Consider the following 144,179-nt stretch of genomic DNA (forward strand, 5'->3'; position numbering starts at 1 on the left):
ATCGAGTCTAGATCTTACCTAAGTTTGGATTCTAGAGCCCCACCAAAAGTAATCACCATGTCAATCACTCAGGGTAAGTAGGATGATTGCTCCACGGTTGACTCTAAGCCTAACCTGCCCAAACCTAGGAGCCAGTATGCCGTGATCCCTCGGGATTATCGACAGGACTCAGATCAATCCATTATCTGATGCCCATGTCTTCAATTAGAGACATAGTACCAAGGGTCCACTCCTAATCCTGAAATCTGTGTGGTCTGAAAAGTTGGGTCCGCCCGAAAATTTATGAATGGTCAAGGGGTCCAATCAAGCATCATCCTACAGGGGCTTTTAGGCAACCAAAGTAGAAGTCGAGCGAGGGAAGAAGTTCATGCAGTATCAAACTCCAATTCCCACAACTCGAATCGAGACAACTCTGAGGAACTAAAAACCAAGACCCACCTAGGTCTAAGGGATGTAACCCAACCTCGAGCCACCATAGTACAGCTCGTGATGACATGAACACTATACGAAGCAGAGGTGTCAATCTAGACGGACCCTTAGGCGAGATGGGCATCCAAGCTGCCCTTAAAATTCTAGTTGACCTAGGTTACACCGTTCATTCCCCAGCTTTTAGGTCGATCCCAAACCAACTTAGTGGTATAGGTTAACCCCTAGTATAACCGAGTCAGCCGATTCTTCAATCGGTCCTTATAGCTCATCCGGTCCAACAAACCGTGCAATTTCCACAACCAGTGGTGACACCTATGGGTCAGTATACCCCTCATGCACAAATGCATCAAACCGCCTCGGCGAATGCGGTTCATCAATCTTAGGCCCATGCAGGCCAACATGTACCCCAAGTCTCGACTCATCAGTCTATGCTTGGGAACCCACCGACCGGTGGGCCTATCGTCATGTCAAATACCCAACATGAAGGCACCATAAAAGCAATGCAGGATATGCTTGTAAGAGTGGGCATGCATGAAATTCTCCCCTCGAATGCCTATGTTCATCAGACCCTAGGAGGCATAGAAGACCTTCCCCTGACATTTGTCATCCTAGAATTTAGAAATAAGTTCAATGGGAAGAGCGATCCAAATCCTCACGTCAATGTGTACCTTCTCTCCGTTCAAACTTTACGAGACATGCCTAACCAGCTGAAGGCCATATTTTCTTAAACATTGACCAGTGAGGCCTTGAACTGACATCGAAGAACAATGTCTGCTCAACCCCACATCACTCCAGACGAAATGTTCAACCTATTCGTCTCTCACTACCGCAGGTCAACACCAAGACCTCTCTCCCTGGGAGAGCTCAGTGCAACGAAGCAAAACCCAGGAGAATCCTTCGAGGATTTCATCGGACGATTCCACGAGGCGGCAATGCTGTCATAGAATTCCACTTACGGACCCAGCCAAAATTTTCATAGCCTTAGAGAACGCCGCTCCCGAATACATGACCTTCTTCAGCCAAGGTCTTATCCCCCACTCTTTCGACTCCATGATTGAGCGTGTGGCGTGACATGAAAGAGCCAATGGGATACCCCTCAGCACCAGGCCCAACAATAAACCGATAACAACTCGCCAAAATAAGAACAAAAACAATAACAAGGGGAATGCTTCCGGTCAGGCTAATGAGATTGTCATTAATGGAATGGCTCAAGGTTCAGACACTCAGCAAAACAATCGGAACCAAAACCGAAGGGGTCAGCCTAGAGCCAACGATCAACATAATAATCAAAGGCGAGAGAATAATTTCATCCCTCTCAAAGACCCATTAGAAAAAGTACTGGAATTATTCCTGACTAGAAATATGGTTTATCTCCCGCCACCATCTGAACCACCATCAAGTCACGGATAAGAGCAAGTGGTGCAAATGGCATCAAAACTATGCTCATGATACTCAAAACTACTTCTATTTGAAACGGGTGATTCAATGGTTAATCAATAGGGGGACATCACTGTCGTGCCTAGAAATCAACATGTCGAAGAACCTAATCAAAATATGGGTATCTTCACAAATCCTCTCCCTAAAAATATGGTTACAACGACTGAAAAGTCAGGAGCTCAAGACAACTCAAAAAAGAACGTCTCCATTCACATGATTGAGAGTGGAGACGAAGAAGACGATCCCAGTCAATTCATATTTGCTTGTGATCATCACTTTCAAGAGTATGAAGAAGATCTTTTGAGCCTTCTAAGAGGAAACCCTTCACATCCAATCCTCAAGGACCAATATGGCGAAGATGGTATGCCAGAAATCGATATAGTTAGAATCAATGAAAAGACATTATCTCCCAAACAAGGGGCCAACACCTCGAAATCTCCCATTACTCTCACTAGGGCTGACGCTATCGAGCTTCAAGCTGGAGAGGTTGATTCCCTAACACTAAGAGGCCGAGTGTTCAAACCCATTCAATTGATGGCTTATACTCTAGATGAAAGAATGAGAAACACCTCAAAAGCCAGACAACCAGTAGGGGTCACAGATCACGAACCGAATAAAGAAATTCAAGGATCCGCAACCACCTATGATCTACCAACTCATCTCGGGAGGATCCAGGCTCAAATCTTCGTCTTGTAGCTGCTTGCCAATTCGCCAGCACATTAAGCCCAGATCCAAAATGTCCTCATCAAGACACACGTCTCGAGCAACACACAGCCGGATGAGTTGTGGGGAATGATCAACCAACTGATGGCACCAACGGCAATCGTGTTTACAGGCAATGACATCTCAGCTAGCTTCAACCGCTTTCATGTCCAACCTCTGCACATCACCATTTTCATGGAAGGATATGAGATACAGAGAGTGCTTGTTGATAATGGGGCATCCTTAAACATATGCCCTATGAAAACAGTGAAGCAGATAGGCAAAAACCCAGAGGACTTCGAGCCATGCATATGGCAGGACCAAGAGACAAGCTGAAGGCATGATGCCTCTCACACTCAAGATCAGCCTTATTGTCCAAGTGATAAAGTTTTAGGCCTTGGACATAAAACCTTCATTCAGCATGCTTCTAGCAAGACCATGGTTGCATGAAAACCTCGTGGCCGCCTCTACACTCCATCAATGCCTAAACTTTTCGACTAAAAACGGTGTTGCGAAGTATGTGCTGAACCCCCTTCTTTTCTCAATCCTGGTATAGATAACGGGAAGCTACCCATAGGGGTCGAGCTCAGAGAAATCCTGGTCACTTCCTTCGAGCAAGCCGATTGTGCCACCTTACGCCTAGAGGCTGGCGACCCTATTCCTCAACTTTGTAAACTTCCGCATTGATGGAGGACATCATCCAATGTCAACATCGACATGATTTCGGGTCCCTTGAGACTTGGCACATGCTCTTCTCCCGAGGCTTCCAACCAGGCCAAGGCTTGGGGAGTCGAGGGCAAGGCATAACGGAGGCAATTTCTGAATCACCCTAAGCCAAAACTGAAAACGAGGATTGAATGGGACTCGGGTGTACTCTCACGTTATTTTAAAGGCGGATGAGGACTTCAAGCCATCCGGGCTTTGTATCTGGAGGCATTCAAAGCCTCGATCCTCTCGATGCCTGTCTTTGAATCCTTAAAGGTCGGGAATTCTTCTTCCACACCTCAACACATATAAGAACTTGGAATTGAAGACCTTTTTGTTGACCTGGATTTGGATGTATATACAATTGGCTCTGACACAGCCAAGCGTGCTCATTCGCCTCTTCAAACCCAATGACAGAATTGGTCAATCACTCCCCTATCTCGAGAAATGTTGGAAGCATATCAGCGGCACCTTCAAGTCCTGGTGCCAAAAGACGGATAGGCGCAGGGTGGCCACCTTACCACCCTATGCGTCCAGTCCCCAAAATATCTCTCGTGAGTCCCGTAAGGAACACCTCTTGTGATATTTCAAAAACCGATGAAAATTCAAAACATGACAAAATTGATAATAAGGAAAAATAATTTTGAAAAACGGTAAACACTCAAGATAACCCAATAACGGTGCACAATACCCAAAACGACAAACTGGACGATCAAGATGAAGTTCAAGAGAGCCAAGAGTCTAAAGAAATCCCTCAACCTGAGGAGCTCACTTCCCATATTGAGCAATTCAAGAAGAGGTTTGATGGTGACCCAACGGCTATCATCGAAGAGACGATCGACGTAAACCTAGGAACTGAGAGGAGCCCAAGGTTAACCAATATTGGAACCTCCCTATCTCTTGAAGCGGGAAAAATATGATTTCCTTTCTCAAGGAATATCGCGATGTCTTTGCCTGGTCATACGATGATATGTCAGAATTAGATCCCACATTGGTGCAACATCACCTAATATTCAACGAAGGAGCAAAGCCTGTAAGGCAGAAACTCCGACTACAAAAGACCCACCTTGAGCTCAAAATCAAAAAAGAAGTCGATAAACTGCTCAAGGCAAAATTCATTACCCATGTCGATTACTCAAAGTGGTTGGCCAACATAGTGGTTGTACCCGAGAAAGATGGGAAGATCTGAGTGTGTATCGACTACAGAGACCTCAACAAGGCATGTCCTAAAGACAATTTCCTGTTACCAAATATAGATTCCTTAGTCGACAACACTGCGGAGCATGAGATGTTATCATTTATGGATGGCTTTTCAGGTTACAACCAGATCCTCATGATAGAAGAAGACTAGACTAAACGTCATTCATAACGCAATGGGGAATCTACTGCTACCGTGTCATGCCCTTTGGCTTAAAAAATGCAAGGCCAACATATCAATGGGCAATGCCTAGCATCTTAATGCACACCATGAAGACTATGTCGATGATATCCTGGTCAAGTCAAAGGCCAGGTCCGATCACCTCACCAACCTGAGAATTATTTTCAAAAAACTCCAGAAACATCAACTCAAACTCAATCCCCAGAAATGTGCCTTTGGAGTTGAATCCGGTAAATTACTGGCCTTTATTGTGAGCCAAAGGGGCATTGAGGTGGACCCGTCCAAAATACGAGCCATCACCGAAATGCCCCCTCCCTGAAACATCAGAGAAATCTATGGGCTTCAAGGTCGCATACAAGCCATAAGGCATTTTATTACACAACTGGCGGATAAGTGCACACCGTTCAATAGGCTCCTTAAGAAGGATACCCCATTCAAATGGGATAATGAATGCTAAAAAGCGTTTGATCAAATCAAGGAGTATCTCACAAAACCTCACATCCTTAGTCCTTCTAGTCCAGATAAATCATTGTTCTTATACATGTCATTAAAAGACAAGACCATGGGGGCAATGCTTAGACAATACGATGACCATGGAAAAGAACAAACCATATACTACATCAGCAAAACTATGGTGGACTACGAGACAAGATACATGGATATGGAGAAGCAATTCTTGACACTTGTGTGGGCCATGCGGAAGTTAAGACACTATATCTTATCTCATACAGTCAATCTCATCTCAAAAATTGACCCACTCAAGTACCTATTGGAAAGACCAGTCCTTAACGGACGTTTGGCGAAGTGGAAAATGCTATTGAGAGAGTTCGAGATCGAATATGTTTACTAAAAAATCGATCAAAGGACAAGCCATTGCTGACCACTTGGCTGAATACGCACTGCCAGATAACACTCCTGTTAACACGAACCTCCATGATGAGAACCTATTCACAATTGAGGACTAAATTTGGGAGCTATACTTTGACGGTGCAAGGAATGAATACCGATCTGGTGTAGGTGTCATACTATGCTCACCCAAGAAAATTTTAATTCCAACAGCCATCAAATTGAATTTCTCATGTACCAATAACATTGCTGAATATGAAACATTGACAGCTAGGCTTGAGAACGCTATGGGAATGAAAATCCAACAAATACAAGTGATTTGTGACTCCTTACTCGTCATAAACCAAGTTCAAGGGATTTGGAACGTGAAAGAAGAAAAGCTCAACCCTATCAAGAAAAGGTGGAAACGATGATCCAATATTTTAAAAAATTCACCTTTCAGCACGTTACTAGGGAAAATAATTGGTTCGTCGATACCCTTGCAACCCGTGCTTCAATGGTTGATATTCCTTCAAAAATCCCCACGCTACCATTCTACATCAGGAACAAACATGAACCTTCCCCACCAGGGATTGAAAAAGAAATAGAGCACGAAAATGATAACGATGGGGAAGCGTCTCTCGTGGCTTCAAATGCGCAAGTCAAGACAAAACCATGGTTCCACGATGTTCTATCCCTGTTGAAAGATGGTTTATACCCAAAGGGGCCACAAAAAAGGATAAAGAAGCCTTTCGAAGGTTTTCTATAGGATTTTTAGTAGGAGGTGATCTCATGTTTAAGAAGTCCTTCGATGACATCATTCTACGATGTCTCGATCCGTCAAAAATCGATCAAGTACTGACAGAGTTACACAATGAAGGAGTTCATTCTGGGGCAGCCGCCTTAGCTCAGAAAATCAGGTGCCAAGGCTATTACTGGATCACTATGGCCGAAGATTGTTGGAAGTCCGTTAAGAGGTATCCCAAATGTCAACTTTATGGAGACCTCATCCATGCACCGTCTGTACCACTCAACTCAACACCGTCTGTATGGCCTTTTGTCATGTGGGGTCTTGATATCATCGGAATGATCTCATCAAAAGCCTCAAACGGCCACCGTTTTATATTAACGACCACATAGTACTTCACAAAATGGGTAAAGGTTGTATCATTTGTTAAAATTGAAGGACAACATGTTGCCTGTTTCATAAAGAATAACATTGTATTCAGATTTGGTGTTCCTAAGTCAATCATTACTGACAAAGGATCCAACTTCAAAAATGAAAAGTCACTAAGGTATGCAAAAAGTTTGGGATAACATAAAAATTCTCCACACCTTACTACCATAAAGGAAATGGACAAGCAGAGGCCACGAACAAAGGACTTCTTAGGGTTATAGACAGAATAATAGAAGGTGGCAAAGATTGACACGAAAAGCTAAATGAGGCACTATGGGCCTACCGGACAACTGAGAAGACTCCAACTGGCATGACCTCATACTCATTGATGTATGATATGGAAGTAGTGCTACCCATTGAAGTTGAGATACCGTCTCTCCGAGTGCTCATCACAAAAATTCAGATAAGGAACAAAAGATCGAAGCACGAATCGCTACCCTCGTTAGGTTGGATGAAAGACGATTACGAGAAACACAGAATATCGTTGGTTACCAGTGTAGAATCGAGAGGGCATACCAAAGAAAAGTTGTTCCCTGATAATTCAAAGAAGGGAATACGGTATTCAAGAAAATCTTCCACACTCCTGCAAATCCACAGACTTTATGCAAATTCAAACCTAATTGGGAGGGGCCATTCGTAGTTACCTGAGTGCACACAAGCAATTCTTACATGATCAAACCCCATTAATGCCATATATTTCATAAAATATTATCGGTAACGGGCTCAAAAATGTGATGAAAACCTGAAAAGGCATCACAAAAAAAAATAGACATAGTGACCACCTAAAAAGACATCACGGGTAAAGAACAAAGAATAAAAAATCTCTGATGCAAAACCTCAAGTACAAACAAGTACTTGCAAGTTCCAACAACACTGCACAAGTAGACATGAGGATGAAGCCTCCTCTTAAACCCTCCAGGTTCCCAACAAATCCAATTAAGAAAGATGTGAGAGGGTGACATGAATGGAAAACCGAAGTGACTTCGACGAACCCTAGAAGAACGTCGAGACTTCTCCAAGATGGAAGCCCGTCAAGAATCAAAAGAACTCCTCATGGAGCCGCGAAGCACAGGATGAAAGCTCTAAAGGTAAAATGACAACTTCGAGACTTTTGAGTTCTCACGATCGCACAAGGAAATCCTTTCATCATCTTTGGGTAAAACATAATAAAGAAAATGACCACCAAAGGGGCTACAGGTGGCAATACTGTAAGGCCCGTCCCATTCGAAAATACTTTTTCAATTTGATTATTAAAACAGTTCATTTTTAAAACCCTTTTAGAAAGGACTTCCTCCATCACTACAACAGGTTAAAATGCTAGTCGTCGGGCCTCATTCTTGATGCCAACTTCTTACGCCTATTATGAAGGCTTGAAACTAGTTAAGCACACTATGGTTGTATAACTACCAACTACCACATATTGGAGATAGGTGAACCTCGCCAATCACGATATTGGCTAGTTTGGGAGTGTTTTTCTCTCAACTGGATCCCCTGAGGCAAAATGAGGCAAGCTCATCCCTTTGTGTGCGTACGATGACCCAATAGCCAAAATTCGAGACAAAAACCCTACAACTAGGGGACTGAATGTGTAAGAATTCAGTTTGGAAAGTGTATAAGAATTCAGTTTGGAAAGTGTGTGCAAAGAAAGTGTTTCACTATGCTTCGGTGAATAAAATCGCAGACTTATTGATGAGCAAGAACCCCCAACAGGGGCAATAAAAAAAAGAGTTTTTTAAACTCCGCATAACAGGGGCAAGTTGAAAAAAAGACCTCCCAACAGGGGTACTAACAAGGAGAAAATAAAAAAAAAGGATTCCATGATCACAGAACGTCAAGCAGAACAAAAAAAAAAATTCTGGGTATCTCAAAACTTTGATTAAATAGGCTTAATACACGCGTTCACGCAATCAACTCTGGTCCCAAGACCGAAATTTCTATGTCCTAACAAACTTCAATGAAAAAAATAAAATAATGGAAATGAGAATGATCACAAGATCAACTTATGCATGCCGAGAAAAAAAAAAAAAAAGCTTTGGCTATTCAGTCTTCGGCTTCGGATGAACATTCTTCTACTTGAGTTCTGCCACGAAGGCCGCCCATCGAGCCAATTCAACTTCAACATCTTCCAAATTGATGTCAAAAACATCCTCATTCGATTTAACCCACTTATTTGAAGAAGAGGCATCATCTTCTCGAGAAGACACGAGATCCCGAGCAGGCGAAGAACTTTCATCACGGAGTCTCGAGAACTTTGGGCGCAGCAGAAGGGGGGAAGCATGGTACCACCAAGAATTGAAGTTGGAGGTGGTCGTAGGCTTGTCTTGCTTGACCAACCCCTCACTATAAGAAGACTTCTTCCCCTTGCACCACAAGCCGTCGAAGAGGAAAAATAGGGCGGCGATCGATCGCCTCTCTTGGGGAAGTGTAATTCTCAGTATGATGAAATTGACGAAGCACCCTCTTAGGGAAATACCCCTCTGTGAAGTACTGCCCCACCATAATATGTCATGAATGCCCCATGGCAAGCAGAAAGAGGGCACATTCTCAAGACCCCTGATCACCTAATCAAAGGATAACAACTCATCCAAAACTCGACAATAATAATTGACATCTCGAGGTCGGGTGGAGTCATTGACATACACTAGTCCCAGAGCAGCAGATACAGCCATCATTGATCGAGGAGGACGAACAATTGCGATGTGTTCATAGGCCCAAATCTACAGAAAACAGGAACCAAAAACACCCCAACAGGTCACAGAACAGAAACTCAGAACCCCGGAACCATCCGGGGCAAGATGACCAGGGCGACACTGCTAATGTCGCCCAGCCTGTGGGGGCGACACCGCTAGTGTCTCCCAACTCAGACCCTCCCAGATCGATTCGAACCTTTTTCAGTGACTTTTTATGGCAAAACTTTGGGATCCAGAGATCAAAATCAGAAGAAAAATTGAATTGTAGTGGCAAAAATAAAGTAAAATTGAGTTCGAAAATATACCTGCAAAATCAGGATATTGCCCTCAATGAATCGATCACCTCGGGTGACCCGGTTGTGAAGACCCTAGTAAATGCTTGCCAACACAGTTGGAACAATGGTGTAACCCGCTCTCTCCTAGAAGGCATGGGCTAAAGGAATAAGGGAACTACGAATCGTCTTACAACCGCTCGAGAAAAGAACAGATCCCAACAGCAATAAAAGGGAAATACATATCTATTCGATGGCCCGAGACCGCTCTCGATTCCGAACCAGCAACTCCATATCGACCCACTAATAGTGTGAAGAGTAGGTAGCCCCCAACTGCCACGCACCCATGATGGAGCGACAAGTTCATATGACAAGAGGCCATGGTCAAGATGTCTATCATCAAAACTGAAGCAAAAAAGCCCATGAGCTTGGGCCATTGCCGAGCGAAAAGAAACCAATCTCTGAACCAGGGCCCGATGACAGGGAAGCCATTGATACTCTAAGGAACTTCACCCGATCGAAGGGCCTGCGAGATATGGGAGGGCAGATCTTTAGGGAAGTGCCTAACCTTAGAAAACAAAGGAAGAACCTCCTCCTCTCCTCCATTATTAGCTCGCTCAGAAGCCTTCCTTTTGCCCTTGGAAATAGCATTATCCTCCCTAGGAGCCATGAAAGTCTAAGAGTGAGAACAAGAAAAACTAGTAAGATCAGAGGGAAGATGTTGAAGAAGGAAGAAGATGAAGATGGGAAGAAGAAAGAAGAGCTCGAAGGATAAAAAGAGAAAGAGAAACGGGGGGGGGGGAGGGGGGGATTTTATGGAAAATAGGAAATCTCGCCAAAAACTCGTCCTGCAGGTTTCCACTTCAGCCAACATAAGGTTTTAGCAACCCCAAGAGCTTCCAAAACAAGAAACTTGAATTTTGGAGGTCGGTGGTTTGGGCGACACACCGGGTGTCGCCTAAATCCATGGCATGTTTGGGGCGACACGACTGGTGTCACCCAAATCTTCCATGCCACAATTTTCCCTGCTTAATCCCAACATATCCAAAAAAAAAAAAAATTATATGGGCGACACGCCTATAAATTTTTTTTTATATGGGCGACACCTTGCATGTCCCCCAAATTTCTTTTTGCGAAAATTTCCCTGGTCAAGTCCCAGGACATTTCATGATCAAAACTATGTTTTTCATAGAACTTTCTTGTTGAAATTAACTGTTTTCAAAGGATTTTGAAATGAACTTTACAAACGGCTTTTCAGATGCTCCTCGGTGGCATGAGCCTAAACTGCTAACCAAGATTCGAAAAATGTCAAACTCGTGTGATGTAAAAGAACCGAGACAGGAAAAACGTCAAACTCGTACGACGTAAGAGAGCCGAGACAGGTACCGTCTCGTCCCATATGACATAAAAGGTCGGGTGTATCCAGTTCAACATCAAACTCTGCGACGTAAAAAAGCCGAGGCAGGTAACGTCTATCCCCGTATGACGTAAAAGGTCGGGTGTATTACATCTAGCCCCGTATGATGTAAAAGGGTCAGGTGTATTCCGTTTAGCCTCGTATGACACAAAAGGGTCAGGTGTATGGTCCATCACTGCATGACACTAAACTGCTTAGAGGGCTCTATGGTTGTAGGAGTTAAAACTGCTAACCAACCTTGTTTTTCGAAATATCTTCCTCTTTGTTAAAATAGTGACTTGTCCAAGCTTTATTTCTATTTTAAAATTACCCCTTGTTTTCAAAATTTCTAGAAAAGACTTTTAAAAAATGAAGGAGCTTGGACACCAGTATATGATGATTACCGCGATTACCACGTTGATGCCTCGTCTCTCTCTTCGGAATCGACCAGACAAGTCTCTTCTTATAGAAAGCCTTAGGAAACCCTAAGGAAATCAAAGAATATGCTAAAGTTAAAAAAATTTCAAACTGTGAAACTCCTGAAGTTAAGTGGTATAGCTAGAAAATCCAACTCAAGTTTCAAGCTTGTGTAACTCACCGACATCTCACGACGAAAACCATAGGACGAAAATGCCCTAAGTGGGTGAGCTCGGTGAGCGCAATGACTTGGATGGATTAGTTGGTGCGTCCTATGACTACGTGACGTCAAGAAGAAATTTAAAATGTCTGCATTATATTTAGCGTTCACTTGCCCCTCGAATGACAGGGAACGCCAAAGAGTGTCTACTTCTTTGCCACTCACCTATCCCTCAAAGAACAGGGAATGCCAAAGAGGGGCAACTGTAGACACCCATTTTAAATATGGTAAAGTTTGTGGTTTCCTTAACCCATAGGACCACACTGCCTTAGTAAACCTAAATCTATAGTCCACACAGCCTACCCCGTGATCCAGAACCATTCTGCCCACTCAGGAACCTGCAGATACCCTGTTTTGACCTAGAATCCTGCAGACACCCTGTTCTACTAAAACAATCATTAAAAATAGTAGAAAAATCATTCTTGACCCAACTTTTCTCTGAAAGCTTGATAAGAGGCTGAGGAATACACTTGAAGTGGAAATTTTAGTTTGAATCAGTTTGGTTTGGGCGACACGCCTAGTGCCTAGACAGGGTGACATGAGTGGTGCGGCCCAACCGACTAGGGCGACACCACTGGCGTCGCCCAGCCCTGTTCAGGCCCAAATTAGAAATTTCTTTTGTACGACGATTTCTTGCCTTTATTTGTAGTTTTTACCATGTTTTTTTGGGCGACACCACTGGTGTCATCCAAACTCAAATCCCCAAAAATGGTAGTGGTGTCACCCAAACCCGAATCCCCAAAAATGGTATCTTGTTGGAGGATCTCTTAGTTATGAAAAGATTCCCTTCCCAAAAGATCCTTGGCCTTTATAAATCCTTTTTCGTGGCCATTTGAAGAAGGGAGGAAGATTGAAACCCTAGCCCCTTTGCTCAGAGAAAATTAAGCATGAAACCCTGATATGAAAAACCCTAACCCTAAACCTGAGAAACCTTATCTTAGACCTAGGGAACCCTTGTTCTAAACCATTCTTAGGGCAGAAAACCCTTTTCAACCAGAGATTGTCTGGTCAACATCTGAATCAGAGAGGCAAAGAGGGCGCAGGTTCTGATACTGGCTAGCCCTCAAAGGCTCGAGAGTCCCAGGCCATTCAGCCTGGTTTGGTATTTTTCTCTTATCCTTTCCTTCTTCTTCCCCTTAGTGTTTTATTTAATTTTGGTCAGTTTGCTTCTTTGAACTCGTGTTTTAATGTTTTGGATCATGCTGGCTCTGCCACAGATCTGAGAGTAGATATGCTCATTTATGGGTAGATCTGGTCTCAAATCTAAATTTGATTTGTCTCACTTTCTCTACCACATTATTTTTATTAGCTTAAGGTGTCAAAATCTGAGAGATCTTCATCGGAAGGTCTGTCCGATTTTCATCATAAATAATTGTATAGGGTATTTGTTTATTCTTTACCCTCAAATATGTCTGGGGTAGTTCATGGGGTTGTATGTATGAAGGAGGATTCTCTTTCTCTATCCAGGGTTTTGGTAATTTTACAAAAACAAGATAAATCTATCTCAACAAACTCAAAAAAGAAAGAAAGAGAGAGAGAGAAAGAACCGACTCCAACATGACATAGCAAGATAGAAAGAGAAACTCCACACACCAAACAGAGACCCACAAGAGAGAGTGGATCGATCCAGGGGACGTTCATAATAGACTTTCTCATATCAGAGGGCATCATAGAGCAAAACTCTCGTACCTTTTGGAGTAAATCGCAGACTAGAGAAGCTGAAGAATGGAGGACAGACCTGGGTTTTGATTCCAGATGAACAGAGAGGCGTAATCAGATTGAGGGCTTCACTAATCAGAGAAACTGGAAACAAAGGCTCGACGCTTGAGAAATTTATATATAAGTTTATATATAATTTTTTTAAAAAGTTTATATAACTATTTTTTTGCCGGCCGAAGAAAACCCGAAGTAGACCCGTATCTAATTGAAGGCCAGCGGCCCGAATCTGACCGAAGCGGCTACATTATGCTTCGCTTCTCTTCGGTTTATGCTTAAAATCTGAGGGCTTCGGCTTCTTTGGTCGAAGTGAATTTGATAATATTAGAAAACACGACTCATCCATAATGACTATGAGGCCTTGATTCTGATAAGCTGCGCAAAGAGGCCACGACGACCTCAGATTTTTGGTACGAGCTCAGATCTGAGGTTGAGGTATCTAGCTCTGATACCATGTGAAAAATACTATATTTATGTATATTTAGGCCTTAAGCTAATGCCCGAGGCCATTAAGGGTTGTACCTGAAGCTATTGCCCTAGATCCATTGGGGGTTGTGCCTAGTGTAGGAAAAATCGAACCGGAAGAGTTAACCGGACATGGGGCCAGAATCGATTCAACCGGCCAAACCAGGCAAGTCTAAGGCGGGTTAAAAAGTGTTAAAAAAATATTAAAAAAAGATAAAATAAAATCTAATAAAATATGAAAACTATATTTAAATAATGATTAAACAAATCACATTTAAATGAGTTTGAAAATTAATGAAAAATACATATTGAAGAATAAATTTGTGCTCAGGGGTATTTTTGAAATTTTTCAAAAAAGAGGGGAAAATGCCAAAGCATTTTCAAATATTTGCCAAAATGATAAAAAAACATTTGAAAATACATTCCAAACAAAAACCATTATTTTAAAACATTTAAAACTACATTCCAAACAAAATCCCATATTTTTTGGGATTTTATATAATTTTTCAATTTTTTTAAAATACCTTACTGGTTCACCAAAATCGGAACTGACTAGTAGCTAGTTGTTTTGGAGATCTAGCAGATAAGAACCTAATTTGTAATACCAGGCCATGGCTTCCACTCACCAAGGCCAGGCTGCTGATTTGTTTGGGATTTAGGTTCAATCCCCATTGGAGGCCTTTAACCTCAAACGCAGCAAAAGGTATTAAGAAAATGTCAAGGGAGTTTGGGTTTCACGTCATTGGAAGGCAAAAAAATATAAAGGGAGTTCTGGTTTCACGTCAAGGACAGTTTCTAATGGAAATAGGCAACGGAAAATACAACTGTGGCTGAAGGAAAAACACGACTCCATAGAAAACAGGCGGAGAGTCATAACTAAGCAGCAGCCATCATTGTTTTCGGATGGCTGAAATCGAAACTCAGAGCAATAAGATTCAAGGCTGATTCAACTACCATAAGATAGTCAATCTAAGAACTGATTAGAAAACATATGAGTCGAAACATGATTCACCAGAGAACATATTAGTCAAAACCCGACTCGCCATAAGTGCACAGATGAGTCGAAACACGATTTGTTAGAAGGGCCCAGATCAGAGAGTCGAAAAACATGACTCGTCAGTAGATCTCAGATTTAAGATAGAGGAGAAAGTAACATGAAATTTTTTAAACAATTTTTGGAACGAATCTAAGGTCTGAATGAGGATAGGACCTCATATCTGAGTTTGAGGAGTCTTGGCTCTGATACCATGTGAGAAACTGCATTTTTGTATATTTATGCCCCCATAGAAGATGTATTTCAGAGCTTATCGAAGATGTGCACAAGAGCCCCAATTTATAGGATTACAAAGTTATGTACTACTAAAGAAACTATCATAGGCAATAAACAACGTTCCTAATATAGGTACGCATAAAAGAAAGGAAAATATTGTACGTAAAAATAAATGCAGTTTTCTATAATTTCCACACTTTCATTCCCCAAAGAACTATTTTTCTCCGAACTTCGGGAACTTTTGTTCTTTAAGAAGCCAGCTAGGCGCCTCATTTTCTGCTGGACTAGGCCTCCTGAAGGGTGGGTGAAGCTGAATTTTAAGGAAGTGTTTGACGTAATGTTTGTGGATATGGTGGCCTTCTCAAAGATCACCATGAAACTACTCTATGGACTTACCATGGGAAGCTGCATGGTTGCGAGATCAACGAGGCAGAGCTTTGGGCACTCAAAATGGGAGTTGGCTGACCCTTACATTTTCGGAGTGTCTAATTATCTCATAGGACCTTTCAATATAATCTAGTATTGCATGGAGACATCCCTTCCATACATGTACACGACATGCTCTAATAAGCAGTTTTTTCGATGGCTATCTAATATATATATCTTATGATGAGGATTTTGACCCATGTCCTCTTAAGCCAAACACCACATATAGGGGTCACACTTCAGTGGTATCTCTCTGACCTAATAAAGGGATGACCCTACAAACCCTCCACGGTTGTACCATATGCCTAAGGCTAAGGTTTTAAACATCAATTCGGGTCTAGCTTGTTGAAACCCAGGTGAGTCACAACATAAAAGAGGCCGCTTTTGGTCCCTCCAGACCGTAATCCTTTGACCCTTCCAAACTCAATTCCCATTGGAGTTATCACATCATTACTGCCATAGTTTTACATGGTCTTATGAGGTCTTTAAATGTTCACATAACCCCAAGATCACCTACTTGGCCTTTGAATGCCTTACAATCTCTCCCTCACATACTCTCATCCCTCCATTACAATCTCTCTCTCGAGCCTATCTCACTTATTCTCTCACACCCATTACCATATACATATTTTGGTTCCACCAATCATTTCATCAATGATTCACTAATGCAGCTATTGTGGGAGATACAAAGCCTCTATATCTAATGCTCAGATCTCATCCTGAATGTGGCAATAGTCCGTCTTGACGTCCTTGATCCTCTCAAATAGTTGTAGCACCTCAGCAACATGAATCACATACTTGTTGTCACATAAGATCTTCACACATTCTCATCACATGGGGTCGTATCTCAGGAAGAAGTTCTTCGGTTATGCCGCTTCTTTCACAGCTAGACAACGTGGCCACGTTTCTAGACTCCAATATGGAAATATCATAATATCATATTCTGGCTGCTCCACCAAGTACGAGATTGTTCCGCAAGTCTCATGCAACTATACTCTAGCTCAGATTTTGCAATGTGAAACTCTTTCTTCCGAACTATGAAGGCTCAATCACACTAGGCTCTTGGTTGCGAATTCATACAAACATAGTGATCTTTCTATACAACATATGTCAACAAGGCCAAACAAAATCGGTATCCCAAGATATTCCCTATGGTTCTTGGTCTTAGGTAGTCGAGGATTCCAATCGGGTTATACAATCAGTGCTATGAAAAATATGAATAGAGACATATGGGGTACCTAAAACAGGTGCACCAACAAATGACACATCTCTCATTTTATAAAACAAATTCAAGACTAAATGTTTTTCCCTTTTATCAAAACTCTTGACTTAGTAGTACATAGTTCTTGGATTATGTGGGATCAGAACTGACACATCTCAATAATGAGTTCATGACTCTTAATCCCCATATGATCTCCTATTGAAACGTTTTTAAAGAGATAATATTCTCAAAACCATAAAAATAAAATTATAGTTTTCCTAAGGAAAATACAACATCCAGAGTGCCATATCAGTAAAACAAAACATTACAGAAAACCTTAATCTGCAAAGTACTTTTTACTGTCTAAATCAAAACAATAATTCTTCTTGAGATACATGACTTGACTATGAAAATATTTGCTCCCAAGTTTCTTATTCAAAACTAACAAAAAAACAACGAAAACGAAAGAAATATGGTAGAAAGAGATCCTACTCTGACATAAATGAAATATGGATAATGTGATCTAGCCAAGTACATATGGTTAAAATATTATCTCATTTTCTTTTACTCATACTGGCTAGAACATTTACATGCACCAAAAATACAACTTCAATTTACAAAAATAAACCCTAATATAATCTAGGATATTCACTTATATGCCATTGGAATGTTTACATTCAAGTAACGTAAAATACTTAAAATTGCATCAAGAAACATAGAACCATTAGAATACCAAATTATCTTGCAAAGGGTTACCCAAGGACTTGATATACCCTACTCCGGGTCTCTTCTACCAATGGCGCACTACTCCGAGTCTCCTCTACCAATAGCGTAGGATATCGATGTCCTCAACTTTCTCTCATAATGCAAGAAGCCTAGGCAAAATCCTAACTATGGGAGCACAAAATCAAAGGGATGAGAATACATTTTCTTCTCTAGGGTCGTCTCACTATGTGGCGCATGCCATCGCTCTTTTCCTTTAAACATTGGGTGTGGCACCCCTTTCTGACCCTAATTTTAGAGAGAGAAATATTAGATGAGAGAGAGAAAGATGAGAGAAGAGAGTGTGGCATTCCACTCTAATGAGAGAGAGAGAGAAAGAGAGAGGTCTTAAAGAGATGTATCTTTGTTACTACACATAAAACCTATTTATAATACAAGGCTAGGCTTTTTGGGATCTAGGATTTGCCATCTTTAGGGAGAATTAATATTGACCGTTGATCTTAGAGACCAGTGGGGTGAAGAGAGCTTAGCCACCCATTCTCTTGATAAACCATCACGATTAAAGAGAAGGTGTTAGAACCCTTGTTCTTCAATTTCCTTAATCCATTCATATTAAATATATGATATATAGTAAATAAGATAAGTGTTTCATAAATTCTCAATAAATGAAACCATTTACTAATTTTTGAATCAATCAAGCTTCTCGCTTCATTCAATCAAAATTCTTAACAAAATACCTCCTCCTAAAAGACTTGTAAGACAAGTCAAGGAAAGCGAAGAGAGAAAGAGGTGGGCATGCCACCCATGTGTGGCCATTGTGGGGCCCATGCCCCCATCATGGTGGTTTCAACATGGTGGGCCCCCCCACATTTCCGTGACTTTTAAAGTTCATAAAAGAATTTTTAAAGGCAATTAAGTATTCATATAACATATATATATAAATAAAATTTGATGGGACCCATTGATCAAAGATGACACAAATATATTGAGGCACTCCATCTATTCGAAAACTTGTATGCTGCTATCAGTTTTTCAAAATGACCCAACATAACCCATGACCTACAACCCATCACAGGGGTTCATGATTGGTCCTTAAAAGTCAACCAATAAATAAAAAGGACACAATCCTAGTCCATGAATTTAGGTTCCTTATTACGGGCTAGTTTAGGTCTAATTTTAGGTTGCTTCTGGATGGCTATCTAGTCTACATGCTGTGTGATGACAATGATGAGGATTTTGACCCTTGTCTTCTAAGGCTAGCCATCAAACACAAAGATCACACAGTCTCTTAACCAACCGCCCTGGGCTTCTCTCCAATCTAATTAGGGGATGACCCTACAAACCCCCCTCAGATGTGTCATATATCTAGGGCTAAGAGTTTTAGACATCAACCCGGGCCTAGCTTACAAATGCCTCCTCTAATCCCTTTGGACCGTAATTCTTTGATCCCTCTAGACCCCATTCCCACTTGACTTATCACATTACTATAGTCATAATTTTACATGCCTCATAAAGCTTTTAAATAGCCACATAACCCAATAAATATTGTAGAAGTATCTTAGAGCATGTCATACATATAATCGAGATGCATTCACCAATAATTATATTAATCAATATGAACTTTCCATGATCAAAGCTTTACATAAGCATGAACAATGTATAGTAATCGATGATATGCATGACTTGTGCATTATATTAAAACACGATTCAATGTACAGTGATTGATCATATGCATGGGCCACATCAAACATACATCGCTCATGACATGAGCTTTATATGAAAGTTAGAGTCATTTGAGAGACCGATCCCATTGGGCATGAGCACTAGGCTGATAGCCTTACAATGTACATTATATCTTTGATTAAACATTCACATCTTGATTGCATCAGACAAATGGATACTCCTCTTCATCCATTGCCAAAGAGTGTATATCAGATATTTAGTAGCATAGCATCTATTTGATTCTCGATTTAATCATAGGATGCAATTAGCATGAGGGCAGTCCGCACGGTAACTCCCCATCACCAACCTCCAACAAGTTGGACGGTGGCGATAGGGAGTTACCATGCGGGCTGCCTGTATATAAACTGTCTCCTTAATCATATGTTGCTTATGACACATTGTAGAATAAAACTTAATTTATATTGATCTTTCCTTGACCAATATATGTTTGAACCTCTAGAATTCCTACTGAAGCATTTACGCTATATGACATTCCTATCAAGGATTGTATTGCAATATGCACTTAAGAGTGTTATTGAGACGATACCAAAGCTACTCAAGCAGCCCAAAATAATCATATTCATTGAGATAACTTACCGAGGCTGCCGACGTAACCTATTTGGGGTGAATCACGTAAAATTGTATGTAATTGTACCTTGCCTTTATCTTTATTTTATTTCTCTTTTTTTTATTTATCAGTAGATTCGTCTATTTCACTTTTAGCTAACTATATACACGATCTTGGGTGGGATCTTGGTATTTGGGCTTTATAGTTCAACAAGTAAAAGGCTCCTATAATATTGACATGCATGTTCATGGTTTTTAGCACATGTCAACAATAAAAGGATAGGATGCTTGTGCTTGACATGCTTGTGCTTGACACTTTAGATACTTAAACACTTCAATTAAGATTCTTAGATACTTGTTCCTAAGTATTTCTTGATAAGAACTCACCAATATCATCTAAAAACATGTGTCCCCCATTGAAAGCTCACTATAGCAATATTTAATATCATCTAGAATCACATCACCCCTTATCTAAAAGAAAAGTCTTATATAAAGTTGCAATCTTATGCTATTGAAGTAATATGCACCTCAAAAGTCCTCTAGAAGAAACTAGTTTGACGTTAGAGAACCTTCCAATTGATCATCTCAACCTCAATATGTGGCTATGAAGAAAAGAAATAATGTCAAGATTCCTAAAAATAATGCATGTTGTTGCAAGTTATCTAAGCCTTCTAGTATCAAGATTATCAATTGTTTATAAATCTGTTCAATCTCTATCATTTTTAAATTTTAAATTTTATAACTAAGGATAAAAATTGATTCTCAAGCTATTATAAGATTTTCGACACTATACATTTCCAAGCAAATTTTAGAGATGTGCCTTACTTCCACAGTATAAGGAGGGCACCTTGTACAAACCTCACCTTTATCTAAATGATGTACATGTATGTCTGGAGGGTTAAATTTTGAGTTAGCATATCCTATGCTCAAACGCAACAATCGTTTCAGCATCTTTATAGGTAAGGTTAGAAGAAATGGACTGCACAAGTGAAATGACAATCCCCCTATTGGGGAAATACACTTGAGAAAGTAAGAGTAAATTTATTAATTGATTGTGAAAGTTGCCACGAAGCCCAAATACATAGCAATTAAAATAACATGGATGGGGTCCTAGGCTTAATAGTTGGGAGAAATATGCATTATTTCAAGGTATGGGGGTGTTGGGTGTGGGGGGTTGCAAAATTTAATTCAAGATATTGACTAGAATCATTCCCAAGGCTAGCTAGGGCATGATAGCTAAGTTCCAACCTCCCAATAACCCACCCCAAAGGAGCATAATCATATATGGGAAAAAAAAATATGTTTTGTATCATAAGAATTTCTATTGCAAGGAAAATGCTTATGTCATTTTTTGGCTAAGCAATAGGGATTGGTTGTGGGTTTTGTTCATTCGAGGAAACTGTGTATTTTTTATGGCTAAGGGACATATGAATTAGGGTAAGGATCTCTTTCCACCAACAAGCAAGGCCTGGGTTTTCTAAAAAATTTGGGCATATTTTTGGATAAGTAATAAAAAAAAGGTATGAGTTGTATGAGGCTGGGGCCCTAAATAATCAAAGTAAGGCACACCTTCAAATAGTATTGAAAGATGTTTAGATATTGAAAACCTTTGTGATGATCTGGAGTTTCATTTCCATATCTAGTTATAAAATTTAAAGCTTAAAAAATAGTGTAGATATAGCAGATCAATGAACACGTGAAAATCTTAAAAATTGATGATCTAAAAAATGCATTACAAGATCCACTATTTTCAATACTTGAAATATATATTTTCTCATGTCCATACATCTTGATGTCGAGATGATTAATTTGATAATTTTTAACATCAAAATAACCTCTTCAAATGAATTTTTTAGATTCGCCTTAATTTGATTGTTTAGGGCCTCACCTTTGATTGTTTAGGGCCTGACCTTTATGTAAACTTTTTCCATAAAAAAATCATGGTTAAGACTTGAACAATTGTGTTTTGGCCATGCCTACAAGTAAAGACAATTAGAAAACACCAAACAATAGACCCCTGAGCTTAATTATAGAGCTAGCCTTGTTATGTTGGATTTTAATTAGTTTTTAATTACGATTACAAGGTTAATAGTAAAAAACAAAACCAAAAAAAGAAATGAAGATTATATAAGGATTTTAAATTATGATTCTCAAGCTAAGTTACGTGAAAGTAAACGTCATGTCACGTGCCACGTGGCTATTGATTGACGGGAGGTGGCGGTCCCCGGAAGGAGTTCTGGTAGTTGACGGAAGCTGCCAATTTTAAGGACTTTTATTTTTTAGATTAGTTTTCTTAATTCTGACTTTCTAAAAATTATGTATACTCTTTTCTTTATTATCCTTTTGATAGAGGGGTAAATTACAATGGCCCCTATGAAATTTGATTATGCCTTTCAATTATAGGGGAATTTTTTTACTGGAATTAGGCCTTTTTTAAGTGTTATTTTAGAGAGAAATATGACTATCTCCACATTATACTAATATTTCATGGTTATAATCGAAATTAATTAACCTTATTGTGGGGTAATATAATTTGATTATGAATACTAACAAAATATGAGCCTTAACGATCTTGTAATGATTAGGTTAACTATTATTCAATATTTACACTAACTATGATAACTAGTTTGTTAATCTCGAACTTTATAGAGTATTTATCTTAGTATAAGGCTATTTATTTTGAATACAAAGAGCACATGATCATGGACGTGAAATCCAATAGATTGAAGTATATCACAACATTCGAAAAATTTTATTTGAAATTTTGTGCCCAATTAATGATACATCCTCAACTGCTTAATTTCACACCTAACGATCGATGATGTTTGTGGCCTCCTTATATCAATATATTAAGAAAAATACTTTGATAGGGTTGCAGCCCTATCAAAATAAGTAAAGCCACACCTTATAACTCAATACAAATTACAATTCTAGTATTAGAAAACCGTAACATTGATCATCTCGGCTTGAATGTAACATATTATAAAGGAGTATATATTGTAACAAATTATCTAGACCATCTATTTTTTCTTAAAAACAAATCTTCGCAGATCTAGATATTATAAAGGAGTATATATTGTAACAAATTATCTAGACCATTTATTTTTTTTTAAAAACAAGTCTTCGCAGATCTACAAGATCTATACTTTTTTTTGAGTTTCAAATTTTATTTTCGGTATTGAAAATTGATTTTAGAGTCATAATAGAGACTTGTGTTAACAAAATTGTTTTCCAGATGAGGATTTTTTGAATGAGATTTTACTTTTATTTTATTTTCATAAAGCCTAGGCCTTATAGAAACGCCATCGTCATCCATATAGTAATACCCCCCGTATTCAATAGTCCAGATAGGGTTATGATATGTAGTTGGAGGTAATAAAGTTTGTGGTTTCCCACTAATGGACCTCACCAAGACGAAAATGACATTCCCCCTGGTGGTGTACGGTACACTATAGAACATGGGAACTGTCGGGTCCCTTCCCTATGATGGAGATCCGTCACAACCAGATTTAACGATCATTATGGGAAACTAAACACTTGTCCCCACCTTTATCAGGGAGGAAGTGCAGCTGAAGTGCATATGCTGTATCATGAAACTTGCGCAATCTATGCTTTCCTTTTCAAACAGATGAAAAGATGAAAGCCTTTTCCTTGTCTCTCTCTTCTTTTTTTTCTTTTTTTTCCTTTTTTTTTTTTTTTTTTTAATGTTCATTGTTACTTTCAATGCCTTTTTCTCGTCCTTGCTGATTACTATCGACCGTGGCGGTGTGGAGTCTAAGCATTGCCCTGTAGACGTGACAGAGAGAGATGCATTGGGTTTTTTGAATTTTATTTTTTTGATTATTATTTTTTCTCCCTTCCATTATAAATAATGTTGGATCAATTGTTTGTTTGAAAAAAAAAAAGTATTTAGAAGAATGTTAGGACTGCATCACCGACATTTGAGAAAGCTGCATGCTCCACACCATGGCTTCTTATTTGGTCAAATATCGATAAAATATTTTTTACCACATCCAAAACAAAAAAAATTCAAACCATTTTGTATGTGCCTGAAAAATAACATTTCAATATTGCAGAAAAATCGTCTAAATTTTTAGAAATCAATCCTAATTGTCTAACAATTGATCTAGGTGTTTTACGAAAAATAATATTTTATTGATTCTTAATAGATGCTCAATTTTAGAAAGAAAATAAACAATCCCCCAGGGGAGTTATATACAACATGCTCTCCGAGGAGTACATTCATGTTTGAGTGCATTAAATTAATTTACACGATTTATGAAATAAAGTAAGTTGTAAAAAAAAGAAAAGAAAAGAGAGAGTAATATACAGCATGCTCTCATGGAGCATGGTACATGCACCTTGATCATTATGGATGTGAAAAAAATTTACATTTTAAGACCTAAAAGTAGCGTATATTATTTTCACCGTCCATTTTCAAGTGTGTACAATTCCATGAGATTATACCAATTTATGAGCTACAAATTTTATTGTCAATGGGGGAAATAAATTTTAGAGCCACCGTAGAGGTCTTCCATGCTTGAAGTATTTGTCTGACGTGATTTTGAGATGAGGCTTTTTCTTTTTTTCATAAGTAGGGGTGGCAATGGATCGGATCAAGTCTGGGTCCGGCCGTACTCAAATCCCAAAAAAATGATATGGAACTAGACTCGAAAAAAATAATTGGGACCCAGACCCAATCCAAAAATTAAAGGGTGTAATTGGCATACAGATGCATCCGTAGCTGTAGAGGTAAGGTGCACCTTCAAATTTTATCATGATATATAATTTTGATGTAAAATGTTTTTGGGAGTATCTCAAAATCTATTTTTACATTTAATTATAAAATTTTAAATTTAAAAATTGATTAAAATCAAGTAGATCTATAACCATATGAAAATCTTGAAAATGGATGATGTAGACAATATGTGGTAAAATGCATTATTTTTTAGACTTAAAATCTTTTTATTTTTCATGGTCATACATCTCGATGTCGAAATGATCAATTAAAGGGTTTTTCGACATTAAAGCTACCTTTTCTGATGGATTTTTGATGTGCATCCATATTATAAAGTTGCATCCTTATATAAACTTTTTCCAAAATTAAAATAACTATGCATTTAACTGTATTGAACTATATTAAAACTCAAAACACATTATCAGACCCAGACCCAGACCTGGATCAGGTGAACCCCTTGAGTTCAAGGTCGGGTCTGGATCCATTGCCGCACCTGACCATAGGGCCTAGACCTTATAAAAACCACATCCCTAAAACAATTACCAAATTTTCAAGACACCATGTAAACTCGTATCAATGATAAGGACAAACATGGCATCCAATTACTTGTTATGGACACAAACATCTTGTCCCTCTCTCCACTTTGCTTTCCTTTTAATTTATTAATTTATAATAAAAATTTAAAGGTAAATGAATTTTTATTTTTAATAAAGGGCGCCTAACTTGGAGGTCAGATAAGTGAGGAAAGCGACGAGCGCCGTATGAGCCACATGATCACCCCCCATCCCATTAAAAAACAACACACCAACCTCCGTCAACTTTAACAGCGCACCCGATTCTTTCTCTCGTTTACCCGCCGTCAAATCGTAGAGAAGAAAGCCTTCGTTTTTTCCGTTCCACGACGAATACCCCGTCGATTTTCCCGAAAATGACAGCCGTACCCTTGTTCACCGCCAAGCGGGCCATTTTGGCCTGTAATGTGCGAGTTGAAATATTTGGGTTTCGATGAGGGTAGAATTGGAAAGTAGTTCTTGTACTTGACAACTGGCTTCTCCCCTCCACGAGCCGGCCTTTTGTATTTAGAAGTTGTGAACTTGAGACTCGGCTCCACTGAGCTTGGCTTTTATTTTCTATTTGCTTTAAAAAAGATCTCTCCTTATTTTTTTTTAATAATTCAAAAAGATCACCTCAAAATTTATCGAAAATGGTAGATCTGGTGTTGAAAAACCGTCAAATCGATTATGCCCTGACCATTACGGTTGTATAAAAAAAAAAAAGATTTTCGACCCTAAAAATAATTTATATTATAACTTATTATCTAGACTGTCTATTTTTTTATAAAATATGTAGTCAAGAACCTGCAAGATCTGTATCGTTTTTTTGGTTTCAAATTCCATAGTCGATATTGAAAATTGATTTTAGAGTTATCATCAAGATTTTTTATGCGTGGAGTAGTGAGGTTTTACTTTGTTTTCATAAAACCTATGCCTTACATTCTAAAAGAATGTTGAGCCCATGCGGCTTAGATATTATCGAGAATTTTGGCTGTGCCAAATAAAAGCTATCAAATTGATTGTCTCAACCTTGACAATTTTGGATCTAATAAAAAGTCAATTTCAAGCGAACAAAGATTCTTGTGATTTATTATTGAAACATTCAATTTTCAAGTATTCACATTATACCATAACTTCAAATTCATAATGGGTAATATAGGTTTTTAGGTTATAGGTTTCCAACATCAAAACTACATTTTCCAATGGATGTAGAGTTTCAAAAATTTGTTTTACTCTTTTCTTGTAAAGCCTAGGTCTAATCCTCAAATGACCCGAGATTTAATACAGCTATGTGTAATGTGGTTTCTTTCTATAGTAGAAGTAAGCACACCTTTAAATTCATTTGGGTGTCGAAAAATTTATGATGGCTTTAAAATCTATTTTTATACCTAATTATGAAATTAAAAAAATTTAAAAATCATACAAATCAAGCAAAATCTATGAACACTTCAAAATCTTGAAAATTGACAGTCCAGATAACATATTACAATATGTACTACTTGAAAAAAAAATGTATTCATATCCACATATTTCAAGGTTGAGATGATCATTTGGAGGGTTCTCCAATATCGAAACAGTCTCTTCTAAAGGATTTTTGTGGTGCACCTTACTTCAATAATACAAGGTGGCAACCTCAAAGCTTTTCCTTAAATAAAAAAGAGAAATAATGTCAAAATAATTTTTTTTGCTACATTAAATGGAATAAATTATTTTTCATACTGGAGTCGTTTAAATCCATTTACCCGGTGAACCCCTCAGCTCAACCAAGCCAAGCCGGTTTGACAGCGCCGGTCATACCCCAAGCCAAGCCGAGCCGATCCACCCATTCCCTACTCGACAAGTCGACATACTTACAGTAGGGGGGTCCCACAACTCCTCATTAACTGCTACCTGGCCCACCTCCCTCTGTTATTCTATCGATCTATTCTTCAACGGCTCCGATCCAACCAAGCCGGCTCGACTCGGCTCAGCTCCAAACCAAATGCCAAACACATAGTTCGTCTTATCAGTATTTCCACCCATGTTTTGGGTGCTAAAACAAAAAATAAGGGTTGGAATTTAAATAATGCATTTTATTGTTAACTATTATTAGCTCCAATCCCAAGCCTCCGTATTATTATCCTCATCGTCGTATTCCACTACCTCTTTGTTCCCGTCTCTCCCTAAAAAATTCACCTTTTTCATCTACCCCTGAATCTCAAAATTTCCGGCCAAATTCACATATTCCGTCTAAATTTTCCGGCGAAATCTCTATTTCAGGTCATCACCACACTTCTCTCTCCCTTTTAACCCCACCCCACCTTTTCTCTCTCTAAAATCGACCACCCCAAAACTAAGATTTACGGGGAAAGGAAAAAAAAAAAAAATGCAACAAGGTGGGTCTCAGTTCGAGCTCAGGCCTCCTGATTTTTCCGGCCACATGATGGCGATTTCCGGCGGTGGGGTGGCCGGAAGTATGACGGGGAATATAGAGCAGGCTTTGAAGCAAAAGGCGGGGGAATCGATGGCGGAAATTGCGTCGCCTGTGAATATACGGGAGAAAGGGAGAAGTGGGAGCGGGCTGGAGGAGCTGGTGGGTCAGGTTTCAGGGGGGTATGGAGAAGAAGAAGGGTTTGGAGTTGAAGAGAGAGAGAGCGGAGGTGTTGGTGGGAATCGGTGGCCGAGACAAGAGACGCTGGCTCTCTTGAAAATAAGGTCGGATATGGATGCGGCTTTTAGAGATGCGACGCTCAAAGGGCCGCTTTGGGAAGATGTGTCCAGGTGGGTTATGGGGTCTCTTTATCTCTCTTAACTCGCTTCCATGGAGCCCATGGAATTTACTCTTTCTCTCTAAAGTCGCTTGCATGAAGGAATCCATGGAATTCTCTCTCTCTCTCTCTCTCTCTCTCTCTCTCTCAACTTGCTTCAATGAAGAAGCCCAAGGAATTATCTGTCTCTCGCATGAAGGAACCCATAGATTGCACCCTCTCGCTCTCAATTCTTAGACCTCTCTCTCTCTCTCTCTCTCTCTCACACACACACACACACTTCTCAACACTTCTCTCTCTTAGGTTCAGAGCAAATTGTTAGGATGAAATCTCACCTCTCTCTCTCACTTCTCTGTCTCTCTCTTAGGTTCAGACCAAATAGTCCGGACGATAGAAACCATAAAATTTAGTAAATCTAGATCCGGTTTTTCAGGTAGAATAGTAAAAAAATTCAGAAACATTGAGCATTAAATTCCTTATAAGCAATGAAGGGAAAGTTCAGAAATCTATCACCTCCACTCTTCATAACTCTCTCTCTCTCTCTCTCAGTTCATTCAGAATTCATTGTTGAAGAGATCCACAACATTTAGTTTTAGATTAAGTTTTGATTAAGGGAACCCACAATATTCTTAATTCATGCAGAATTCATTGAAGGGATCCACAACACCTCTCTCTCTCTAAATTTCAGACTGAATTTCATCTCTCTCTCTCTCTAAATTTCAGTCTGAATTTCATGGCTATTGGAACCAACAAAATTTATTGCTTAACTCGCTCTTTTTTAGGGCTAAATAATTCTCTCTTTGCACAAGGACATAATTTCTGGGTTCTGATCCTGTCCCAATATACTCTTTATTGCATTTGTCTCTATTCAAAATTGAACATAGCTCTAAACTCCATTAATCTTTTGATCAGGAAGCTTGCAGAGCTTGGCTACAATCGAAGCGCAAAGAAATGCAAAGAGAAGTTCGAAAACGTCCATAAATATTACAAGAGAACGAAAGATGGAAGAGCAGGAAGACAAGATGGCAAGACTTACAGGTTCTTTACCCAATTAGAAGCTCTCAACAGTAACAATAACAATCCTATTCCTAGCACAAATGCGAATATCAATATCAACACCACCACCAGCAACAATACCGTTGTGGCGACAGCCGGAATTTTGGCTGGAAATCAAATTAAGGCCACCCAAAGTACTTTCTCCACCGATTTTCCAGTCAACCAAACTGCTGGTATAAGCTTCTCTTCAGGCTCGTCATCCGATTCTGGCCAAAAAAACTCAAATTCTGGCGAAACCCACAAGCGAAAATGCGGGAAGATAATGGCGTTTTTTGAGAACCTCATGAAGCAGGTGATAGAGAAGCAAGAGGAATTGCAACAAAAGTTTTTGGATACTATAGAGAAGAGAGAGGAAGAGAGGGCCATGAGAGAGGAAGCTTGGAAGAGGCAAGAGATGGCTAGGGTTAGTAGAGAGCAAGAAATGTTAGCTCATGAGAGGGCTTTATCAGCTTCGAAAGACGCAGCCGTTATCGCATTTTTGCAGAAGTTCTCCGGCCAAAATGTACAGATTCCGACTAGTTTTCCGGCAAGTGTTCCCGCGGCAAATCCCGGTACGCAGGAAACCCAGGCAAATGAGATCGAGTACAATCATGATGGTGGTGTTCTAGCGAGAGAAAGAGAGGTGGTGTGCTTTGAAGTTGCTAGCTCGAGGTGGCCAAAGGCTGAGGTGCATGCTCTCATCAAGTTGAGGAGTGGGCTCGAGTTCAGGTAAGAGAGAGAATAATGTGCCATTGTAATCCCTAAAATGTATCTTTCTCTCTCTAACAGTTTTGAGCAAGACAAACTGCAACCTTGATTGTTTCTCACTCTTTTAGAGAGAGAAATTGCAAAATATAGTGAGCCACGGTTGTCTTTAGTTTCTCTCTCTAAACATTTCTTCTACCTTCTCTGGGCAACAACGATTGACATTCTACTATTTCTCTCTTTCTCTCTCTAACATATTTATTTAGAATCTATTTCATTTATTGCTAAAAAACATTTTTTTCCCTTTCAATTCAGTAGAAAAATATAGTTCTTATTCGTTTTTAATCTATTCTTCGCTTTCAATCTACTATTTTCATCTTCTCTGTCAGGCACTCTCCTTTAGTTTGGTACACTGGTCTTCTTTTGTTTTCTTCTTTCTCTCTCTAACTTTCTCTCTCTCTCTCTCTCTAACATTTTTCATCCTGCACTTTCCTCATATTTCGTTGCACCTTCCTCCGTTTTCTTTCTTCGAAGAAACCTAACCCTACTTCTTATTTCACACTCTCTCTCTTTCCCATTTCATCACTTTTCCTCTTCTCTCTCTAAAACTTGGGTTCCATTTTCTCTCTCTTAACTGTAAAAGAAGTCGCCCTATCACATATACATCACCTTGATTTCATGTCTTCCCTCCTCTCTCTAGAAGTTGTGTCGGTTTCATTTTCTCTCTCTTAACTCGTTCTCTCTCCTGCATTCAATCACTTTCCCTCCTTCTCTAAACTTTGGGCCGTTTCCATTGTTTTCTCTCTCTTAATTTAGAGAAAAGTGAGTGCAGGTACAGAGAGACAGGGCCGAAGGGACCACTGTGGGAGGAGGTATCGGCTGGAATGGCTCGGCTGGGTTACAGTCGAAGCGCAAAGAGGTGCAAAGAGAAGTGGGAGAATATAAATAAGTATTTTAAGAAGGTGAAAGAGAGCGATAAGAAGAGGCCTCAAGATGCTAAGACGTGCCCGTATTTCAATCAATTGGAAGAACTTTATAAGAAGAGGTTTAAGCATTCGATTGACAGCAATAAGAAGAATGAAGGTGAGGAGGAGAGACCAATGGCGATATTGCCGCCGGTTGAACAGATGCCGGATTCCGGTGGTGGGGCGGTCCGGTTGTTTCAGGGACATGAGGAGGCCAAGAAGGTAATGATATAGAATATTTCTCTCTCTCTCTCTCTCTCTACAACTATCCCTCTCTCTCTGTCCATGAATATTTCTAGCTGTGTTTCAATGTTCATTTGGGATGAATGTCATAAGTCTCTCTCTCTTTTCCCATGTCTTGATGCAAAGTATTTCGACTCTATCTCTCTCTACAATTCTCTTTCTCTCTCTAAAATTCTCCTTTTCTCTCTGCAATTCTCTCTCTCGTGGCCTCGATTCATCTTTGGTATCGAAAGCATAAGACAGGTAGAGAATGTGGGCTCTCTCCCTGTCTCACTCTTTCCACCACTTGTCTTACTATCGAAATGATCGAACATGTAGAGACCATCTCTCTCTACATTTGTATCAAACTAGAAGACAAATCGAGCACATGATCTCTCTCTCTAGAAGACGAGTAGAGAACATGCTCTTTCTCTCTCTTCCAGTTGTGTTGTGTCTTAATTGTGTTTTTGCACTGAAGCCAGAAGATCTGATGAGGGGGATCATGAACTCCCAACAAAAACAACAACAACAAGAACAACAAGAATCAGTGATGGACGACTACGATGCTGAAAATCTAAATGCAACCCATGAAGATGAAGATGACGAGGACGACAACGACGGCGAAGAAGATGCAAATGATAAGAATGGTGGTGACAATACAAAGCTCTCTTACGTTTCAAGCTCCCGTGAAGCCTCATTCATGGCCATGGTTCAGTGAACTGCAACAAACAAATTTCAATATTCCAGGAGAGAGAGAGAGAGGGGGGCAATAATATCGTTGTGGCCCCTCCCTCTCAATCCAAAGCCGGTATTCTTTCCCAGAATCTGACACAATTGGAAGACATGGGGTTCAGCAAAACCATTACATGGAGATAAGGTATGGCAGAGGAGCTCATGGCTACTTACAGTTGCGTACATAAGCTCAGATCCTTCACTTCCATTCAATCCATCTCTCTCTCTCTCTCTCTCTCTCTCTCTCTCTGTAAGTTTCAGTGCACAGCTCCCTCTTTCTCTCTCTTGCTCCACCTTTCGGTGCAAAACCTCACTCGTGCTCTTGGGTACATAAATTCCCTCTCTCTCCCCCCACCCCCCACCCCCACTTTCAACTTCTCTCTCTCCCTCTCTAGACCATTAGTACATAAGCTCTCTTTTCTCTCACTCTCTCTCCTCTTCTGAATAATATCATCAACTCCTCACAGGCTAAATAACAAGAGAGAGAGAGAGAGAGGAAACCCTAATCAAAGGCAGTTCAATGTGGAAAATAAGAGAGAAGAGAGAGAGAGAGATGGGCATAGTTATGTTACATAAGAATCTTTGGCCATTAAAGATTGTTTTTGTTGCAATTGTTGGGGGCCATCTGACAAATGGAGCCAGACAGTGGGTGTGTGTACAGGCTGTGGGGGGGTCAGGAATCCACTGTACTTTGCTCCCTCCCTTTGTAAAATCTTAAAGAACCCTTTGAGATTTAGGGGTAAAGGACACTTCAAATCTTATTTATATACAGTTAGGAGTGAGATAAAGTAATAGTATATTTGTGTTGGTTTCTTGTGAATTTGAGGCACTAACCTTAAAAGAAGCTAAGTTGGTGTTTTATTAGGGTGGCAATTAATCTTGAGATAAAACTATTCAAACTTACTTTGTTATTATACTCCCTCCATCCCTCTCTCTCATGTGCTTAAACTTCGTTTGTGATAAAGGTTAATTGTTTAACCATCCATGATTTAGGGTGGGGTTCATGTGCAGTGTATTTGATATGCTTTTTACAAACATGGGCCCCCCAAAAATAAAGCTTTAGTTTTGTACTTTTTGAAGAGCATGAGCTCTTTTGGTTTTTATAGTTATACAACACTGCCTTTTTTTAGCAGAATAATTGCTTTCTTATTCGTGTGATTAGGGACACATTAGCATTTGTAATTGTACTTTGAGGAATGGATCATTGCAGTGTTTAAAGAACCGGCAATCTAGATTGGGAATTGGTTTAGACTTTAGACTAAGTCAATTCCTCATCGTCTCATTCTTTTAGACGTACACTTCCTCGTTGTAACTGCAATTGGTCGGATTTTTTTTAGAATCATAAGGTGCCGTTAGAGAATTGAGTGAGTCTATCAGGAACCGTGCAATTTGGACATACCAAATTGTTTAGTTTTCATACAAGTTATTTTTAATTTTATTGTTATTTTTCTCACCAGTTTTCATACTGGTGAATAGTATTTTAAAAAGCGGACCGCCCAGTGTTTAGATGGTCCAGAAGGCCTGGGCACCTCAGCAAGGCCTAGGTGGGTTGTCCCTAGGCGCCAGGGAACCGGCCTAAGCGGGCACCTAGCCCTAAGTGGCAGGAAATTCCCCTCGTCGAAGGCATTTGTTTTGGTCTTTTTTAATACTAAAGGTGAAAAATCGTGGGTTTTGGGTTCATTTGAAATCTAAACCCTATTAGAACCTATTTTAGAGAAAAAAAAACCCAAAAAACTAGTTTTTGGTGCTTTTCGTAGGATAAAAAAGTTTCTAAAATTTACGAGAAATTGATTTAAGCATCACCCATTAATATTAGATTTAGTGGACTATCAGACTATGGGCTTATAGATTATAGAGGAGTGTGTACTATGTAGACTTGTGTACTATATATTCGATGTGCCATAAATCCCTAACTCCTATGTATCATACAATTATATTTATACCGTTAGACTATAGAGAAATTTTTCTTTCTAATGGGCTTCCTAGATTTTGGGTGCCCGCCTAGACGCTAAGGACCTGGACCCCCCGGCCACCTAAGCATTTTTTGAAACACTATCGATGAATTTGCCTGATTCGCCAATCCCATCTGGATTTCTAGGTGGCTAGTTCACTTGGTCAATCTGGGTTTTAAAACACCACATGCCTTGTACTATCTCGGGTGAGTTCATTTATGCATATGGAGCTATTTTGTGGGCCATATATGGTGCTCATGGGGGACCCAATTGTATATTTGGTCCTACAGTAAGAGCACTTTGCTAGCAAGACTTTTATAAATGTTTTATTTTTAAAGGGCGTGGTTTGTATAAGGCTGAGGCCCTAAAGTAAAGCACACCTTCAAATAGTACTAAAATGTATTGTTTTAGTATCAGAGATCTTGGTGATGGCTTGAAATTTTATTTTTATATCTAATCATACAATTTAAAGATTAAAAAATATTGTCAATCAAGCAAATCCATCAACACTTGAATATTCTTAAAATTGACGATCTAGATAATACACTATAAATTTAACTATTTCCAAGACTTTAAATCTATTTTTTCTCATGTGCATACATCTTGAGATCAAGATGATCAAATTGAGGGGTTTATTTAGCATCGAAATAATCTTTCCTAGTGAATTTATGAAGTGCACCTTAATTTGATTGTTTAGGGTCTCGCCCTTATATAAATTTTTTCCTTTTTAAAACCACATCTATTCCAACTGTATTGATCTAAGAAAAGTAAAAAAATAAAATAATAATAACAATAATAATAATAATAATAATAATAATAATAATAATAAATAATAATAGTAATCATAATAATAATAGTAATAGTAATAGTAATAGTAATAGTAATAGTAATAGTAATAGTAATAGTAATAGTAATAGTAATAGTAATAGTAATAGTAATAGTAATAGTAATAGTAATAGTAATAATAGTAGTAATAATAATAATAATAATAATAATAATAGTAATAATAGTAATAGTAATACTAATAGTAATACTAATAATAATAATAGTAATAGTAATAGTAATAGTAATAATAATAGTAATAGTAATAATAATAGTAATAATAATAGTAATAATAATAATAGTAATAATAATAGTAATAATAATGGTAATAATAATAGCACTAGTAGTAGTATTAGTTGTAGTAGTAATAATAATCTTAATAGTAATAGTAATAGTAGTAATAGTAGTAGTAATAATAATAATAATAATAATAATAATAATAATAATAATAATAATAATAATAATAATAATAATAATAATAATAATAATAATAATAATAATAATAATAATAATAATAATAATAATAATAATAATAATAATGATACTAATAATAGTAATAATAGTAATAGTAGTAATTGTAGTAGTAGTAATAGTAATAGTAGTAGTAATAATAATAATAATACTAATACTAATAGTAATACTAGTAATAATAGTAATAGTAATAATAGTAATAGTAATAATAATAATAATAATAATAATAATAATAATAATAATAATAATAATAATAATAATAATAATAATAATAATAATAATAATAATAATAATAATAATAATAATAATAATAATAATAATAATAATAATAATAATAATAATAATAATAATAGAAAAAAAAAAAAAAGAAGGCTTTTGAGCTCTTAAAAATTGTCCATGAAATGGCCTGTTTAGACTGAATCTTGGATATGAAATGGTTTGCATCAAACAAACCTTTGAGAGTTTTGGGGTCAAACAAATCTTCTCAGTCCAATGTCATTTGGCCTTGGGACCTAATTACAATTTGCTCTTGCAGGATCACCGGATCTTTTTCTTATTTTATTTGGTAGATGTGTTTTTAAGCGAGTTGTCTTAAAAATTAATTTGTTCGATATACTAAAGAGTGGGAATAGAATGCTTCTAGAGAAGTATACGGTATAATTAGTCCCACGTGTGAATTAGCTATTAAGCAAGATTTTTTAAATAAGAAATTTTTTTGATCCATTAGAGAATCATCAAATAATTATTTTCTCCAAAAAAGAAAAAAAAATTGAAGTTCTTAAACTCTTAGATCTGACTATCCAAAAATCTAATGGTCTATGTTCAATCTCTGTACATTATTTTCATATATATATATAAAAGTGCAATTGGCCTACGGATGCATCTCTACGTAAGGTGCACCTTCAATTTTTTTCATGGTGTATAATTTTGATGTAAAATGTTTTTAGGATTATCTCAAAATCTATTTTTATATCTAATTATAAAATTTTAAATTTAAAAAATAGTTAAAATTAAGTAGATCTACAAACATATGAAAATCTTGAAAATGGACGGTGCAGATAATATGTTGTAAAATGCACTATTTTTTAGACTTAAATCTTTTTATTTTTCATGGTCATACATCTCGATGTCGAGATGATCAATCAAAGGGTGTTTCAACATTAAAACTACTTTTTCTGATCGCTTTTTGAAGTGCATTCGTAGTTTTACATTATAAGGTTGCATCCTTCTATAAACGTTTTCCTTACATACGGTTGCATCCTAATGTAAGGGATTATATACAATGAGACCATTTATCTTTGATACAAAGTAGTCACAATTCCTTACAATCATTTGATGTGAAATTTGATAGCTTGGATGTATCACAAAGTTCGAGAAAATTCTTTATAAAGTTTAAACTTGGTCAATAGAATAATTGCAACCACCCAATTTCACATCCAATGGTCAAAATTAAAGTGACAACTTTGTATCAAAGGTAAATGATCTCATTCTATACTTTCCTATATAACATGGTTTGAAGTTTTCTTTTTTTATGCTGAGGTTGGTCAAGGAAGTTACAATTGCCTAGTAGTAGTTAGATGTAAAATTGTCTTTTCGTGGGGTGTGATATAAAGTTCGAAAGATTTTTTCTTTTTGGACTCTGGAGTGTAGTCAATGATACACCCTCAACTACTAGACAATAAAGTGTGATAATAGCTTCCTTATAATAAAAGCAAATAGGTAATAGAAATTAAGTTGCAACTCTCGTAATGTCATGTTCTAAAACCATACCTAAAGTATAATGGCTTTTTATATAAATAAAAAAAAATCATATGTTATGCCCGTTCTAATGTCGTTATATGCATTATTTTTACATACCACCTCGTTATTTTGGAGACACTGGTCATTCTTTGGCTATCGTATTTCATTTAGGAAAAAGTTTATATAGAGCCGAGGCTCTAAACAATCAAATTAGAACACACATTAAAAGTTTCACTAGAAGAGATTGTTTTGATTCCCAAATACCATCAAATTGATCATCTCGACATAAGATACATGGACATGAGAACAAAAAATGGATTTCGAATTTTGGAAATAGTGTACGTTGTAATGTATTTTTCGATCGTCAATTTTCAACCTTTCATAGATCTGCTCGATCTACACTATTTTAAAACTTTAAATTTTATAATTAAATATCAAAATATATTTGAAGGCTATCAAAAAGATTTCTAATATTGAAACTACATTCCTCGACACTACTTGAAGGTGCGTTTTATTTTGATTGTTGAGAGCTCGGTTCTATAAAAACCGTACCCTTTGGAGAAACTAGGCATTATTTGATTATCTTATTTCATATATATTAAGAGCTTGTGCTATTATATAACGGAGTATGTCGCCATAGAGGGTTTATGGCCACGGAATCTCCGATGAGGACATGTGATTCATGTCCCTCCTATTCAGAGAGAGAGAGAGAGAGAGAGAGAGGAAGACATATTGCTTTCAAACCAGACTCTCATAAAGTGACATTCACTGGAGAGGCCTAGAAGCATGAACATCTTGTATAATCACGTGTGTGAACACAAAACCACGTCACACTCACAGAGGAGAGAGAGAGAGGAGAGAGGGGGGAAGAGAGAGATTACTCTCCAAAGGTGGCTTTTAGAGAGAGAGATTGTTCTCCAAAAGTGGCTCTTTAGCGAGAGAGGTAGAGATATTGCCCTCTAAAGGTGACTTTTTAGAGAGAGAGATTGATTCTCTTTAGAGAGAGAGAGGGAGAAAAATTGCACTTCAAAGGTGGGCTTTTAGAGAGAGATTTATTCTTTTTAGGGAGAGAGGGAGAGAAATTGCACTCCCAAGGTGGCTTTTAGAGAGAGATTGATACTCTTTAGAGAGAGAGAAGGAGAAAAATGGAGGCTTTTTAGAGAGAGGGAGGGAGAAAAATGGACTCCAAAGGTGGCTTTTTAGAGAGAGAGAGAGAGAAATTGATGGATTGTTCTCCAAAGGTGGGCTCTTTTGCAGCACCAAACCTCAACTTGAAATGGGCGCCAAAAAGTGTTGGCTCTTGAATGGTGTCACTCACTCTCAGTCAGTCAGAACCAAAAATGAGGTACCTCCAAATTTTGATTCCTTGTATAAAGTGATGATTAGCCAATATTTTAGGCATTTATTCCAACACTTTTTTATTCACCATGGACATAAGAAAAGATTTGGCCTTTCTTTTTCACATGTTTAAAGAACCCATTTTTAATCGTCTATAGTCTAAAAGCAAGCAACTACTTTATTTACAAAAGGAATGGTCCATACAATCATTTCATTCATGAGAAAACCTGTATGTATGCCTAATCATGATAAGGTCTCTAGATATCTTATCGCATTGGGATCCCACCAAACATTTGCAATTCACGGTGGGTCCTTTTCCAATAATCATAGAGAAGAGAGTTTGGATTTTCTTCTCGTTTTTAAAACACTTTAAAAAATTATATATAAAATTTCAAACAATAAAGGATTAGTTTTTTTTTTTTTATCATATTGAAATTTTTTTTGTCACGAATATTTATTTTTACATTTTTTTCATTTTAAAAAGCTTTCAAAAATACCTCTGGCATAAATCGGTTTTTTAAAATCTATTTTTTCATTAATTTTCAACTTCATTTGGATGCGTTGCGTTTTGTTTAATTATGTTTTAAATATACTTTTCATATTCATTTAGATTTATTTTGTATTTATTTCTTATAACACTTTTTGAACCGACCGAGAGCTGCCCGACTAGGACAATTGAACCTGTCTATTTAGTGGTTACTCTGAACCGGCCCTTGGCCAGTTCAATTTTTCCAAAACCGCACAAGACAACACAGTCCAATTGTTACTATGGATGCCTACCCTTCAGGGAGGAAGCACTTGGATCAACTACATATAACAAAGGGGAAAGGAGATAGTTGGCATTTAAATTTTATTGGGTGCAAAGGACATAAAGAGAAAAGGAAAATTATATCATGAAGGCTGGACTGCATTTCTACATATGCCGTCCAGAAAGTATAAAACATCTATCTTAAAGACAAATGCAAGTAGGTGTTCTATCCAAAACCAATAGAAACTAACGGTCCAAACATTTTCTTATTAAAAATATTATTCTTATTTTTTAAAATTTATTTATTTTTTCATATTCATGATCTCCATGATATTACATATCCTTCAAAATTAAGTCTAAAAATCCATCTCAAAAGTATATTTATTAAGAGGCCTGCATTGCTACATATGTGGGCTTGGCCGCATAGAAACCGGGTCCAAGAAAAAAAGCTCTATAATTTTTTTAGAGAACTTTGTTGTGAGGTTGGGAATCTCTCAGTTGGATAAGATTATTTCAAATGTCACATTCAAAGAAACTAGTTGAGAGAGTGATATTTCTTCGTTTTTCATTGTGTATATCTCATCTCACATCCCTTATTTTTATAAAAAAAACATTGATATTTTGCTATTTATAGGTGAAGAATCTTTTAGAGAGAGAGAGAGGAACTTCTTGTAAGAAAACTGTGCCCGTACACTATTTTGGTGGTTTATTTAGTTTTGTACGCATAATGGTAGTACAATGGTAAAAAAGTACAACTCATATACGATTTACATTATTGGTACTTTTTTATGTATAAACTTGAATAATATACGCTTTCCTATCTTGTTATATTTTCTCAGTGTTTACTTGCATGTGTTGTGCATGATTAAAAATGTCAATATTTTTTCCTTGTACCTTCCCAAAAACTAGGAGTGACGCATTGTATTTCTATTACTCCCCTAAAACTCGACTGAAAAGACATCTAAAGTCCGAGTTTGAAGCAAAGATTTCGAAAAACATAATATGGTAGAGGCTTGGTGATATCAACTACTTGATTGTCAGGCGAAACAAAACGAGTGACAAGTAATCCAAGAGCAACTTTTTTACACATAAAATGATAGTCTAACTCTATGTGATTTGTTCAGGCATGAAATACAGAATTAACTGTCATGTAGAGAGCATTAATGTTGTCACATAAAAATGTTGGTGGTTGAGAAAGAGGCATCTTAATGTCTTGAAGAATAAAAGAAAGCCTTGTCAACTCGGCAACAGTGGACATCATAGATCAGTATTTGGCTTCAGCACTTGAACAAGTTACAATCGACTATTTCTTAGCACTCCAACATGTGCAGTTGGAACCATGATAGGCGTAGAACACTACCAATCCAACCCCACAGAAGATCCGCAAAAGGGCAATAAATGAAAAGTTGATCAATGGATTATTCGTCATTCTTACAAAATAAGCAAACATTCGTGAGGATCATCCCCCTAGTACGAAACTGAGCGATAGTGAGTAATCTTTTGTAAGCTAAAATCCAAAGGAAAACCTTGACAAGATGGGAACCTTGTAGTTCCAAAGCTTAGAAAATTGTGGTCGATCCTCAATATATAAGTCTCTACTCACTACTTCATACAATAATCAAATTGAGAATACACTGTTAGGGTCCAAGCTCCAGGTGAGCCTATCAGGCTTACGGAGATGAAAGCATAAATTATATAAGGCCGACAGCAGAGAGACATATTTGTCTTCAACACTCTGGTCCACCCTCCTAGTCTTAAGAAAGACATTCCACGTCGTGTGGCCTTCTTCCGTAGAAATTATATTAACTACCAACTCATGTTTTTGACTCGATCTCCTGAACACATGAGGATACTAAAGCCCCAAAAGGTAATCTCCCAACAACTTGTTGTGTCGAAACCTCGTCTTTAGCCCATCACCAAGCAATATCCTCGAGTATGCTAGAAAGAGGGGCCGAACCGATTGAATGCCTTGCCAAACAACTGATAGGTTTACCGGCTGCGAGCACCGCCTCGCTATAAAACTATCGGGATCAGATCCATACTTCCCCATAATGAGTTGAGCCTAAAGCTGACCACTTTGCCTTGAGAGCCTCCACCACCACTTGGTAAGTAGAGCCTCATTGATAACCCTTAACCTGCGGATCCCCAGGCATCCCTCTTTCTTCAGAAAACACATCGATGCCCACTTAATGAGGTGAAACTTCTTTTTTTGTTGAGTCCCACATCAGAAAAAACTACACATTAAAGCCTCAAGTTTCTTAATAATCGCACTCGGGATCTGGAAAAGAGAGCGATAATAAATAGGAAGGTTAGAAAGAGTGGTTTTAATCAAGGTCACCATGCCGCCAAAAGATAAAAACCTCGACTTTCAGCCATCCAATTTAACCTGAGCCCTTTGATTGAGGAGATCCCAAAAAGATCGAGGGCTCTCCCATCAATAAGTGGCAGGCCAAGATATTTAGTTGGGAAAGATTCCACCACACATGTCAACCAAAGTGCCCAATCTGAGACCTTCGACGCTAAGCAATTAATCCCAATTATTTTGGATATATCCATTGTAGTCTGTGCTTCAAATATAAGTTCATACAATTTCAAGAAAAACCATATATTATGGACATTCTCCTCAGTTGCCTCAAAGAGGACCAACATATCAATAGTGGCTCAGCTTCATACCATTGGGTCAGGCTTGAAGCCCCCGAATCATCCCTAAGTCTACCACTCCCTACAACATTTTACTAAAGGCCTCGGCCACTAAAGTGAAAAAAAATAAGGAAAGGGTATCCCCTAGAAGCCTCTAGTAGCTTTAAAATAACCAGTAGCTTTGCCTTTGACCAGAAGTAAGAAATGGGTTGAAGAGAGACTGTACATGATCTATCTTCTCCATCTAGGGCCGAAACCCATTAGCGATATGACTTATCCAAATAATCTCATTCCACTCTATCATAGACCTTTTCAAAGTCTAACTTAAGTAGAATACATTTATCACCCAAGGACAAAGTGGTGTGAATAGTATCCTGAGCCAAGAGAATGCCACCCATAATAAAACGATCTTTGATGAAAGCTGTTTCGAGGCCCTCAACAACCTCATGGATGAGTTTGCACAACCTATTTGCAAGCATTTTTGTGAGAATTTTGGAAAAAGCAAAGAGCAAAGTGATTGGCCTAACATCCTGAAGGGATTGGATAGAAATCTTCTTAAGAATGAGGGAGATAAAGGTCAACTTAATGGCATAGCATACCATCCCATCGTAGAAAAACTGATTGAGTGAGTGGAAACTCATCCGGACCTAAAGCCTTATCCCTAGGAAGGTAAAAAACAACATCCTTAACTTCTTCTACATAAAATTCTCTTTCTGATCCCAAGGCAGCATCCTGGGATAGGGTCTTAAAAGGCACATTTACAAGATTAACAAGCAACTTGGACTTCGAAGAAAAGGCAGAATGAAAATGGCTGACAATGGTTCTACTTAAGACTATTAGTTCTACTCCCAGAATTTGCAAACCACTCAGACTATTAATTCTATTTCTAGATTTGACAATTGCATGAAAGTATTTAGTATTATTATTACCATCACTAACTCATTTGGATCGGGAACTCTGAAGCCAAAAGATTTCCTCCATTCTAAGAAGATTATCTAATTAGCCTTTCTTATTTTTTCTCTCCAATTTTTGGTCCATTGAAAGACCACCATTAGCCTGCTCCATATTGTTGAAAAGCTCAATATTGTGTTTCAAGGGATTAATCTTTAAGAGACAAGTCGCCAATTTTACATCTACCCACGTCCTTCAATTTAGTCTTGAGAACTTTTAGTTTTTTGGACAAAATAACCTCGGCCACCCATGAACTAAGCAGTTAGCCCAGGAGTCTCAAACCACTTCTAACAACAAATTATCCTCCAGCCACATCAATTCAAATCGAAAGGGGATCGGACCATAAACCTCACCATCCATGTCCATGAGGATAGGAACATGGTCCGAGGCTAATTGTGGTAAGGCCTTCACCAAAGTTTTAGGGAAGACAGAATCCCAAACACCAGAAGAAAGGAAACAATCCAACTTTGACATCTTAGGGTGAGAAGCCAAATTATTAGACCAAGTGAAATTGACCCCCAAAATATTGAAATCTAAAAGGCCATCAGAGGTAATGAAATTATCAAAAAGAGTCATTTGGGGAGAAAGAGCACTCGAAGATAAGACTTTATGCGACCCTTAACCAAATGATTACCTACCCGATGAATCGAAAAGTTGGAAGTGGGATGTAGAATGTGATTGGTGATAGATGGTGGCTATGAAATCGATTCGGGATTATCTCACATCTATATTTGTATCTGCACCTAGTTCTATTGTTAAGGCTAGGTTGGGAGGGAACAAGATATGGGCTTTGTTTCATTGAAAAAGAAATGCCTCTCTATAATTGAGAGATATCTAGTTTTTAATTCAAGAGGACCAAAATCGTTTTACTACTAACTTCTCTTCCTTCTCACCCTTCTTCCTTCTGCCCTACCCCACACCAAGGTAGATCAACCCTGGCAATAATATTTGTAAAAGACCTAAGAAAGACCTATTTTTCCCCTAGCACATTAGGTTCATATATATTCGATAAATACCAAGCAAAAGATCTAGGTCCATTAAAAATTACAGTTGTAGCACGAAAAGACAAATAAAAAACATGCCCTACAAGCACATAGGGGTCTCAAACAGTTAAAAGCCCCCCCAAAGAGGCCACAAGAAGGGAAAAACACACTCAATTGGGCTAGAGCCCCAAAAAGTTCTAACAAAATCCAGATCCAAGAATGATAGCTTTGTTTCCTACAAAACAAGGGTATTAGGCTTGTATTTATGCATCAATATGTGCATCACCCTTCTCCTTCCGGCGTCTCCCAAGCTTCGGACATTCCAAGACAACATTATCACTTCGGACGAATGTCATGACCCCCCTTAGTGGCCCCAATAGAGCCAATAGCAAGCGGATCAAACTTCAAGGCCGCAACCAACTCTTCTGCCTCCTACTGCAAGCAATTGCAAGGCCTCCTCGGACATGGGTTCTTGAGCATCAGGATATCCTCCTCAACCAGAGCTTCTTCCACCGGCCTGATCTCCTTTTGAACTTGACGCGCATGCCCTCAAGCATCTTGGCAATCCTCTCACGAGCCACTGCCCGTTTGAAAGCCTTGATAGACCAGTTGGCAGATTCAGGCGGGAAGTCCTCCTCAGAGAAATCCGATGACTCAATTACCAGACTAGGTGGTGCCTCGAGCACCTCAAGAATGGTGACAAGAAGAAGACTCTTGAGGCGTTGAGCCTCCAAGGCCACCATGGAAGGCGTTTTGAGGACAAGACACCCCAAGCATGGTCATACTCCCATTCAGAAAGGGACATCCACAAAGCACTCTCTGGTGCCTCAACCGGCGCGGCCAAAGCAACATCATTTTTCTCCACAACCTCCAAAATCACAGGATCTTGCATGATGTCTTTCGAGAAAGACAGTAAATTTAAGAGGTACCTTTTCAAAGCAATCCATCATGTCGTGATGATGACCCGTCGCCTCCAAACCTTCCAAACAGGGGGAATAAACTGTTTCCATGCTCATCACCATTTGTTGGTCCACGTGGCCCGATGCCATCTCAACCGCCATCACCATCGGATGCTCCACGTAGATAGGAACCTTGAAATACAAGGAAGGCGGTGATTTTTCATAAGATGGCTTGTGGGGCACAAACGGTGTAGTAATCGAGAACACCAGATCTTTCTGCTTTGATGATTCACCATTTTCAAAGGAGGAACAAGGAAACACTCAGGGCCATGCATAGACTTGCTCGGACCACCAAAATATGGAAAGTCCTTAACGCTTCTAGCATAATTCAAATTTGAATTTGACCTCAAGGAAGCAAGCGTCCTCCCACCAACCGTAATCGCAGATGCAACACTAGCCACCTCCCACCAGCTGTAATCCATGGCTGCTTCGAGTCTCCTGCTCCCAAATTCCAGCCACCAAGAAACAGTTGTGGAGAAGAAGGAAGAAGGACTAATGAGGTCGGAGGTCAGAAAAGAGAGATGAATGAAGATCATTGAGTGTAGAGCATGAGGGAAGAGAGAGAGAAAAAAATGTGTAGATGAGAGTAGGGCAAAAAAAATCAATGCAATAGAACAGAAAGCATGAGAGTGGGAAATTGGGTCGAAATGATTGCTAGGTACTTGGGGAGAAAGAGAGAGAGAGAGAGAGAGAGAGAGAGAGAGACTTGGAGGTGTGACCGGTAGAACGAATTAGATTGAATAAGATCCCCGCAATGATACCTTGAAAAAATGTACAAATAAACATCTTGAAAGAAAATTGTGCCCCCGCACTATTGTGGTCATTTTTATTATTTTATACATAATGACAATATAATAGTAAAAGAGTAAAATTCATACACAATTTACAATTATTCCTATATATTACACTTATGTAATATACATTTTTCTATCTTGTTATATTCCCTTAGAGTTTCCTTGCATGAGTTGTGCATGATTGACTCCACAACTACATGTGCAGCCTTTATGTTCATGGATTGATATTCGTGAGTTAAAATCTTTGTGCAGAAGACTTTCTTACATCTGGAGGTTCATTTCTAATCTATTAGGAAGATATAAGCCTTTTTCTAGGCTCATGAAGAACGATAACCCTTTTGTGGGGGATGAGGCATGCCAAAAAGCCTTCCAAGGAATTAAATACCATCTTTTGAAACAACCAATCCTCACAGTGGGCAAGCCATTGATTATGTGTATAGCAGCTCTAGAAGGGTCCCTTGGCACTCTTCTTGCGCAATATAACGACGAAGGGAAGGAGGTCACCCTATATTATTTGAGTCGTGCAATGATGTGCCCCAAAAGTTAGGCATTAGTGTTTGCTCTTTAGAATTATGGCATTATTTGTTAGCTCATCCTATACAGATCATATCACAGGCAAACCCGTAAAATATCTCATAACATGCCCTACCTTATTAGGTAGCTTGGCTAAATGGGCACCGCTTCTCATGGAATTCAAAATCACATATATACCCTAGAAGGCCATTAAATGCAAGCCGTCGCTAGTTTCTTAGCCACTCATCCCCTTCTAGAAGATCTCCAATGAATGAAGATCTAATGAAGAAGTCATGTGTACTAGGGAGGAGCCAGAGTGTAAGTTGTTCTTTGATGGTGTATCTCAAAAAAAAAGGGCCAGAGCTAGAATCCTATTTATAACCAAGATAAAGGGTTGCCCCTTGTACCTTTTTCTTGGAAAAGAATTGTTCGAATAATGAAGCAAAATACCAGGCTCTATCCAAAGCACAAACTTCCACACATGGTGAAAATTGATGGGGATGAAGTGTGTAACCTCTGGGACAAGTTTCCATCCTATCAAGGAAAAAAACCCGAGCTTAATTGGTTAGTGATTGACGACTTGCAACGCTACATCCTAACCTCAATTCCTACCAAGAGTAGGGGCCCTCTCCCCACTGACTCACCCAAAAAAAGTTTCCACCCTATCCTTTTAGATCTTGCTTTAATGGGAGTTATCACTTCTTCTTAAACAAATACAGAGGATTGGCACAAGCTTGTCTTGGCCGATATCCTCCATAGCAGACTACCACCTGAGAGGAAAGAAAAGCTTGCTCTGCGAAAGACATGCTACAAGGTTCACTAACACCAGTGATGCCCTTTATTAAATATCCTATAATCGGGTTTTAATTATGATATCTTCAAAGAAAAGGCACGCATGTCTTTGGAGGAAGTGCACGCAAGTGTGCATGGGATGCATCAATCAGGCCCAAAGCTTTGTCATCAACACTGATGACTGAAATATTATTGGCCGACTATGGTGACGGACTCGACTTATGTGCCATCTCTATCAGATGCGATTTCATATACCAAGACCCAGAAACCCTGCATCCTACGACCATGGCATGGCCATTTTCACAATGGGGGATCCATCAAGTCTCAAAAACTGAGACAGAGTAAAATATGAAAAAATAAGGGATAATTTTAAATTTTCAAAAACAAAAAGAGATTTTTCGATAAATTTCCCTTTAAATAATAACCAACAAAATGCAAGGACAGGATGTCAAACCATAAGAGTATCAATTATCTTCAATACGCTCCAACAGTACTGCATCATTGGCGATTCAACGCTTCTCAAGTTTGCAAAAAAATGCATTGATACCATTAAACTCTGCTTCTAAAGTATATAAGATATGATCACTTCTCAAATTCAGACTATAATTTGCCACTTCGAGTATTGGAGCAGGAGAAAAAAGTGTGAGCATATTTTGTTTAAGGTAAACTGTGGCATTGGCCCTCCTTTTGTTCATCTTATGGGTCAATGGTGGTGCTTCTGTCACTGCTTTATTACTACCAGTACCATGAGCATCAAATTCGTATCAACTCATCAAATGACGAAACAAGCAGTCACAAAACCAAATTATTAAGGCATTTCATATTTTACAACTTTGAATTCGTTTTCACTTTTGAACCGGTATAAAGAACCTTCAGGCATGCAACATTATGCGCTACCATATGCGTTGCCCAAATGAGGTCTCAGTTCAAAAAGCCACCCATTCATTACTTCACCAAAATCGTATCATATCTCAGACAATCCTTTTTAGCTTTTTCTTTTTGAGACCGGAACATTGAAGTTCCAACAATGAAAAAATGTTAGCAGAAATTTGAATTATGCATAATTCTATGGTTCAAAAAATTAAGTGGGGAACCACTGTCTTCCAAAACTAAATCAATAAACAAACGTGGATGAAACCCCCACTCTTAGTCACATGATTGAGGTTCTACATTTCATCAGAGCACTGTCAGAGCCAAAGATCTATATCAGCAGGATTGTTGGCAAAGCTAAAAAGATGCATGAAAGGAAAAGGGAAAAGAAAACACCCAGGAAAGACTTGCCAAGTTTGCAAAAGAGCCAACAGTATGAGACAATATAGAAACGTTCAGCACAGGTCTTCTTTCCTTCTTTCAAAAAATAAAACTACACACCTCTACAAGGAATGATCAGGAACTCAACTAGGGCTTTAACACCTAAACCGCTTAGGAGCACCAGATAAGGCACCAGGGTGTTGACTCTTACCACTTTGCATTCGAGTAGCTCACCATAATGGTTAGGGAGTTCCATGGAGGGAGTTTGGTTATTTGTTGCATGGACCTTCCTCCTCAGATGGGAGCTACTGTTAGGGTTAGGATCATAAAAAATAGCTATTGTTAGGTTTGGCACTTGGATCTATAGCGAGAGCCAAGCAAGGTCAACTGGTTGGTTGGAGTGGTTGTATATGAATTTGATGGTAGCTATGATTTATAGGCATGATATAAGGGACTTGGCCTAAAGGAATGTTATCAATGGCATCACATGCTGGTGTGTATACTACTTGGGAGGTAGACAAAAGCAGTTATTCTATGAAGCCATTTTTTCTTTTTTTCTGTCCCCCCCCCCCCCCGCCCCCCCCAACCAACCCCAATCAAGGTCTGAGAATGTATGCAACTCCAATTTTTATTGATGTTATTCTGGAGGGGGTGTATGGAGCAACCATAGGCAACTAAATGGTCCTTTATTACAAAAATGAAGACCTTAGTAGCTCGTAGGGGTGCATTTGTTGTGCCCATAAGAAAAGATTATCTGGGTAATCAACAAACGCATTTTACTTGTTGACACTCATGTTAATCATCAAGTCCGCAGTCATTCATAGGAATTTCTCAGTTACAGGGCCCCCAAGGCAAGTTGCCTTGTTCAAAAATAAATAAATAAATAACTCGTGAAGCAGTTATTTCTCAGTTACAGGGCCCCAAGGCAAGTTGCCTTGTTCAAAAATAAATAAATAAAGAACTCGTGAAGCAGTTATTTCTCAGTTACAAGGCCCCAAGGCAAGTTGCCTTGTTCAAAAATAAATAAATAAAGAACTCGTGAAGCAGTTAGTTTTGAGTTGCTCAAACTGCCGCTCACATTGTTCCATAAACCATCTATAAATAAATACTTCAAAAAATATAAAACAAATACTGAAGAAACGAATTTCTGCAGGGTATATGTGTGATACCACTTATGAATTCATAAATGTGATGCATAATTGTATATCAGTTATTCTCAATTTGGGGACTTTATAAAGTTCCCCACATCTGGTACACTATTGGTTCAAAAACCTGAGCAGGCTACAAAATAGCTTAAGCTTGACACATAAGATTACAGTGGTGCAAGTACAACATTTTGAAAGAGTAAAAAAAAACAAATACGGTTTTTGAAGAAATGGTGAAGAAAGAAAATATGATTCTCTGGATCTGCAAAATTTGTATGGCCCTAGATGTTCTAACTTCTTAGGGTTCTTCTTGCAGAAATCTTGATGTTCAAAGAAGTGGAGAAGAAAAAGAATGCGAAGCAATAACAAGAATAGCATCTGCAGCCATGCATAATTTTTTATTTCTTTGATGGTTCACCATATACATATATTTCAACTACTATGGGGCTATCTTCCTGTAATTCTCGTCTAAATAAAGCCACATCAGTGATCCTTTTAGAAAGGGGTGATGGTTATGTAAGGTTGGCACCTTAAACCATCCAAGTAAGGCACACCTCCAAATGATGCCAAAACATGTTTCAATGTAGGAAATCCCTGTAATAGCCTGGAAATCTATTTTTATCGCTAATTATGAAATTTAAAGCATTAAAATTAGTGTCCAACGGGCAGATCTATGAACACTTGAAAATCTTGAAAATGGGCAGTTCACATAATACATTATAAGATGCACTATTTTCAAGACTTGAAATCCTTTTTTTTTCAAATCCATAGATCTTGAGGTCAAGATGATCCATTGGAGGGTTTTTCAGCATCAGACCAAACCTTTTCAATGGATTTTTGAGGTGAGCCTTATTTCTATAGTATAAGGTGGACACTTTATATAAACTTTGTCCTTCAGAAAATTTCTATGATACTAATAGAGGGCAAGATAGTAAAACATCTTTTGTGGACTTGCTATAAATCATAAATTTCATAACATGCTCTCTTAGAGGGAAAACAGAGGGAAAACACAGGTCAAACGTTGGACATTGTGGACGATAGCATCATATAATCAATAGACAAGGCTCATTTTGTAAAAAAATACTACAGAAAGCAAGTCCTTGGATTAATCTATAAGGTAACATTCAGGAAATCCCTTCCACATTCCATTCAAACACGTTACTGTAAGTGTAATGCCAGTATCAAGCAAAAATTTCCTGCAATCATGTTGCACAACACTCTCAGCATCACTTTCCTGAAATGACAAATATACCTTAGGAATACCTAACTCATTGGTAGTAAGAAATGAAGCACCAGCTGTTTAAGTGGGAAGGTTAGCAAAACCAAATTTCATTCACAAAATTCTCATCAACAGATCCACATTGGTCCTAAATGGATTTGCAGGAAAGCAATTCAGATAACCATTAAATTTCCAGTGGCTGCGTCATTCCTACCAAGACATTCAACTCCTTCGTAACAAGCACAAAGACCAAAACCAATAACCATGATTTACCAATTTATTTATATTTATGTTTTGATAGCCAATAATGCAACGGCACTATATTTTCCCTTCATCTCACAACTATTTTGGTTTTAACTGATTAGAATCTTTTAATCCACACAACTTGGTTAGATAGACGGTACATTTCTTGGATTAGGGAAGCGAAATAAAGTTTTGAGCAAAGTGTATGGACAAAAAAAATGAGATGATTGTGGATAGAAGATATATCATGATTTTGGCATAAAAGCTCAAAAGAACAATGATCTTGGCGTGATACCCAAGAGATCAAAGTACAAGTTTCTTAAACAGGGAGTACATACATATGAAAGGGGCATACACATTTATGAAGAGAACATAACATACAAAACTACAGAGGCACAGAAATACTCCCAGAAACTACCTCAAGTGTTTATGGTTTGACTTCCCAAATGACCAATGACCCCTAAAACTGAACTACTCATACCTCATTAAAAAGCATATTCAAGAGTCAGGAACGATAACTCAAACAAAACAGTGCAACTCCATCAATGCACCTCAGCTTTTAACCAACCACTGATAATGAAGAAGGATTACCACTTCAAATCATGTAACTGCTGAACTCAGAAGCACATAAATAAACACCTCATTCATATCCACAACACTATTTTGCTAAACCTTCCATGACTATCAATTTGATAACAATGACTGCAGCTGTATCAGATAAGTTCATTTTCTAATTCCTTCCTCTTCAGCTCTAACGTCAAGCGTTCATTTGCAAGCTTCATCCTCTCATTTTCCATCCTCATCTTGCTCAATTCCCGGTCTTTCTTCCTGCTAAACTTCTGCCATTTGAACCGCTGCTTCTCCAACTCCAACATCTGAGCCTGAATGCTTAAACTCTGCTCCTCCAATTGAAGCGTGCGGTTCCTTATCCACTGCCTCTGTGCCCAAGCAGCTTTAGTGCCATCTTGCATAATCTGGTTCATCTCAGAAGCAAAGGCTTCAGAACCCAACCTATTATTTAATTCTTGGGGATTCAAAGAATTAGCAAAATTTACCTCTTCAGTATCTTGCCTTAGCTTCATTCTCTTTGGAAAACAAGAAACCCCAATAAAACCCCCATCATCCCCATGAAAACTACTACTATTATTAGCATTGTTATTGTTGGTATTGTGGTCATCGAGCTCATCATCCCTTTCATCAACATCATCATCATCATGGTCATCTTCACCAGTATCATCATGGGCATGGCGTCTAGTGTCATCGGCATCTCGACCCTTGAGAACTGATTGAACACACTGTTGCAAAGATGGGTCGAGAGGCAAATGGAGCCGGTTCCCATTATGGTAAGAGCACATTTCTTCATAAAAGAGATGCTTAGAGCTCAATATTTTCCTAACATCCTCTTTAGTCTTTTCAGAAAGATGGTCCATGAGATCTAAGAGGGCCGGGTGCTCGACAACTTTGCATGAGGTGCCCCTTCCAAGCACATCAGTGAGCCTCTTGTACCTCTTGTTAAGATCATTGAATTTGTCTTCGCACTGCTGGGGCGAAACATAGCAACGCTTTTTGGCCATAATCTTTGAAACCCATTTCCATTTCCCTTTTTTTTGCAACACTGTGGATTTTCTCCTACCCATTTTGCCAAATTCAGGACTAGAATCTTCCCCAATACAAGAAACCACTGTAATTAAGAGTCGAACCATTTCATCTGTCCATTTCATCCTTTGCCATGGAGAATTCTTCTTTCCTGGAGTGCCATCTTGATGGTTTTCAATGCCATCTTCAGTTAAGCTTCGCTCCTCTTCATCACTCATTGAATTTTTGCCTCTCTCACTACTAAATGAATTTCCTAGATGTTGCCCAATAGAAAGAGGATACACATCTTGGAGCTGGTGGTGAGCCATTGAGTTTGGATTCTGAGGAATTCCTAAAGAGCCCTGTAAATCCAGTACTGTGAAAGATGTACCAGGGAGAAGGTTTCCGGCTGATACTGCTCCTTGCATCTTGACTATTGAAAAGAGAACAAGCAATTCAAATCTATAGAGAAAAATAGAAGTCTTTCAGGCAAACCTCTACATCAATCTTAAGCAACCCCATTGCATAAACTCACAGAGATCGCCACTGGTTTTCTTCATTGCAAAAACAACACATTAAAAGCTTTGTGGCAAAACTCAGCACGAAATTGTAGAGTTTTGTAGGAAAAAGCTCCTAAGAAAGATCTCACACGAGTTCTATAATTAACATAATTTGAAAACCAAAAAACACTTCTGCGACACTCTAATAAAACCAATCTGAACAATTAACCATAAAACTAAACCAGTACAGTCAATCTAACACCCATAGTGAAACCCTAAAAGACAGACCTTTTAATCCCCTGGATATTAGGAAAGTAACGCCAGAACCTCAAACTCCTTAAACATGAACAACCTACAAATTCCAGGTCATTCGCAAAGAACCATCAATTTCTCAGCATTAATTCCATACAAATAGGAGAGAAAACCAGTAAAATAGCCAGATTTGGAGCAAGAAGAACCATATAACTGTCAGGTTCCATTCTCAAAAGAAACCTCAGATACATGCAGATTCCACCCCAGCCTTAATTCATAAAACCCAATTACACAGGGAAAAAATAACACATTTCAACAGAATATGCAGCAGAGATATTGCATGAATAGAACCCTGAGAGGAAGAAGAGAACAACTCATCTGCTAAATGAAGGAGAAAATCTAACTCGAACTTCCATGAATTAGACCAACGATAAATTGCCCGAAAATTAACTGGAAAAGAGATGGGTTTAAATCGTGAAAGAAACGACTTGTTAGGGTTTCAGAGAGGGCGCGACTGAAATCGCGGGAGAGTTGGTAATGGAGTGACACAAGGCTGGCAAGGTCCAATGAATCATTAACAGTAGAGAGAGAAGAAATACGAAAAGGACGAACTTTACCCCCACATTGTTGAAACTAGAGTATGAGAGCTTACCCGTTGTTTTCGGAAAGGACAAGAAGCTCCTACAAAACATTGCAAAAAGGTGTATTCTTTCCTACCACGGTTCTTATGATCGTTCCAAATTCCAAATTGAGAAAAGAATAAAAAAGCGTGCTACTTCAACGCACGGAGATTTCAAAATTTCCAAGGTTTGTGGGAAAAAAAAAAATTTATCAAAAAATATATATATATATAGTAACGATCTTACGAGACTCTCTTATACCCATATGTATAGGGCCCTAAAAGATCACCATTAAATTTAACACATATCTCTAGATAAGTCAAATCTCACACCCATGTAATAACTTTTTTAGAATTATGTATCAAATTTAATGGTGATCTTTTGAGGTCCTACATATATGGGTGTGGAAAGGTCTCATAAGATCATTACTCATATATATATATATTAAATTATTAGATATAAACTCTAAATTTTCTAAAACCCCATCTGTATCCAATGTTTGTATATTTTTTTGACAAAAATACCCTTCAAGATAGTATTAGATCCATGTACGCATCACGATTGACTTAGAACCGTGATGGTCGTGGGAAAAAGACAGTGATGTTCTTAAAGTTCCATAACCCAAATAATTACCATTACCTTTAAAATGTCATCATGGTCAAGGGAGGTATCACGGTATTTCAAAAGTCACGATATACAAGAAAGCATCGTAGCACTCTACAAACGATGATTTTAAGGTTCCAGTATGCTTATAACCATTACGGTATTTACAATATCGTGATGGCCAAGAGAGGCATCACAATATTTTAAAGGCACATCACCCTACAGACCGTGATGATTTTAAAGTTCTAATACACTCATAACCATCACGGTGTTTAAAATTATGTGATGGTCAAGAGAGGTATCAAGATGTTTAAACGGCCGTGATGCCCTATAATATTCAGTAACCTAATAATCATCACAGTGTTTGAAATACCATCATGGTTCTGGGTCGATCATGATACCTTCACAGATCTGAGACTACCGTGCAGGGTATTTTCATAATGAATTCTTTCCAAAAAAAATTGTTGTGGCACTAATAGGTGATAAGATGAGAGATAGTAGAATTAGGTCAATTGGTCATGTGTGACACAGATTTAGTACAACACATATTCGGAGGTGAGAGTTAGTTCACGTAGAAGGCTCAAAAGGAATAAGATATATGCCTATAAAGACATGGTTGGAAGCGGGGAGAAAAATATGGGGATTTATGGTCTCACTAAAGAATGACCATCAATAGAATAAAATAATATACCAGAATTCATGTAGTAAACCTTAATGAATTAGAAAAAAATTGTGACGATGGTGATGATAAATTTTATTATTTCAATTAATATACGTATGACTAAAAAGTAGTTCTTCAATAGTTGGTGGTGTAGGGTCTCTCAAAGGTTTAAGGGTTCGAAGACTTAGTTGGTGATCCTTGAAAAGAACACATTCGTGTATGGCCTTTGAAGAGGCATGTTAGAAGGTGAATTTGCTTTTTGATTGGTTCGCTATGTGTCAAATCGACTTGTCTTCTCCTTCCTGTCACCTCTTTTCTCCTCAAATGTATGTTCTTTTCTACTTCTATTACTATTGTACTATTTGATTGAGTAGTTGGACCGGATCAAGAGGCTTAAAACTCCAAGTTGAAAAACCTCATAATCATCTGGTCACCCAATCTTCAAATTCTTAAATTGTTTTGGTTAAATATAACCGGGGACAACATAATAATTACTTGAGTCAAATCAAGGGAATTGGGATTGATTGATTATTACCAAGTCAGAGGCCGATTCATCGATCATCATCATCAGCATCTTACTCCAACTATTTAGAGTCGACTGCATGAATCTTATTCACCCTTCCGCTCTATCAAGTGTCTTACCTTCAGTATGACTACATTTTTCTCACTACTTCCATCTATGTTCTTTAAGACTTTTGCTTGTCCTTTTAAAGCCTTCTACTTAAACCAAATTGTACCTTATAACCGATGATGTATTATATCTATGCTGCACATGGCTAGTCTAGCTAAGTCTGCTTTCTTTTATCTTATTGCCTATTAGAGTCACCTTAAAAGGTATCTTGAATATATTCATTATGAATTTTTATTTTCTTGTCATGCCACCCACCCATCTCAATATTCTCATATGTGCTACACTCATCCTATAAGTATGTTGTTTAATTAAGCGGTCAATATTTCATCCCATAAAGTAAAGTTGGTCTCGCAGTTGTCTTACAGAACTTTTCCTTAAACTTCATTAATAAGTAACAATTACATAAAACTTTAGTTGCACGTCTCTACTTCGCCCTTCCAACTCTAATTCTATGTGCGACATCTTCCTCAATATCTCTATTTTTCTAGATTATTAACTCAAGATATAAAAATAATAACTTTTATGTATTTCTTGACTATCGATCTTAACTACTTTCTCGTTGCTACTTCTATTATTACAAACTTGCATTCTATGTAGTTGATTCAATAATTAAAAAAAGGTAGAGGCCAATATTCAATTTTTAAAAAAATTATTTTAAAGGCTTTTCTATTTTTTGGGATGATGTCTTAAAGGCTATGTTTATTGTGAATTGTCAAATCTTCTTTGGGGAATTTTCATTACTATAGGTTTAAAATAACAATTTTGTATGAAAACCACTTTTATAAAAAAATTTCCTCCAAAAAGCGATTCCTAATTAAAAAGAACTAAACCACACAAAAATATCCAATAAATGATTGTCCATGCCTCGGTTATATAAATAAGAACCCTATAAATAAAAAGGAGAATTGTTCGGTGCATCCAAGAGCGCATCTGTTATTATGCTGGCTTGGAGATCTACACTATCCACCAAAGAAAGTGTAGATCTAATTCAGAAATAATAGTCTTCCCAAGAAACGTAAAATCAATGATTCAAATATTTCTTTCTAAAAAATATCATTCAAAACTAATTTTTAAAGTTATTTATTTTTACAGATTAATAATCTCATGTTAAAAATTATATATTCCTTAAAAAGTAGGATTAAATTCTATTTCAAAATAAAATTATTAAAAAGCCCACGTTTCTACGTATGAGTCCATGGACTCATAAAAACATGTGCCATAACTAAAAAGGATTGTACAATACCAGGTGTGGTTTATATAAGGTGCACGCTTTTAAACAATCAAGATGCACCTCGTTTATCTGAGAGAAACTCTTACGACGGATTTAATATATATTTGTGTTGTTAATTGTAAAATTTAAAGTTCTAAAATAAATACAAATCACGTAAATCTATAAAGACTTAAAAATTTTGAAAAAAAGAATATTGTGTTACCAATGTATTATTATATTAAAGATTTAGAATTTTCTTTATTCATAAAATCTCAAGGTTAGATGATCGATTGGAGGGTTTTTCAGCACTGAAACAATCCTTCACAATGGGTTTCTAAGATACACCTCATTCTAAATATAGGGTTGACACCTTATATAAACTTTTCCTTATACTATGGACAAATTAACTATGGCACAGTCATGTAATCTAAATTTCGATAAAATCGATTTTATGCATATAGCTCAAAACAAATTTCTTTCAAAATTTGAGATACAAACTCAATTACCAAAATTCACGTCTGGTAGCTAAAAGTCCGCATTTGAAGTCAAACACTCTCTCTGATAAGGCTAAATCTGTTATAAATATGCATTTCCCAGCATTAAATAGGTTTCATTCTCTCATCGGTATAAGGGGAAATTGTAAAAAAACCCCAAGACCACACTTTCTATGCAATTTACCCCCAACCTAACCTTTTCTCTCATTTTTTTCCCCAAAACAAAGTTTCTATGCAAATACCCCCAATGGAAAAAATTTATTTTTTAAGATGGAAATGCCCTTCTCGTATACAAATCATTTGGCTAGATTTGATGTTTACTTTTGGGCCCCAGTGGCACATTACCGAAGCTCATTATCACATTGCAAACTGAGTATTGCCGGACTGGAGCTCACCATCACATTGCAAACTGAGTATTGCCGGATTGCCCTTTAGATGGTGCCGGGGCCAAGGACTCCAGTAACATCTACTGTTGAACCACTCCTTGCAACTGCCGGACCGCCTTATGTATAGTGTCAGACCGCCCTATCCAATGCCGAAGCCTAGGAATCCAGTGACTTCTACTGTTGAACTACTCTTTGCAATTGCCGGACCGCCTTATTCAAGTGTCAGACCGCCCTATGCAATTGCCGGGCCACACTTTATATAGTGCCAGAGCCCTACGACCGGACCACACTTTACACAGTGCCGGAGCCCTACTGCCGGACCATACTTTACAATAGTGTCGGAGCCCTACTGCCGGATAACACTTACACAGAGCCGGACCTCTATTTTGATGGGATAGAGGAGAGAGAGGCGTGGGTAAGGTAAAAATAAAGGAGAATGGTTTAGGTATTTTTTTATTTTTATTTTTGTTAGGGGTAATTGCAAGTGTATTTTGGAGAAACAATTGAGAGAAAGTTAGGTTGGAGTAAATTGTATAACAAGTGTAAATTTGGGGTTTTTTTGTAATTTTCTCTTGATATAAGGCTGTAGGCATGCATTCCCAAGGTTAAATGGGTGTTATTATTAATAAGAACAAAGAGATAGGTGGCTCTCTCTCTCATGCATTATTATTTCACAAACTTTGCATGTTAGGGGAGATATTTTCGACCATTACTTTACACTTTACATGTTGGTTATTACTTCTTATTGAAGAAAGGAGAAAAGTTCATATAAAGTTGTGACTTTATACTAACATATGTGCACACGAAGAAAAAAGAAATTCAAGTTTTAAAAATAGTGTATTTATTTTAAAGATTTTTAAATGTTCATAAAGCTACTCGTTCTATATTATTTTTTAAATTTTTAAATTTAATAAGTTGAGATAAAAATAGATTTTCAAGCCATCATAAGATTTCCATCATCGGACCTACATCGCTGAGTAAAATTTAGAGGTACGCCTTACAGGATGCCTTATACATATTGCACTTTTCAAAAAATTACATCGGAGGACCTTTACTTATGTTTTATTATTTTAATATTAAAATATTTGTGATTTTATTATAGGAGTGGTTTGGGAACATGTAAAGTAAGGGTGGCAAAAGACCCGTACCCGACTTGGGACCCGAGAAGTGGACTCGATCTGGGTCGAGGTATAGGTCCTAAAATTAGACTTGGCTGGTCAGGTCTAAGTCCAAATCTTTGATGCAAATACTATTTGGGTCCATGCCTGGATCCCATAATCATTTATTTTTGGGTTTGGGTACCGAAGCTGACCCTACCGTTGCCACCCCTAAATTGAAAAGTGCACGTTGAATTGATATCCACGGAGTAATAGATCATATAAAACCTCGAGGGACTTATAAGCCCATGTGCTCATGCTAGACTTTTCTAAAGGAAAATTGTTTCATGTGGGCTTGACTACATATCTACATATGTTGTCTACAATTATAAAACATCAATCTTGATGCAAATATGTGGTCCATCTACTTAAAAAAGTATAAAATAATTTACATTTGTCAAAAAAAAAGGTGTGTGGTCCTTCTAAAAACAATTGAAACTAATTGTACAAATGTTTTTTAATAGAATTATTATTTTTAATTTTAAAATTTAATTATATTTACATATTCATGATCTCATGTTGGAGATTATATATCTTGAAAAATTAAGTCCAAAAATCCATCTCAAAAATATATTTATTAAGGGCCCGCATTGTACATATGAGGGCTTAGCCCGCATGCTAACCGAGTCATTTTATAAAAACAATATAAAATAGCCGAAGCGAAGAGAGAGGGAAGGCGGCAAACCACCAAGCTTCGTGTTCGGAAGAGAGAGAAACGTCGAACCTCTCTTCCAGTTCATGCTGACCTAGAAATAGAGAGAGTGCGCTCTGCTGTCTAGAGAGCGAGGAGAGAGAGGATGGCGGCTGCTGCTGGAGAAGAGGAGAGCGCAGTGAAGGAACCATTGGACCTCATAAGGCTCAGCCTTGATGAGCGCATCTACGTCAAGCTCCGCTCTGAGAGAGAGCTTCGAGGCAAACTACATGTAAGCTCTACAAACCCTAATTCTCTCTCTGTAGCTTCTTGAATGAATTCAAACCTGTTCATCCTTTCACCTGTGGTGTTCGTTATTAACCATTTTTGGTTCAAAGTCATGTTTCTTGGTTTTGGGGATTGGAACCCTAAGCTCGTACTCTCTTTCTCTGCCCCCTTCCGCTCTCTCTTCTTCTGCCTTCATACCTGTTTCTCCATACGTTCTAAGGACTTTTGAATGTGAAGTTTACAGAAAATAGGTCTTTGCCATTGACCATTTCGTTTTCGCTGGTATAGTAACGTTGGGGTTTTTGTAACCCTAACTTGTTCGGGTCTGGTCAAAACTGTCGGATGTGTAGCTAAACTTAAATATGATGCAACATTTTCCACTGCGGTTTTTCTCTGCTGTTTTGATGACCTTTGCGTTTTATGTTTCGTGTTTTTTTAATGTTGCATTATATTATTTAGTTATTTAGCAAAAAATTTATCTAGTTTCATCTGTATTGAACCCTAACTTTCGAGAAAACTATTTTAGGGAAAAGCCAAATATTATTGCAAAAGTTGGCTATTCATTATGTATTTTACTTGGTTCAATGGGGTTGGCTTGGTATTACCAGTTTTGGATGTTCTGAAACCAGTTGATGTTTTGCTTTAAGTCGAGCCTGTTTAACTAATGTTTTTCACCTGAACATGCGCGCATTATTGGCCTTTTGGCTTTTATCTTTCCTGATAATTGATAAGTTAGGGACACTGATTGAAAACTTGGTCAAGTCTACTCAGACTCGGCCAGGTTACTTGGACTTGGCTTCTTTCTGAGTAGGGTACTTGGGTGCAACTCGGGTCACTTAAAAAAATTAAAAGAACTATAAACAATGTATAAAAATGTGGAATCAATGTATAAAAATTATATGTAGTTTGGATGTTTTCTACAATGTGAGTTATATGTACAGCGTGCTCCAGTGAGCGCATGCTGTACGCACTCACATAAAATGTAATTACAGGGATTTGGAGGTATTGAGGTTTCCTAGATTGAATAGGGTCAAGGTCTAAATAAGGTAGGATTGAAGGTAAGGTGATAGGCAAGGGTTAGATGTGATTAAGGAAACAATGAGGGTTAGGGTTTGTAGGGTATGAAGGTTAGTTTTGGAGGGTGTCAATGGGGTTGAAGTTGGTAGAAAACTACAGGTCCAACAAAGGTTTTGATGGATTTGTAAGGAATGAGACGGGATTGGGGTTAATTTGGAGTAGGTGGGTTAGGAGTGTGGGTGATGGGTTTGGTAAGGAGGTGGGTTATGTTATAGGACTTGGGAATAATCAATTTGGTGGCGTAGTGATAAGGTGATGAATTTCACTAAACTATTTGATTGGGGTAGAGGTGGGCTATGTTATTTATCTTAGCTTGGGACTCAAGATATCTCTACTTCCCTGAACTTCTTAATCTTCTAGATTCTTTGAAAATTAGGTAACCATTTCTTACAAATATGGTGAGAATTTTTCTAGAACTCTTTAAATCTGAAACTATCTTTATTTGAGAATTTGGAAAGAAAATCTCACTAAAAATCAAGCTTTCAAGAAATACTTGGCGGCCGGCTTGCTGCCCAGCGCCTAGGCAGGCACCCAGAACTTGAGGCGCTCTGTAGTACAATTTCTTTAGATATATACATACATACATGTATATATTTGTGTCAATTTTGTAATATATTGCATTTGAAAATACTGTAACATACTTTTTTTTATACAAACATATGACATTTCGCATATTGAGAATAAACTTGTTCAAAATTTCAAAATTCAAACCATACAAAATTTAAAATTTTTTAAAGTCTAATAGGCTATGTAATAGTAATAGTCTCCAACTCTCCATATGAGAAAATAATTTCAATGAGAAAAAAAAAGTTTAGGAAGCTTCTTCAAACCACCAAAGATACTTTTGATTCTCAAAAATAGGTATAGCCAAGAGATTAAAGGCTTATGGAAGTGTTCGGGGGTTGAAAATGCCCCCCATATCCTATTTAAACCTTTTTGGGGTCAAAATTACCCCATTTACCCTTTTGGGCATCTTTAAAAATCGAAAAAAAGGCCCATGTCCCTTGGCGCCTCTAGGCCGGTGCTCACTCAAAATGGGGCACGCCGGGCGGACCATGTTTTAGAGCATTGCTAAAACTTAAAGATGATTCTAACTTTCTTGATTAAATAAAACCTAGACCTTATCAATCTTAAAATCCATTATTGAACTTCTTTGTGGGTTTTTGACCATGATTTGGAGCCTGAAACGTATGAATAGGGAAAGACTAAGAAATAGTAGTAGTAGATCTCGGAGAAAACTTTGATTGAGATTTGAATTGCCCTAAATGGGATCCTAGTGAAAAATTACATCCTCTGAAAGCTGGCAGCATCATCTAGTATTGATGATTCAAACTAAACATCCCTTTTTCTTTCTGTGTTATTCTCCAATTTTTATAGCTAGTTTCAAGTACTAAGAAATGGCAAGGCCTCTGAGGATGGAGAATCAAGAATATATATATATATATATATATATATATATATATATATATAAAATTTTTTTTTTTTTTTTTTTTTTTCATTTTAGGTAGTTTGCAATTAATTTCATTACGCATTTTGGGTAAGGATGAAGGCATAGTTGTCGGAACTATGGGGGTAAGGCCAAGGTCCCACCTTAGGAACTCAATCCCCAAGGTTCCTGTTAAAGGATCTTAGAAGGAGCTAGGTTTAGAGAAATATGGATCTCGCTTCCTATAAAATGAAATCTCGGTCTATATGCTGTTAGGATCCCTCCAAGGAGAGGAGCTATATGATTAATTGAACTACTGCTCCTCTCCTTGGTATTGTAAATTTACTTCTTTAGAATATTTTAAGCTGTGGTACATATAGCATCGTGGTATTCTAGAATTATGGTATTAAAAAACTATAGTTTAATATGATAGTAAGCCAATTTGTGATATTATTAAACTGTATTGTTGTAGTAAATTGGAGTACTATAACTATCGCGTTGGCATTAAGCTAAGCTGTAGTTGTCTCAATCCTAATTTTATCATATATTATTAATTGATATCATTTTATGTGTAATGGAGCTTAGATCTCTCCAAGTCAAAACCTCAGCCCCATTGACATGGGATTTTGCTCCTAAGTATCCTAGGATCTAGCTCTTTAAGTTGTTGAATGTTTGGATGTTGATCCTAACCCCACGGAGCTTCACCCTGTAGCGGTTTGGCTCTTTATGAACCGATCCTGCTCCCGAATCCAACGACTATGGATGACTGTATAATGACAGTTTACACATGCTTTTCAGAAATATATATGTGAACTTTCTTTAGTAGCAAGTTGTGTATGGCTATGGACTTTTGTTTGGAAAAGATCTAATGTGAATTAATGTCTCTTGAATGCTGTCTTGCTTGACATATGGTGGTTTAAATTTGTGATTTTCCTTCAATTGTTATAAGTTGGGAAGTGCTTTAGTAATGCAATCCATGTACTTAAGAGTATCCACAAGTTTCTATGTGAATCCGACTATATTTTTTGGGTCTATTGAGCATGTGCAAATTGCATGGGCACATGTGAAATATTGATATGATAGCACTGCCATCTAACATTTGTTTGACTTCTTATGTGTTTATCCCATCATACCCCTAGGTTACTTCACGAACAAATAATATTTTCATTTGAATCCGGAGTCCGCTCTTCATATGCTCAATAGTGACATTCAAACACAAATGCCCTCCAAGATACCAAATCCAACCATTTCTTTGTATCTAGGAAGAAATTACCATCACCACTGGTCAATTAGAAACATGATTTCATTGGGGATTATCGCACTTATTCAACTGACACAATTGATTCATCCTTTCCCAACATTCTCAATCACTCAAGAATCTCACCCAATTATGCATTCATAAGATGAAGGTCCTGTATCACCTTTTGTTCCACCAAGTAAAACCGTGTCCATGTTAAAACAAGAGTCTAAACAATCACTGGGCCTTCTGGCCAAGTATGCATGCTTGCCCTAGTCATCTTCAAAGTTAACTCTCTTGTCTGGCATTGTTTAATATGACCATTTTTCTAGACAATTCCAATACTAATGGCTATGCATTGCATATTTCTATTCTCTTGCTCCACAACCTTCTGATCCCTGTCTCAATTTCACATGACCCACCTTACGAGAATTGGTTGTTATATTCTTTCTGTAGAAAAATTAGCTGATATGTTTGTCTTTGATGGCAAACCCCCCTGATTACAAGTATTTATTGCACAATAAAAACTAAACTTTTAGCATGTTTTGTGTGCTTTTGTTGTGTTGCGCTGTGTGGGCCTACATACATGAGTTTTGAAACTTGAATTATTAAATCTTTAGAAGATTGAAGGTTGCCCACGCATTGTTCCAAAAGGCAGACCGACTGGCGCCTAGGCGCCTCGCCCAGGCCTAGGCAGTAAAAATATGCAGCTGCCCAAGGCTTGCGTTGCGCCTAGCCCTGGGCGGCCTCCTAGGGCTTGCACTGTGCCCAGGGGCGAAAATGCCCCTTGTGGAGGGGCATTTTTAGGTTGTGTGATAAAAATAAGAGTATAAAAAGTGGGGTTTAGGTTCATTTCAAATCTAAATCCCATTAGAGCCCATTTAGAGAGGTATAAACCTCAAAAAACTAGATTTTTGTAAGTTGCCACTTCTCCTAGCAGCTCACATTCCACCAACACCACCTTTTTACCTCTGCGAGCTGCTACTTCTCCTAGCAGAGGAAGCAAGTTAGGACGTCAGTGCTAAGCTCGCAACAACAGAGTCAGCTTATGAAGGCTATTTAAAGCTCGCTAGTCGATGCAACATTTGGATTGGGAACTTTTTGGGAGTCTGTTGAACTCCGATCTTTCTTTTCTCTTCTATTAATGTATATCGTGTTATTCTTTTTTCTACTTCTTACCGCTCCCTTTATCTTTTTATTCGCTTATTATTTATGTTTGTCTGAGCACCCAACTTGTGGGGGTGCCGTCTTTAGGTTATAGCCAAATGTATTCTTACCATTTAACTACAAAAGTCAACCTTTATCAAAAAAATAAAATAAAATAGATTTTTGTGATTTCCTTAGGATCAAAAGGTTTCTCAAAATTACAAGAAATCGGTCTAAATCAGTGTTCGCAAAATTGAACCGGAACGGTTAACCAGACATGGGCCTGGAAGCTGTTTAACCGACCTAACTGGTAAACCGACCGATTCAACCGCTATATCCGAACAAGTCCCGAGTGGTCAAAAAAGTGTTGAAAAGAAAACAAAAAGAAAAAAAAAAAAACTACTAAAATATGAAAAGCATATAAAGAATGATTAAAACAAAACACATTAAAATGAAGTTGAAAATTAATGAAAAAATGGGAATTTAACCCAATTTATATTTTCCAAGGGCTATTTTCAAAATTTTCTATAAAAGATAGGAAAAATATAAAAGTGAGTATTAATGACAAAACAATTTTTAATCTTTACCATAATGTAAAGAATATTTTAAAATGCATTACAAATCAACTTCCTTATTTTTGATAATTTATATACATTTTTTTGAATTTTTTTTTTAAATACCTGTTGATCACCCAAACCGCCCAAAACCGGAACCAGCCAGTAGTCGTTTCTGATCTAACCGGGCAGTTAGCGGTTAGATCGAGCGATTTTGCGAACAATGATCTAAATATCACCCATTGAGATTAGATTTAGTTTTGGAGATTTAATAGGTCTATTAGAGTTTTTTAGAATATTTTAAGATTTGAAAACATCTCAAAGGTGGAAGTTTGGAGATCGAGCAATCAAAGTCAGTGAAAAATTTTATTTTTTAGATTGCTTTTATTATTCTGAGATGTCTTCTTTGGGATCTAATAGAAGTGATGATCCAGGTTGGAAATACGGTTATAACCCTAATCCTTTGGTTAAAACTTACATAAGATGCAATTATCCTGAAAATGATACAAATGGGGGCATAAACCGGTTTAAGAAACATCTTGTTGGTATCAAGGGGGATATTGCCCTATGGAAAAAGTTCCTGATGCTATTAAAGAGGAGATAAAAACTTATATGAGTATTGTAAAAATGATAAAAGAGGAGAGAGAGGTATCCATACTAGAGCAGAGGTCTGGGGTTCGTGTCAATTTTGATGATGATGATAGTGATCAAGAGGGGTGTGAAGAGGTGGACCAGCTTGTTGTATCCCAGACTATGGGGAAGGGAAAGGGAGTTGTACTTGAACCATGTCAGCGAACACCTACTCATATTCAAAAGGCACTACTTCAATTCAAGCGCAAGCCTTATACTTGTATGATAGCAAATTGACGTACAGGCAGACCTACTGGCACTTCAAAAGGCGAGCAGCCCCCCAAGTTTAGTTTCCAATGGCGAACAACCCTTCCCATTCTAAATTGTTGCTCCCTCTTACCTGCAGGTTACACGGATAGGAACAGGGGCATTACTCGCATAGGGAAAGGTGGTTCATCAAGTGCCGAGAGTGCATTTTCTTTTCGATCGTACAAGGGGATTTGCTACAACTTTTTGTGCCTATAGCAAATTCAAAGCTCGTTGACTGGGTGCATTTTCTTTTCGATCGCACAAGGGGGATCTGAGAGTGGGGGCCTAAGAGGCCTCGGGTTATAGGCCTATGGAGTGCATGGTATTTGGATTATGGTATGGACTATGGATATGGTCTAACACTCTAATACCTAATGGTTTGAAGTTTAAACTTCAAAGTTTGATTTTTGAATTTGAAATGCATGGAATTATGGACTAAAATATGTCTCAATATGTATTTTTAATTTTTTACACAAAATTTGACCTTAAAAAAACTTTTTATTCTACTGGGCCGCCTAGGCATTGGGCGGCTTGGAACCCCCCCGGCGGCTAGGCACCGCCCGACATTTTTTGGAACAATGTGCCCACACTTGAAAGTTAAACTTGAAATATAATACCAATCACTTCAGTTGTACAACATTGTGAATATGGATTAAATACAGTAGGCCGCATAGGCCTTATGGGCTAAACAATCAAGTGCGCTGCATTCAAGACAAATCCTAGAAGACTTTTGAAACCACTCCAAAGTCCTAGAAGCCAAAACTAAGAAACAAGAAAAAAAATTTGAAATTGCCAACAGTGGTTCATCTTGTTCATCACCACTAGGTCCACCCCCATCTCCATGATCACTATGATCTGCATCTGACTCTAAGCCGCATCATCAGAGTCATCTCTCTGCTTGACATATTGCACTTCTTCTATCTCCTCTAGGTCAGCCTCCTCCCCTATTGTCCTCAAGTTATTTGTGAAGATATAGTGGCCAACACAGGGCTCTTTAAGCTTTCAAGAGCCTAACTAACTTGCCCCAGCTCATACTCTCTTCTGGCAATACTTGATCATCTTCAGCATTGACAAACCACCCACCAAAATCATCCATATCTCTCATAACAATGGGGTCAATATAAAAGTGCTCTTAGTAGTGCTCGAAAATACCTATTGCATGCAAGGGCCTATGTGACTGGCTTTTGCGTCGTACAATCTTTAAATCTGGTGAATCTCTCTCATCATTCTCATAGTTCTTCGGCATCCTCCACTGCCTTGTAAATATGACCCACAGGTTGTTCCTTCGCACTATCCACCAGGTCCAATGACTCACTAGTGAAGCAAAATGCTTGGAGGGAGTAAGCCAACCTATTCCAAAATTGAGGTTGCAAAACTATATCAAACATTCTTCCCCTTTGCATGCTTTGACCACCGAATCTCGGTCTATTTTTCGAAGAACATGCCCTGGGCTTGTCTTTTTGGGCCAACATATATTTAAGGGGCAAATAAGAAGTGGCAAACTTTGTCCACCTTGGTCTAACCAACTCCATCTTTTTTCCATCTTTTTTGTGAGCTTCCTCATTGCAGCCATGACTTCTGTGTGGTTGTTTATAAAAATAATATGAGCTTTTTCTTTCATGATTGTTGAGTCCACAAGTTCCAATATACTTATCATTGCAAGAATGAAGTCAATGCAATGCTTTGAGCAAGAGTCAAAAAAAATGTGGCCTCTTTTCCAACAACAGTTGTAGCCATATCTGTAACCACTTGAATAACATACTTGTCCACCTCCTCTATATTGTAGTCAACTATTACTTAAAATGAATTCGCATTATGAGTTTGCTCATATGCATTAATGGACTTCAAAAAAAATAAATTTCCCCATTGGACATTTCTCCATAAAATTCATGATATTTCTCCCTTCCTGTCAGTCCATGAATCCGTCATTTTTGTGACTCCCCATGCATTGTCGAATGCTTATTTGTGAGCTCTACCTTCTTAAGCAAGGGCTGCCTTAGCTCATTGAGCTCATAAGATGTAGGGGCTTTCAATTTGCACCTAAATTGCCCCACTGCTTGCAACATAGCTTGGAAGCTCTTCAGCCTAGTGGCATTGAAAGAACGGCATGCATAGTACATCCATTGGCTATATATTAACATACCGAATTACTATCTTCCTTCTTGAAGCAATTCTTTATAGTAGTTTGCTTTTTATCTCTAACTACATCCACAGGGTGTCAGTTTTCAGTATTCTAGGTATCAGACTGGTGTTAAGGCTAGCTTCCTATGTTCATTAGGCTCAAGGGTTGTCTTAAATGACTAGTGTGGGTTATTAGGTAGGTTTAAAGTCTAGATTTAGATCTGAGAAGGTGACTAGGGTACATGGTTTGCAGGTTTTTGGGATCTCCCTTGGCCAAAATGTCAGGTGGTTTGTTTACAGTTGCTTCTCTTTGGCGTTCAACTTGGACGCTGGGTGAGCGACAAAGAAGTAGACAGCCAGGATACAATAAAAGGAATGAAGAGATTTATCCTTTGGAGTGACCAATACCCTTGGAGAAGGCGATACACCGATGGATTTCGATATGTAAGACATCAATGGGAATTGTGCTGATTCTGGAGCAGCTATGTTTTGTTGAGAGGTCTTCAACAATTGGTATCCGTAATGACAACAACGGGAATGATGCTGATTTGTGGATGGTTATGTTTTGTTGAGGCCACCATAATGCTACTTGGGACGCCAGATAGGCATCTTCGGGCTTGAGACTTTTTTGCTTTAGGGTATTGGTTTCCAATTGAATGGGAATTGAATCAGGAATTGAAATGATGGTGTTGATGGAATCTTGGCCAACCAAATTTCTCTTTACCTTTCACCCTTAATCTTAAGGTTTGGGAATCCTTCCTAAAGAGATGTTTGGGAAAAGCGTCTTTTATTTGGAAAGGTTTCCTGAAGATCTTTTAGCTTATTCTTCAAGATCTTCAAAGTAGGTAGAAACATGGTAATATCATGTACGATTGTCTAATTCCTTCATCTTAGAATTTTTTTTTTTAAAACAGAGATACTTGTTTTAAAACAAAACTAGGGGTGTGTGATTTCAACAAAGTAACTAAGACTTTTGAAGTTACAATACACATAATTTGAAATTCTCAAAGAGGAGATTTTTGAAAGAGGGATTTTATTTTTTGAAAGTTTATTGAAAAAGTGGTTTGAAAAAAGGTTTTATGGAATTTTTTTTTTGAAAAGTTATTTTAAAATGTGGGTTTTACATTTTAATCGCTTGTGACCCCTTTGGTTGACCTCTATATGAGCTTGCGGAGCCTCTACTTTGGACTTTCTAGATGAGGAATCATTAAATACTCTTTCATGTTCCAATCTTGGCTCTTGTGTCGCAATTGAAAGGAGAGTTTTCTGAAGTTTTTGAGCAAGCCAACAGATTGGATACTATGGGATACTGCCCTTGAGTGCTCGAAATTTCCTTAGACTGCCAATTTTGTTCTTCCACCACCAACTCTTTGAAGTTCAGAAGGTCGAGTTCTGTCATGTTACTTGGACTAATACTTTCAGATTGTTTTAGCACCAATCTGACTTAGGAAGGGAGATATGAAGACGATGTTTTGGGGAGAGAGGAGGAAGACACGAAAAGAGAGGCAATTTCTTTTCTCTATTGCCCTGGGGTCCCTTTCGACTGTTCAATCAAGTGACCCTTTGTTTTTTTTCAATGCTCGTGGTTCCTTTTGGATTTTCTGCCTAACAGTTTTTTCTTCTTTTTTTTTCTTTTTCTTTTCTTTTAGAATAAGAACGAAGGAGGAGGAGAAGAACACTTCCTTGACAAAGGTTGCTGAATTCCTATTGAATTCTCTTCAAATTGCTTCACTCGAATCTTTGATCTTTAGAGTCAGAGCGACAGAGTCACACTCAGCTTCCTAGTCCTTCATTCTACCACTCGATTGGCTAAGCTCATTTGATTTATTCCTTTAATGGGCAATTTCATATTTATGACTCCTTAGGTTGTTATGCCATGGAGTAGGGTTCCTAAGTGAAGCATGGATGCCCCACTTGGCGAATTGAGAGAGAAGCAAGTGATCACCCTACTCCTATTCGATAATCCTTTTCATTTGGAACTTCATGTTGTTCTTTTGGAGTTAGTGACTTTGTGGTATGTTGGAAGTCGCCAGATGAGGCGTGGGCCTCACCGACTGCATCTACCATGATATTATCGTCAAATGACGGTGCCTCTATCAAGTGGTTTGATGGGGCTGCCCCTATAGGGCTTCCTTCATTAGATGAGACTATCCTTATGAGCATGTTAAGTGGGACTACCTCAATTATATTTTCATTGGAAGGGACGATCCCTAATGTAACTAGTGAATGGGACTGCCCTAGTTGGGTCTTCTTCAACACTCAATGTTTCAAGGGGCAGATTTTCTCGAAAATGGATGCCTTAGCTAGTGTAGTCATGCCCTTGCCCTTGTTTTCTTCCTGGGATCCTTTTTTTTTAAGAACCATTCTTGGGATCCTTTTTGCTGAGGGTATGACATGATTTGAGCTTCAATATTTTTTTCCTCATCCTGGATATATGGATCTTCCGAGAAATCTTGTGAGAGTAACCCTGGTGGTCCCCTTGGAACTTCTAGGGGCTTGATTTCTTCCACTGATTCTTGTGGAGATATTGAACTTTCGGGGATGATGAGATTTGGGTTTTCCCCTCCATCATTAGTTGTCGCATTCATCTTAGAGGGTAATTGAATTGAGTCCTCTGAGCTTGGCTCCTTATTCCAAATAGGAGGATTTGCGAGGAAGTCTGGTGAAGGTGGCCCCGGTGGGCCTCTTAAGAGTTCTAAAGGATCAATTCCTTCGATGCATACATGAGGGGATGGATCTTCGTTTGGGTTTACTTAGGGGATGGTTCAACTGAATCCTCTAGGTTTGACTTCTTTGTTTCTTCTTGAATTGTAGTTTTGAGACCAAAGCATTCCCTATTACTGTGGTCTTGGGAATCCCTAACTTCGGGATCTCGGTTGAGCTTAGGGATGGCTTGGACCTCTTGTGGGTCACTTATTTCATTTATTTGGAGTATGGGATTGATTAGGTCTTCTGCCTTTGTGGTGACATGTATCAATCGGATGCCTTGGATCTTCTGTTAGCTTGCATTTTCCATTATGATTGAAGTCCTTTGTTTTGCTATTGCGTCCTTCTCAGAGACATGGAACATGGACTAAGGCTATCCTCATCATTGTGGTTTTTAGGATCCATAGACATAGGGTTTTGATTACTTGTTCCTGCAGGGTCTTCTATGAACTTGTACTTGGACCTATCTTCTTCTGAATGGACGACTTGGACCTTTTGTGGATTTGATCCATTATCTTTCATGTGTTCACCTCATCTAGCACTTTTTCTTAAAAGAACATATTAATTAGATCCTTTCCCACGTTCTATTCTCTACAATGGGGTGGGATCCTCAATTTTTCGTGGAGTAGCTTGTTCTTTGGTGCTTTCTTGTATTATGAACCTTGGGCTAAGGCTATCTCATAGTTACCCGCGATTTAGGAATCGAAGCGTAGGATCACCATTGGTTGGAAGATTCTTATTTTTAGAATCAATGTCCGTACAAGAGGAATATTGGGGGACAAGATTCCTATTTTTAGGAATTGAGATGCGACCACAATAGAATCAAGATCCCTACATAGATAGAAATGTGATTCCTAGCTCTTTGAAATTGAATTTTCGACCTAGTTGGAATTGATTAATATGGAATCGAGATTTCGTCATTTATGAAATTGAGATTTTGACATCTTTGGAATTGAGAGAGAAACAATACATTTCTCAATGCCATTCATCGACCGAAATGCCATACATGCATGTTTACATTATCTATATTACATTATTTCTAACATCTTGGAGTTGCAATCTCTCCATTAGATCAATATAAGGCGTACTTAAAGAATTAAGTGGAGAACGTGGACCATCACTTTGGTTTCTACTGGTCATTTTATGCCAAAAAAGATGACTGCATCTTGTGGCTTGAAAATGAGTGTCTAGCTCGAGTAATTTGAAAACTTCTAAACATCACTTCTAGACAAAAAGCAAAAAGAAAACAAGAAAGGGGGAGAGGGTAGAATTCTGGTAAACGTGGAAACCAGTTTCAACAAGTATAAAATTGAAATTTATCGATTGCCGAATCATGAATCGGTAAACTTACATATTTGGCTTGTATTGCTTCCTCCTTTAGGCGACCAATGTTATTAGGATGTGAATTCTGGAAAATCTCTGCACCATTTTTTGTTATAGAGGCTGTATACTCCTTTTGCGGGTTGGACTGTCCCAATAGTATAGGGAATGGTTATCTTAAAGCTAAGGCAATTCTCATCATTTTGTTTTTGAGATTCCCTAAACCACAAGGACTTGGATAATTTTATCATTTTAATTTCATATGCTAAATTTTCTGGTCGGTTTCTTCTTGAGCTCAAAGGCCATATTAGATGATCTTCAGGCTTGGACAAGGATTTGGACTCATTATCAAATTAATATCGGCTACAGCTTTTTCCTCTTCACTTGACATGGTGGTATCGTCTGGTATCACCTGGCTTCCTTGAGTTTGCCATGAATGAGCCATGTATATATCCCTAAGCTATTTTGAAGGTGATTCCAACTTGGGATCGGCTTTTGGCTCTTGAATCATCATCTCATCATGGTCACCACCTGGTAGGGCTTCATAATGGTCAGGCTCTTGCCTCAATATGGCTGCATCATGGTCAAGCTCTTGCCCCAGTATGGCTGGTGGTGATCTCTGGCGTTATTCTTTGCTCTCATATCACGAGACCATCTCAAGCATTAACTTGAAAACAGAAGGGCCAAGTGCTTTTGTTGAAGAAGCAATACTCAGTAGATGCATTCTCCATCGCGATGCTGATCTGAAAGGATTTAGAGAGTGTGCTGTCAATGACCTTTGCAGCTATATCTCTAAATTTGGTGACAAAATTGGTGAGTGATTCTCTTGGATTTTGTCTTGTAGCTGTTAATTCACCAAGAGTCATCGGTCCTGGCTTAACCCTGCGATATTGTGTGACAAAGTGTCAAAACAATTTGTTGGGGGTTTGATTTAGGAATCTGGTCATGACCTCATGATACCGTGTTAGTGAGTCGCCAGACAAGGTGTATTGAACAAAACCTTGAGCTATCAGGGTTGGTCCTCTAGAGATGGTACGGTCAAAAGATAAGTGGTGACATGGGTTTCTAGGTCACCCTTTTCACTGAATTTGTTTTTAAATTGGGGGAGAATAAATCCCAGTGGGAGACATTCTACATCCTCTAAAGTGTTTGATGTAGGATTTGGGGGCAAGATATCGGGGACCCCCATCATTGCCGAGTTATCTTGGAAGGTTTTTAGATCACTCTTCAGGTCAGCTAACTCAGTTGATTGGGCGTTGGTTGCCTAACACTTATGGGTTAGCTTCCTTCGTTGACACAACTGGAACCAATTGGGCTGGTTAAGGATGGACTAGCGGCTGATAGACCTAAATAGGATAGATCTTGGTCTGCGGAACAGTCGGAGTTAACTGAATCTGGACTTGTGGCAATCTCGGAAGGAACTGGACTGGTGGGTAGTAGGTTTGAACCTATGGTGCAGCCTGAACTGATTGAGCCGCAGGGTTGTAGATCAGAGCTTGTGGCACCAGTGAGGTAGGTTGGACCAGAGGCTGGTAGGCCTATGGCAATTGGATTCATTCATTCTGACATTCATAGGTTTGAAACAAAACTGGTTGGGCTCGAAGCTGGGTGGGTCCACCAATTGGTAACGATTGATTGACTTGTGGGTCATGGACTTCCCTATGCTGGCTCACTTGATTGGGTTGACCATGGGTCTAAATTAGTCAAAGTTAGAACCAACCTTCTAGTCTCGCTAAGCTCCTGATTCATTGCTTAGGACTAGACCATGATGCAGTCTGACCCTTTAGCCTCTAGGTTTAGGGAGCCAAGTATGTCTCTGGGGTATCACTAAGGTGCACCCTCGACCCATTGGACTGAGTCTAGTCGCAACCCACGTGGGACCACAGTTAGTTACCTAGATCTCTAGGTCACAATTCATCCCTCCCAGTGTTTCAAAAAGCACTAAGTGACACCTAGGCGGCCGGGGGGGTCCAGGCCGCCCAGCCCTTAGGTGGGCGCCCAGAACCTGAGCTAGCCAGTAGAAAGAAAACTTTTAGTCTAAGTCTAAGTCTAACAATATGACGATATAACACATAATCCATAATCCATATTTTCGTGAATGAGGAGAATTTAGATAGTCTATAATCCATATTTTCATACAATGCTAGAACCATACAAGCATACACATAAGAGTTAGATAGTAGAAATTAGAAACTAAAAAATAAAAAAAGAAAATATATAGTCTAAGACTCAATAGTCAACACCAAGAGTCAAGTTTCTTCATTCTTCAGCCATCATCATCATCAGGAGTAGGGTATGCCTCATCATATGTATCAGATTCGAGGCCATCATCATCAAAGTCATCTCCCTCTTTAACATAGCACTTGTCCTCCTCTATTATTTTTGAATCTACCTCTTCCTCATCTTCTTCTACCTTTCTCTTACTCTGTGCAGATGACGCCCTAAGAGTCTTGGCTGCTCTACCTGGTGCCTCTTAACCCTTTTCTTTCTTTTTATGCTTCCCTGAACTCAAATATTGTATATTCTCCTCCCTAATAACCTCAGGAACATTTTTACATAGGACAACATCCCCCTTAATATCGCAACTCAAGAGTATCGCACTGGTACCCACCACCGGTGGGTGAGATTAAGTTCAACTTCGATGGATGCTCCTTGGGAAATCCAGGCTCAACAGGCGCGGGAGGGGTATTCCGCGACCATAACGGTGTGGTCATCTTATCATTCTTCGAACACCTTGGCCACAAAGACTCACAGTCCGTTGAGGCCACGGCCTTATTGATGGGAACCAAGAAAGTTAACCCCTTTGGGGCCTATGCCTGAACATAGAGGGAGATGCCAAAAACGTAATATTATGGGCCACTAGAAGGGTCCCTCCTTGGTACCTAGCACACATTTTTTATGAAATTGAGCATACTTGCAGGGGTATAAACGTCTCATGGACGCATATTTGGAGAATGTCCAACAACTTCGCAGATCGTCTCGCCAAGGAAGCTGCTAGGAACCAGCCTTCTGTATTTGTATAAATGCGCACAATATGGAGATACAATCACTAACATGGTGGGGAGGCCACCTCCTTCTAGATTCTTGTCTTCTACCTTGTAACGGGCAGTTCTTATAAGCCCCTTTTTCTCGTCTCACTGGAATGTTAGAACTTGTATTCTAGAATAGGTCACTCCCTAGTGACCAAGTTTTAGGTTGAGAGTCCCAGTCTGTGGGTTACCTCAACCCTTGCAGTTGTGCAAACTCTTACTATTATAATATTAACCGTCAACTTTAAAAAAAAAAAAACATCCCCCTTAATACCAACAAGGTGTTTCTTGAACCGGTAAATGCCCCCATTAGTACCTTTTCACAGTAATTACACATCATACGATTGTTGTCATTCGGATTCGGGTTATGACCATACTTCCAACCCGGATCACCACTTTTAGAAGAACCTGGAGAAGATATTTCCATTAAACAAGGCTCATTTTCTTCTTTTTTTGGTTCTACTAAATTCAAATATTGTTTAATCTCATCCCGAATAGCTTCAGGAACCTTTTTACAAGAAGCAACGTTCCCTTTAATACCGGTAAGGTGTTTTTTGAATCGGTTAATGGCCCAATTGGCATCTTTTTTACAAAAATTACACCTTATACAATTTTTATCGTTTGGTTTCGGGTCATAACCATACTTTCAACTCGGATCACTTCTTCTAGCAGAACCAGAAATAGACCTATCCAAATGACAAGGATTTTGTTCATGTTTGTGTTTTACTAAACTCATATATTGGTTAATCTCGTCTCTAATAGCTTCAAGATCATTTTTACAAGGGGCAACATTCTCCTTAATGCCGGCAAGATGTTTCTTAAACCGATTTATGCCCCCTTTTGTATTTTTTTTACAATAATTGCATCTTACGCAATTTTTGTCATTTGGATTCGGGTTATATCCATATTTCTTACCCAGATCACCACTTCGACTAGATCTTGAAGAAGATGTCTCAAAATAATACAAACGATCAAAAAAATAAAGTTTTGCACTCACTTTGATTGCTCAATCTTCAAACTTCCAACTCTGAGATGTTTTTTAGTGGTAAAATCTTCAAAAACACCCTCTAATAGGCCTAAAAAAACTCCAAAACTAAATCTAATATTAATAGGTGATGTTTGGATCCATTTTTCATAACTTTGAGAAACACTTCAATCCAATGAAAATCATAAAATCTAGCCATTTTTTTTTTTGAGGTTTTTCTCTCTCTCAAATGGGCTCTAGTGGGTTTAGGTTTCAAATGATTTTAAAACCCACCTTTAAAAACATTTTTTTTAAAATAAAAAAAAAACTGAAAAAATCCCTTAACAAATGGCATTTCCGCCCCTGCGCTTGTGCGCCTGCCTAGGCGGGTGCCGTACCACCTAGTCAGCCGCCTAAGGACCGCCTGCCTAATTTGGCCGCCTAGGCCTAGGTGATGCGCCCTGGCCTTCTAGACCGCCTAGGAGTTGAGCGGTTCGCTTTTTAAATCACTAATCCCGCCCATGGTGTAGGAATTGTGGGCCACCAAGTCAGTAAAATCCATAGCACCCTAAGTAGTGAATACATTAGGTGGGCAATCCTTCAAGAAGTAGAGGTCTGTCTAAACTTAAGTTGACATAGCCAAATTGGGTTAACCTCGGTGCTCAATCACCATCGCACCATCCTAACCTTAATAACCAATCAATCAGTAATCCACCTTATCAGGGCTCACATTAGGCTAGCCACCAGAAAACCTAGAGAGCTAGGCATCTTCCCTTAACCCCCAAGGGTTCGTCAAGTCCAGCCTCACCTACCAAAGCACCATTAATGGCTTCGAGCTTGATTCTACAATAGTCCTAGGGTTAAGTCGTAGTCAGCTTAAGCGGCTCCCTGGGCCACATCCAAGCCTTGGCAAACCAGGGAATGTAGTCCAGAGTCTACCCCAGGTCCCAACCCAAGGGGAGTCATTAACCTACAAGTTAGTGAACCGTTACTAGCTGGCCAGCTGGGGCACCTGCCCAGCTTCAAGCCCAACCAGTTCCGGTTAAAAACATATGAATGTTAGGATCAGTTAGTCCAGCTGCCACAGACCTACTTCTTCTTAAAGTCAGATTGTTTACTTCGTTGGATCCTTTTCCATGGTTAGCAGTGGTCATATATTTCAGGAGCTAACAAGGTGGAAGAAGGCTTGGTAATTATAAGATTCCTCATGTTAGATTTGTATATTTTGGAGCTTGTTATGATTGTTTTCTTGTGTCCATGGTAATGTTTATACCCCAATTTATTTCCCAATATTTTATGAGTCCTGGCCCCAATTTCTTCTTGTTGCATTTGTCCTTTCGGAATTCCTTGTTCACCTTGCATTCTCCCCCACTGACTTACCCAAAAAAAAAATTCCTTGTTCACCTTCTATTTTGAGATACCTTGCAGTTTAATAAAATAATATAACAATTTTTATACCTCATTTTGTAGAGATTTGATGTTCCCAGCCTGTACTGTTTGATCAGCAAATAAGAACAATGGAGTTATGTTTCCCCCTCCACAATCTGTGTAATAAGTATCCAAATTTTAGTATGAAATTTTGAACCACGAAATTTTAATTCAGAAGTCATTGTAGATGCCAGCTCTTCTTGATGCACTTGTTGGAGCTGGACTTCTCTGATAAAATAGATCTTGGTACTATGCCTTTCCGATATATATTTCTGACCCTTTTGTAAACTCACCAAGCGAATGTGATTCCCATTATGCATGTAATTTGTATCTTTCCAGCTCGGGTTTATACCTTTCATGATAGAGAGGTCCTTTCCAGCTTGGGTCCTCATGTGTTCCTGTTCCTCCTCCATATTGTTGGCTGGTAGAGGACTTTTTTGGTGTGAAATGAGAAGATAAAATTATGCTGGGGTTCTACTGTGTTTTAGAATTTTAGATTTTATGCTGTCATGCGTGAAGATTTTGATAGTTGTTTCTATTATGAAAAACTCTCTCTAATTATACTTGTATTATGTTACAGGGAGCTAAGTATCCTTTTCTGATTTTGTGCTTTATAGGCTTATGATCAACACTTGAACATGATTTTGGGGGATGTTGATGAAGTCATCACCACTTTGGAAATTGATGACGAAACATATGAAGAGATAGTTAGGGTATGCTTCAGAAAACTTGGTTACTTCAGGAGCATCTTGTTATTTTTGTTGTTCTTTCATCATTTGCACCTTTGTAAAGCTTAAGGTAGTAGTTTGATGTTTTATGGGAAATTAATTTTTTTAGATCCCTTTGGCTTGTTCTCTCAACTTGTTATTTCGATGCTATCCTTGCATCATATGGATGCAAAGGAAACCTTCTTGTTGTACTGATTGATCTAGAATTTCTGTGTTATTACCGAATATGCTGGATTGCTTGAATTTAGGATTGTATGGTCCGGGTTAATAATTATGCGCACATCAATAAATGAATTTATTTATGATAATATCAGTGTCTACGTGCTTTTTAGTTTGTTTTGCTTTTTAGTTTGTTTTGTTATCTCTGGAAGCTCATTAGTCGATATCCTTTTCTTTAAGAAGGTGTTGCCAATGATTTTTTCCCACTTAATTGTGATATAAATGATAATTCTGATCTCAATGATCAATAAGTCAGATTTGAATGACTGAGTGGAGTTTGTGGGACAGAGGAAATGGTTCTTAAAAATGACCCTCATTTTTTCTTTCCCACTTCTAATTGAAATAGCTAATGGCACATGCATTGCACAATGCTTCAACATAGATATTAGATGAAAAATAATTTCTAGAAATATTTATTATAAATTATATATCAGGAAAAAGATTATATAAGTGAATGTTTAGGCTACAGGATAATCCTGTTGGCTAAAATACATATCTGGATCGATTTTTTTGGGCTGAAATTTAGCACATCTTTGATTAAAAAAGAAAAAGCTTTAAACATAGATACCTATATTGTAGACATGAAAGCTATCTAATTGTTTTGGGGAAATTTGTAAACAAAGAGAGGTCACAATTTCTTCATTGTGGTTTCTTTTTATTAAAAAAGTTAAGTAATAAATGTAATACAAGTTTTAAGAATTTATTTTATGCACGTTTCCATGTTTATAGATAGACACTTTTCCATGTTTAAATCTATTTATAAATTCCTATTATTTTCGATTCACTTACCTACACTGTTTCCAACTTTGTTGACAGAAAGCTATCTTGTTATTTTGATTAGAATTTCTGTTCTGGCAAGAATTCCTTTTTAAACTTATATTTGTTAAGTTACGATATTTGTTGTAATTTCTTTCCTTTTTATTTCAATTTCTTTCCTTTTTATTTCTTCACTCTAGTTTATTTTTCGTGAAAGTTAAATATAAGTAATAAATTGGACGTGTTTTTAATGAAAGATCTAGGTCTTATTAGATTTAGATAAAAAGCCTACCTAAAGAGTTTAGAGAGAAAAATTACAGGAAAATGGGAAAGGAAAGGAGATACGAAAGGAAAAGGAGCTATGACTGTAATTCAAAACTAACCATCACACACGCACACACACAGCACCATATTCTTTAATATTAACAAAACATACATACCCCACGCTGAGCAGCCATGTAGAGCCATACTTGCCGCCACCTCAAACCCTTTGTAGAGGGAGCCATGGGTCTCTCTCTCTCTTCCCCCACCCCCTTCTCCTCTCCTCTCTCTCTCACGCACTCCCCCCCCCCCCCCCCCCCCCCCTCTGCAATTGGGGCAGTGGGTTATCAGGTATTTCATTTCTCTGGCCTGCAGGGAAGTGGAACCATCAAGCCCCTCTAAGCTGGCGGCACCGCCATCTCAACCCTTTGTAGAGGGAGCCATGGGTCTCTCTCTCTCTCTCTCTCTCTCTCTCCCACCCCCTCCTCCCCCTCTCCGCAACCGGGGCAGTGGGGTATCAGGTATTTCACTTCTCTGGCCTGCAGGGAAGTGGGGCCATCAGGCCCCTCTAAGCTCTGGCATGCTGCCATTTTGTTGTACAGGTTTCAAGGTGTCAGCGTAGCGGTTCCATGGTGGTCCTGCTCCTGGAGAGAGATGAGTTAAAGTCTCTGAAATTTTTCTTTATTGTTTCTGTTCTTATGTAACGGTGCTATAATACCTCATTGATGGAGGTTTGGGTGGTTGGCAGGTGTGAGGATAGTTGCAAGTTCTCTCAGTGGCTGTTGTTATCATGAGATGGGAGTCCAGTCAGCATACCAAATTTAGTATTCCGGAGCTGGGTTGTTTCGGGCCGGGCTGCTAGGCCCTGTCTGACATTGATATCATGAGATGGGAAAGAAAATATTGCATATTATCTGTCATATACATATCAAATTTAGTTTAACCCATTAAACCACTGAACACCATTAGTGTTCAGGTTGCTCAGTATAAGAGTACCCTAGTTGTAGCGATCAATGGTACAGAAATTAGAGTGTCTGCCAATTAGTTTATAAAATAGCATAAAATTTATAATAGAAAAAAAGTATATGGTGTAGGCTGACCATATAGTTAAGTGGTCTAGCCACCAAAAAATATAGGGCTTTTCTTTATTTGAAAACTTTTGGATAAGCTTTTGATTCATGCACAATGTACAAAAAACAGAGAAGAAAATTGTTTCGAGCTCTTAAGACTATATTTATCATCCTTCAAATGGAAAGTTTAGAGTCAAAGTTAAGAGGGGGGGGAGGGGGCTGTTTTGGGGCATATTTTGAGCTCCCAAGCCAATATTTTGTCGTTATTTTTGTTTTTTTTATTTATTATGGCCATTGTTTAAATAAATGGTCCACCCAGCACCTACCCCTCCTGGGCGCTAGTACTGGGTGGCCACCCAGGCGGGTCTAGCGCCTAGTCCTGGGCGGGGGGGCGCCCAGGTACTGGTCATGTTTTGGTGCAGTAAAAGGGGCCCCTAAGGGCATTTTGGGTCATTTTAAACCCCAAAGTTAATTTAAAAAAATTTAAACACCCCAAATCAATTGCTTTTTGAAATGTATTGGACATTTGAACTATTGGTTTTATACTTTTCATTTGTATTTCATCTCGTCTTTTATTTGTGTATCATTATTGTGTGTCACTATGGAGTATGGATTGCAGAGTTGGAGACTAATACACCATGGACTTGTTTATGTTTTTTTCACTAAATTTTCAATGATTTGAAGTTTTGAACGTGTTTCAACATTCATGCGTGTATTTCATGGAAAATGTTATTTAAAATACATACAAATGCAAAAAATGCATAATTAACACCAATATTAGCATATATCTGCATGTTTCTAAAGATTTTTCACCTGAGGGTGCCTGAGGTTTTGGGCACCTGCTCCACGCCTGGGTGCTGCACTCCAGGCCGGCTGCCTAGGGCTGCGTAGTGTTTTCTGAAACATTGATTATGGCATGGTTCATGGGGGTGACTAAAGATCTGAAAGTTTTCAGATGAACAAAATCCCCACTTGTTTTGGGGGGTCTCAAACATTTGTTGTTGGTAGTCTTTCTGGCATCTAATGCATGCCTGTCTGTAATTTTATAGACTGGATTCCCCCAAAGCTTTTACCTGTATTTGGTATCGTACCATGTCAAAGTGCCCTAGGTATGCACAAATGTCTGAGTATGTTAGGCCACAGCTTTAAATACTGACATAACTCATAATTTGATGCTATTGATGTGGACCTATGTTCAAAGATGCATACATGTTCCATATGTGTCAGTGAAATGTGATATTCATAGCATTTTGTGCTGTCGGATGAAGATGTTTATCCTTAATTGTATTGCTAGCTGGTGCAACCTTAACATATGATTCTCTCTCTTTTGATATTAAGTAAACAGTATCGTGGTCATTATTTGCTGAGACAAGAGTTACTTCTTACTGTTTTTAAATACATGTTGATATTTCCTTTCGATTTATTTTCAGACTACAAAGCGGTTTGTGAAGTTTCTTTTTGTAAGAGGAGATGGTGTTATACTAGTGTCGCCGCCACTGAGGACAATATGATGAGCAAGGTTGTCATGATAAACTAGGTGGGTTTTAAAGTCATCTATCATCCCTTTCATGTAGCTATTTTGTGAAATGCTCTTGGTTAAAGATGATTGGATCTCTTAATGTTTACCAACGAGAAATTGTCATTATGAGTTCCTCTCTCACTCATGTGAGAGTAGAGGCATTGCACCTCGTATTTTTCTGAGAGGCAAAAGCATATTCTTATGTGATTTGGACACATTAGCTTAATGGAATGGTAAGTCGTCTCAACTTTCAGGTTCGATTCGAGTCCCTGACATGGCCAACAAATGAATGGTGAAAGGAAACCGTGGTGAGGATCATCAGTTGTATATTTCCTTCTGAATTCATTAGGAGACAATAATTCTCCATAAAGTCATTATAATTTCAGCTGAGTGCATGGAGAATTGGGAATGGCTCCAGGGATTTGAGTCCTACAAGATACCTGTAGGACACCGATCTCCACGGTTGGTGGTCTACCATGTACAGTGGGATGATCCGGAACTTTGCTTTGACAAACTATGGGCTTTTGATGGTATTATGGATCAATTTTCATCTGCATAGGCCATCAAAAGTGGAGATTTAAGGTCGCACAGATTCTGTCTAGGTCGTGAGTTTGGACGAGGTTGCCCACGATGTAGTGCGATATAATTGCAGAATAGTTGTGTTCATGGAACTGCTTCGAAAATTTTGTAGTGCTTGGTTGACGGGCATGGTTTCATATTTCTAGTATTTCTTATTTTATTGGGGTGAAGTTTTTGTGTGGCCACTGAATCACAAACTTTGATAAATCCGTCTGGGCCTTCTGTTACTATTCTCGTCACTCGATTTTACATGCGGAACGCAATAATGGAAAAGATTGAATTCGACATCTTCGTGGGCAGAAAGATCCCTGGCTTGCCCATTAGTAATGTTCCATATTGTTATGTAAGCTGCTGAACTTGCTTAAGGTCCTCAATTACCTTGGCTCTGGGGATTACGGAGTGGGTCTAAAAGCCCCTTTAAACATATTCTTTTCACCCTATGGGTTCATTGAAATCACAATCTTTAGGCAAATCAATAAAACAGTACTAAAATAAACGAGTTCTAGGTTAAGTTTAGCAAACATTTAGTTGAAATCAGTAAATTTTGGTTGAAATTAGCAAACCTTGGCCCAAAATCAGGAAAAGCTAGACTTAAGCTGTAATTTTTTAGCCTTGTTGTTGAAGAAGTTGTAGCTTTCTTGCCAAATTGGTATAGATGATCTGAAGAAGAATTAAAAATCAACAATATTGCTGTCCAAGCACAAGAAACAATTACAAGATACCTAAGATTTTTTCTACAATCTCAACTAGGGCTTCAAAAGCCTTTTCTCTCTTTTTCAATCTGAAAATCCCCGTGGGCTACACACCTCTTTTATTCGTTACTTTTAAGTACAAAAGACAATAATTCCCCTTACCAAACAGAAAATAACTAAAACGGTTATAACTTGAAAAGACTAATTCCCCTTACCAAACAGAAAATAACTAAAACAGTCCTAACTTGAGGTAAAATTCTTAATAATAATTTTATTCCTGATGAAATAAAATATTCCATAAATACTCCATAGTACTTTTCTGAACAACTCTTAAAAATCTTAAAAATGTGTAAAAAAAAACTACATTCCTTAAAAAAATTTAAAACTCTAAAAATAAACCTTAAAATAAAAAATTAAAATATGCATCTATTGAAGTTAAACAAAACTTATAAATAGTAATAATTTTGTATTGAATCACAATCCCACTTAAAATTCAAGCTTTAATGTAGTAGTTTATGAAAAGATGGAGAACAATTGTTTGTGTTGTATAAGAATATCCGAAGAAACAACCAATTATCTCTTCTTGCACCGTGAGGCAGTAAAAAATATACGCAGACGGCCTATGCAACTCTTGGGTTACATTTACCTCTACCTGGTGCAGCAATTGATGAACCAATTGAACTGCCTTATGCTCTCTAAGCATGGATAAGTTTCATGGAAGATTCTTACAGGAACATTGTTTGGCAACTATAGAAAGCAAGGTTTTAAAAATTCTTGATTTGGATCGAAATTATCCGATCCGAATAAAAAATTGGTGAGATAGATCTGATTCCCACCATATATCAGAAACCAACTGGTTCTCTGTATGAAGAACTGGCGGTTCTATCAGAGAATTGGGGGACCGGCCCCAACTTTATTTTTATTATTATTTTTAAATTTTGAGTTTTTTCAACTTTTGTTTATTTGATGGGTGTGGTTTGTATAATGTTGCAACCTTAAACAATCCAATTAAAGCGCACCTCTAAATTTTATTATAAATGTAATTCTCATACAAAAAATCTTAAGATGGTTTGAGATTTTATTTGCATCTCTAATTATAAAATTTTAAACTTTAAAAATTGTTCAAATCAAGTAGATCTATAAACACATGAAAATATTAAAAATGGGTGGTCTAGATAATGTGTTGCAAGATATACTATTTTGCATACTAGAAATTTTTTTCTCTTTTCATATTCATACATTTCGATATCGAGATGATCCGTTGGAGGGTCTTCGCACATGATGGACTTTTAAGGTGCATCTTTAATTCTACATTTTAAGGTTGATATTTATGTCATTAAAGAGGGGTGGCAAACGGCCACATCAACAGATGCGCATGGGATTTAAATAGTGGAAAATTTGGGTAAAACTTATGACTACCCCGATTGGCATCTAATATGGAATTGAGTGAAACACAAAAAAAAATTGGCATGATAAAGTTTTAAGGAAAAAGTTTATATAAGGGTGAGGCCCTAAACAATCAAATTAAGGGCGCACCTTGAAGAGGTTGTTTCGATGCCGGAAATTCCTCAAATCAGTCATCTCGACCCCAAAAATGTATGGACAAAAAAAACTGTATTTCAAATTTTGGAAATAGTGTATCTTGTAATGCATTATGTGGACCGTCAATTTTCAAGATTTTTAAGCATTCATAGATCTGCTCAATCTATAATATTTTTTGAATCTTTAAATTTTATAATTAGATATGAAATAAAGTTTGAGGCCATCATAAAAATTTCCAGTACTGAAACATCTTTCGACACTATTTGAAGGTGCGCTTACTTTGATTGTTATAGAAACCACATCCATATTTTTATGGTATGTTTCAATAAAAATTAGTCATTTAAAGATTAAATAAGTGTAAAATGCAATACAAAAGATAAAATTTTTAAAAGTACAATTAAATGAATGAATAGTTTGAGTGCAATGTTCTTTTAATTCAGTGTTTATGAATATCAACTTGACTTGTAAAGCACTTGCGACGATTTTTAATTTTAAGTTTCTTGGACACTTGTACGTGCCATGTGAACGGAGTTGGATTTAGCTAAATTTTGATGGGACTTTCTTAGGAACCCAGCTCTTAGGAGGTTTAACAATGGATAGTGATGGGGATGCGAGGTTAAGTTATTTAGGGCCAGGTGGTGCATCCTCACAAAAGAGGTGGGGATTAATGCAGTATTACATGGGCTCAAGCTCACCAGAGTACCACTATAGTTGAAGGAGATTCCCCTGAACGAAAAAGTTTATATAAGGTTGCAACCTTAAAATGTGAACTACGGATGCTATCTCAAAAATCTATCGGAAAAGCTTATTTTAATGTTGAATAAGTATGTGATTGATCATCTCAACATTGAGACGTACGACTATGAAAACTAAAAAGATTTTGAGTCTAAAAAATAGTGTATCTTACAATATATTATCTACACCCTCCATTTTCAAGATTTTCATATGTTTATAGATCTACTTGATTTTAACCATTTTTGTAATTTAAAATTTTATAAATAGATATAAAAATATATTTCAAGATAATCCCAAGAACATTTTACATCAAAATTGTAAGTTATGATAAAATTTGAAGGTCCACCTTAGTTGGATTTTTTAAGGTTGCAACCTTATGGAAACCACACCCTTCCCTTAATGTAAGTGGGTGAAGTTTGTACGAGGTGTCAACCTTAAACAATTATGGTAAGGTACACCTTAAAATCTTATTAAAATATGTACTTTCAGTGCAAAACTCTTATCATGGCCTAAAGTCTATTTTCACCCCTATAATGAAATTGAAAGCTCCAAAAAAGGTGCAAATCTAACATATCTATGAGCCTCAATTTTTTAAAATGAACAGTCTAGATAATGTGTTACAAGATGCCTTATTTTTAAAACTTGAGATTTATTTTTTCTTTCATATCCATATGTATTGAGGTCAAGATAATCAATTCAAAAAATTCCTAGTGACGAAATAAGCTTTTTCAATGCGCTTTTTAGGTGCACCTATCCGGATAAGGTTAATACCTTATATAAACTTTTTCCATGTAATTAGGTGGTGTAGAGGAGAACAAGTGTGCCTTCAGAAGATCAAAACTATAGTGAGAGAAGTAGACTTGACGTGAGGAAAAGAGATTTTGTTAGCTAATGTTTATAGGGAGGGCAATGGATGTAGATGAGTTAGCCTAACATCTTGATTGTACAAAGGATTTTAATGGTCGAGCTGTGATTTCCTACAAGCAGGTAATATAATGTTTATTTCCAGCCTTTTACTTCTTTTTTTCCATATAAAAAGTCAATAAATAGTAACATATTAATATTACAATAAAAAAAAAGGACAAAATCCGAAGCATGCAAGCTCATGCAGTTTGTAGGTTCTAAGATCAACCCCACTAAAAAACTTCTCAACCACAACTGCAACATTAATCACATCGCAAAAAATGATTAGCACATTTTATTACACATCTTTCCTGGCCCATATTCATGGAAAAAAACTTGCAACCGCATGTGCTATCATAAACACATGTTTGAGAGGAGATCACCAACCAAGAAGCAAAAGCTTGAGAAGAGCCATCCTAATGTAGAGCCCATTTTTTGCTTGTCTAAAATATGCAGCCCTTGGATCCCCATCAACATCCACAGTTATCTGCATAACAAATTGCATGTTATCAGCATATTGCCAAGGCCAATTTCAACCTAAAGTTTCTCTCCCCTCACCTCATCTAGCCTTGGGAGAGGATGCAAGATCACAGCATGCTTCTGCAGCACACCCATCACTTTCTTGTCCACAATGTACTTTCCTCGAGCTTCTTCATAGAGATCAATCCTCTCTCCAAACCTCTCACGTTGAATACGCGTTTGGTAAACCACATCACACTTTGATGCCACTTCCATGAGATCTGCACTTTCTTCCCATTCAACCCCTTTTGAGCTGAGGTAGTCCTTTATATCATCCTGCAAAAGTGAAGCACATCTCAACCATGCAGAAAATTGTATCATTAAGGTATTGCATGTGAGAGAGAGGACATGGATACTGTTATCATGATCACTAAAATGAGAGGGAGAACAAGGACCTCTACCATCATAATCATTAAATTGTGTGTGTGTGTGTCTGTGAGAGAGAGAGAGAGAGAGAACCTTCATCTTTACGATGTCAGGCGCAACAAAGTAGATCTTTACATCATTGTATTTTGCAAGCAAATATGCCAAGGACCTGACAGTCCTACCATTAGCAAGATCCCCAACAAGACCCACTCTGATCCCATCAAGTCTTCCTATCTCCCTCTCAATCGTGTATACATCCAAAAGAGCCTGTTTTGCACCAACTGTTTAGTTAGGTCATCCTTGATTAGGTTTAGTACAAATAGCAGATGTATATTCCTCGTAGAAAGGAATATACATTAGAAAGGCGAAGTATACTCAGCCACTCTGATTCAAAGGGACAACAAACTACCATTACTTTCAATTTTTTTTTTGCTAGTACAGTCATTATTCACCACAGCACATGCACCATAACAAAATGGATTGAAAGGAAAAACTGAAAAGAGAGAGAGAGACAGAGAGAGAGAGAGAGAGAGATGCTTGCAAGCTTCATCAACAATTAAAATAGGAAGACCAATTAGGCATAACCAGTCAAACTCTTTGCCCCACAGTGTAAGCTTGACATAGCTTCTGAAAATATAATATGACATGCAATCACAACATTTTGAATAACAAAGTCCGAGTACCAATATCTCTTAGATTGTCAGTGTAGTTAAGAAGGACAGGAAGTGTTCTATTATCTCGAAAGCACAGTAAGCCTAAAAAATGAGAATCACTTAAGGAAATAGTTAATTATATCAATCACCCAGTACCAAAGCCACTGCACTGAGGACATCTGCAGAAAGAAGAAGGCCTAAAGTGGTCCATTGATTGTTTGGCTACTCTATTGGCTGTGAAGACATCCCTCAATGAGTGGAAGTATATTGGTTGAGAATTAAGTGCTAACATGTAAATAAGTGCTAACATGTAATTAATTAGGTTAATGGTGGAAACAAACTCCATATCCATCTAAAATATGAACACTTTGATATGCTCCTTGACAGATAAAAGGAGTTTGTACATCTGCAGAGAGAAGAAGGCCTAAGGTGGTACATTCATTGTTTGGCTACTCTATTGGTTGTGAAGATGTCCCTCAATGAATGGAAATATATTGGTTGAGAATCATCAGTTAAGTGCTAACATGTAATCAATTAGGTTAAAGGTGGAAACAAACTCCATATCGTTTGAAAAGTAAATGTCACTAAAAGGGAACATAGTAAAGGCCATACGCCATCACAACAATTACAAGTGGTGATTGAAAACTCAGACTCATGCATGGAACTGAGCAGGGCCCGAACACGAAAAAGCCAGCTTGACTCAGCCAAGTCTCAATAAGGCTTGATGGACTTTATGAAAGAATGATAAAGTAACCTCAGGGCAAGGTGAGACTCAGCCAGTTTCTGAGGCTCTTCTACATGACCCGACACCTTGCTGGTCCGAGTAACTCAACATCCGTCACAAGAAACAACTCAACTTAAATAAGGTACCAGTTGGAATCATCAGTCCATTAAGCTGATGTTTTTCCTTAATCCAAAACCATGTTTATATAGGATCTGTGAATGCAATTCAATTAGTTCAGAATCTCCTATTTGTACAATTCAACCCATATAAGGATGTATATACTCATTTGATCTCAAGGGGTATTCCCCATTACGAATAGACTAGCTTATGGCATGCGCAATGCACAAAGCTCGAAAATGTGAATTCTATCCTATTTTCTCATATTTTCAATTCAAGTTTTGTGCTTATATTTTATTTTTCACTATTTAGGAAGTTTAAATATTTATTTCCTATTTAAAACATCTACTTGTAAGATCTTTTTTATTAGAAATGTTTATGAACTAATCAATACTAATTTTTTTAAATGAGATATTTGAAATTCTAGGAAAGACTTGAGATTGGAGTCCTATTTTCTCTATATTTTACGAAGTTAGAATCTAGGAATTGGTTGGAGTTGGAGAGAGAGTTAAGCTTAACTAATGTGCTCAGATTGATCTAGGAATTCTAAACTTTGTTATAAGTCTTAGGAAGAGATTTTAGAAAAAATGGAGTGAAAAAGTAGTCATGGAGAGCAATTTAAAAACCATTCTCTATTTATTCTCCCATAGTAACAGAGATCTACTAAGTCCTATGAATAGCATAATTCTTTTTAAGGGACTGGTACAAAAGCTAACTTCATAAAGTAAAGCTCACTGCTATAGAATATGTGCAAAGGCGTCACATTGCTAACAGTCTACAACAGGACAAAACTAGCATATTTATTTGATAAAAAAATGTTATCTCACAGGTTGTCCAAGGTTATGTCTTCCAAGAACTACAAAGGCAACTAAGGGGTTTGAGCTATCAAATATCTCAAGATATTGATATTACAGAGAGATACAGATGTGAGTTTTCTTGGATGGGTGGGGAATCCACTTTTTGAGTTATTAGGTCAATGTAATCCATTGACGTCAGAGATGACATATGCGGGGGCTAGTATCAAAGAAGACTGCTGGGCGTCAAATGGTGGTGGGGTTTGAATGATCTCAAGGGGTTAAAGCATCAGAGCTCTGGTTGTGCCATTGGTAAACAAAAGTTCAGTAGTCTCATAATTTCCTTCTACAGTTAATACTTTACAATACTCTACTTGAGACACAAAAAATATTCCACTACAAAACCAAAATTTGAAGGTGACAGACAGATAGCTTAAGTCATCAACAACTCATCAAAATCCAAGAATTGATTGCCAGAAAATTCAGATTCAAATGGTGCAACTCTAGATCAGATGGACCACTGGCTTTGAATAAATAGGGAGCCCCAGTGTGTTGAGAAAGCAAAGTTCTTCCCAGATTCCTAATATCAACAGTGTTTGACATTTATTACATTTTCACCAATAAAACTGATAGGAACTATTTATATATCACTTAAAAAAAAGGACACCAACTTGCATTGCTAGCCTCATTTATCTAATTGCCACGTACTGTAAGATGTAAGCAAAATCTAAAAAACCAGATTCATCTCATTAACTAACTTGCATTGCTAGCCTCATTTATCTAATTGCTACATACTGTGAGATGTAAGCAAGCTCTAAAAAACCAGATTCATCTCATTAACCACATTTTCATCAACAAAGTTATAGAACTAATTCAGAAATCTCAGAAGATTTGAACAACTTGCACTGCTAGCATCATATGCTATGTCCTGAACATAGTGACCATAATCAAAATGATTCTTAAAATGGAAAAAAAAGAAAAATTCAAAGATGATATTCAATCTTTTTGACACCTAGAAGATTTGCTACAAAATAATTATAACTAAATTGATATAAATTCGTATTAAACTCTTTAGGTACACAAAATCCTCTATAAAGCACCCAGGAATTGACGTAAATAAGGACACACCTGAGTTGGATGCTGCCCTGGGCCATCCCCAGCATTAATTACAGGAATGCTAGCAGTAGATGCCGCTCGTCTAGCAGCCCCGCTTTCAAAGTGGCGCATGACAATAATATCCGAATAACCTTCAACTGTTCTAATGCTATCTGCATTTTCAGTCTTATTAGGGAGCTAAATATAGTTAATCAGCCATAATGGAAGGGAAAGTATAGTACACAATAATGAATAATCCAATGGACTATGAAAAATCCTAGTCCTTGGGATCATCAGCATAAAAGGAGAAGGAGAGAGAGTACTGTCCAATCATTTCGTTGGACTGTGCTGACCACAATCGACTATGGTTTCTAGGAGTGCATTGGATTATTAGAAATCTCTTCCATAATGAAATATGAACTAGGATCCATAAAAAATTCATCACCATGACATACCTTCTAATGTTTCTCCTTTTGCAGCTGATGAAAACTCCCGTGCATTTTCAGTTGTTAAGACTTCTCCACCCAAACGTTTCATGGCAGACTCAAACGAAAGTCTAGTTCGAGTTGAGGGCTCATAAAAGAGTGTAGCCATCAAATAGCCCCTCAAAATATTCGCTCCTGATGAGGACTTCTCAATTTTCTCCATCTCTCTAGCCACTTCGAATATTGCACTTAAAATTTCCCTATCAAACTGTTGAGCCTCTATGACATCATCAAGTTGAAATTTTGTTCCAACTGAAAATGTTGAAGAATTGCCAAGGCTAATAGCATGGGAATCCTTTTCATTCTTCACTGATTTGCATAAAAAATGTTCCTTCTGGTAAAGCTTGGCTGGGGACAAGAAATTATTTTGTTTGGGATTACGAGGTAGATAAATAGATTGAGTTACTGGTAGGCTAATTGAAGGTGACATAGAAACTGATCTTGATGGAGAACATGGGACCTGTTGACGACAATCCCTTGATAACTCAGCTGAAAATCTTGCAGTTAGTCTTGAGACGATTAAATCCCTTTGCAAATCATGAGTAGAAAGAGAAGACAAACTCATTGTGCAGATAATGTGATAAACACCAATTTGTTATAGTTTTCTTCGAATTCCTGTTCAGGAATTTGATGTCGAACAGCTAAAAAAAAGCTGTGAAGGAAAGAAATGTCCTCTCACTTGGATCAAAACACAATTGCTGATCCTACTTCTTCTTCAGTGGGACTGTGATGGCAACTGCATCAGTTGGAATTATTTGGCATTAAATTAGCAGTAGGTCGAAGGTATTCATGATGTCAGACATAAAGCAAAACAACATATTAAATCAAATTTGCCATACTTCTTGAAGAATAAGTGATGCAGTTTCTTTCCAGAGCCAAATGGCCTGATGTGAAAAGGATGCAGAGGCAAGGAGTAAAAATGGCATATATATGGTTACAGAAGAAAGGACATGACAATCACAATCAAGCAACAAATTCCTGGAAAGGAAAAAGATGCATTGCTAAAACTTAGACATATTGCATATGTCAATATCGATTGTATAAGTGAAATGAGCAGAACAAGAAACTTTACAATGTTATTGCCACCAATTTCTAATGTACGGTTTCTCGAAATCTAGTTAGTAATGCTTCTCATAAATTTTCTCTCGATGAAAACACGAGCAGAAACCTCAAACTTCCCTCCCTGGAAGTTAAAAACTGACCAAGGCCTTTCCTAAATTTTCCAACCTATCCATTGACTGACTACTCTCAAAATTGAGAAACTAATTTCTTCTCTAGTCTCAAGTCCCTATAACAAAAATAAAAATAATTAAAAATTTGTAGTAGTAATAATACAATTTCAATCTAATAATAATAATAATAATGAAATCTACACAAGAAATCAATGTGCAAATCATTCTATCCATGCATGAACGTTCATAAATTAGTCTCTTCAAGAGCTCAAGAAGATCATTTAACAACGGTACAATCAGGCATCATAATATGTGCTTTCTGACTAAAATTCAAAAAGAAAAGAGACCTCCAAGAGAAAGGAATTGAAGGGCCCTTCAGTTTATAGGTACAGCCAATATTCTTTTTCTTGAATGTGTTAGCTGTCAGTATAGCTAATATTGGTATTTGATGATTTGGAATAATGTGTCTTGGATACAAAAGGCTTCATACATAAAGGATGTGCAAAAATCGATCTCATCCATTCCAAGAATGTATTAACTGATGTGATGCATCTGGATGCAGTAACATGAAATGGTCGAATCACTATCAACCATTCATTACTTGTACTGTTTGTGTACAAAGACTTCATGCCCCGAATACACTCCTTGTTAAATAAATGGCAACGAGTGAAAGGTCAAATGAAGGCCTTAAAAACCCGTACTCTCCTTCATTTTCAGATTCCAGACATGACTATCGCTACATCAATAATGCAATCAATATTTGAAACCAACTACTTGCAACAGTCCAACTTTTTCATGGAGGACGCAACTAGCAGGGACATGTCAATGGATCAACTCATGAACCAGCCAGGTCGAATCATAGTTTCATCTAATGCTAATATAAACTCATTTATCCAAAAAAAGAAGATTAAAGAAAACTCATGCATATCCAATACAATGTATTGAGTAAATATCTCAAGGGGCATATTGATTCGTTATTTGTATCAATTTATTAGCACATTTTCTTGAAGATAATAACAAGTATTCATTTGAATGGGCCTATTGCTTACATCATTGTATCAATTTCACAGTATTCACTATAACAACATACCAGAAACAATAACAGCAACAAAAACAATAATAATTTTAACAACAAAAAGAAAAACAACGACAGGAATAGCACATTATCTCAAAGAAAACCACCATGATAGTTATGCTTCAATAGATTCATGTGAACGTAGCAATTGGACAGAAGCAATCATGCACTGTTTTTACATGAAGTAAAAAAGAAACCTTGGACCCTAATGGGTCGTTTGGGTCCCTGGATGCGCAAATCCTGGGTTTTTCTCAATACTTGGTTTTGCAGATTCTAGTATATATAAAACCTGGTTTAGCAAACAATGTTGTTTGGCTTGCTGCTGGAAGAACCCGATATATAAAAAATACCCTGTTTGGCACCATGAAGATGAAAACTGAGTTTTGGTTGTTTGCTGATAATGCAGTTTAGCTGTTCATTCTATAAGTTGATGATTCCCTAGTAATACATGGCCAATATAAAATATCTTTAGGGAATACGTTAGCAATAATTTAACAAATATATGTCAGTTCCGATCGTATTTTTCCATATATTTATAGGTCAAATTAGGTCAAATTATGATTCTTTTTTGGGAATAAGTTATCAATAATATAACAAATATATTTGACAGTTCCGATCATATTTTTCATTATGTTTATAGGTCAAATTATGATTCTCTCTCTCTCTCTCTCTCTCTCTCTCTCTCTCTCTCTCGCACACAACCCATGATAACTTATTGCCATATTACATCATATCCATAACACTGCATCTCATTAGATAATAAAGAAGTTAAATATTATGAAAGCATTAGACAGTTTTGGTCATATTTTCTTATCTTTTTATATGTTGAATTACGTAGTATAATGAAGAAGATAAATATTAGGAACATTTGAGTCATTGCCTCCAGCAATCAAAGAGAAAATAGTCCACAAAATAACAGAAGCTCCTCTACTTTTTGGCTTTGATATATCTCTTGTAGCTCCTCTAATGATCAGCTTTCTCTCTCTCTCTCTCTCTCCACACCCATACATATGCACACATGGATTGAAGTTCACAGTGTCACCTTCTCCATCTACCACCATAGGCCATGATAATCTATGCCCTCTCACTTTAGGCACTCATGATGCAAGTAAGCTAGGCCCTTTTCTGTGCCTAGAGCAATCTCAAGGAATCTATGAATATGATCTCAATCACACCAATTGCACCGACGAACCAAAACAACATAAGAGTTGTACTCTTGCTATCCCCATAAATTCCAAGCCCCTCTATGATTGCAACTTCACCAGTTGGGCATCTCAATCAAGATCCTCTGTAAAAATCAGTTTGAGGAAGCCCTATATACCCGATTTCCAGAGGATCACAGGCTGTTTTGGACTCGGGTATGCACCCTTTTGTCCAATCTCGCATGCCTCATAGTGTGGGGGGCCTGCACATGTTGGCTGTGGCTTATAAGTACTGAAAGAAGGACCTATGTGATCTTTTGCTAAGAAAATACTATTTTTTTTTTTTAATAATAATCACCCCTTATAATTTTGGCAACAAGATCGCTCACAGATGGTCTTATTACAAACAATAAAAATTCCAAAAATAAATAACACATCAATAAACTAAATCTCAACTACTTGATGTCATTCATACAACCTAATACTGTACTTGAGAATATAAAATAAAAGAACAAATAAAGAAAAGAAAAAATGCCGGAGATTATCTCAACCGGGCTTTTTACACCCCACACCGAGTCACCACATCCAATGACGCAGGATCTGTGGTTTACCTTCAATCTCGAACCGGGATAGCTGATTTCGGCCAAACTAGGTAACCACCCCTTAAAATCTTTACTAAACCTTAACCCCCAAAATTAACTTAGGCCTCCCTCTAATTTGTCCAACCCTTAAAATTAACTTAGGTCTAGAGAGGAGAGAGTGTACTACCTAAGGTTTTGGAGAGAAAAAATTAGAGAGAGAAATATGGAGGAGAGAGAGTGGGGCCTACCCCTCTAAGAGAGAGAGGTGAGAGAGAGATTATGGGAGAGAGAGAGGTTGTGTATAGAGATTGGGGGGAGAGCACCCCTATTTATAGTGGATATTTAGGTGTAGAATTTCTTAGGGTTTTCCCATAATTTGCCTCTTTCATGAGATTGAATCTAGACCGTTGATCAACGTGACTTGTGAGTTGAGAGATCTGAGCCATCCATTCCATAGATAGGCCATCAACATTATGGAAGGTGCTTTAACCATTATCCCCCTTTCCTCAAACCATTTTCCCATCAATATATTTAAATAAAATAAATATCATGCATTCGATAAAATTGCATGATCCATGTCACATATTTCATAAGGATATGTCAAATATTATCAAGTAAATAAATACTACCAAATATAAATAAGATAAGGTCAATATTTACTATCTATTCAAATTGACCATATCCCTTTAAAGCAAACTTGCTATAAAACAAATAAAGCGATGGTCAATATTTCCCTTTCAAGATTTGACCACATGCCACAAATCAAACTTACCTTAACTTAAAGTCTTGAACACAAAGCAATTAAAGAGAATCCAAAGGATGGGGCATGCCACCCCTTTGTGGCACATGTGGGCCCCCACCCACATGCCACATGGTGGGCCCATGTGCACTTTGAGCCCCCATGGAATTTTATAAAAAAAAAGTTTTAAAATTAAATAAAACGAATTAATATATATTTGAATTTTTACAACTTTGTAAAATCAATAACTGTATTTTTATAAGTCCAAAAATCATAATTAAAATATTGAGAGATTCATAAAAACTAAAATAATAAAACTAAAATCATTTCAATAATAAAATGAACACAATTAAATTAATATGATGGGAAAAGGATTCATATGATTTTAGGAATTCAATCTGTAATAATGGGGTACTCCACCTTCGACTGTGGACTATAGATCACACTAGCTTTATCGAACGGACCAGTTGTTTCTCATGACCCACAGTCCAAGCAAGAGCTCTTTAACGAGTCACCAAAGTTATGTCGATGAATCAAGGGGCCGCAATCCCAGTCTGTGGATTACAGGTCCTCCCCTAAAGACGAGTCAAGGTCACCACGACACGATGCGACCACAGTTCTATAGCGCATAGAGGTATCTCTCGCACATGCATATGCTTCACCCAAAGGTGGATATCTGGCTTTCCCAAACGATCTATCAATATGCATGTCGTGTGATGGAACATGGATGAAGTTTTGGTCCTGTCTCAGTAGGCCTACCATCACACACAAGGGTCACACAGTCCCTCGGCTCTCTCATCTAGGCATAAGCTCCGACCTCATCAAGGGCTAACCCAAAACCCTCCTCGGTTAATTCTTTATGCCCAGGGACCTTGGGTTTTCGAACTGACTGGCCTAGATCGATAAGCACAGTCCAATATAAGCAAACATTATTCGCTTAGTATGATCCTCGAGGAAACACACTCCCACTGAGTTTATGTTTCACTATAATAAAAGCATTTCAATACACACTTATAAGGCCTTTAAAGGCCACATAAACCCAACATCTTCCACTTGGCCTTTAAAGGCCTTACATTCTCTCTTCCTCACTTTCTCTCAACCCCATCTCTCTCACACTCAGTCAGAGGGTCTGCAATCATCAAATCTGTAGATATATAGCTGAACTCGATCTCTTTCAATCTCACCTCATTTCTCAGGTGATAAAAATAAGGCTTAATATGCTTGGAGTTCTTGTGAAACCGAAGCTCCTTAGAGACACAAATAGCCGCAGTGTTATCGTAAAAAATTTGTACTGCCTCACAACGTACAGGATGTAAATTAAGTTAATTAGGAAACTTCTTAATCCACACGGCCTGCTTGGCTGCTAGACAACATGCCACAAACTCGGATTCCATGGTGGACAAAGCCACAATATCTTGTTTTTTTGACGTCTAAGAAACCGCACCCCCTCCAAGCATAAACACATACCCAGATGTAGACTTCGCATCATTTGGATCCGCGAGATAGTTTGCATCTGAATATCCCTCTATTGCTATTTCAGTTCCCCCCTTATATGTGAGCGCATAGTTCATAGTCCTCTTTAAATATCTGAGAATTCTTTTTACAGCCTTCCAATAGTCCTCTCTTGGATTACTTTGGAAATGGCTCATCAGACTCATGACGAAGGACAAGTCAGGCCTTGTTCCCGTCATGGCATACATAAGGGACTCAACTGCATTCCTGTATGGCACTCTTTCCATGGCTCTTATATCCATGTCTTCGGTAGGACAAATCTTATTACTAAGCCATCTTTTTGTCAATTGGGGTAGACATGGGCTTACACATACTCATATCAAACTTTTCCAAAATCCTCTTACAGTAGGTTGCCTGACAAAGTTGTATAGTCTTCTCTCTCCTGTTTCTTATTATCTTGATGCTCAACACATATGAAGCTTCTCCAAGATCCTTCATATCGAAGTGTTGTGCAAGGAAATTTCTCGTCTCTACTAATAGCTCTTTTTTCCCTGGTGATATTTTTCTTTATTAGTTTTCCTTGCACACAAAACTCGCACACTTTCGATAAATCTCCCTTATAATTTTGAAGAATTCCATCCCTTTTTAATCTTTCCATTCGTTTGATATTAATGTATCTTAACCTCATATGTCATAGGGTAGTATCTAATTCATTAAGGGACAAGACAAAAGCAACATTCTCTTTTATTTCAATGGTAAATAGCCCGTCTATAAGTCGTCCAGTCATGATCACATCTTACCCTTCTTGACCACCACTTTCTCCCCAATAAAGTGGTTATGAATCCAGCCATAGACATCTTAGAAATCGAAACCAAGCACTTCCTCATATCAGGAGCTTAAAGTGCTTGCTTTAGGATCAAGATGCTCCCACTCTTCAATTTCAGCTCAAAATCTCCAACTCTAAGTACATCAATCTTCTGATTTCCTCCCATATACATATGCTGCTGTCCTGGCCCCATGGGAGTGAAAGAATGGTAACCTTCCTTGGTGTTTGTGACATGGGCCGTAGCCCCTGAGTCAAGACACCAAGAAGCTCCCTTGAGGTCAGCTAGTATGGACTCGAAAACCATATATGCCAATTCCTTGTTAGTTTCACCAGATTTGTTGAACGGACAACTATTGGCTATGTGGCCCACCTTCTTGCAAATAAAACAAGTTCGAGTCTCTCTCTTTGCTCCCTTATTTCCAAAATCTCTTCTTGTGAAATATTTTTTCTTCTCAAAAGTATTTCTTCCCTTTCCTTTCTTAAATTTAAAAGATGGTTGAGATTTTACCATATGCAAAACATCCCTTGGGGGTTTGTCTTGAACTCCTCCTTTCTTCTTTAGATTTGATGGTCGTGATGAGTTCCTCCAATTTGGGTGTCTTTCTTCTAACAGAGATGGAAGATATGAAAGTCTCCCATGAATTAGGAAGAGAATTCATTAAATGAATTACTTGCATAGATTCATTGGGCTTCATGCCTGTATCTTCCAAATCTCTGACTAACTCACGAAACACGTGCACATGATCTACAAACTTGGTACCTTCTACCATTTTTAAATCATTGTACCTTCTCATAGCCATAGTTTGCTTCATGAGAGAGTCAGCATACTCTCTTTCAAGTTTATCAAAAATCTCACTTGTAGTATAGATTGACTCGTACTCAGAAGCATACGAGTCATTCATGGCACATAAAAGAATGTGTTTGCATCTCAAGTTCCTCCTCTTCCAATTGGCGTACCCATATTTGATTATTTGAGATGAGTCGTCAGTTGGACGACGAGGTCAGTCCTCAAAGAGTACCTCATACAAGTTTTCTTCATAGAGCAAAAATTTGATTTTTCTTTTCCATGAAGCAAAGTTGGTCCCATAAAACCTTTCAGTTTTGCAGGATCTCAGAGATGAAGGTACGAGCAATGATATATTTCTATTCTCAAGCAAAAATACGAAAAGACTCCTAATGACAATCAAGTAAAACTAGCTCTGATACCAATGAAAGAAAGACCTATGTGATCTTTTGTCGGGAAAATACAATTCTTTTTTTTTCTTTTTAATAATAATCACCCCTTATAATTTTGACAACAAGATCACTCACAAATGGTATTATTACAAACAATAGAAATTCCAAAAATAAATAACACATCAATAAAATAAATCTCAACTACTTGATGCCATTCATGCAACCTAATATTGTGCTTGAGAATATAAAACAAAAGAACAAATAAATAAAAGAAAAGATGCCGGAGATTACCTAAACATGGCTTTTTACTCCACACACCTAGTCACTACATCCAATGGCACGGGATCTGTGGTTTAGCTTTAATCTCAAACCGGGATAGCTGATTTTGGCCAAACTAGGTAACCACCCCTTAAAATCTCTACTAAACCGTAACCCCCAAAATTAACTTAGGCCCCTTTCTAATTTTTCCAACCCTTAAAATTAACTTAGGTCTAGAGAGGAGAGAGAGTACTACCTAAGGTTTTGGAGAAATATGAAGGAGAGAGAGTGGGACATGCCCCTCTAGGAGAAAGAAAGGTGAGAGAGAGAGGTTATGGGAGAGAGAGAGAGGTTGTGTGTAGAGATTGGGGGGGAGAGCACCCCTATTTATAGTAGATATTTAGGTTTAGGGTTTCTTACGGTTTTCCCATAGTTTACCTCTTTCATGAGATTCAATCTAGACCGTTGATCAAGGTGACTTGTGGGGGGAGAGATCTGAGCCATCCATTCCATAAATGGGTCATCAACATTATGGAAGGTGCTTGAACCATTATCCCTCTTTCCTTAAATCATTTTTCCATCAATATATTTAAATAAAATAAATATCATGCATTCCATAAAATTACATGATCCATGTCACATATTCCATAAGGATATGTCAAATATTATCAAGTAAATAAATACTACCAAATATAAATAAGATAAGGTCAATATTTACTATCTATTCAAATTGACCATATCCCTTTAAAGCAAACTTGCTATAAAACAAATAAAGCCATGGTCAATATTTTCCTTCTAAGATTTGACCACATGCCACAAATCAAACTTAACTTAAAGTCTTGAACACAAAGCAATTAAAGAGAATCCAAAGGGTGGGGCGTGCCACCCCTTTGTGGCACATGTAGGCCCCCACCCACATGCCACATGGTGGGCCTATGTGCACTGTGGGCCCCCATAAAATGTTATAAAAAAAAGGTTTTAAAATTAAATAAAATGAATTAATATATATTTGAATTTTTACAACTTTATAAAATCAATAACTGTATTTTTATAAGTCCAAAAATCATAATTAAAATATTGAGAGATTCATAAAAATTCAAATAATAAAACTAAAATCATTTCAATAATAAAATGAACACAATTAAATTAATATGATGGAAAAAGGATCCATATGATTTTAAGAATTCAATCTGTAATAATGGGATACTCCACCTTCGACTGTGGACTACAGAGTCGAACCGACCAGTTGTTTCCCATGACCCACAGTCCAAGCAAGAGCTCTTTAGCGGGTCACCAAAGTTAAGTCGATGAATCAAGGAGCCGCAATCCCAGTTTGTGGATTACAGATCCTCCCCTAGAGACGAGTCAAGGTCACCACGACGCGATGCGACTACAGTTCTATAGCGCATAGAGGTATCTCTCGCACATGCATACGCTTCACCCAAAAGGTGGATATCTGGCTTTCTCGAACGATCTATCAATATGCATGTCGTGTGATGGAACATGAATGAGGTTTTGGCCCCGTCTCAGTAGGCCTCCCATCACACACAAGGGTCACACAGTCCCTCGGCTCTCTCATCTAAGCATAAGCTCCGACCTCATCAAGGGCTAACCCAAAACCCTCATCAATTAATTCTTTATGCCCAGGTACCTTGGGTTCCAAACGACTAGCCTAGATCAAAAGCACAGACCGATATAAGCAAACATCATTCGCTTAGTATGGTCCTCGAGGGACCACACTCCCATTGAGTTTATGTTTCACTATAATAAAAATATTTCACTACACACTCATAAGGCTTTCAAAGGCTACATAAACCGAACAAGTACATATCCCATTTCTTTTTTTTTTTGAAACTTTTAACTGTACATATCCCATTTTTTCCACAAAGTCCATGAATTCTACACTGCTCTGTCATGGCTAACCATGTAATTGACCAAAGCCCTGTTGATTCATTAAGGCTATAACGCCTAAGGTTAACATCATAATCCATTGTCAATCTCCTCTTAAGCTTTGAACCCCAATCAGAAGCATAGAATTCAAATTTATCACTGGAAACAAATCAAAGAATGAAACTGCATTGTGGAATTTCAATTGAAGGTAGCATTGATGGGTAAACAATTGTATTATGCATGAGAGAGATAACAGCAGGAAGTGCACACAAACGCCTAGCAGTACTAAAACCACAAAATGGGAATAATATAACAGTAATCTCCTTCAAACATGCTTTAACAAAACTGCCAATGATTGAAAGTAGATGAGAGACGAATACTAGTCACAATTCTCCAAACAGTGAAAAGAATGTCCAAAGCATTCAGCCAATAGCATTTTAAAGTAAGAATTTCCAAAGCATCCAGATAAAAGCATCTTAATTTTCAGTGGAACTGGTTAGAGTTACATCAAAACTGGTTACAATACCGGCATATCAGTTAAAGAATCATGTTTCAGTTTGCACACAAAACGCCTAGTGGTATTAAAACCACACAATGGGAAGAAGATAACGCAAGAAATGCAGCTGACACATCAATTGCAGTTTTATGCCTGAGAGAAAGGAAAACGTAAGTCATAAACTAAAAAAAGGCAAACCATACACAAATTTCGAAATCAGATTTCAATTCAAGGCACAAACCATATGCATAGGCAAAACAAGGCCCATACCATAAACAAATTTTGAAATCAGATTTCAATTCATTATATATAATCCCCAAGCCCATGAAATCTAAAATTCAATTTTCTTCATCCATAAGCCATTCAATAGAGTACTCAAAGGCATATGATCATGATCCAACCATAGATATATAGGCATCAGTTATCCAAGCCATAGAGGTGCAAGAAAAACAGTAAGGCAATGAAGTCCAAGCTGTCTAACACAAGCAAATGACACTGAGATTTAGAACCCAAGAGACTTTCCTTATATCTTTGGGAAACAGTACAACAATCGCACTTCTTACAACCTTGAGATTGTAGGAATAAAAACCAACTAAAATATCTCTAAAAAATCTTCTTCGAGGGAATGAAAGAACACAAAATTTGACTTTGGGAGCTTATGTTAAAATGTTGTAAAATTATCATACATAAACACCAAAAGTTAAGACATCATCACCCTTATTTTAGTTGCTGGTTGCAATTGAAAAGAAATTGGCTCGTGGATAAGCTTCTCTTGGATAGTGGCCTGGGGTAGGTTTGGTTGTTATTGTAGAGGCAAAAGAAGGGAAACCCGTAATCAAGGAAAAAGTGGAGAAAAGTCGAAGTTGACAGAGTTCTTTATTGGTCTTGTAGCCGAGCAGGCAAGGATTCCATAAAAAAAAAAAATCCAGTTATTCAAATGCCACTGAGATTTAGGACCCAAGAGACTTTCAAACAATGGATGCCTCTAGACCCATAAAAACAAGATCAAACAAACTAGTGCAAGTTTAGATTTAGACCAACTTTCATTCAAATGCCTTACTATGGCAACCGGACAATACAATCTAAGACACAAAAACTCAGTGAAAAAATTATTCAGGAATTTCTCAGCCAGGTAGTTTCTTCAAAAGTTTTCTATATTTTTCTTTTCTTCAAGAAGAACTCTTAAAAGGTTTTCTATTTTTGCGAAGTAATTTTTTATGTAACTAAGATCAGCTTCAGTCAAATGTATCACGAATTTTGGGGTCTTCATAACATAAAATTTGCATAACAGACCCGAACCAATATTAAAAGAAATACAAGATATCAGAGCATACCAATCAATAACAAAGGGAAAATACTCAACACTGAAAATGAGGCATATAACTAGCAATATAACTGTTTCAATAAAAACTACTTAAAACCTCAAAAATTTAAAAGGGAGAAGAACGAGAAAAACCCTAATAACCATTTCATCAACCACCGAGATCTCTATTTTTTCTATACCATAACAGAAACCATCGATCTAGAGACAGAGAAAGTTGTTGTTGTAACAGAAGATATTGCAAGATACAAGAAATTAAATTCACATAAATGCGAGAAAACAAACGATAGAGAAAATTGAAAACCTCGATTGATTTTTGACCCTGGCTCAGCCTTTGACTCGGTGGAGGTGCAACATTGGAAGAAGGGTTCAAAAAGCCCCGATTCACAACAAAAAAACTTGATTTCAAAGGAATGGATGTTGTAATCCAAGTTTTTGCAAATGCAGCCAACAAATCATAGGGAAAACAACAAAAATAAGCCACAAAAAGAAAAAAAATAAAAATCATTCAACCATTATACCATACCGACCTGAGAACAAGGAGGATGACTGAAAGTTTCAAAAACCCTGGTAACAATAGAGTGGGTCTTGAAACTGAGAAGACCAGCTGAGAGTTTCAGCTGGAGGAGCTGCAACAATGGAGGCAGTGTGGGGAAGAAATGGATTTCGGTGAGTGTTTTAAAATGCGGCCGCATCGCTGCATATGCAGCCACATCATGTGGTATGCAGTGGGCTCCGCATCAGAACTGACCGTATATGCGCTTTTGACTTATGCGGCCGCATCAGGCCTCATCCCGCATCGTAGCCGCATCCCGCATCGCGCCGCATCCCCTTCCCCCGAAATTTTTTTTGATTTTGCCCGTTGGGGAGGGGCAAAATGGTCTTTTTGACCATCCAAAAATGGGAGAAACTGTTTGGGGGGGTATTAAACCCCCCTAAACGATGATTTTCAACCACTTTTGTGGCTTTTTTGCATCAAATCGACGGAAAAAAAATTGGCAAAAATTTATTTTTCATTCAAATCTTCGATTTGGCGGTTGTTTGATACTTGGATGTTGATTTGATGCTTTGATTGTTAATTTGGGGATGTTTGTGATAAGAAATCAGAGGTTTCAGAGGTCGTGAAGAAATCGAGCACTGCTTCACAGAGTCGGTAACTTTTTATTCCTTTTTGTACAGTAATACTGTAATACTTATTTTTGGGGCAATGTCTTCTTCCCAATCTTCTAGTAAAAAAGATCTGGCTTGGAAATATTCTAAACTAAAAAATCCGAAAGATAGAAATTGTGTGATATGCTTGCTCTGTGGAAATACTTATATAGGTGGTATTTTTTGACAAAAAGAGCACTTAGCCAGAATTTTTGGGAATGTAAGAGCATGCCCACAAGCTACAGATAATATAAAAAAGGAGATTAGAGAATATTTGGGTAGATTGAAAAAAGATAAAGAGAAGAAAAAGATGAAAAGAAAAGAATTACTTGATGATGTCCAATTATTTGATGATGATGATGATGATATGTCGGAAGTTGCTATGAGGCAAAAGGGTACTCGTACTCTAAGCTCAAGAGAGATGGTTATAAATAATGGTGGTAGTATTGAAAGAAGAATACCTCTCTCCATGGGGCCAATGGATGCTTTTTCCACCCCTAGCCCCGAAATTGTGGTTCAGGAGAGAAAGAAAAAAAACAAAACAAACCATAATTGAAAATAGATATAAGAAAGAGCATAAGAGGTCGGTAAGTGGATTGCAAAGTGGATTTACATGACCGGCATTCCTTTTAATACTATACCTCTGGATAGTTTTGCATGTATCGTCCAGGCAATTGGGTAATATGGCCCAAGACTTGTTCCTCCTTCACTAGATGAGGTTAGGGAGCCCTTGTTGAAGAATGTTGTATTTGATATGAATAAAATTTTGATTTCTCAGAGAGAAGGGTAGGAGAAACATTGGGCCACTATTATGTGTGATGGTTGGTCCGATGGGAAGTCAAGGGCATTCATTAATTTTTGGTTAACTGCTCAATAGGTACTTTTTTTGTTAAGTCTGTTGATGCATCAGATAGGTCACATGATGCTACATACTTATGTGGCTTGATAGATGAGATTGTCGAGTTTATTGGTGAGCAAAATGTGGTACAAATGTTAACTGACAATGGTGCCAATTATGCTGCAGTCGGGCATTTCTGCACTTTGAAAATGACACATATGTTTTGGACTCCTTGCGCAGCTCACTGTGTTAATCTTATGCTTAAGGAAATGGGTACAACATCTTTATTTAGTGGGGTGATTCAAGAGCTATGTTTGTTGTTGGATTTATTTACAAGCACACTATAGTCCTAAGCATGATGAGGTCTTTTAAAAAGAAGAGAGAATTAGTGAGACCGGGTATCACTACATTTGCCACATCATTTCTCACTCTTCAAAGCCTAGCCAAGCAACAAAGTGCCTTGAGGACCATGTTTGTTTCAGAGCCATGGAGTCAAAGCAAATGGTCAAAGCATAAGGATGGGAGAAAGGCTGAAAAAATTACTCTGAATACATCTTTTTGGAGTCAAATAATTCTTGCAATGGAAGTGGCTCGCCCTTTGGTGAGAGCGCTTCGACTGGTTGATGGTGATGTGAAGCCCGCCATGGGCTACGTACATGAGGCAATAACTAGGGCAAGAGCTGAAATAACGGATGTTTTAAAGGATGATGAAAATATGCGCAAGGCTATACTTGAAATTATTGATAAGAAATGGGATACCTAGCTTCACAAGTACCTCCATTCAGCCGGTTACTTTCTAAACTCATCTCTTCACTACAAGCACCCATCCATTGAGTTGGATCGTATAATACATTGTGGGTTCTTAGATGTGCTTGAGAGGTTGGTACCTGACAAAAATATCTAGGATGAGATCCAAAGCCATGAATTGATTAAGTTCAAGTTAGCCATGGGAAATTTTGGGAGAGATATTGCTACTCGAAATAGGGACACTACAGACCCAGGTAAAGGCCAAAAGTAACCTTACTTGTCTCTGACTTTATGTATAGTTCCATTGTTTATTTATTTACCCTTAATTTTTATCTATAATCTAAATTATAAAATATTATACAACTGCATGGTGGGCATCATATGGAAGTGAGACACCAAATCTACAACGTCTCGCTATTCGAGTGTTGAATCTCACATGTAGCTCATCTGGCTGTGAACGCAATTGAAGTGCATTTGAGCATGTAAGTCTTTTACTCCTTATTCCTTAATCCTTATTTCTTGAATTTCAATTTTCTAATCTAAAATCTAATTTATCTAATTTCAATTTTTTACCACAACTCCATACAAAAAAGAGAAATAGCTTGAAGCAGAAAACATTGAATGATTTGATTTATGTGTGGGTATAATGAGCAGCTTAGGAAATGGTATGAAAATCGCACGAAACTCAACCATATTCAATTACATGAAGCTTATGGTGATTCTACAAGTGAGTGGATCATGGATCCAAGACAACAGCGTGTGTTTGATAGTGAGGATCTTACATAGCTTGATGTCGAGCTAACAACAAGGGCTAATGAAGAAGATCGACCTAACACTAGAGCACAAAGGAGTAGAGGAGCTGTTGGGTCTAGTCGCACTCGCACATTAGCTTTAGAGATTGAGGAGGAGGAAGCTGACTCAGAGGAGACCGAGGAAGAAGAATACATGGAGGCCGTCAAGTATGATATTGATGATGCACATGACGACTCTCAAGATGACCTCTCTGATTGGTATTTGAAAAATTGACTTCAAATTTCAAACTTGACTCTCAAAATGGATGATTGTATTAAGTTATTAACTATTAACTCTTCTTGAGCTTGACTTTTAGTTTGTAATATCACTATTTTGTGCTTATGGTTGTGCTTATGGTTGTGCTTATTGTTGTTGATGGTTGTGCTTTTGTGCTTATGGTTGTGCTTATGGTGCAAATTTGTGCTTATGGTTGTTGATTGTTGAATGTTTTATGAAGTTAGTTTCAAGTTTCTAGTTTCTATCAAGGGATAGTGGATAACTAGATAAATAATCTCCGACAACTAATAATTTTGAAGTTAATCATTAAACTAAAATACGTACTATCACATATATCACCTCCATATTTTTTTAGATTTTTTAGAATTTTTTTATATTTATTGACCGCGGGCTGCATCCCCCCCCCCCCCCCCCCCCCCCCCCTTCCCCACCGTTTTTTGCCGCATCCCGCACTTTAAAACATTGAGTTCGGCAGAGAGAGAAGAAGAAGAAGAAAAGGTCTGCTCCTTGCAATGGGCAGCATCTTTTTGAAGAAAAACAGGCTTTATCATAAACGTGGTCTGACTCATTCCAGCTTTTTTTTGGGGTGTTTTGAGGATAATTATATCCTGGTTATGGTGGCAAAGTTAGATCCAAACGTGTTGGCGGACTTAAAAACGTGAATATACATGCCCAGGTATTGTATAAACAGGGTCCCGGAGAAAGGAATCGAAGAGCCGCTCAGTATGACTATGATTTCTTATGACCATGAATAATTAAACCGAAGTAGTAGTAATAGTAATAATAATAATAATAATAATAATAATAATAATAATAATAATAATAATAATAGAATTTCAAATAATAATAACAATAATAAAATCTAAACAAGAAATCAACATGCAAATCATTCTATCCTCGCATGAACCTTCATAAATTAGTCGCTTCAAGAGCTCAAGAAGATCATATTAACAACAGTACAATCAGGCATCATAATGTGAGCTTTCCGACTAAAATTCAAAAAGAAAAGAGACCTCCCAAAGAAAGGAATCGAAGGGCCGTTCAGTATATAGGTATAGCCAATAAATTTTTTTTTTTTTTATTGTGTTAGCTGTCAATATCTCCTATATTGCTATCTGATGATTTGGAATAATGTGTCTTGGATACAAAAGGCTTCATACATAAATGATGTGCAAAAATCGATCTCATCCATTCAAAGAATGTATTAACTGATGTGATGCATCTGGATGCAGTAACATGAAATGGTCAAATCACAATCAACCATTCATTACTTGTACTGTTTGTGTACAAAGACTTCATGCCCAATACACTCCTTGTCAAAATAAATGGCAACGAGTTAAAGGTTAAATGAAGGCCTTAAAAACCCATACTCTCCTTCAATTTCAGACTCCAGACATGACAATCGCTACATCAATATTCAATCAATATTTGAAACCAACTACTTGCAACAGTCCAACTTATTCATGGAGGATGCAATTAGTAGGGACATGTCAATGGATCAACTCATGAACCAGCCAGGTGGGATCACAGTTTCATCTAATGCTAGTATAAAAAGACTCATTTATCCAAAAAAAATAGATTAAAGAAAACTCATGCATATCCAATACAATGTATTGAGCAAATATCTCAAGGGGCGTATTGAATCATTATTTGTATCAATTTAGCAGCACATTTTCTAAAAGATAATGACAAGTATACATTTGAATGCGCCTATTGGTTACATCATTGTATCAATTTCACAGTATTCACTATAACAACATACCAGAAATAAAAACAGCAACAAAAACAATAATAATTTAACAACAAAAAGAGAAATGCCGATAAGAATAGCACATTATCTTGAAGAAAAACACCATGATAGTATGCTTCAATAGATTCATGTGAAGGTAGAAAGGGGCTTGCGTCGTGGCGGTAGCACCCCACACCCTAGTCACCACATTGTTGTTTCCATTCCCACTACTAATACCACCCCACTAATACCTCCAAAAAAACTAACTCCTAATCTACTTGAGAAAGCGGGTAGGGCCTTACTTCCCCACTGAATTACCCAAAAAAAAAAAAAGTAAAAATGAAATCTTGGACCCTAATTGAAAAGAAACCAACAAAAAATGTGTACATGTTAGTGTGTATTATATATATAGAGAGAGAGAATGTCCGATCAAAGGCACAAACCATTAGATTATCCCACATATCCACTCCATAATCTCAATAATGCAGGTTTTCTCCCGACCTATTTCAGAGCATCAAGGGAAAAGGAAGTAACAAACCATTCCAATGAAACTGATTGGACCAAGCATCAGATTATCCAGAACCCCTTCAGAAAACTTCATACACCATTAACAAGAAATAAACCCAAACATATATTACAATAATAGTAAAACAGGGCCAAGACTGAAGCTCCTACCTGGTTTGTGTTCTTTTCACCGCATCTCTCTGAGATAAACAACCGAGGCGCCATTATATAGTTTCCTGCGCGCAAACAGTTTACTGACAAGCAATCAATACAAGCTTATCCCACACAAAGAGAGAGAGAGAGAGAAAGTCTTATTAGAGGAGAAATCAGGACTGGAGAAGAGTCTTATGAGAGGGGGAATGGAGAGAGAGAGAGATGAGTTTGTTTTCTTGGCTTTTAGGAAAGGAACGGCGGGAATTCAGCCGGGAAGACAGAAACTGTGGAATTTCCCACTCCACGATATTTTAAATTTTGAGAAATGCGTTTGATGATGGGACGCAGAGGCTTTGGAAATGGGATACGCGGCTTGACCGAAAAATAGGTAATGTAATTTTCCAATTTGTTGCATAAACTCTTTTATTTTTTTGATAAGATTTATTTTTTTATTTTTTTTAGACTAGAGATAAACTCTTTTATTTTGTTTATTTATTAATAAATTTGTCAAACAATGTGGATTGTACAAGTTGGCAGCATATAGAAGCACCATTATAATGCACAACGGTCAATTTTAATTGGTGATGTAGATTTACATGCCTCAAAAAGTCCATGTTGGCATATCTTTCAAGATAGTATTAAATGTATAACGTCCAAGTACAGTGGACAGTATAAGTTTTATTTTTTTGAATCATAAAATAGACTATAAGTTACTATTACTTCATTTTTAATAGTAAGGTTACAACCTCGAATAAACAATTTCCTCTATCAAAATATATTTAAGGGATGTATTATTTAATATTTTACCTCTTTTTTACTTAATTTTAAAAAGTCCATCAAAAGATAGATAATCACAAGTTAGGACTGTTGTAAATAGATATATTGACAAACAATTGGTAATTTACGTACATTATAATAAGTTTTCCTTGTTTTAATAACTTAGATCGGGATAGATTGGATAAACAACTAATTGGTGCAAAATAAAATGAGCAACTAACCTCTCAAAGTTTTAGAAGCATTTTGGTCATTTTAAAAACGCTTTTTGCTATTGCAAAGCACTCGCTCGTTATGCAAACTATTTGTTTTGTATTTTTTAGAGGTGCTCAAGGCTAGAAGGATGGCACCCCAAATTTAGCTTGTTCCCATCCATATGCAAGAAAAGAGATATCAAATACTTAGATATGTTCTAAACCATTCGAAGGACGACTGAGAAAGATAACCTTTTAGTTGAACTACAATATGGACTATTTGTTCATTTTAAGCCTCAACTTCATCTATTTTTATTTTCCAATATCAAATAGAAATGAAATTTGAAATATGTGTGCCTCATTTTGGTGCATCTATTAAAAAATAATTAGAATAGAAGAAATTAACCAAATAGCCCTCAAAATATTAAAAAGTATTCGACCATTTTATTTTTGAAATGCCAATTTTGTTATTTTGTGCAAGTGCATGAGGGTGAAAAATATTTAGTCCAATTTGAGGCAAAAAAATTAAAATAAAATCAGATTAATTTGACATGTCCACAACAGTCTATTTTATGGCGAGCTTAACATTTCCTTTTTAGGCGATCTGGACCGTCCAATTTGTTAGACCTATGGCTTAGAAATCTCATTCATCTAAAAGAAATTAGCCTCTTATAGATGTAAATTTCAATAAATGGCTAAAACTGACTAATTTTCATGTTTCCAATTTCCAAAACCCCAATTTCCAAAACCCCAATTTCAATCAAACAAAGGTTCTCAGACTTCCTATAACTCCACCCACATTATCAAAAATAATATTTGTCAAATCCGGATAATAAATAATTCAGCTTCTAGAAGTCTAGAACTTTTAACTTCTATGGAATTTCCAGCTTCCACCTATCAAATAGGCCCAAACTTATGTGAAGTTTAATTTTTGGAGCCCTCCTTTCATTTTTCTTCAGTTATAATACAAGCTACATGGAATAGAAGTCCAAAATTTTACAAATTTTATGGCTATGGTTTCTTCACTCTCTCGTTTGATTTTGAGGGAGTGTTTGAATTAGAGGCCACATTTACCCTACACCATTATTCTCTTTTTTACCACCTTTTTTCTTTTTTTGGATAATTTAGTGTGGAAGACTAACCCCTACTGTATTTTCAAGTAGATTAAGAGTTACATCTTTTAAGGTATTCGTGGGATGATGTTAGTAATAGGAAAAAAACCACAACGTGATGATTAAGGTATGGGGTGCTATCAATGTAATTAAATACTTCTTCTTTTTTGATGAAGAGGTAATTAGATGCTTCCTTGTTTGGCAATTGGCAAAAAAATGTGGAGGTAGAAAACTGGTGACATGAAAACTAAGAACCCTACTGTAATAACATGTCTAGGAAAAAGGATATGTTGTCGGCAATTTTCCATGTTACCCAATGTTACTATCATTGAAACCTAGATTAAGTACATATTTGATTTATTGTCTTGAAATTAGAGATTGAGTTTGAGATTGATTTGTATTCAAAGTTCATGTAATTCAAGTTTATATTTTATGAATATTTAAGTGTAGTCCCATGTATTTGAGTGTCTTGGTTTTGAATAAATCCCATGGGCCCAAATCCATTATGTAGTACATAATAAAGTGGCGCGCCGAAACAATGTTGTCAGATTCATTTCGGCATCTGTTTCGGTTTGGTACGAAAAATGAAGCAATTCGGTGCATCGGTTGATTCGGAGAAAGACTTCGGATTTTTATAAAAAAAATTAAAAAAATACAAACATATTTCTATAAGTTTATAAAAATTAAAAAAGCTAGAGTGGTAATAATAAGTTTTAGATTGATCAATATAAATGAGGTAGAGTGGTAGACAAGTGTTTTATTTCCCTAATTCTAATACGTTCATATAGTAGTAACATTTGAGTTCATAAGCATAAAATAAAAAATAAAAAAAATTGATCAACTACACATTAATAATAAAAAGAAACACCAACAAATAGAAAGAAAAGGACTAGAGAAGCACACAACATCCATTTATAATATAAAAACAGAAAATTGTACAAGATGCACAAACTCAATAAAGATACATACATGCCATACAAGTAGATTGAGCACATTAATTTACAGTATTTTTCATTAATAAAAAAAATCAAAAAATAATTTAGAAAGAAGCCGAAAATTTGGGCATAATATAGGAAAACTCAAATTTAGGGCATGTTTTGAGAATACTGGCACACTGCTGGGAGAGGAAGAATTTTCAGTGATAAAAAGTTTTGGGCACTGTTTGGGTTTTTGGGAGCCCAAAATTTTGCACCATTAGGATTTTAAGAAGCCCAAATTTAGGGCACAACCACTGTGAATAGGACATAGAGAGAGAGAGTTATGTGCGGGCCTCCGGGACTTAGGAGAGAGAGTACCTGTATTTTTTGGAGAGAGAGAGGCGGGATTGGGGGTAGAGAAAAAAGATTGAGGCATAAAAAGCCTTTGTTCTGAGTCGTTGGATGAGGATTTAGGATTTTGTTCTTGTTTTTTTTTTTTTTTTTTGCTTGTTCTTTGGCATCAAAACATCTTCGAAATTTTTAAGGTGGGCTCTAATGTGATTGTTTAGAGCCTCAGCTCTAACTTTTTCCTAAGAAAATTACATAATATTAATATGAGCAATGATCCTATGAGACCCTCCTACACCCATGTGTGTAGGACCCCAAATGATCACCATTAAATTTGGTGCAGATCTCTAGAAAAGTCACTCTCACACTCATGTGATAACTTTTCTAGATATCTGTGCCAAATTTAATAGTGATCATTTGGGGTCCTAAATACATGGGTGTGGGAGGGTCTCATGGATCATTAATATAATATTACTATAACATAATATTATATTATATAATATTATGTTTTATAATATTATATTATATTATGTATTATATATTTATTTTATTAATGTAATTTAAATTACACAATATATATTGATTATATGTAATATATAATATTAATATATATTTATAATAATATTAATATATATTTATATCATATATAATATTTATATTATTATATTATATTAATATATAAATATCTTATATTATATTATAATAAATATTATATTATATTATATATAATACCAATATACATTAATAAAATACATAATATTGTGTGTGTGTGTATATATATATATATATATATATATATATATATAAAACTCTTCCCAATACATATAGGCGAAAATGAACAGTGATTTCGCCTACCATCCAAACTTTATCGCACGGTCATAGTTGTCTAGTAGTGTTTTAATTTTATCTTTTTTATATAAATCCAAATTACTTGAAATTTGGAACGTGTGTATATCTTAGTGAGGCGCACCTAATAAAATATATGAAAGAAATAATTAACAAAATATAAATTCACCAAAATACCTTTGAAAATTTACAGGGGTATTTTGATCAATTTTTATTTTACGAATTATTTTCTTCATATTTTTATAAAGTGCGCCTCACTAAGATGTACACACGTTTCAAATTTCAGATCATTTCGATTAGTAAAACAAAAATAAAAATTGAAACACTATCGAACAACTATGATTGTGCGATGAGATTTGGATGGTAATGAAAGTAGGCGAAATCACTATTTATTTTCGCCTATAGGCATTTTGAAGTATCCTCCTATATATATATATATATATATATATATATATGACAATGAGTGCATGCAACAGTTCTATAATAATATGATGTAACAACCTTAAAAAATCATCTGATGGTATTTAAATTTAATAGAGATCTGTGTCAAATTTAATGATGATCCTTTAGGGTCCTACACACATAGATGTGGGAGGGACTCATAGGATCATTACTCAATATGAGTAATGTCAAACACAATACCCATAATTTATTTAAACCTTTCAAAACAAAATATTCAATTTTTAAAAAAATTTAAAAACATTGAACTTTCTAAAAGATATCTTTAAGAAAAACAAACGTGCCCTTCGAGAGAGAATGTGAGCTAGAAAGAACCCTAAGAGAGAGACAAGAGAAAGTGAGCTAGAGAAAAACCTTAGCTCCACCTCTATGTTCCCAAATTCCTTTGAGAGAAAACTTCATCCCTGCGCCTCAAAATTGAACTAAGGTGTAAAAACGAGAGCTACAACATCGGGGCATCTTTTGCCATGTATAAAAGCAGACTTGTTTGAGAGGATTTGCCAAACCGGATCTCGGAGGTTCCAAACACATTGTAAGAATCTTATTTACATCAATTGAAAATTTGTATTTATTTTTTTGTGTTTATTTTGGAGCCATTTTTGTATTTTCACACGCACATAAAATGGGGCCCGAACAGGTGGTGTTTTTCATTAGGGCCACCATGTCCAATCATTATGTCGTTGCCATAGGGGAGCGTGAGCCTGACCGTGAGCCTAAGCCTAAGCCTAAGCCTCAGCCTAGCAACAAGGTGGAGGCGAGTAGAGGGGTGCACAAGAAGTCGGCGACTCATATGTACATATGCTGCCTCCCACTTTAATTTTTTAAAATTAAAGCTATAATTTTTTAGTTAATTTTTTATTTTATTTATGAATGATACACTTTAGATAAGGGTGTGGTTTCTATAAGGTTGCAACCTTAAACAATCCAATTAAGGCGCATCTCAAATTGTATCATAAAATGTAATTTTGGTGAAAAACATTATTAGAATTATCTCAAAATCTATTTTTATATCTAATTATAAAATTTTAAAGTCCAAAAATGGTTAAAATCAAGTAGATCTATAAACATACGAAAATTTTGAAAATGGACGGTCTAGATAATGTATAGCAAGATGCACTATTTCTTAGACTCAAAATCTTTTTTTTTTTTCCATATTCATACATCGTGATGTTGAGATGACCAATTAGAGGTTTTTTCAACATTAAAACAAATTTTTCTGATGGATTTTTGAGGTGCATCTGTGATTCTACATTTTAAAGATGCAACCTCATATAAACTTTTTCCTTTAGATAATGTCTATCTTTAAGATGGATGTTTGTAAGTCAGCGGGCTCTTGCACGTGCTGACTCATGAAATAATTTTCCTTTACATAATGGAGCGATAGTGATAAGGATGATGGTTGTTAGGATGATTTGAGTCATCTCGTTGTTTATTTTGGTAAATAGATTTTATGTTTTGACCTAGGGTTGGCTAGGGGCCAGGCTTGGGCCGGGCCACCCCATGCCCTAGCTTGGCATAGCCTTGGCCCTATTAGGGCTAGGCCGGCCCAAATACAATAAAAAGCAATAAATTATTTTTTTAAAAAAAACATGACGGGTAAGGGGGGGGGGGATTGAACCTGGCCAGCTATACTGACCTTGGCCTAGGCCCAACCTAACCCTTTCCTCAGGCTATAGGCTGGAATTTTGGGCTACATTTTGTGGCATAGGCCCTAGGGTTCTAGGACCGGACTGGTCCCAAAACATGTTTAGAATTTTAAGGAAGCCTAGCAGCCTATATTTGATTGAGCCCGGCAGTCTGGAAGCCTAGAGATTAGTGAGTAAGCCTGTTATAACCATTCGTTCATTTGTTTTTAGTGATATAAGGCTTACTATAAACCTATTTTAGATGTTAGGAAAGGAGCAATTTGATGGGATCGTATTAGTGGTTAGCACCCATGAAATCCTTTGCCACAAACAACTGTATTTTGGAAATGTCTCCAGTCCTAAACTAATCGAACCCAATCTTTTTCAAAGGATTCACAATTCTCCATGGTGAAATAATAAAAGTACCCAAATTATCAATAAAATTATAAAAATACCCCTTATTCTTCTCTAGAAATATAAACCTATATACATATAGGGTGCGGTTAACCCAATCTTTTCCAAAGGATTCACAATTCTCCATGGTGAAATAACAAAAGTACCCAAATTATCAATAAAATTATAAAAATACCCCTCCTTCTTCTCTAGAAATATAAACCTATATACATATAGGGAGCGATTTGTATAGAGACTAGGTTGTAAACCATCAAATTAGAGCCTACCTTCAAATAGTATCGAGAAATGTGGTTTCAATAATGGAAATCTTTGTGATAGCCTTAAAATATATTTTCATATTTATTTATAAAGTTCAAAGCTTCAAAAATAGTGTAGATCGACAGATCTATAAAAATCTTGAAAATTGACAGTCCAAAAATGCATTACAAAATACACTATTTTTAAAACTTGAAATCTATTTTTTTCTCATGTCTATGCATCTTGATGTTGAGATGGTCAATTTAAAGATATTTGGGTATCAAAACAACTTTTTTTAATAAAATTTTTTAGATAAGCTCAAATTTGATTGTTTAGAGCCTCGGCTCTATACAAACTTTTCCCAATACAAAAAGGCAAGTGAATAGATGGGTTCAAACTTCAAAGTATTGTTTTTGAGGAAACAGAAAGCATTTCATTCCAAAGCCTCTAAAGCCAAATAAAACAGGCTGCATTAGTGGTCCCACCCCAAAATTCATAACTCATCCTAATAAAGCCAAATAGAAGCTACTTGACTAAGTACATAATGGAAACAACATCTTTATGAGGCAACAACTTTGTCTAGAACATACTTTGAGTTATGACTAAATAAACGATGGAATAGTATGCAAACTATTTATCTTTGGTATAGCATAGTCATATTTAATCTGGACTATTAAATGTGAAATTGGACGTGACATTTGTTCAACTGATCTATCTCAAAGTTCAAAAGAATTTTTCATGAATCTTATAACACATCAAAGCTATTAGATTTCACATCAAATGATTATAAATAATTATGACCTTTTTGTACTAAAAGAAAATGATCTTCTTGTATACAATTCCATAAACAATTCTATCATACATTATGACCAAAGACAGATCACCATAGTAACTGAGAAAAATAAAATAAAATAAATAATGACAACTTGCAAATTAGGAAGTAATAAGAGATTATGGCAATCCAAGAAGCCATAGTCCTAAAAGGCATTGAATCAAAGACTGAAAGAGAGCTCAAGCTTATGATTAAAATCCAATTCTCCCATAACTACTGATAAGAGTGTTATATGAGGATACCTCTCTAGTGAATCTTCGAAAATTTTGTTCGTTTCTTTGAGCTCAGCCGCCTTCAAAACCAGAGATCATTTGGTTCCAAGGGACTGCATCTCTGTGAGACATTTTACCAAACACATTTCGAACATCCGATAAAACCATGGCTTGAACAAAACAAGAGAGCATCAAGTTCTATGTCACTATGACCGGTAGCAACATCAAAGAGGCGGCAAGCTCCCACGATCGAGCCTTTGTGTGTGAGCTCAGTAATGGCTTTGTTTAGAGAGAGAAACATGGTTTTCACAGTTCTGAGAGCTTTCAATGGAATGCTCATCTCTCAGTTATTGTGTCATGACCATTGAAATTTTCTCTCTAGAACTATTACTACAGCTATGGACAACTCCCATGCCCCTAGTTTTGAATTTTTTATAGAGTGAACTATTGCAAGAATAGGGAATTGGGTTTTTAGAGAGAGCGAGTTGTGTGGAATTGAGTTTTTAGAGAGAGAGAGAGAGAGAGTTGTGGAGCGAGAAGTTGCAGAGAATGGCATGACCTGGGACAACATGCGGTCCTACTCTTTTGCTTGCCGTCCACCGTTCCATCCAACGGTTAGAATCAAACCCAAAACGTCAGCCCGAAAGAAAAACGACCGAGTCACGGACTGTGGCCGAATACATAACGAGTTTCTGTCACCATTTGCGCGTGAACAGCGGGTCAGAACCAGCGATTTGAAATTTAAAATACACATTCATTTCATCGATGTATCATTCAATTTCCACGTTAAAAAGTCACATGACACCGTACATGCCCTCTGTAAAACTCAGAGTACGGCAATGGCTTCTTCATCCAGCCAACCTGAATAATATAGACAGAGAAAGAGACGTTTATTCAGGAAGAATAGAGAGAGAAAGAGACGCTTAATCAGGAAGAATAGACCGAGAAGGAGACGTTTCTTTTGGTATGGCCAGGGAGAGAATGTGTGCTACCGAGGGATCACAATCACAAGGAAAACATATGCCCACTCATTGGTTATAAAGCCGAGGAGAGAGCAACCCAATGGTTCACTTTCGCGTATGGTGGAACGAAGAGTAGGCCCCCAATGCTACGGTGGGACCGCCGTAGGGGTCCGGTCGGGTTGGGTCCCCGTCCCAAAAGACCAAAAAATATGGTGTGGGACCTAGACGCACATCCAACCAAAAAATTAAAAGCTCTAATTTGCATAAAACCCAAGTTCTAAACAATCAAATTAGAGCTCACTTTCAAATAATGTGGAGAAATGTGGTTTTTAATGTTAGAAATTTTTGTGAAAGCCTTAAAATATATATTTATTTTTAATTATAAAATTTAAAGCTTTAAAAATAGTGTAGATCAAACGAATATATAAAAATTTAAAAATCTTGAAAATTGATAGTCCAAAAGTACGTTACAATATGCATTATTTCTAAAATTTGAAATCTAGAATTTTCTCAGGTCGATGCATCTTGACATTGAGATGATCATTTTGAATATCTTTAACCACTTCTTGAAAATTTTGAGGTGGGCTCTAATTTGATTGTTTAGAGCCTAGGCTCTATATAAACTTTTTCCAAAATTAAAATATTTATATATTTATAAAATTTTATTGTTAACTACAAGTTTGGATGTCAAATAAAACGAAGTTTTTCAAATGCTAATTACAAGAAATACCAAGCCTTTTTTCTTTGAATGCGGTTTGTATACAGCTTAGGCTCTAAACAATCAAATTAGAGCCTACCTTCAACTAGTGTCGAGAAATGTGGTTTCAATATTGAAAATCTTTGTGATAGCCTTAAAAAATATTTTAATATTTATTTATAAAGTTTAAAGCTTCAAAAATAGTGTAGATCAAAAGATTTATGAAAACTTGAAAATATTGAAAATTGACAGTCAAAAAATGCATTACAAAAACACTATTTTCAAAACCTGAAATCCATTTTTTCTTGTGTCTATTCTTCTTGATGTCAAGGTGATCAATTTGAAGATATTTGAACATCAAAGCAACTTCTAGTGAATTTTTTGAGGTAGGCTCAAATTTGATTGTTTAGAGCCTCGGCTCTATGTAAACTTTTCTCTTTTTCTTTTCTTATAAAGTCGTTTGGATGTTAAAATCTATTTTTCTCTACTATATTATCCCTCAACAAGAAGAGGACAACTAGGCAATTAATGTTTTCTCTCTCACCTTTCTACGTGTTTCTCCTTTTAACCTTGATGAACCACAAATCCCCTTCTAACCTTGATGAACCACAAATCCGCGAGCAGGATAATGTAGCAAACTATAATGGTGAATTAATGATCAAATTGCCTTTTATCTTCTCTCCTTTAACAAAAGGCTCTAGCTAGCAAACCCTAATGATGAATTAAAGATTTCATTGCTTCCCTCTTATTTTCTTCCCTTCAATAAGAGACCCAAGCTCTTGTTATTCTTGTTCTTATCCTCTCATCTTCTCTGCTTTATTTGAGTTTCTCTCATCTTCTTATCTTATCTTCTCATTTATTTTTTTTTGTGATAGTTGATTTTACCCTTTGAAGATTTCAATTTTTTTTTTTGTGACAATTGATTTTACCCTTTAAAGATTTCGGGTTGAAGCAGTTTCTATTATCTTCTCATTTCTTTGTGAGAGTTGATTTCCCCGAGATTTCTGGTCGAAGTAGTTGAGAGAGAGAAGATTTGGGATTTCTGTGATAGAGAAAGAGTAGATTGAGTAGAAAAAGAGATAGTAGATTTGGGGTTTATGAGGTAAAAAGAGAAGATTTGGGGCTGATGAAGTTTCAAGGTGTGAATTGTTGAATAACAAGGTGGGGTTTGTACAAGTGAGAGAGCCGCACTTTCATACGGTAATTTTTGTTTTGAATTCATAAAATTTTACTTCAATCTAAAAATATAATAAAACTTTTGGGGTTGTCCAAACAATTCATATCTATTTCACAAGATTTTTAGATTGCAATCCAAAAATATTACAATTTTAGGTACATCAAGACTAGCCTTAAAAAATTTAAATAGAAGCAAGAATAACTCCTTTCTTGGCTAAACCAATAACAATGTATTTAATTGTATTATATTTCACAAATTGAACCCCGACTTAAGTAGTGTTCAAGTCCAAGATTCATACCCATACCCGATCTAAATTGGACCCATACCCGGACTCGGATCTGGTCCCAAGTCCAATCTGCATCCATTGCCACCCCTTAGAGCCTAGCCCAACTAAGTTGGTCCGGGTTGCAAGCTAGGACTCTAGGGCCAGGTTAGGACCCGGTTCAACACGGTTCGGACCTCTTTTTTTCTTCTTTTACTTTTATTTTTTAATTTTTTTTTTTGTTGAGCCTGGGCCTACAGGACTTTGCTGGCAGTAGCGGACAACGGCCGGGTCCATGGAACGGGCGGCCCAGGGTTCATCTCTTGCCATGAAAGAGAAAAGATTAGAAGAGAGGGAAGTATTCAAAATTTTCAAAATCGAACAATTAGAAACTCAACTAGAGAGAGAGAGAGAGTGTTCAAAGAAGCCACACCGGATCCATGAAACAGTAAACAAAACGGGACAAAACATAGTTGCAGAGGAAAGGTTTGAGCCTTCAAAAAAATACATAGAAGCCACATTCACATACAACCAACCATTCATAACCACGAAATCGAGAGTCACTAAAGCCATGAATTCAAAAAACCACTAATTTGAAAACCCATGGCCACACCAAAGAGCCCATGAATTCAGAAACAATGGAAGAAAACCCTAAACTCTAGGGATCACAGAAACCCCAATCCTTCAAAAACACAGAAGAGCAACAATGGAAGAGACCGTGAACCCAAATGTGAGAACCAGGAATCCAAAATACATGGCCCAGTTCCTTTTAAACTTTCCAAAATAAGATGCAGGTGGCTCCTGGTAATGGATCTCGAGCTCCTCTTCCTCTGTTGCAGCCGCATTTCCACTTCTAATCTGCCTTAGCTTCTCAGTAGCTAACCCTAGGGTCAGTTTGTGGCACCTTCTCTGATATTTGAATCCATTGATGCACCTTAGGGTTTGAGCCATGGCTGCATAGAAGATGAGGTGAGCGAGAGATACCAGACCGATAGGTGCCCAACAATGGCGGCATTGAAGGCGAGGAGAGAGAGCCGACGAGGCGAAAGCTAGGGCTAGAAAGACAAAGAAGAGGAGAAAGAACTGGAATAGCTGCTTCTTTTGGAGGTCGACTGCGCGTTTCTTTTCTAGGGTTTTCTCGAAGTGGAGCTGGATAATGGTGTTTAGGGCTTGAAGTGCTGTTTCTTTGGATATAGGTGCGAAACGATTGGAGTTGTCCATCTGGTCTAGATCCGCCATTGAAATCTGGTTTTGAAGGTTATGATGTTTTGAAATGGATTAGGGCTTATGATGCTTCTTCTTCCTTACTGGTTTTAATGCTTGAAGTGAGTACACATTATACAGTGGGTTGTTTAAACTTGGGATAAGGTTTTGGGACACTCAGGGTCGAGGCAATGTTTTGCCGAGAATTGATAATGCCACCCTATTACCTAGAACAGTGTGTAGGGTACCCTAACTTGAGTAGCATAATGTAAAATTACTCAAAACTAAATAGGTACTTTAGAAAATTATTTTATATAATATTTTGGAATCCAATTTAAAGGATATTGCTTGTATAAGGCATCTTCTTAAATGTGGCCATCTAAATTTTGTCTAGATATATAGTGTTGGTGTGGGAAACTTTATGATGGTTTGAATATTTATTTTAGTGTCTAGTCATGAAATTTGAAATTTAAAAAATGATACAAATCCAATAGATTTAAAAAACCATAAAAGTCGTAAAAATAGATAGTCAAAGAAAATTTGTTACAAGATTCACAACTTTTAAGATTTATACACTCATTTTATTGGTATCATGTTTTTTGACCTCCCAACTTTTCTCATTGAGTAAAGTTGGTCTCACAAGTACCCTATAGAATTTGTCATTCAGCTTTACTATGTAATTGAGCCAAAACTTTTTGGGTTCTGAGTTCATAGATAGTTAGGTCTTGTCATCCGAAAATTGGATGGTTTATGTTCGCATATAAGGGAGTTATTATTCCCAAACCCATGTAAATGCATAGGAATTCACTTCTTTCGTAGGCTAGTTTGAAGTAATTACATCTTGGTCTCATGTATCTTTTTCTATTTTTTTTGAGGTTATGGAGTTATATCCCAAAATTTGGATTCCCAAAGATGTTGTATGGAAATTGAAATCTATAAATTTTTAAAATAGATAATTTTGAAAATTATAGATTCCAAACTGGAGTTTCTATTTTCTCTTGCTTGGAAGCTAATTAATTCATGGATTATTTCTAAGAATTCCTACTTCTATTTGGGTTAATCAACTAGTTTTCAGTAAATATTTGTTAGGTATGTTATCAAATAATTTATTGTAAAAACCGTTTATCTTTGTCATATGAAAGTCACAATTGCTACTAGCCATTACATCACATTGGATGGCATAGGTTATGCCATAAAGTTTGATAATTTATTTTTGAAAAATGATCATACAGAACCCTTTCCCATCTATGTGTGTAGGATACCAAAGGATCACTGTTAAATTTAGCATGGATCTCTAAAAAAGTTAAGTCTTACACACATGTGATAATCTCTCTAGGGATCCGTGCCAAATTTAATGGTGATCTTTTGGAGTCCTACACATATAGGTGGGGGAGGGTCCTATAGGATCATTACTCTTTATTTTTTTGTTGGAACTTTAACTTTAGTAAATGACACCCTCCCAACCACCTGATTTGAAATATGATGGAGAAGAGTGATTGTGAACTCCTTATATTAAAAATAAAAGATCTCTTTGTATTTTTTTCCTAATATATAATTGAAATTAATGGAAAGAATCATAGCTATCTAACGACCACCCCTCTCTTAGTCTCCCCCATTTCGTGCCAATGATACAACAACTTTCTTCTCCCATTTTCTCAATGTAAAAACATGGAAGCTTCATTGCATAGACCTATCGTATTGTCCAACATCAAGTGTCGACAAGCCTTTGTAACTTTCAAAGCGCCTTAGTAGCTTTCAAACCACCAACATGTCAAGAGAGGTATTCCTCCTCCCACCTAAAAAGCACAACATATAGTTGAGATTTGAGAAGAACTAAATGAGTTTGGTAGTTTAGTTAGAGGAATTTTGCAGCACTAGTTAAAAAATGAATGCACTCAACTTAGGATGCTGTTTGGATGAACAATGGTCCTTTTGTTGTCTTCAAGGTTTTAAAAAAAAGGATCTATGATTGAATCGGTCACACTCATACCTGTGTTGGAGTGGGAGAATTGGTAGCTCGGATCGGAAGAATCGGCAGAATCGGTAATTTTTGTCTCAATTTTTTTTTTAAAATAATTCAAGAAAAAACTGTTCATCTTGTTTTTCGCTTGACTCGGTGAAGAATCGTCGGAATTAGTGATTGCGTGAAAACATCGGTGAGTCTACTATTCTGAATCGATCGAATCTTAATTTTTTACTAGATCCAGGATGGTCATGGGCGATTCTCGATCTGGATTGTACGATTCGGGATCGGGCCACCAATTTTTAAATCATTGGTTTTCTTCCTTGACAAAAGGAGAATCACTTACATCCATTGAAGGCTCAAAACTTGCCCACCCTTTGTTAGTACGTAGGCTTGGAAATGGGCCATACAGCCCGGCCCAGCCTAGTTGGCCCGACCCTCAAAAAGTAAGCCCTGGTCTGTGCTAGGGCCAGTGCCGGACTGGACCGGCATGTCCCAACTCCCTCTTTTTTTTCTTTTTCATTTGGTTTTTGTGGGCTAAGTGAGATGATGAGCTTGTAACTCTAAAAGGTATTTCTCGCTCTAAAAAATTTCTCTCTCTTAAATAACAAAACAAAAAATTGAAGTCTTTATAGGCATCCATTTTTCTTGAATTAAAATGTAATTTCCTATTAGGTAAAAATGACCAAAATAACCCTCCCACAATGCAAGAAATGACCAATTGACCCCCTTTGAAGAAGGCCTAAGTCATGGGTACCATCCAGGGGCATTTCGGGGGCTTTTCAATTGATGATCCATTGTCGTAGAAATGATATTCAATTTATCACGATCGTTTTGAAATCCATTTTGACACTAAATCGTACTTTTTGACAACAAATTTCTTCATCACAACTTGGATAGGATCGCATCACGGTCATTTTGTGAAAAAAAAATCATCAAAATTGATGGTCATTTGAACTTGTTCTCAATTTGGAAAGTCGTCGGAAAATGGGATTCCGGCGACCAAAAAAAGTGTCATTTTTATCTTCAAATTGTGCTCAATCCGACCTTTCATCCCGCTTGAATTTTACCTCATATTGTTCGTCTTCATCCCACGATCGCAACACATCCATTTTCATGACGGTCCGATGTCAGGATCTCAAAATATACCCACTTGATCAATCACCATATTCTCTTTTCAAACCATTCAATTTCGAGCCAAACTTCTCTTTAAGAATTCTCTTCATTCGCTCATCATTTCAAGGAAAATTTTATATCAAAATGTAGGTGTCGCCGAGATGAACCTTGTCCTGAAATTTGGGCTCGATTGTGATCGGGATGAAGGAGATAGGGCCATTCAAAAATCAATCTCGAGCACAAAAGTAGCAGGTTCCTTGCAGTCTTACCCAAATAGTGTACAACCTATCCATTTTAGGTAAGTTGGGCATAGAGAGTCTAGAACCATATTTCATCTTTATAGGTCTTAAATTTGTCGGATTGGGCTGAAATTTTGGGAGGATCTTTAAAACACCTCAAGCCACCATATTACAAATTTTTGGTTCATTCTGCCACCTTTCCAAATAACTGCTTTATTTGATTTGTGCTTTTGTCGTCCGGAAGCATTGTTAGCATTGGCAGGACCAGGTCGCGACTGGCTCCTTTTTTATTCGTGCTGGGAGCTAAGTTAGTAAAAAATACCCTATAACATCTACCAAACATATGCTTGATGTATAAGAAAGATTTTGAAACAGAGGCTCATCGCTTTCTTCATTGCTAATTTGCTACCAAGATATGGCATTGGTTTTTCTTAGTGTTGGGTATTTGCATGTCAGTGCCTCAATTTTTTTTTGGGAATGTTACAAACCTGGCATTGCCAAGTCTACCAAAGACTGAAAAAGTTATATGGAAGATTGCCCGAGGAACTATTATGTGGGAAATTTGGTTGGAGCGAAATAATAGTGCTTTTGAAGGGAATTGCCTCCCCTTTGAGAGGATACTTCTCAAAATCAAGCACTCCTTCTGGTGTTGGCTAGCTGCAACGAAGGAAGGTGGGGCATTTTGGAGGTGGATGTTTTGACTCAGCTTCACAATATAATCTCTTTGGGTTCAGTTAGGAATTGGCCAATGAGTGTTGGGCAACCACCTCCTCTAGGTGCACTCAAGTTAAACTTTGATGGCAGTTCACTGGGTAGTCCAGAGATGGCAGGCATGGGGGGGGGGGGGGGGGGGGGGGGGGGGGGGGTAGTAGGAGGGTGGGGTGTGATTCATGACTCCAATGGTCTTATTCTACTCACTTATGCATGTTCGATTGATGAGGACACGATTAAGGGGAGGGGGAGGAGGAGGAGGAGGGGGAGGGGGAGGGGGGGTGAGGACGGTGGGGTGTGATTCATGACTCCAATGGTTTTATTCTACTCACATATGCAGATTCGATTGATGAGGCCACGATTAATTTTGCTGAGATGACTACATTTTTTCAAGGTTTAAAACTTATTGGAGCTAACTTTAGGGATAGAGTATACATCATTGAAGGTGATTTGTTGAATGCCATCAAATGGTGCAAAAAGGAGATAAGGATTCCTTGAAAAATTAAATCTCTGTGGCTCCAAATACTTGACCGGGTGATGGGGCTTTCTATTTCTTTTCAGCATGTTTTTAGGGAAGCAAACTTTTTAGCTGATTCCCTTGTGAAAGGGGGTGCCTCCTTGTCCTCTCTTATTGTTTTTGCCGATGTAATTTCATGTGGATAGACACTTCTATTAAGAATAAGTTTTGCTATTGGTCAAAAAAAAGAGAAAAGGGGCTAGGCTAAGGTGTAGAGTTCTCTTAACGTGAATTCTATTTATAGTTGTTTTGGGTAGGGTTTACCTTCTCAAAATAGTAATATGGATTGTTAATTTGAGCTAAGCTGTGAGATAAATAGAGGATTTTCATCTAATCGTCCATTCCCTAAACTAATCATTACGATGGAGGGTGGATATAGAACCATTATCCTATAGAATTCCTTGGCACTATCTCTACTAATTCAATTAGGCTTAGAATTCTAATCTTAAGAACAATTCCAACCCATGACCCACGGTCCATGCAGGAGGTCATGATTAGATCATCAAAACTAGCCAATAAATAGTGGGAACACGAGACAAGTGTGTGGAGTCTAAGATCCACCTCAAAGACAAGTCATGTCCCATATGGACATGAGTGTATTAATGCGATATTTCAAAGGATCCTCCCTTTAGCACATCTACATGCACTACCCTCCCATGTTGCTTCCTATAGATTTGTCTATCATGTGTACATGACGTGTAGTGATAATATCGAGGATTTGGCTCTTGCCCTTACAAGCCGCCAACCATACATAAGAGATTGGCCACCCCCCGGCTAAAGCCAACAAGGCCATCTCTCCAAACTCAATAAGGGCTAACCTTGCAAACCCTCCATGGTTGTTCCTTATGCGTAAGGCTAAATGGTTTCGAACTCTATTTTCATGCCTAGGCTGCCCCACTCGGGTGAGTCAACAGGCATTGCGAAGCATGCCTCTCTGGTCACACATGGATCACACTTTTACTGGAGTACAATATCACTATATTACGAATTTTTACATACTTTCAAGGCCTTTAAAGGCCACAAACCCCAACATTGTAGAGAATGGTTCTCCTTTGTATTATCATTCAAGGGACATAAGAGGTGATTACTTCAAAGTAATGTAATTCTATCTACTAACCCAAAAAAGGAGTTTTCCCTTTCACTTTTTCTAGAAGAGGTAAGGCCCCTAAAGTCACTAGCGTACGATGGAGAGAAGGAGCTCTCTCTCTCTCTCTCTCTGGGACATGGGGCCTGTCTTCTAGAGAGAGGTAAGCAAACCCCAAGTTAAAGGGACTGCATGTGGGAAAGGGGCTGGGGTCATGGTGGAAGCACCCCCACACCCTAGTTAGTACGTTGTGATTTTTTTTCTTACTACACCATCCCATGAATATCTGTAAAAAACTAACTCCTAAACTATTTGAAAAAACAGGTAGGGCGTGCCTTCCCTACTGAATTATCCAAAAAAAAAGACAACGGGGGATTTAAGTTTCTAGTAGCAAGCTAAGTAACCCTAAGTTAAAGAGAGTACATGGTGTGTGGGTTCATCCAAATTTTGAGTTTAAATATGTAAATACTCATTTAATACCTATTTTATCACATCTTCATGAGTGAGAGGACCTAGCCAACTTTATTTTAGATGAGTATGAAACCCAAAGTCATGTTAACAAACTTGACTGTTTGTCAAAAGTGGGAGACATTTGGAGTACATACAAGCCATTTAGAGTACAATATTGTACAAAGCATACTCTGTAGCTTTAGAAACTCAGAATATCATTTTCTTAAGAGGATAATTGAGATCGACACTCAATTCAGAGTAAGAGACCAAATAACGAGGACAACTCGACCTCCTGTATCTTAACCATATATTTGAGGCATTTATAAGCTTCAAAGTAGTATTTGTGTTTTCTTTGAATATTTAGGTCTATAATAACTTTGAAATATGAATCAAGAGTGTTTCATGATGTGTGAAACTAGGGTGGCAATCGAGCCGGCTGACTGGGTAGTTGATCAGGCCGACCCAAATTGGATTTGGGTCCATTTGGAACCTAGTTGAGTAGGGTCCAGGTTGGGGTCAACCTAGACCCGACTTGACCGTTGCCACCCCTAAGATGAAGACCACTCAAGATAAGGGTAAGAAACCCTTGGTATGCTTTTCCTATTGCAAAACTGGCCACATGCAGAAGTTCTGCAAATTTCAAAAGAGACAGCTGGCATAAGCCAATGTGACCGAAGGAAGATTTATGGCCATGATCTCCGAAGTCAATGTAGTAAGGAGCACTACAGAGTGGTGGGTAGACTCAGGAGCCACTAGCCATGTCTGTAATAACAGAAACATGTTTAAGACTTACAAAATGGTGGGGGAAGAAACTATATTTTATATGGGCAATTCTTTCTCCACAAAAGTAATTGGTAAAGGGATGGTTGAATTTAAATTCACATATGGTAAAGTCCTCACCCTTCTGGATGTGTACCACACCCCCGAAGTTTAGAAAAACCTGGGGTCTGCATACCTTTTGAATAAGAGGGGTTTTAAGCTAAGCTTCGAGTTCGACAATTTTATCTTGTTGAAGAAAGATGTTTTTGTAGGAATGGGTTGCGCCTCGTAAGGCATGTTCAAACTAGTGTTTGAAAAATCAAATCGGCCTAAAAAATCGGCCAAGGACTAGTTTCGAGAAACCTATAAAGCAGCTGGTTCAACCGGCCTAACATGGCAAGTCCCGACCGGTCAAAAAAATGTTAAAAATGAAAAAATACAAAACAAATAAAAAAAAATGAAGTATATTTAAAATATAATTAAACAAAGCACATCCAAATGAATTTAAAATTAGTGAAAATTTTGGATTTATATTTGATATTTTTCAAAAAAGATGGGAAAATGTAGAAATGAATATTTATAGTCAAAACACTTTCTAATCTTTACCAAAATAATAAAAAATATTTAAAAAAACATTACAAAAAAATCTATTATTTTTTTTGAGATTTTATATAATTTGTTTTAATTTTTTTTTAAAATACCCAGCTGGATCATCATATAGTCGGCCAATGCCTGATTCCGATCTAACTAGAATTTCCGGAGTTGAACCAGCCCATATTGTAAAGACTGTGTTCAAACTCAATGCTATAATGAAATATGCACGCCTTTTTCTGTGTATTTGATCCATTCCTTTTCCTTATGGCATAGTAGATTAGGTCATGTTACTTGTCATGCATTAAGGAAAATGAGTGCTTTAAACCTAATTCCTGAGTAAGCAAATTTAAAATATACTCTGTATGATGTTTGTGTATGGTCTAAGGTCACAAGAAAATCCTTTCCCAAAGAAAAAATAAGTTCTAGGTTACTGAAATTGATACATAGTGATGTCTGTGATATAAGAAAAGTACAAACTCGTGGTAGGTAGAAATACTTTAGAAATTTCATAGATGATATCTCAAAATATACTTATATGTATTTGATTAGGAACAAAGTTGAAGTATTTGATAAATTTAAGATTTATAAAACAGAAGTTGAAAACCAACTGAATTCCAAAATTAAGGTTCTTAGAAGTGACAAAGGTAATGAATATTGTTTCGTTGACTTCACTAAGTATTGGGAAGAAAATAAAATTATTCACCATGTTATTGCCCCATACACACCACAACAAAATGGTTTAGCCAAAAGAAAAAAAGTGTGCTCTTATGGATATGGTGAATGTCATACTCATCAGTTCAAATCGTATTGCTAATATTTGGGGAGACGGTTTAATGTCTGCTTGTTTCATTTTAAACCGGATACCATATTCAAAATCTAATGATACACCATACAAACTTTGGAAAGGAAGAAAACCTCATTAGGTTTGGGATTTTGCAGCCTTGGTAAAGCTTCTTGACCTTAAGATGCCTAAACTTGGACCTAGATATGTAAAGTGTGTTTTTGTGGGCTATGCTGAACACAATAAAGTATATAGATTTTTTGACCAGGAATCTAACATGATTATAGAGTTTAAGGATGCAGAATTTTTTTAACACACATTTATTGATGAGCAAGAAAATGAATATGGAGTGCAACATATTAAATGTAAAATTGATAAGCATGAAAACCCTAAGCACAAAGAACCCATGAGAAGAAAGAGAATCAGGAAGCCGACTAATTTTGTTCCTAATTTCTAGATGTATCTTTTAGAAGAAGATCCTAAAAATTTTCAAAATACTATGTCCTCACGTGATGCTCCTTTTTGGAGGGAGGTAGTCAACAATTATTTTAAATTGATACCTCCTAGTGCTAAGCCCTTAGGATGTAACTAGATTTTCAAAAAGAAAATATAGGCAAATGGAACTATTATAAATTGTAAAGCAAGACTGATTGCAAAAGGATTTAAACAAAAAGAATGTGTTGATTTCTTTGATAGCTAGGTTTCAATCGCACGAATAGCTATCATTCGAGTAATCGTTGCATTGGCTTCTATATACCATCTAGAGATTCACTACATGGATGTCATAATAGCTTTTCTCCATGGTGAACTTGATGAAGAAATTTACGTTAAGCAACCTGAGGGATTTGTCATTAAGGGACAAGAGCAAAAAGTTTGTAAAATTGTGAAATCCTTATATGGTTTGGAGTAAGAACCCAAACAATGGCATGAAAATTTTAACAGAAATATTTTATCACACGAATTTCAAATCAATGATATTGATATGTATGTATACGTCAAAGTTTGTGATAGTGCGATAGTAATTATTTGTGGTATGTAGACGACAAGCTCGTACTAGGCAGCAATACTGCATGCATTAATGACACTAAGAACTTATTGTTTTTTAATTTAATATGAAAGAAATGGGACAAGCTGATGTGATACTTGGAATAATAGTGAGAAAAATGACTAGGTATGTTTTAACCCAAAGCCACTATATAGAGAACGTGCTAAAAAGAATTGGTCACTTTGATTCCAAGCTAGTTTTGACTCCTTATGATGTTGATATTAAACTCAGAAAGAATTGTGAAGGTTTTGTTTCCCAATTGAACTATGCAAGACTTGTTGGATGTATGATGTGTGCAATGTTATGTATTAGACCTGATATAGCCTTCATTGTGGGCAAGCATAGTAGATACACTAGTAATGTAGGTCAAGAGCATTGGAATGCAGTCTACAGGTATGACCTACATTATGTAGGTGAGCCTGTTATATTGGAAGGAAACAATGATGCAAACTGGATTACGGATTTTGATGAATCTATGTCTACTAACAGATGAATCTTCACCTATGGTGGGGGTGTCATTGCTTGGGATTCCAAGATGTAAACTGGTATCTCTAAATCCATGATGAAATCAGAGTTGATAGCCTTGGAAGTCACTAGTAAATAGGTCGAATTGCTAAGGAACTTGTTGGTAAATGTACCACATGTCTCTGGGCCCATGCCTGCAGTCTCAATACAGTGTGACTGTGATGCTACAATATACCAAGCAAAAAATAAAATTTATTCGCTTGAAGTACAATAAGTTGAGACTTCTATTGGAAGATGGAGTTATATCAGTAGTCCATATTCATTTTAACCAGAACTTGGCAAATTCACCAACCAAAGACCTTGCAGGGGACTAAGTCTGGAAGACAGCTGAAGGGATCAGATTGAAGCCTATTTGTATCATGCCACAAAGTGATAGGAACCCTACCTAAGGATAAGGAGGTCCCAGTCTAAGGTTCAAATGGAAAAGGAAGTCACTCGTGTGATGCCTGATGTATGTTTGTACGTAAAATTTTATTTCATAAAAAGTTATATATTTCAGCCTCATCTTTGCTATATGGTACAATAATTACAATGAGTGGAGAGGTTGAATATCACTCTTAATGATTCCATTTGCCTAGATGATGTAAGGCTCGGACTAGGATTTTGTACTGCAAAACATCATCCATAGACTTACTTATATGAGTATGAAAGTGGAGGCCGCCTCTTATGGGAACTAGGCATTCTCTAGAGTGCTCACGAAACCTGATAAGGTGCAATTCCTTAAATACACAAGTTTTATAGAAAATCATATCTTTTGAAGAGAAATATGCAGCATGTGAGAGGCTTATATAAAACGGATATAGTTCGAGGTTCGTCCACTTAGTGTTTGTTATGTATTACATTATGTAGAGGTTTAAAGTTTGTAGGACACCTACACTTATGAATTTTTTTTCATAATCTCGCTCTTTTTTTTTTTTTTTTGTTGAAAATTGTTTTGAAACTGGTAGGGGATTTTTAATTTATTTTAGAGTATGAATTTCAAAATTATCTTGTTACCTTTTTCTTGATGGTCCATTTTGCTTTTGTGGTACCATTGGACCACCAACTTTTAACCTCTTTTCTTTTTTCATTCTCTCTACACCATATTTAACGTTGCAAGCATCATGCTTACATCATCATTGGTTGCAAACCTCATCACCTTCCTCCTCGCTCTCCTTGTAGTTGCCACATCACCATGTAACTCGGCACCTCTCTCTCTTCACGTTCTTTTCTCTTTCACCCTCTCATCTACCCACGTATCAAGTGTGGCTCTAAAATAATACTTAACCCATATAAATGGGCCTTGTAACATGGGGAGAGAGAGAGAGAGCTACGAAACAGGGGAATGGAGAGAGAGAGAGGGGGTACCAAACAGGGTAGTGATTTTAAGGTATGGCATTAAAGAGAAATAAAGAATTTGAAAATAGGAGAGCGATTTTTTAGCTCCTCTGAATCTATTTTTTTTGTCAAATTTGATAGCAAGATCAGTATAGTTTACTATGATTTTAACCGAGTTTCTGAGAGTGCAACTTAGATTCTTAGGAAGAGATTACTGATTTTGCTGTATCCAGAGGAGTGTTAACTAGAGACCCTATTGCGTATTGCAATTGTAACAAGTAGGGGGTGAACAATACTTCAAAGAAAGCAAGTTTCTTTCTTACCTCCAGATCTCAAACATCCTTTGTTATTATATTTAATCTCGGACATCTTTTGTCACTCTGTTTAACCTTCAAAACCTGATTTAGTTCTTACACGTATTTAATTAGTATTAGGAGAATTTATGTTGCCAAATATAACCTTCGAAACTTGATTTAATTTTTACATGAATTTAACATGTACTAGGAGTGTTCTACAGTTAATGGGTGTATCAAATTGAATTTTGATGGTAGTTCTTTTGGAAATCCTGAACCTGCTGGTATTAGAGATGTTTTTTGAAACTCAAAAGGTGCTATTCTTTGTAGCTATTTCGGTTCTTTAGTAATACTACTGCAAACACGGCTGCATTACCTACTTTACTGTGTGGTTTAAAGGCGATAAATGAGATATTTTCAGGAGTGTGGTGCGTAGTCGAAGGGGATTCTCTTAACATCAAAATTTGGTGTAAGAGAAATTTGAGGCCTCTTTGATCACTCAGATCACTTTGGATGGAGATCACAAATTTATTATCTAGTTTGTGAGTTGATTTATGTTATGTTTATAGGGAGGGCATTCTGATTTTTTAGCGAAATGTGGATAATGGCTCCCAGATTGAGTTAGTGATTCTTTGCCCTCGTAATTGTAATGGTTTTTACTATTAGCAATAAAAGTAGGGCAAAATTTCTATGCTTCCCCTATAGCATAGAAGTTTTATCCTCTCCCTTATCCAACCGTCCATTCTGAATGGAGGGCTAAGATTGCCCCAATCACAATGTCATGTCTCTATACTATTCTATTTTTAAGTTTTTTTCTATAAAATATTTTGACACCAAATTTTGGACATCCATTTCTCTATTAAACTCGCACTAGTGAAAAATATAAAAAAATATTTTCAATAAATTAAAATGACCAAAATACCCTTGAAAAATTTAAGGGGTATTTTGGTCATTATATTTTATCGAAAATTTTTTTTAACATTTTTTATAGGTACGCCACAATGAGAAAATGGCACGTACCAAATTTCATATTCATAGAAGTTGTATAAAAAAAACTAAAAGTAAAATACTTTGAGACATCAGATCTAAGATCAAACGGTAGGTAGCTCTCTTGATCAAAATTGGATGGTTGGATGGGGGAGGATAAAACTTCTATGCTGTAGGGGAAGCATAGAAACCTTTCCCATAAAAGTAAGTGCAATGGTTTTTACTTTCAGCAATTGCTAAAATTTTATGATCTTGTCAAAAAAAAAAAATAGTCAAGCACTACCGGATATCCGTGATCGGCCCATATTGAATCTGGGCCGTTGGACTCATATGTTCACAAGAGCTAGTGGGCTAATCCCAGCTTTTTCTACACACACACACACACACACACACACACACACACATATATATATATATATATATATATATATATATATATATATATATATATATATATATATATATATATATATATATATATATATATATATATATGGGTGCGGTTTGTATAGAGCCTAGGCAATAAACAATCAAATTCGAGCCTACCTTCAAATAGTGTAGAGAAATGTGGCTTCAATATTAAAAATCTTTGTGATAGACTGAAAATATATTTTCATATTTATTTATAAAGTTTAAATCTTCAAAAATAGTGCAGATCGGTAGATCTATGAAAACTTGAAAATCTTGAAAATTGACGGTCCACAGATGCGTTACAAAATACATTATTTTCATAACTTGAAATCCATTTTTTTCTCATGTCCATGCATCTTGATGTCGAGATGATCAATTTGAAGATATTTGAGCAACAAAATAACTTCTTTTAATGAAAAATTTGAGGTAGGTTCAAATTTAATTGTTTAGAGCTGCGGCTCTATATAAACTTTTTCATATATATATATATATATATATATATATATATATATATATATATATATATATATATAGATATTGACTCCGGTAGTAGGGGAGGTGCTACCAAATTATTACTTAAAACTGTAAAACAACGTAACACCATATTCATGTTCCTTTTTAACTAACCTAATTTTTGTCCCGACTTCTTGCCACCAAATTTTAAAACCAAAATTGATTTATGTCCAATGTTTTAGGTTATTGATATATTATTATTTATCAACCTGGGGTAACTATGGTTTGAATCCCATAAAATAAAGTAAAAATGGGTCCATGCATTTTCAAGTTGACGGGAAAGTCCACGAAAGCAGTAAACCCGAATTTGTTGGGGAGGAGGTCTCCATAATCTTCTTCTTCCTGTTTATTTATTTATTTATTTTTTTAGGATATACTTCAGTGGAGAAGACAAACCTTACCCGTTTTTTAATAAATTAAGAAGTTACATTTTGAAGGTGTTAATTGAAAGTGTCAGCGACCACGATCCTCGTGTTATCCTTAGACGCAATGGCAGAGCGCAGTGCACCACTACTCATGAGACCTTTAAGTTTTAACAGAACCACTAATTTAATTTATGATAAGAGCTATAATCAAATTTTAATGTCAATATATTTTAGAGGCATAATCAAATTTTAATGTCAATATATTTTAGATCACTAGAATTATGAGAGAGAGAGAGATGGCCACAAAGGAAGGAAAACATTTAGTTTATGACACTGAACTATAATATGATTGTATTTAATTTTTATTTTTTGATTTAAAAAAGACACTAAAATATAATAAGAAGCAATTGTGACAATTATCGGTGATGTTACATACTAGAAGCCAAAGTCTTCTCCAATATCGTCTAGGCAATTGCTATTGTGGAATCTCACATTTGTTTCTTATTTAATAAATTGTTTTTTTGGGTAGTTCAGTGAGATGGGTCCCCTCTTATTTAAAAATTGTTAGCGTTGCCGGCTGCTAAGGCACACGTGAATCACATGAGCTGTGAATTAACTAAAAAGTATTATTATTCGTAAGGGCGGCTCCACATCCCACATTTTATTTTATTTTTTTAAATTTCATTGACAGAATGAAAGTGTACAACAAAACAGAAAAAAGAGACAGAGATGATTACCCGTCTTATTTTATTTTTTTAAATTTCATTGAGAGAATGAAAGTGTACAACAAAACAGAAAAAAGAGACAAAGATGACCCGCTTTATTTTATTTTTTTAAATTTCATTGAGAGAATGAAAGTGTACAACAAAACAGAAAAAAGAGACAAAGTTGACCCGCCTTGAAGAATCATCCACGTAAAAAGAGATAAAAAGATATAGAGAAAAAATTATGTTTGGTTGAAACCTTCTTAAGGTCGTCTTGGTTTCTCTTCCAACAAACCAAATTTACGAGAATTTCTCATCAAAACATGGTTTCAATACCAAAGAGAGAAAAAGAGAGAGGGGGATTTAAGAAGAAAAAATAACATTTGGCAATAAACAAGGAGGATATATAAACAAGGAGGAGATATGTCCCTGTGACATGGAAGAGGAGGAAAAGTGGGATCATGAGTGGCTTTTCTATATAAAAGATAGAGAGAGACCATGGTGCACTATTGTATTTTTACGTAAATTGACTTTTTGGTCCATTTGTTTGGTATTTCAGTGTAATTTTTATTATTTTCTCAATTTTGCCTTCGATTTGATGTTTTAGATATCAAACTACTTATTCATGTATTTATTTATTTTGCATTTGTGGGATAGCCCGATGTCTAAAATATTGAACCTCACTATTTGTGGGACAATCTGATAAGTACAACATTAGACCTCCCTACATTTTTGGCCTATCTTTCTTTATAGGGCAGTTCGATGTTTGTGATGTCAAACTGCCATTTTGTCATATTTTTTTATGTTTGCAACATTGGATTGTCTCATGGACAACATTAGGCAAAAATGTAGGGCAGTTTGATTTTGCAGCTATCATATTGCTTTACAAATGTGGCAGTTCAATACATTAAACATTAAACAGCCAACATATGAAAAAAACTAAAGAAAAAGAAGAAGAAGCGGATTGTTATTTCAAACTAAGAGAAAAATTGGGAAAAAAAAGAGAAGGGGGGGTGGGGGAGTATGACCTTGTAGTAAAATTACCAAACTTATGGACCAAAAGATAAATTTGGTGAGTTTAGCTGGTCCGTATGAAAAAAAATCCGTCTATTCCCAACCAAAAAAATTGGTTTTTTCTCCCCATTGAATATATAAAAAAAAAAAAAAGGAAAAAAATGAATAAGAGGTTGTGTTCGGATTATGTTAAATAATTAGAAAGGGAGAATACCAATCATGTGGCCAAAACCAACTTAAAAAATTACTGGTCAGTCAAATTATCTCATTTCAACACTAGGATTATTATTTTTAAAATTTTATTTAACTCAAACGTCTCTTAAAAATATTTGAAAAGTATCCCCATGCTCAGCATTGACCACCATTAACATGCAGTACCATTTTGGTAATTTTCCCTTAACTCGTCCAAACTAAATGTTGTAAATACTCTTAGGAGTTTAGGGTTGGCAACACTAAAACAAGGGTTTACAATAAATAAAAAAGAGATCCGTATTGCTAACCTTAAACAACGTGCCTGCTTGTTTAAGATTCCCAATCTTGGACAATTTGGTTATTTTTTAACATAATTGTTTAAGAGGCACCATATAGCATGGTGATTTGACCACAATAATGAACGCAAAGAGCTATGCTACTACCGTAGGAGCACATAGTTCATTTGCTCTCTCAATTAAATCTCTTTTTTAGGGTGTGGTTTGTATAAGGCCAAGGCCCTAAACAATCAAAGTAAGGTTGTAATAATTCTAATTTTTTTTTTTTTTTAAAAAAAAAAAAGTAAAAAAAAAAAAAGTAAAAAAAAAAAAAAAAAAAAGAAACTCTTAGTAAGTGATGGTCTATATGAGCATGATAGTCCTTAGGGACCATCACTATTTTCATAATCTTTTGGTTAAGTTTCTTTTGTTTGCTCGTGCCTTGCCACGTCAAGTGGACGTGGGCTTTAAGCATATAAGGGGTATTGTAACGGTTACACCTCGTTTATGAGGTGTCACTTAATAAAATATTATAATAAGGTGTCGTAGGAGTTTAAATACGAGAGGCGAATACTCCCATTCTAGAAAACTTTTGAAATCTTTTCTTTTCTGGTCGAAACACAGTGAGCTCTTCTCCCTAGCCGAATTTTTATCGGAAGCTCCCTCTCAAATATTTTAGGTAAGTGACATCGTCTTCCTGAAAAATAGTCTATTTCTAATAAATAGTGATATTTCCGTCTAGGATCTTTATTTTATAAGTTTTGTGTGTAAGTGACATCGTCTTCCTGAAAAATAGACTATTTCTAATAAATAGTGATATTTCCGTCTAGGATATTTATTTTATAAGTTTTGTGTGTAAGTGACATCGTCTTCCTGAAAAATAGTCTGTTTTTAATAAATAGTGATATTTCCGTCTAGGATCTTTATTTTATAAGTTTTATGTGTAAGTGACCTCATTGTCTCAAAAAATAATCTATTCTTTTTAAAAATAAAATGAAATAATTATTTCTGCCTATTATCATGAATTTTAGGCGTGATAAATTTTATGGGCACGTGACCTCATTATCTTGAAAAATAATCTTTTTAATAAAAATTGTGATATTTTATCTATGTTAAAAATTTTGAATGCTGTAAATTAGAAAAATAAATTTATTTATTTTTCTTGTCTATTGTTAGAAATAAATGTGATATTTCTGCTTCTAGTAAAATTGTGATATTTCTTTCTACTGTTTTGAATATTTAGACATTGTAAAATTCATGTGCAAATGACTGCCTTATTATTTAAAAAATTGATATTTTTACAATTGATTATAGTATTGTTGTGAAATATTTATTTGTGGATTGATATCCCATAAATTGTGATAATTCCGTATTCTTGAATTTCTATAAGAGTTTTTCTATACATATTAAATTGGCAATTATGCTAGAATGCCTTTACAAACTGTTACCTTTCTAAATTTGAGCCCAAAATATTTGATTGGTTATTTTTGAAATGTTATAGAGAGTGACTGTTATTAATGGTTTAAGTGAAATTCATATTAATGATTTCAGTGATATGTTGAGTACATGATATTGCTGCTTTCGAATGTTTAAAGATATTTAGAAATAATTTAAGTATGCAAGTGGACTCATCCGGTTCGCCGGTGAGGTATAAGTGGACCTATCTGGGACGCCGGTAGGGATTAAGTGGACTCATCCGGTACGCCAGTGAGGTATAAGGGGACCTGCAGGGATTAAGTGGACCTATCTGGGACGCCGATAGGGATTAAGTGGACCCATCAGGACGCTGATGAGGTATATAGGTGACCTACTTGGGACGCCAGTAGGGTATTTTGTGAAATCATTTGAATTATGCACTACCGTTAAAGTGTTATATGCATTTCAATTATTCGGATTATACTTAATTATGCATTTATTGAAAGTGAAACTGTTGATGCATTTCTGTTAATATATCTCCTTTTGGAAAATATTGATATCTTTCAACCATGATTATTTTTAAGATTATGATGATCACTTACTGAGTAGCCAAACTCATCAAACTATGGTAAACATTTTTCAGGATAACTGCGGCTTCATTTTGAGTACTCGTCAAGGGCAACTTTGGAAGATATTGTAGTTGTGTCTAAGCTTTTTTTTTTGTTACTTTGTAAGAATTCGTCAGTGTAAATTTGTCCTATGAAGAGATGTATATATGTTTTGACTGTCACATCTCAGGAATATCAGTATTGTAAATTCTTGAGGTGTGACAAAGGTGCACCTTCAAATAGTATTGATAAATATTGTTTCAATATCGGAAATCTTTGTGATGTCCGGAAAATTTATTTTCATCTCTAATTATAAAATTCAAAGTTTCAAAAAGAATGTAGATCGACCAGATCTATGGATACTTACAAAACTTGAAAACTAACAGTTTGAAAATGCATTATAAGATGCATTATTTTCGAAACTTTAAATCCATGTTTTTCTCATGTCCATGTATCTTAAGGGCGAGATAATCAATTTGAAGATTTTTGGACATCAAAACAGTTTCTTCTAGTAAAATTTTTGATGTATGCCTTAATTTAATTTGATTGTTTAGGGCCTCGCACTTATATAAATTTCTTCCATAGTTAAAAACCCTTTAACTTCTTAAGCATAGTTTAACCTCAAAAAAGATAATTTTTAAATCACATGTTCATGACCCCCAAAATTAAACAAAGTAAAATTTTAAGGTTTCCTCTCTACAAGAGTAGCATTTAATACTAAGGGGCTTGGCCGTGCGGCCCCTTAGTATAACTTAGGTTTGTGAGAGGCTGAGCCTGGTAATTAGTATGGGAGATGCCCATTTGGATGCACATGTATTCCCCTCTGCGACATTGTCAAAGCATTTTTTAATGTCCATAATAAGATCCTGTATACCATGAACCCCTTTAGGAGCATATTGTACATTTACTTTCTCCAGCAATGGAGCTATCATCTTGAACGAAAATATGCTAACACTCACCAAATTAGTATTTAATTTTTTTTAAAATTTTTTTGGCTATCTATATATTTAGATCTAACTGTCCAAAAAATTTAAACGGCCTTTGTCCAATTTTAAGATGTTTATTTTTTTTCAAATACATAATTAGAATGATTCGTTGTTCAATTTTAAAACTGTTTTTTTTTTCAAATACATATCGAGTCGAATGATTTTACTATGAATGAGGTTTCTCTGAGGTTTAGGCTTCATGAAAACAAAATAAAGCCGCACCCCAAATCCTCATCCAAAAAGTACTTTTTACAATAGAAATATCCATAATGGCTCAAAAATCATATTTCTAGAGTTAAAATCCTATTTTTTTTCACAACCATGATATTCAAGCCAAGATGACCGATGCAAGGGTTTCCTAATACGTGAATTACAATTTTCGAATGAGTTATAAAGTGAGGCCTTACTTATTTTGACAGGCATGCCGCCCTATCAACCCATTTTCCTTTTATTATTTTATTTTATCTTTTAGAGGTCTGTTGCAAGTTTTTGCGGAAATTATATTCGAATTACAGGCATCCTAAATACATTCTAGATTGGGTTTTACCTGAAGAAGTGAATGGATGAAATGCTCCTGTGGGAGCATAAAATCTTTTGGCAAGAATCGTCACCATATCAACATTTCATTTTCTATTGATTCCCAAATCTAACGTAGAAACGGTCCAACCAGCATCTAGAGAACTTATGAGCTAGATTCCATTACTAAACAATCCATGGTGCTAAAACACAAGTGCAACCAGAGTGGGAGAATTGAAATGCCGATGAAGATAGGGCATGATGTTGGTTCGATTCAGCCTAGCGAGAGAGCATTTCTGCTGAGGCTGAGCCGAACCAATATCACTTCTTATCTTCGTTGCCAATCCTTGGTTTTTCTCTCGATCTCATACTCAGATCGTTTCGTGGAGGCTTTCTCTCTCTTGGGTCTCGATTTTCGCTTTCTACCCTGCCTTGAGGATCCTTCATGAGCTCCTTTAATTCGCATATGTCAAAGTACATGGTCTGTGAATCATTTTCATGAATTGTTCGCATCAATTGAAGACAAGTAGATTCAATCGGGTATTTGGATCTCTCACTTGTTTTTGCAATGAAATGATTGAGAAGAATCTTGACAATATTTTTGTCATAATATGTATGCTCTTGTTTTGGACGTCATTTATCTAGAATTTTTTCAATTTATTCTTTTGTCTGTACATTTAAAAAGCAGCTGGTGCCCTGTAGTTTATGATTCATGCTATTTTCTTCCACCAATTTCCTACATTTTGCCCAACTTCAAAACTCAAACAGTAACATCGACTTTCTCATTGCCTGTGATTCCTTTTCTTTTGATTGAAGTGTTGGAGAGGCAGGAAATCGCGCCATAAACTCACAGAGACCCCTACATTATGCAACTACAGTGAAAGGGTTATAGCAGAACCAGTGGAGATTAAGGCCCTATTTGGCTACTCAACCTGAAATTCTTGTTGATGCTGACGATTCTCGAGGAAAAACCCATGAAAGGCCATGAGTCCAACTCGACTTCTTACTTTCTTTATCAAGTTTTTAACAGATTCAATCCAGTCTTGTTCGAACTTGGTGGAGTTTGATAGGGTGAGTATGGACTGGGACACTAGCAAGTCGTTTGCGTTCAAACAATCAAGTTTACTATATGAATTTTTTGTTTCATTGGGGACAAATTTATCAGAATTCTATATATATGCTCATTTCTATGAGTAAGAAGCAAATATTATCTTTATATAGAATTGTATATGTGCTTCAAAACAAATATATTATACTTTGTTCTTGCTTACTGAGAAACAATCCACCAGAGTTATCTCTTGAATTTGACAAGTCTGTTAATTTTTTTGCCCCATTTCACCCACCTCTGAAAATCAATAATTTTGGCACCATTCTGATAAGAGACAAAACTCCAAAATTCCATCAACAGTGGATAAATTAAAGCCACAATGGCAGTAGTTGTTCCCTCCTAAATGGATGGTGGGGAGAAAATAACTCTCTTGTTAAAAATATGGTTCATCATTATATCTATGAATGGGGCCATTTATATATATTATCATCATCATCATTATTCAAGTCTTTTATATATATATATATATATATATATATGCTCACCTAGGTATAAGGGAATCCGCCTAGGTGGTCACCCACGGCATAAATGCTCTTCGTTGAGGTTATTTTTGGGCCATTTTTTCCCACGGTGTAAATGCCCCTCGTTGAGGGTATTTTTTGGTCATTTTTTTAATACTAAAAGTGTAAAATTGTGGCCTAAAACCCATTAGAGCCTATTTTAGGGACACAAAACCCAAAAGAAAAAAAAAAAAAAAGAAAAAAAAAAGAAAAGAAAAGTTGTACTGGGCGACCCTGGGTCTTGGGGCCGCCTAGGCGCTGGGAGGCCGGGACCCCCGACTGCCGATTGCCTAGTTGCCACCTAGCGCTTTTTGAAACACTTATATATATATATATATATATAGGGTTATGTTAGGGTGTTCGCACTATAGAGTAATTTATCATTTCACTCAATAAATTTTAGACACTTCTTTACCCTTGTTTTGTATATGGAGCATTTTTTTAATAAGGGTATTTTTGGTCATTCAGAAGGGGGGATATATATATATCTGACAATATGAGACCCTCCTACATCCATATGAGTAGGACCTCAAAAGATCACTATTAAATTTGAACCAGATCTCTAGAAAAGTTATCACACCTATGTGAGAAGGACCCCAAAGGATCACCATCAAATTTAGAACAGATCTCTAGAAAAGTTATCACATGAGTGTGAGACTTAACTTTTCTAGAGATCTGTACCAAATTTGATGGTGATCCTTTGGGGTCCTACGCACATAGGTGTAGGAGGGTCTCATAGAATCATTATATATATATATATATATATATATATATATATAGGGAAATGACCTTGTGAAACCCTCCCACATCCATGTGTGTAGGTCCTCAAAGGATCACCATTAAATTTCACACAGATCTATAGAAAAGTTAAGTCCCATACTCATGTGATAACTTTTCTAGATATCTGTGCGAAATTTAATGGTGATCTTTTGGGATCCTACACACATGGGTGTGGGAGGGTCTCATAGGATCATTACTTATATATATATATATATATATATATATATATATATATATATATATATATATATATATGGGAAATGATCTAATGTAACAGTTGTATAATAGTATAATGCAACAACATCTCTAAAAAACTATATTTTTGGCATTTGTATGACACCAAATTTTGCATGCACATTCTCTTCATCCTCATAATCAATCATACGAAAAAAAATTCAATTCCCATCCAACAATGAATCTCGACCATCCATTTGGTGAATTTCAAGATCAAGGCCTTAAAAAATTGAAAATTACTTTTTTTTTTTTTTAGCATTATTAATCTAATGATGATAACAATATATACAAATTTTGGGAATAAAAAATTCCTTCTGAGGCCTATATCTAACAATCTCAATAAAATGGACGGCTTATAATAATTGGGCTAGAATGAAGGCTTTCTAGATCATTTTTTTTCAAAATTTTCTTTTTTGTGATTTTCTTCAGAATGAAAATAGTGTACATTTAAAATTCGTGTCAAACAAATGTCTTTAACATGGTTTTTGAAGATAGTTACATTATACTACTATACAACTGTTGCATGAAATTATATAGGGTGTGGTTTCCATAATGTTGCAACCTTAAACAATCCAATTAAAGCGCACCTTCAAATTTAATCATAACATATAATTTGATGTAAAATATTCTTAGGACTATCTCAAAATCTATTTTCATATATGATTATAAATTTTTAAACTCTAAAAATGGTTAAAATCAAGTAGATCTATAAACATATGAAAATTTTAAAAATGGATGGTCTAGATAATGTGTTGTAAGATGCACTATTTCTCGGACTCAAAATCCCTTTTTTTTTCATAATCATACATATCGATGTTGAGATGCTCAATTAGAGGGCTTTTCAACATTAAAATAACATTTTTCCTGATGGGTTTTTGAGGTACATATGTAGTTCTACATTTTAAGGTTACAATGTAAACTTTTTCCATATATATATATATATATATATATATATAGGGAAATGATATTGTGAGACCCT

The 144,179-nt window shown here is 36.9% G+C and overlaps 5 protein-coding genes and 2 long non-coding RNA genes across 15 annotated transcripts; 4 read left to right on the forward strand and 3 right to left on the reverse strand.

Annotated features, from left to right (window-relative positions):
* The first annotated feature begins 27,094 nt into the window (after window positions 1-27,094).
* On the forward strand, window positions 27,095-32,256 carry LOC18444316 (trihelix transcription factor DF1). Of its 4 annotated transcripts, none has more exons than XM_006854491.4 (4): window positions 27,095-27,790; window positions 28,690-29,541; window positions 30,350-30,704; window positions 31,183-32,256. In XM_006854491.4, exons 1-4 carry the CDS (start codon window positions 27,396-27,398, stop codon window positions 31,420-31,422), a joined length of 1,842 nt encoding a protein of 613 aa, XP_006854553.1. In that variant the 5' UTR covers window positions 27,095-27,395; the 3' UTR covers window positions 31,423-32,256. The 4 variants fall into 4 exon arrangements, 2 of the variants coding, with proteins under 2 accessions (XP_006854553.1, XP_020529399.1); XM_020673740.2 differs by having other exon boundaries at window positions 31,187-32,256; XR_016044180.1 differs by having other exon boundaries at window positions 27,118-27,790; window positions 30,334-30,704.
* Window positions 32,257-37,155: 4,899 nt separating this feature from the next.
* On the forward strand, window positions 37,156-49,192 carry LOC148779708 (uncharacterized). Its single transcript, XR_016044182.1, has 2 exons — window positions 37,156-37,766; window positions 48,852-49,192. It is a non-coding gene; the product is annotated as an uncharacterized LOC148779708 (long non-coding RNA).
* A 1,035-nt stretch (window positions 49,193-50,227) lies between these two features.
* On the reverse strand, window positions 50,228-52,998 carry LOC18444319 (uncharacterized). The gene is made up of 2 exons (XM_006854494.4): window positions 52,361-52,998; window positions 50,228-52,034 (listed from the first exon to the last, which is right to left on the reverse strand). The coding sequence occupies exon 2, from the start codon at window positions 51,998-52,000 to the stop codon at window positions 50,711-50,713; it is 1,290 nt and encodes a 429-aa protein (XP_006854556.1). The 5' UTR covers window positions 52,001-52,034; window positions 52,361-52,998; the 3' UTR covers window positions 50,228-50,710.
* Window positions 52,999-58,754: 5,756 nt separating this feature from the next.
* On the forward strand, window positions 58,755-82,249 carry LSM3B (Small nuclear ribonucleoprotein family protein). Of its 2 annotated transcripts, XM_011628820.3 has the most exons (4): window positions 58,755-59,009; window positions 77,510-77,605; window positions 81,357-81,463; window positions 81,700-82,249. In XM_011628820.3, the coding sequence occupies exons 1-3, from the start codon at window positions 58,884-58,886 to the stop codon at window positions 81,435-81,437; spliced, it is 303 nt and encodes a 100-aa protein (XP_011627122.1). In that variant the 5' UTR covers window positions 58,755-58,883; the 3' UTR covers window positions 81,438-81,463; window positions 81,700-82,249. The 2 variants fall into 2 exon arrangements, with proteins under 2 accessions (XP_011627122.1, XP_006854557.1); XM_006854495.4 differs by having other exon boundaries at window positions 81,357-81,703.
* Window positions 79,164-80,105, forward strand: LOC148779709 (uncharacterized). Its single transcript, XR_016044183.1, has 2 exons — window positions 79,164-79,520; window positions 79,605-80,105. It is a non-coding gene; the product is annotated as an uncharacterized LOC148779709 (long non-coding RNA).
* Window positions 82,250-85,991: 3,742 nt separating the features above from the next.
* Window positions 85,992-117,899, reverse strand: PYRB (PYRIMIDINE B). Of its 5 annotated transcripts, XM_088851628.1 has the most exons (8): window positions 116,927-117,899; window positions 108,945-109,009; window positions 93,939-94,301; window positions 90,620-91,385; window positions 90,198-90,337; window positions 86,875-87,048; window positions 86,455-86,691; window positions 85,992-86,383 (listed from the first exon to the last, which is right to left on the reverse strand). In XM_088851628.1, the coding sequence occupies exons 4-8, from the start codon at window positions 91,212-91,214 to the stop codon at window positions 86,276-86,278; spliced, it is 1,254 nt and encodes a 417-aa protein (XP_088707754.1). In that variant the 5' UTR covers window positions 91,215-91,385; window positions 93,939-94,301; window positions 108,945-109,009; window positions 116,927-117,899; the 3' UTR covers window positions 85,992-86,275. The 5 variants fall into 5 exon arrangements, with proteins under 5 accessions (XP_088707754.1, XP_088707752.1, XP_088707753.1 ...); XM_088851626.1 differs by lacking the exon at window positions 93,939-94,301; XM_088851627.1 differs by lacking the exon at window positions 116,927-117,899 and having other exon boundaries at window positions 108,945-109,036.
* A 2,544-nt stretch (window positions 117,900-120,443) lies between these two features.
* Window positions 120,444-121,481, reverse strand: LOC18444322 (uncharacterized). Its single transcript, XM_006854497.4, has one exon. It carries the CDS (start codon window positions 121,231-121,233, stop codon window positions 120,679-120,681), a length of 555 nt encoding a protein of 184 aa, XP_006854559.1. The 5' UTR covers window positions 121,234-121,481; the 3' UTR covers window positions 120,444-120,678.
* Between the last annotated feature and the right edge of the window lie 22,698 nt (window positions 121,482-144,179).

This window comes from Amborella trichopoda, chromosome 11 (assembly GCF_054954075.1).
Source record: "Amborella trichopoda isolate Santa Cruz 75 chromosome 11, AtrichopodaSantaCruz75HAP2 v2.0, whole genome shotgun sequence".
Taxonomy (NCBI): Eukaryota; Viridiplantae; Streptophyta; class Magnoliopsida; order Amborellales; family Amborellaceae; genus Amborella; species Amborella trichopoda.

Coding starts and splice junctions, on each gene's coding strand:
- LOC18444316 (XM_006854491.4), top strand. CDS start 27,396: ATGCAACAAGGTGGGTCTCAGTTCGAGCTCAGGCCTCCTGATTTTTCC. Junction 27,791..28,689: donor CTTTGGGAAGATGTGTCCAG/GTGGGTTATGGG, acceptor TCTTTTGATCAG/GAAGCTTGCAGAGCTTGGCT. Junction 29,542..30,349: donor AGGAGTGGGCTCGAGTTCAG/GTAAGAGAGAGA, acceptor AAGTGAGTGCAG/GTACAGAGAGACAGGGCCGA.
- LOC18444319 (XM_006854494.4), bottom strand. CDS start 52,000: ATGCAAGGAGCAGTATCAGCCGGAAACCTTCTCCCTGGTACATCTTTC.
- LSM3B (XM_011628820.3), top strand. CDS start 58,884: ATGGCGGCTGCTGCTGGAGAAGAGGAGAGCGCAGTGAAGGAACCATTG. Junction 59,010..77,509: donor AGCTTCGAGGCAAACTACAT/GTAAGCTCTACA, acceptor TGTGCTTTATAG/GCTTATGATCAACACTTGAA. Junction 77,606..81,356: donor CATATGAAGAGATAGTTAGG/GTATGCTTCAGA, acceptor ATTTATTTTCAG/ACTACAAAGCGGTTTGTGAA.
- PYRB (XM_088851626.1), bottom strand. CDS start 91,214: ATGAGTTTGTCTTCTCTTTCTACTCATGATTTGCAAAGGGATTTAATC. Junction 87,049..90,197: donor CAGGGCAGCATCCAACTCAG/GTGTGTCCTTAT, acceptor GGTGCAAAACAG/GCTCTTTTGGATGTATACAC. Junction 86,384..86,454: donor CTCTCCCAAGGCTAGATGAG/GTGAGGGGAGAG, acceptor TTTGTTATGCAG/ATAACTGTGGATGTTGATGG.
- LOC18444322 (XM_006854497.4), bottom strand. CDS start 121,233: ATGGCGGATCTAGACCAGATGGACAACTCCAATCGTTTCGCACCTATA.